At 44.5% G+C, this 107,250-nt stretch overlaps 2 protein-coding genes and 1 pseudogene across 4 annotated transcripts; 2 read left to right on the plus strand and 1 right to left on the minus strand.

Moving 5' to 3' along the window:
• The first annotated feature begins 743 nt into the window (after positions 1-743).
• Blmh (bleomycin hydrolase) lies at positions 744-51,643 on the plus strand. The gene is made up of 12 exons (XM_042692457.1): positions 744-956; positions 1,265-1,462; positions 3,881-3,990; positions 5,640-5,781; positions 6,396-6,484; positions 8,227-8,319; positions 22,674-22,829; positions 24,167-24,325; positions 24,464-24,531; positions 26,541-26,658; positions 28,751-28,820; positions 50,702-51,643. Exons 1-12 carry the CDS (start codon positions 944-946, stop codon positions 50,851-50,853), a joined length of 1,368 nt encoding a protein of 455 aa, XP_042548391.1. The 5' UTR covers positions 744-943; the 3' UTR covers positions 50,854-51,643.
• On the minus strand, positions 17,138-19,983 carry LOC122120191 (annotated as a pseudogene).
• Positions 51,644-61,444: 9,801 nt separating the features above from the next.
• Slc6a4 (solute carrier family 6 member 4) lies at positions 61,445-106,038 on the plus strand. Of its 3 annotated transcripts, none has more exons than XM_042692572.1 (14): positions 61,445-61,499; positions 78,109-78,542; positions 81,446-81,580; positions 83,606-83,825; positions 86,316-86,454; positions 87,092-87,226; positions 88,215-88,318; positions 91,400-91,527; positions 93,624-93,736; positions 94,301-94,432; positions 95,876-95,975; positions 97,420-97,520; positions 101,453-101,620; positions 105,442-106,038. In XM_042692572.1, exons 2-14 carry the CDS (start codon positions 78,200-78,202, stop codon positions 105,514-105,516), a joined length of 1,893 nt encoding a protein of 630 aa, XP_042548506.1. In that variant the 5' UTR covers positions 61,445-61,499; positions 78,109-78,199; the 3' UTR covers positions 105,517-106,038. The 3 variants fall into 3 exon arrangements, with proteins under 3 accessions (XP_042548506.1, XP_042548516.1, XP_042548525.1); XM_042692582.1 differs by lacking the exon at positions 61,445-61,499 and adding an exon at positions 68,813-68,840; XM_042692591.1 differs by lacking the exon at positions 61,445-61,499 and adding an exon at positions 76,051-76,066.
• Positions 106,039-107,250: the final 1,212 nt, after the last annotated feature.

Genomic DNA, 107,250 nt, shown 5'->3' on the forward strand with positions numbered 1-107,250 from the left:
CCTGGGCTTCGTTAAGTCTCAAACGCTTTTGTTCCCCCTTCCTCTTCCGAGGCTAGGAATGAGACCCAGAGCCCTTGCACAGGCTAGTCAATCCACTCCATCACTAAGCAACGCCCTCAGCTTTGTAGTTGCCTTTAAATGAGCAGGTTTATATTTGTAGAACCGTGGTAGTAGTTTCTGGGTTGTGTGGGAAAGAGCTCGCTTCCCATTTCCTCTCAAATACGAGGACGTGGTTCGATCTGGAATCCGAGCAACACGATGCCATTGCAAAGACACAGATCGATCAAGCCGAGCGCTATAGGAAAAGCCCGTGGGTGGGGTTTCTGGAGCCTTGTCAACCCATCCTAAGCCCTGATGAGGGCTCTAATTTGACGCTCCTCATTTTTTCTCCCACCGCCCCGAGCCTCCTTCCGTTTTTTTTCAGGACACTTTTGGGGGAGGGCGGCCCATTCCTGGGGACCCGGGCGCGGGTTGGAACCCACAGATCCTGGAGTGGCGCCCCTGGCGGTCAGGAGGCGGGATCACAAATGGCCGCGGGCGCCGCCCCAGCTGGCGGCAGGCCTGGGGCTGGCGAGGGCGGGCGCGGAGGGACGTGGGGAGTGGGGGCGGGGGGCGGGGCCTGGGAGCAGGGGAGCATGGAGGGCCGGGGCCCGGGAGCCGGTGTGGCGCGTCACCGCGACCGCCCCCGCCGGCCCTCCTCCCCCCGGGCGGGGCCAGCTCCGACGGCGCTGACTCAGCAACGCGAGGGGGGAGTTTTGTCCCTCCGCGGACCCCGTTTCTCCGGACCTCAGTCTCTCCACCAGCCTGCCGGTTTCCTTTTTCCGGCGCTCCGGGTGCGAGAGCCAAGTCGCGGCCACTCAGGCGGTGGACTTCGGGGTAACCCCGGCACGCGACGGAAGACCCCCAGAATTGATATTACCCCGTGAGCGGCAGCGTGGGCGCCATGAGCAACGCGGGTGAGGCGCCGCTCTTCCCGCCGAGGGCTCGCCCTCCTACCTCCCCGGCCACGGGTCCTCTTGTGAGGGGCTCGGGGAGGCCCGGCGGCGCGGAGGGCCGGGGGGCGGCTGCGCCCCGGGGCGGAGGTGGCGGCGGCGGTGCGGTAGCCGGGAGGCCCGAGCGGCCTAAGGGGGAGGACGCCCGCCAAGGGCGGCCCCGAAGTCCCAGCTGGGATGCTGGGAGCCCCGAATCCGGGGTCTCCCCCCGACCCTCACCCCCGGCCCCCCGCTTCTGAGGGGCCTTGTAATCGCATCTGCTCTTCCGGCAGGACTGGATTCCGAGAAGGTAGCAGCTCTGATTCAGAGGTTGAATTCCGACCCCCAGTTCGTACTGGCCCAGAATGTCGGGACCACCCACGACCTACTGGACATCTGTCTGAAGAGGGCCACGGTACAGGGCGCCCAGCACGTATTCCAGCACGTGGTACCTCAGGAGGGCAAGCCCGTCACCAACCAGAAGAGCTCAGGTGAGGGGCTTCCACTCCTTAAACGTTATTACTGGACTTCTTCCGACAGCACCCCATTTTGGAGGGTTTGCACTGCCAGAACTTAACAGTAGTACATCACTAGAGAATAAGCAGGCCTGTTGGCATATTTCATTTGAGGACTATAAAGTATCGAGTCCAGCTTGTGCAATTTACTGTATTGTGTCTTGATGTTAAGTGTTTGCAACCCCATGTTTGGTAGGTCTAGTCTGTGCTCTTGATCACACACACACACACACACACACACACACACCATGCAAAAACGTTCATGTCCTCGAGGACTGCGCAGAATTGCCCTGAGAACCATAATATATAAATACATGAAAGAGAAAAAAAAACCCTATGTAATTACATCAAAAGAAGTCCTTTTTTTTTTTTTTTTTAAAGTATGCTTTTTGGTTGCAGCTGTTCCTGTGCTCATAGGCTCAGTTTCCACCAGTGGACAAGTTTGTAATCCTAAAATTAAGTTCTTGTGTTTGGCTGATTGAGAGTTCTTGTTTTACTATTTACAAGCTAGCACCTCTGTCAGTGAAACAACAATAACACACACACAAAAAAAAAACCCAAACCAAAAATAACATCTAGAGTGAAAGATTGGTCATCCAGAAATCTAAGTAAGAGAAACATTCTCAGAATCAAAATTGTGCCAAAAGGATTTTTTAGAAGTCTCTCTCCATTTAGAAATGACTCTTGGTCTATCCATACTGAAAGAAAGCATCAAAACTCATATAGTGTGCCACTTGACCATAGGTATTGTATGTACATTCTATTTCAATAAAATGGACTTTTTTAGTTTTAAAGGAAAAAAATCTTAGCTTTGTACTAATGTTTTGCTGTAGCAGAAAGTATAGTAGAAAGTGAACTGTCAAGCTGCAAATGATCCAGTTAGTGATGTTCTGGTGATCAGTGTTACCTAGTTTAGGTTCCAGTCATCTTTCAGAAAAAGTTTGGAAATACTCATCAAAGCAAGTCAGATCTTACATGTTCTGCCACTTTTATTTACAAAATATTCAAATAACATAAGCCATGCAGCCTGTTTTTATGCTTCAGATTCCCCTCTACTGGAATCATGTAGTATTTAGAAAAGAAGTGGTATACAGCTAAACCTAAGGTAACCATGAGCTACTTTTAAGGAATTGGTGACTTTCAAAAGCACTAATTTTTTTTCTTGTTATGGAATTATTCTTGGTCAGTATAGAAAATTAAGGACCAATAGAAGAATAATTTTTTGTGGGTGTCCATCAAGTCTATAGTCTGTGTATGCATAATATGATCTCATACTTTACACATTATTTATCCACTTTTTGTATATTACCCATAAAGACCTTAAGTCAACACAGGAAGGAGTGACATTGTGGAGGTTCTGAATAATGAAGAGGCTGAGACTTAGTATAAAACTTTCAGGGACAGCATCATGAATAGATTAATCTAAAACATACTAAGTTGACAAAAGATGAGGTGTTTTGATGGAAAGAGTGGGTCTAGTGATGGCAATGGCACTGATGCCAAGGTGCAGGTAAAAAATCTGAATCTGTGAAAATGAAGTGGGAAAACAGGAAACTTTCTAAATAAACATGTTAACATGACTTTTAACAGGTAATTTACTGTTTCATCTATGTCTTAATTTTTTAAAGTTTATTATTATTACTATTATTGAGTCACAGTCTCCTTGTTTTGCCCGGATTGGCCTTAGACTCTTGGCTCAAGTGATCCTCCTGCCTCAGCCCTCCAAACTATCATTTGTGTATATAATCCAGTTAGCCAGTTATCATTCCACTTTGGTTCATTGTTGATTTATTTTTAAAACTTTTTTTTTTTTTTTGTGGGCTTAGGACCTCAAGCTCTGGTTGGCTTTTTCATTCAAGGGAATGAAAAAGGTACTCTACCTCTTGAACCACACCTTTCCTTCCAGCTTTTTGCTGGTTAGTTGGAGATAAGAGTCTCAGGTTTGTCTGTCCAGGCTGGCTCTGAACTAGAATAATCAGATCTCAATCTCTTGAGTAACTAAAATTACACCCAATGTCTATTCATTTTGTTGATTGTGTTTCTTCTTCTGATGTGGTTTACTTAAATGATAATGGGATTTTTTTTTTTTTTCAGTACTGGGGATCAAACCTAGCATCTTGCACATGTTAGGCAGATGCTCTACACTGAGCTACATCTTCAATTCTGTAATGGCTTTTATGTATATAAGTAAAAATTGAAGTGTTAAATACACCAAACCTTTACATAGAGGTCTCATATAGTTATTCCTACCTGCCTTTCGTTTTGCCTTTGTTGTAATGTTTTTGTTCTTTCTGATTTAGTGCTAATGTTCGAATCTTATGGGTTCATTAAAAGAGTTGTAGTATTGAAGTCTTTATGAATACTCATCATAATTTCTTGTTTTGCTTGTTTTAGGGCGATGCTGGATCTTTTCTTGTCTGAATGTTATGAGACTTCCATTCATGAAAAAATTTAATATTGAAGAATTTGAGTTTAGTCAGTCTTACGTGTTTTTCTGGGACAAGGTATGGGACTGGTCTTGCATAATTCTTTTTGTTTTAATAACAACCCAAGTAAAGACTGCCTGTTCATTTCTTGCTTTTCCAGTTACAGCTTACCCTTCTACTATAGATGAAATATCAATTTATTTTGAATTCCAGAGTATCAAAAATTGACTTTTTTCAAAGGCTTTCTTTTTTATATGCTGGGGATCAAACTCAGTGCCTTTTGCATGGTACTAGTGAGCAGAGCTGTAACTTTTTGGTTGGTAAGTTGCAATGAAATAACAAGTTTACTAACTTACTGCTTATTATTTATTTAATTTTTTTAAACTATTATTTGTTTATGTGGTACTAAGGAATTAAACCCAGGACCTCATGCATGCTAAGACAAGCACTAAGCCACACTCCCAGCCTGCTTATTACTTTATTTTATTTTCTTGCCAATCCTGGGGCTTGAACTCAGGGTCTGGCACTGTCTCTTTTGCTCAAGGCTAGCACTCTGCCACTTGAGCCACAGTGCCACTTCTGGCTTTTTCTGTTTATGTGGTACTGAGGTATTGAACTCAGGGCTTTATGCATGCTAGGCAAGCACTCTACCACTAAGCCACATTCCCAGCCCTCTACTTATTATTATTATTATTTTTTTTTGGGGGGGGGGGGTCCGGTCGTGGGGCCTGAACTCTGGGCCTGGGCGCTGTCCCTCAGCTCTTCAGCTCAAGGCTAGCACTCTACCACTTGAGCCACACCGCCACTTCCGGCTTTTTTCTTTTTTGCTTATGTGGTGCTGAGGAATCGAACCCAGGGCCTCAGGCATGCAAGGCAAGCGCTCTACCACTGAGCCATCTTCCCAGCCCCTCTATTTATTATTTTTTTATGTAAAATTTTTAACTTTTTAAAAAAAAATTTATTGTAAAGGGGATGTACAGAGGGGTCACAGTTACATAAGTAAGGTAATGAGTACATTTCTTTTCAAACAGCATTACGCCTTCCCTCGATTTCTCCCACTTTCCTCTCCCCTGACTCCCTTTCCCCTCTTAACTTCATTTTCAATAATTACATTTTTAGCATCTTAGGTTATCTCCTGTTTTAAGGACCTAGTTCCTCCTTTACTGGTAGTTGTCTGAAAAAGTAGAAAATATATGTTTCACTTAAATATCTTTAACACATGTGTAAGTGTCTAGTAGATGTTTATTGATTGAAGACTAAATAATCAGGATTTATTTAAATATTAGAATATGTATACAGTGCACATTTACGCAGTATAATGAAATACATGTACATAGAAGAAACTTCAAATATTCTTATGAAACTAGATACTAATATTTAATTAGCAAGCTTGGTTTTGTTTAATTTATTTACTTATTTGCTGATCCTGGGGCTTGAACTTAAGGTCTGGGTGTTGTCTCTGAGCTTCTTTTGCTCAAAGTTAGTGCTCTACCACTTGAACTATAGCTCCACTTTTGGCTTTTTTGTTAGTTTTGTTGGATATGAGTCTCATGGACTTTCCTGTCTGGGCTGGCTTCAAACCATGTTCTTCAGATCTCAGCCTCCTGAGTAGCTATGATTACAGGTGTGTGCCATTGGCACCTAGTTTTAACTTTGGTTTTAAAATGTTGAGTTCATGAGAGGTCTAAGACTTGTATGTTACTGAACCTCAACTTCCTCTATTCTAGGTTGAGCGCTGTTATTTCTTCTTGAATGCTTTTGTGGACACAGCTCAGAAAAAGGAGCCTGAGGATGGGAGGCTGGTTCAGTATCTGCTTACAAACCCTACAAATGATGGCGGGCAATGGGATATGCTTGTCAATATCATTGGTAAGAGACTTTCTCTAATAGAATTGAAATTCCATATAATTGAACAGAGTACCATAGTTAGGAATAGGCCATTTCTTTGTACAAAGAAATTTGATCTCCAGACGGCTACATAGTTAACTATGAGGCATCATTTGTGTGTGTGTGTGTGTGTATGTAAAAGAGTTAATCAAGAACATTAAAACTGCAAGTATTTGGGCTGGAGATATAGGTCAGTTGTAGAGTGCTTGCTTACTATGTGAAGGCCTTGGGTTTGATCCCTAGCACCACAAACAAAAAAAGCAGACACACCACATACAAAAAGCAAAAGCCTAAAAATTTGTAACTGTTTGAAAATGTCTACATTCATAACATTTTCTTAATTTTTTAACATTTTCATGAGGAGACCATGTGCTGAGCACTTTTCACAGTATGATAGGCAAAAAGGATAAAATGTGTTTTAAAATAGTAGATAAATATGTTCTTAAAAACCCATTTAATAATACAAAACATAAGATTTTTCTGAATTAAATGAGCAAAATACAGCCTATTTTTAGAAGCAGTATATCTTTTTACAGGGTTTCTAATACTAGGGTATATTTTTGCCTTATCATACACTACAATTTGCTTTCTTTTAGAAAAATACGGCGTTGTCCCTAAGAAATGCTTCCCTGAATCTCATACAACAGAGGCAAGCAGAAGAATGAATGATATTCTGAATCACAAGGTACAGTGTATGGAACAGGGTGGCATTGACTTTAGCATACCCATCTTAAAACTTGTTTGGCAAGCCGGGCGCTGGTGGCTCACGCCTGTAATCCTAGCTACTCAGGAGGCTGAGATCTGAGGATTGCGGTTCAAAGCCAGCCTGGGCAGGAAAGACCGTGAGACTCCTATCTCCAATAAACCACCAGAAAACCGGAAGTGGCGCTGTAGCTCAAGTGGTAGAGTGCTCGCCTTGAGCTGAAGAGCTGAGGGACAGCGCCCAGACCCAGAGTTCAAGCCCCACGACCGACAAAAAAAAAAAAAAAAAAAATTTGTTTGCCTTTTTAAAGGGACACCATAGCCACTGATGTCAGGGTCTATCAAAAGTAATGTATTAACTTTTAAAATAATTTAATTTTTTTCCTCTTAAAATGTTTCTCATTTTATTTCTGTTGATATTTTTTTCCCCTAAATGTTGCCTTTTGAGTACTCAACAGAAAAAACACAGTGTTTAGTTAGTATAGGCCACATGGTGCTCTTCACTTGGTTCTAATGGAGTTGGGCTGAGGCTGTTTTACATACCAACAAAATAACTATAAAGCTTTCTTATTTCCTTTTTTTTTTTTGTAGGTGTGGGGCTTGAACTTAGGGCTGGGTGCTGTCCCTGAGCCTCTTTGTCCTCAAGGCTAGTGCTCTACTGCTTGAGATAATGTAACTCAAGCAGTTTTTGATTAATTGAAGAGTCTCACAGGGACTTTTCTGCCCAGGCTTGCCTTAAACCGCAGTCCTCAGATCTCAGCCTCCTGAATAGCTAGGATTACAGGCATGAGCCTGTAAAGTATTAAAGAGTATTCTGAGTTCATAAACTTCTCCAGACCACATCAGTGTGGTTTATCCACCCACAGAAGGATTGATGTAGTCACTGAACTGTTTGTTGCTTAAGTTATCTTAGTGAATCATTTTCTCTTCTCTGCATAACCCATTTTCCCAAGGAGGACTTTAAATCCTATAAGGATGCTGCTCTGCTAGCCAAACATCTTTTTTGAGAACTGGGAGTTGCAGAAATCTGCTATCCTTATCTACAAGGCTGAAATTGGATCTGTCAGCCCTGGGAACAAAGATTACAGTTTAAAGTAAATACAAATGTATTTTACTCAATATTAGAAGTAGGCTATATTTTCACCCAGGAAACTGAGAATTCTTATTCAAAAACTAAAGTTTCATTAATAGTACAGCTTTGGATTCAGTTTTGAGAGGGAACAAGATTCTCTTCAGCATTGGAGTTTATTTTCAGATTTGACTTTATTTTGAGCATTTCTTAGTATTGAAAGCAACAAAAAATGAGAACTATATTGAGAGTTGATATCCCCATTGTTGTAGTGATTTGGTAGAGAAGGAAAATTGAATAATCACATTCCAGATAAAAATCCTTTAGAGTGGCTTAGCACTCTAATCAGCTTATTTCCTGTTTGTTTGCTTGCTTTTTAAGGGCGATTGGCATTATTGAATCAGATATTTTTTCCACGCACATACAGATAATTAGTTGTAGAGCAGGAACAGTTCTGTTTAGTATTCTTTGGGGATAATCCATATCTTATCTCCTGATGGACAATATATTTTTGCTGTGTGTATATGTATACTAGCTGGAGAAAAACATTTGTGTCTATAAACTCCTTGGGTCTTCAAAGTATAACTGGCATTAATCTGTTAGTTTTATTTGCAGTTTGTATAACTATTGGAGTACTAACTAAGTTTCTCTCATAGATGAGAGAATTCTGTATACGACTACGGAACCTGGTACACAGTGGAGCAACTAAAGGAGAAATCTCAGCTACCCAGGACACCATGATGGAAGAGGTAATAAGAATCGTTTGGATTTTTGGTAACTCTTCTAAAGAATTCTTAGAATATTCCGTCTGTTAACCTGGTTTGGAAGTGTAGCCATTGCAATTAATATTTTAATTAAGTGAAAATGACTTATTGTAGCTGAACAAATAAAAATCTGAGGTTTAACTTTCCTTTGCATTTTAATACAGGATTCATACTCAGATTTTGGGTTTAGTAGCCTATGTATAATTTGTTCATTTATGCATTTTGTAAACATTGAATACTTTCTGCAAGTTTGACACTAAAGAGAAACAAAGATAAGAAAACTAGGGAAGGTGGCTCAGTGGTAGAGCGCTTGCCTTGCATGCCTGAGGCCCTGGGTTCAATTCCTCAGCACCACATAAGCAAAAAAGAAAAAAGCCGGAAGTGGCGTTGTGGCTCAAATGGTAGAGTGCTAGCCTTGAGCTGAAGAGCTGAGGGACAGCGCCCAGGCCCAGAGTTCAGGCCCCACGACCAGACTCCAAAAAAAAAAGAAAAAAGAAAACTAGTCTCTGCTGGCAAAACACATGAATAATGATAATAAATCCTTACAGGATTTTGTGGTCATGGTGGGGAATGACTAATTCAGTAATAGGGAAGATATCTGAGCTAGCTCCTGAAAGAGCAGTAGGAATTTACCAGGTGTCTAATATAGAAGGTTTCTCTGGTAAAGGGAGTGTGTTTGTATACTAGCATTAGATGTAAGAGATCCTAGACAGATGTCAGGACTTTTAGTTTTATTCAGTAAGAGTAAAGATGATGAGCTGCTGGTGTTATATTGTTAAAATAGTATGTGTGGAAACATTTTAGAAAACTTAAAAAGCACCAAACACATATCAAGTTGTAAGAGTATTTATTATTGGGCTGGGAAGGTGGCTTAGTGGTAGAGCGCTTGCCTTGCATGCATGAGGCCCTGGGTTTGATTCCTCAGCACCACATAAGCAAAAAAAAGAAAAAAAAGCCAGAAGTGGTGCTGTGGCTCAAGTGGTAGAGCACTAGCCTTGAGCTGAAGAGCTGAGGGACAGTGTCCAGGCCCAGAGTTCGGGCCCCATGACTGGACCCCAAAAAAAAAAAAAAAAAAAAAAGAGTATTTATTATTGAAGCAGATAAGAATCTTTATTACTTAATACAGTTTATAATCTAGAGTAAATATTCATAAAACTGTGAACTTACTTTGAGAAAAGAACAAGCATTATCTTTTCTGACATTGAGCTCATTAGTAGTTCTCATTTCAAGATTGTGAAGTTAAAATGGCTGAGTTTTTCAATGTGTTTCATTTTAGTGTTTCTAATGCTTAACTTGTGTTTGTCTTCATATTTTAAGAATGGCAATATAGGCAGGTACCGGTGGCTCATGCCTGTAATCCTAGCTACTCAGGAAGCTGAGATCTGAGGATCAGGGTTCAAAGCCACCCGAAGCACGAAAGTCTGTGAGACTCTTATCTCCAATAAACCACTCAGAAAACTGGAAGTGGTGTTGTGGCTCAAGTGGTAGAGCTCTAGCCTTGAACTGAAGAGCTGAGGAACAGCACCCATGCACAGAGTTCAAGCCCACGACCAACATCAACAACAAAAAGAATGGCAATATAAAGTGGTCTGTGGATTCGGCCTGTGTGAGGTCTAGCCTTCTCTTTACTTAACTGACATGTAACATAGGACAATGTCTTAGCTTCTTTTGTGTGTATGTGTGTTGGACTTGGGGCTTGAGCTTGGGGCCTAAGCTCTGCCCTTGAGCTTTTTCGCTCAAGGTTAGTACTCTACCACTTCAGCCACAGCTCCTCTACTGGCTCTTTCAGTGCTTAAGAGAGATAAGAGTCTCATGAACTTTCCTGCCTGGGCTGGCTTTGAACCATGATCCTCAGATCTTAATCTCTTGAGTAGCTAGTTTTTAGACGTGAACCACAGTGCCCAGCCTGTCTAAAGTCTCAGTTTGTATGTTTGTTTGTTTCTTTCTTTTGTACCCCTACTGGGGCTTGAACTCAGGACCTTATGATCTCCCTTTGCTTTCTCACTCAAGGCTGGCCCTCTACCACTTGAGCCACAGCTTCATTTTGGCTTCTTGGTAATTAGTTGGACTTTCTGCTGAAGTTGGCTTTGAATCATAATCTTCAGATCTTGGCCTCACGAGTAGCTAGGATTACAGCATGAGCCACTGGTACCTAGCATAAAGTCTTATGTTTAACACAGTACCTGTTTCTCACATATTTGTTGTAGATGAATTCAGAAGTTTCATTTAAAACACATTTGAATTATCTCATATTTATCTTTCTGTACTTCTTAAATGTTTCTATTAAAGTGAGATATTTTACTGTAGAAGGAAAAAAACCACAGAGATTTAGATTCTGGTTCTATTAATATCCTGTAATCTTGGGTAGATCACTTGAGATTCAGTTTGGGATTTAAGGTAATTTCCTTATTGAATTTTTTTTTTTTTTTTTTTTTTTGAGAAAAAAGTAAGGAATTAAATACAAGAATGTGAAGTAGTAAGTATCTTGCATGGAGCACAGTCCAGTAACTGTTAGTTTTCTTCCTCATTGCTTGAAATAAAGTGACAGAGGCCATCCCTTCTGCATAATTTGCCTTCATTTATGATTAGGTTAAGATAGTGGGGGTGTGGCAGGATGGAGATTCTACCTTTATGGAAAAGGTCCGAATACTGCTTCTTAGAGACCTAAGTATCATCTTGGCTTGTGATGTTTACTTTAATGATCATTGGATTACTATGTTGTAAGATCCATGTCCTAATCATAAGATTGCTGGAGGAAAGTAATTGGCTGATAAGAATTAGAGCAGAGGGTTGAAGGTGTGGTTTAAGTGGTAGAGCATCCACCTTGCAAAGCCAAGGCCCCCAGTTCAATCCCTAGCACTAAAAAATGCTTTGCAGTACAGGGGGAAATATATAGGGCAGATACATTTTTCAAATGTTTTGTTTTACCTTTCCTACCTTTACTTGAAGAAATAGTAAGGCACCACTTTAAGTCCCAAGTATAGGTATTTACATAATGATTCTACCTGAACTGTTCATCAAAGACTTCTATGTGGTAGGTTTTTAAATTTTTATAATTCTCTAAATGACTACTCTTTATTGAAACTGACTCTTTGGTAATAAAGGTTCTAACTTCATATAAAGCCACAAATTAGTACTTAAGATTTGCCTGGGATTATGGGCAAGTCAAAATGATGACTTAAATGAACCACCATGTAGCTCAGAAAGCTTTGAATGGCATGTGTTTAGGCTAAAGACAGTTTTTCTGAGAGAAGTACAGGTTGCTTATAAAGGCAGATCTGTTTTGGAGATGTATAGCCACCTCTGTAACAATGTTTTCTCCTTGTATCCACTCTTCTAGCGGGATCCTTTTAGGATTGTTGCATTCCTACCAAAATCTTGTCTTTTATCAACAAATTCATAAGTAAATGCCAGAAAAGGGACAGAAAGATATTTTAATTGATTTAGGAAAGTATATAGCATAGTCCTCAGTTCTTAAGAACAACACAGGACTAGTGATGTAGCCCAGTAGTAGAGTGTTTGCCTTATAAAACTTCAGGCCCGGGCTGGGAAGGTGGCTCAGTGGTAGAGCACTTGCCTTGCATGCACAAGGCCCTGGGTTCGATTCCTCGGCACCACATAAGCAAAAAGAAAAAAGCCAGAAGTGGTGCTGTGGCTCAGAAGGTGGCTCAGTGGTAGAGTGCTTGCCTTGCATGCACGAGGCCCTGGGTTTGATTCCTCAGCACCACATAAGAAAAAAGCCAGAAGTGGTGCTGTGGCTCAAGTGGTAGAGCGCTAGCCTTGAGCTGAAGAGCTGAGGGACAGCGTCCAGGCCCAGAGTTCAGGCCCCACAACAGGACCCCAAAAAAACAAAAAACTTCAGGCCTTGAGTTTAATCCTAGTGCTACAAAAATGGAAAGAAGGAGGGGAGAGGGAGGAGGGAAACGAAGGAAAATGTGTTTGTATTTTTGATATGTTATGCCAAATCATCCTGGAGTTTTCGCATCAGTGTCTGATAGAACTTGTTTCCCTTTAGTTTTATAAAGTAAACAATTCAATTTTTGCCAATCTGATAGGTTAAATAATACTATCTCACTGTAATTTTATATTTTTTTTAATCTGGAGAATGAACACCATTTCTGTGAACTCTCTATTTGTATCCTTTATCTATTTTTCTTCTTAACCTTTTACTAATTTCTTTCTGTGGTGTCGTGGTCCCCACTTTCCTCTAGGTCATTCTGGACAATGAACCCAGTACCTCCTGCATAGGAGGCAGGCAGACACTACCACTAAGTTGCATTCCAGCCTTCAGAAGTAAATGAATAATAAGTAATCTAAGAGTGATACATGCTATGAGGACCATAAAATATGATAATTAGTAGAGGGGACAAGTCTTTCTAAGTTCAGATCTGATCTGAAATGGGGGTAAAGAAGAACATCCCACACAAGACAGCAGGTACAAATGCTCTGAGATAGAAAAAAAAGATGGTATTTTTGAGAGCTAAAAAGATATGGGGCTGGGAATGTGGCTTAGTAGTAGAGTGCTTGCCTAGTATGCATGAAGCCCTGGGTTTAATTCCTCAGTACCACATAAACAGAAAAAGCCAGAAGTGGTACTATGGCTCAAGTGGTAGAGTGCTAGCTTTGTGTGGGGGGGGCAGGGGGGGCGGGGAGGGGGGGGGTTCGTAGGACTTGAACTCTGGACTTGGGCACTGTCCCTGAGCTCTTCAGCTCAAGGTGAGCACTGTACCACTTGAGCCATAGCACCATTTCCAGTTTTCTGGTGGTTAATTGGAGACAAGAGTCCCACTGACTTTCCTGCCTGAGCTAGCTTTGAGTTGCAGTCCTCAGATCTCAACCTCCTGAGTAGGTAGGATTATAGGCCTAAGCCCCCACCAGCACTCAGTTTAGAGTACTAGCCTTGAGCAAAAGAAGCTCAGAGACAGTGCCCAAGCACTGAGTTCAAGCCCCAGGACTGGCCAAAAAAAAAAAAGAAGAAGGTATTGTGGTTTGAACTTGGAAAGCAAAGGTGGGAGTCATTGAAACAGATCTTATAGAGGAAATGGGAATTGGCTTATATAGGACCTACAGACCATAGTACAGCTTGCATTTTATTTAAATGACATACTTTTGTTTTAAAACCTTTACTCTGGGGCTAGGAAGGTGGCTTAGTGGTAGAGCACTTGCCTTGCATGCCTAAGGCCCTGGGTTTGATTCTTCAGCACCACATAAGCAAAAAGAAAAAAGCCAGAAGTGGTGCTGTGGCTCAAGTGGTGGAGCACTAGCCTTGAGCTGAAGAGCTGAGGGACAGCACCAGGCCCAGAGTTCGGGCCTCACGACTAGACCCCCCCCCCTAAAAAAAAAACAAAACCTTTACTCTGCCCAGATACAGGTGGCTCATGCCTGTAATCTTAGCTACTTGGGAGGCTGAGATCTGAGGATCATGGTTCAAAGACAGCACGGGCAAGAAAGTCCATAAAAGTCTTACCTCCAGTTAACTACCAAAAAGCCAGAAATGGAGCTGTGGCTCAAAGTGTCAGAGTGCTAGCCTTGAGCACAAAAGCCCAGGGATAGAACCCAAGCCTTGAATTCAAGCTTCCAGGGTAGGGGGAAGGAGACAAAACGTTTACTACGAAGTTGGACATGGTGGTGCATGCCTGCAACCCTAGTAAAACTGGGCAACTGAGGCAGGAGGATCAAAACTTCCAGGCTAGCCGGGCGCTGGTGGCTCACGCCTGGAATCCTAGCTACTCAGGAGGCTGAGATCTGAGGATCGTGGTTCAAAGCCAGCCCGGGCAGGAGAAACCGTGAGACTCCTATCTCCAATAAACCACCAGAAAACCGGAAGTGGCACTGTAGCTCAAGTGTTAGAGCGCTCGCCTTGAGCTGAAGAGCTGAGGGACAGCGCCCAGGCCCAGAGTTCAAGCCCCACGACCGACAAAAAAAAAAAAAAAAACTTCCAGGCTAGCCTGGCTACATAGTGAGATTTTATCTAAAAAAAACAACAACAACAAACCCAAACCAAATAAAAACCCTCCCTCTGGATGTTTTATACCAGCTATAAATCAGCAGGAAAAGAGGGGAGACACAATGGGAAGCTAATTGTGGTCACATAGATTAGAGATTATAATGGTTTGGGCAAGGTTGGTAAGAGTGAAGAGGAATACATCAATTTCAGGGTAGATATTGGGAGTGATCCTGTTGAGGCTTGCTGATGAGTCATTTGTGAAGGACAAGAAAAGTGTAGTATCCAGGTGATATCTTGGTGTCTTCTGATGAGATCTCGCCTATATGAGAGAAGGGTGTTTGGAAGTTAGGGCAGTAGGGTAGAGAGTGTGCAGAAAGGGATGATGTGTGAAGGAGAAAAGTCAGAAATGAAGAAGCAAGGTTTTGTAGGAGGGACAGATCGATCTGGTCTAAAGCTTTAAACCCTAAAGTACATGTGACTAACCGAGGATTTTATTAAATGCAAATTGAGTAGGTCTGAAGTGGGGTAAGAGAATCTGCATTTATATTTCCTTTCTTTGGTTCAAACATCACTCTAGAAGCAATCTCAATATCATTATTTGATTACTAGTTATCTGTATCTAAATCATGTAACTTCTAGGTATACTTTTATATGTCTTTCTCGGTCTGAATATACATTTAATGCCTCTAGAAGTTATTTTACTTGTGTGCCTGATCAAGTAGCTTCTGTTTTGTTGTTTTTAAACAGATGCTTGCCCTTCTTCCATTCTCCACTAGAAAGCAGTAGAGAGCTATCTTTCCTTTCTTTTCCATTTCTCTTTGTAGCACATTCCCTTATTCCTCTCTTACAATAAGCTCATTGCCCTCATTGAAGGCAGTTTGAATTGCCTTCAAAGTTCAGCTCTTTATGAGGATACTTATAGCCAGTATGCATGAACAAAAGATCATTTTGCCTGTGAACCTAGTTTTTCTATGAGTAAGACTAATTAAGGTAAATGATTTAAGAGCATTATAGCAAGCTGGGTGTGGTGGTGGACACTGCACTCAGAAGATTGTGGAAGGAGGATCCCAAGTTTGGGCCAGCTTGGACTGCATAGGGACTTCAAGGTTGGCCTGGACTACATAGTGAGACTGTGTCTCAAACAAAAACATTGTAGCTTTGCATTTTATTAATATTTATACAGTCCTTTAGATTTTGATGTGCATACTCTCAACTCAATACTGGCAGTAGAATTGAAGATTCTATGATCCTGCCATGTTTGCACTAGCTTGGCTAGTGAAATCTTTCTTAGGCTTACCAGTTTTGCCTCTGTACAAACAACTTGGTTGAACTACCTTCTCTTCACCTTCCTGCCATTTGTGCCTGCTTATAGCTGGATTTAGACAGAAGGTTCTCATCCTTCTGAATATTCATGACTGGTTCTCACCTGTTAGATCCTTCCCCCTCTCACATAACTGACTTTTCTTCCAGATTAATCCATGGTGTAGGAATTGACTCAATACTATTCATTTGTTTTAAAGTTGGCATCTGTACGTTTTCCTCCATGTTCTATGTCTCAGGCTTTCTGTGTTGTTTTTTCTTTTTCCTTTCCTTATGCTGATTCTGTTATTCACCATTGATTTCAGCAAGTCATTTAAAATAGAATTCTTCTCTAGAAAAAAGTACTTTTAAGAGACCAAGTACAGTTGCACTCCTTTATAAATTCAGATTTGCAAGCGCTTTCCAATTTATACTTTGCCTTCTGATACATATTTAACTAGACCTTCTCATGAGACCTGCCTTATTATGAGATACATTTAACTGGACCTTCCTGACACCAAATGTAGCTTTTCTGATGGGCCATAGATTGTTAGACGGGAATTATACATATCCACATAGGAAGATTAGTTTAAATTCCCAATTTAATTAGCAAGGATATAAAGCCTTAATCAGAAGCCAGATGGCCCCAAGAAGTGAGTGTAAATTCAGTGTATCCCAGTATGGCTTCCCCTAGCTCTTCCCTTCCAAGGACTCAAAGGATATCTTAGTGGATCAAAAAACTTAGAACTTTCTCCAGTAATTTATATTGGAAGGAATAATTGCAAACACTAACTTGTGTGTGTATTTAAAAAAAATCAAAAGTAATAATTATTGGGCTACAGAGTTGGAGAATTGCAGAATCAGTTCCAGGTGCCACTATGCCAAACATCTCTCTGCCTTTAGCTTTCTAGCATTTTGGAAGGTGTATACTCCCTTAGTCTAGCCACTTGATTCTATTTCAATAAATTTTTATCAGGTTGGTCCTAACATTTATGTTTGCTGAAATCACAATTATAAGTATATGTTCAGTAAATACTTCTTTTGTGTGGAATAAAAACTCAGATTGCTATTGCAAAAAAACTGAAGTAGAATGCAGTCAGTACATTAGCAGAGATATTTACTAGAAAGAGAAGGATGCATAAATCTGGCAGTAATTTAATAGAACAGTCCCAGATGGTTAGGCTGAAGCCAGCGCCTAATGAGAATGAAGGCTATGTCTGTGGAGAATTTTGGACAATTCCTGCAGAAATAGTACATGTGTACAAGCCAAGTTGATTTCATAAGTGTTGTAAAGTTTTATGTAATAAAAAGTTTGTTTTCCTACATGAACTTCAATTTCATAACAAGAATGGCATATAATACCTAAGCACAGAGAAGAGACTTCATGAAAGATAACTAATCCTTTGTTATAATAATGCATACACTTCAAAACGATTGTACTATCATTACATCTGGGCTTTCTGCGACTACAGGTAGTGGCTATGGAAGGCCCTCTATCTCCTTCTAGAAACCAGCTCCTTTATGTGTTTTCTCTTTGTGCTTAAAAAATTTTTTTTCTCAATCATCTGTGCTGATAAAGATAAAATTGTAATCATTATAATTGGTACAGAGATTGAGCAATGTAGTAATAATGACAGAACTTGGTATCATATCATGATTTCCATTCTCACAAGTGACATCCTTTGCAATAACACCTTCTTATACAAAGAATTGGTCCATAATTGCTGAGCCAAGTTCATTCACTCATCAGAATTTCCAGAGTTTGATCTGGCTGCCTGACTGTCTGGGAACTCCAGAGTATACAAGTACTAACAGTCAGAACTCATATATCCCTGTGATCCACTGCTCTAGTTGGCAGAATTGCATTAAGAACCTCCAGAGTGGGTACCCATGCCGAGAAGGCTTCATGAAATTCTTATGAGAATAAAAGAAGCTGTGAATTCAGTCAGACTCACTGTAATCCCCAGCAAGCTTCACCAGAGGAAACAGTGCTTTCAGTAAGAGCATGGTGTGCCACATGTCTTCAAAATGAAATGACTGTTGGAGACAGACAGGCTGCTCTGGTTAGTGCATACACTCCCTCCTTGTCAGGTTTTGTCACAGTTACTACTGAACGTGCTTATCCTTCAGACGTACTTCTCACCCAATTCTTGGGGTAGTGTGAAGATCCCTAGATCCTTGGATGGTGTTGAGTTGCTGTCAGGAGAACCAAAACCACCAGCAGCTTCTTTCCCCTTTGAAAAGATCTCTACCGTAAAACTAGTAAACAGGTCGCAATCACAGAAAATCAAATAGATTCAGTCTCTACAGTAGATTGTTTCAGCTATGTTACTAAAGTTTCACAGTCCTGTGTTTTGTGTGTGAGAGAAAACTGAACATGAATTTATTGGAAAGAGACACCTACTTTCCACTGCTTTCCCATTAGAAACAGGAGAGTAACTGCTAGCTAATATCACCAGACATACTGTGAAAGACATTAAATTTTTAATAGACATACCTGACACTGTTATAAGGCATTGGGTATTCAGCAGTGAGCCAATGGGTAAGAATCCCTACCTTTTCATAGTTTGCATTCTATTAGGAAAGGCAAACTTTATACATATATATATACACATATATGTATAATGTACACCCATGTGCATATATACATATATGTATATATACCAGAAAGTAAGTAGTATGAAGAAGAAATTTGTAACTCTATTCTGAGGAATATGAGTGCACATCATTTATTTAGTTTGCTAAATAGTGATTTGTGTTCACTAGTATTTTTTCTTTGTCCTGAATGCTGGATAAATTTTGTGAGAAGCAGATGACCCTCCTGCTTTGCCCACTAGAGAGCAGACTTGGTCCAAAGCTCACCTCCAGTTTTGTACATTTGAGAACAGGGGACCTTACTTCACAAGAGCAGTCTCTTATCAAGAAAATACAGTTTTGGGTCTGGGAAGGTGGCTCAGTGGTAGAGCGCTTGCCTTGCATGCATGAGGCCCTGGGCTTGATTCCTCAGCACCATATAAGCAGAAAGAAAAAGCCTGAAGTGGCACTGTGGCTCAAGTGGTAGAACGCTAGCCTTTAGCTGAAGAACTGAGGGACAGTGCCCAGGCCCAGAGTTCAGGCCCCAGGACCAGACTCCCCCCCACAAAAAAAAATACAGTATCATGGACCTTGGAGATTATATTGTGCAAAATTTGTTTTTTAAATTAGAGTTCACTCAACTATTTATTAAAGCGTTACAAGCTAACTTAAATGTGAATGACTTTGGGTAATTTATAGTCCTGGTAAACAAATAGTATAAAAGCCATAGGGCTCAATTTACAGAGCTTCACTGGAATCAAGGAAGAAGAGTTGTCATCCTTATCCACATTTATATCTTAAATATTCATATATTATTTTTAATGATTTTTTGAGATTAAGTGATTACATACATTTCACACATTTCACACACAGTATTGTGAGATAGTGATACTTGAAGTCACAAACACATTTTAACCTTCACAAGGCAAATTGTCATTATCATGGTCTATAATGTTTGTGAATTCTATGAGTTTTAACAATACAACTATTTCTTCCACATCAGATTAAATGTATTTTTGATAAAAAATTCTTATTTATAAAATATATGTAATGGGCCATGAATACTGTCTTGCAAAAAGTTCACCATAGACTTCATTTAGATAGTTGAAATGCAGATTACTTCTAATATATAATATGCCTTGCATATGATAGGCAAGCAGTCTACTAACATCCTGAGCTTCAGTGATGCATTTTTGGGGAAAAGGAGGGGATAACTTAATATTTTTTACTTTAGGTAGGGAGTCATGCACAATAAAATACTGTGCAAATTATATTGCACAACATTCATACCTACCTTTAAAGTATGTATAAAAGTAAACAGAAGGGCTGGGAAGGTGGCTCAGTGGTAGAGCGCTTGCCTTACATGCCTGAGGCCCTGGGTTTGATTCCCCAGCACCACATAAGCAAAAAGAAAAAAAGCCGAAAGTGGCGCTGTGGCTCAAGTGGTAGAGCGCTAGCCTTGAGCTGAAGAGCTGAGGGACAGCGCCCAGGCCCAGAGTTCAGGCCCCACAACTGGACCCCCCCCAAAAAAAAAGTAAACAGAAATTCACTTAGTCACCCTAACCTTCATCAGGCCCAGTCCTATGTTCCCTTTTTGTTGTCCAGAGCTTAACTGAACTGGATTCACTGCCCATGGATAACAGAATTAATCAAAATGGTTTCACTCTTGCATATACTTACAGCATTTAATCATTGAATATACCCTGGTTTCTGTCTATAAAACCTTCTTAATATAAATATGTATCTAGCTGTACATCTTCCCTATCTTTGTTCTGACCATAGTTAGTAGTGGTAATGTTCTTGTGGTAACAGTTTCCTGAAGTTGCCATTGTGGCCTTGGTGCTAAGCAAGTACATAATGACTCTAGTCTGTGTGAATCCATAGCTAGAGTAACTCAATTCCTTTTGCTTATGTGTTGTCCTACTCTCCCCACCTTTTCTGTGCTAGAACTACCAACCTGAACATAATTTAACATTAAAGAGAAGTGGTTCAAGACCAGCAGTTCAGGTTCATAAAATGCACAGTAAATCCTAATATAGGAAGGCTCTCTAGTGGAAAGCACAACAAAATGACATAAAGACAAGCATGACCTCTTTTGTAAGTTAATGTACTTCTGTAAAATTAGTAGCACTATAGCAATAAAGAACAAATTGTAGCCAGCTGCCAGTAGCTCACACCTATAATCCTAGCTGCTCAGGAAGATGACCACAGTTCAAAGCCAGCCCAGGAAGTCCATGAGACTCTTGCCTCCAGTTAACTACCCAAAAAGCCAGAAGTGGAGCTGTGGTCCAAGAGGTGGATTGCTAGCCTTGAGCATAAAAGCTCAAAAACATCATTCAGGCCCTGAGTTCAAGCCCTGGGACCAGCACACACACACAAAGAACAAAATGCTTATTCGTACAGGAACATGAATATGCCCTGTGATTCTATTTATATGAAATTAATGAATAGGCAAAACTGATCCTTAGCTGTAGAAGTCAAAATGGAGTTACCTATATAAGCAGTTGTGGATTATTTACTGTAAAGAAGTCAAATAAAGCTTTTTTAGGTGTTCTATAATTGACACATCAGTATTTAAATGTGCTAAAATCAAATGAATTGGCTGGATATTGGTGGCTCACTCCTGTTATCCTAGCTACTCAGGGGAGACAGATCTGAGGATTGTAGTTTGAAGCCAGCCCAGGCAGGAAAGTCTGAGAGACTCTTTTTTTGGGGGGGGGCGGGGGGGGCGGTCATGGGGCCTGAACTCTGGGCCTGGGCGCTGTCCCTCAGCTCTTCAGCTCAAGGCTAGTGCTCTACCACTGGAGCCACAGCGCCACTTCCGGCTTTTTTCTTTTTGCTTATGTGGTGCTGAGGAATCAAACCCAGGGCCTCATGCATGCAAGGTAAGCGCTCTACCACTGAGCCACCTTCCCAGCCCTCTGAGAGACTCTTATATTCAATTATGCACCAAAAATGTCAGTATGGCCAGGCACTGGTGGCTCATACCTGTAATCCTAGCTACTCTGGAGACTGATACCTGAGGATTGCAGTTCAAAGCCAGCCTGGCAGGAAAGTCTGTGAGACTCTTATCACCAATTAAACACCAGAAAACCAGAAGTGGCGCTGTGAGTCAAGAGGTAGAGTGTTCACCTGGAGCTGAAGAGCTCAGGGACAGTGCCTAGGCCCAGAGTTCAAGCCCCACAGCCAACAAAAAAAGAGCTTAGAGCTGTGGCTCAAGTGTAGAGCACTAGCCTTGAGCAAAAATGCTCAGGGATGGCGTCTATGGTCTGATTTCAAGCCCTAGGACATAAGAAATAATGAATTGAGTTGTGTACACTTAGGAGCAATGCATGTTATACTTACTGAATGTATATAAGTAAATGAGTTCGTGGGAATTTGGATTTATTTGGTACAAACAGTGTAGGCATATGAGAGATGGAGTTTGATCAATGTGGTGATTGGGCAGAAAAGAAGACGTAAATTACAGCATTATGTTTTTTAAAAAAATATGAGAATTAAGATAGAAAAGGAAGTACTTTATATATTCTGACTTTTATAAGGTTTTTCTTTATTTTTCTATTTTTGCTATTCTATAAAATGAAAACAGTGTAAATGTATCTTCAGATTATATTGAGGCTAACTTGAAGATGTAAGGACATCATTAGGAAATTTGTTATTTAAGGATTGTGATGTCACTTAGTGGTAGAATACTTGTATCACTTTTGAGGCCCTGGGTTCAATCCCCAGTTCTGCTCCTGCCTCCCCCCTCAAATAATACATTACTGTCTTGCAATCTTAAAAAAATATGGTATCATATTACTAAAAGTTGCTTATTTTTCAAATAATAACTTTTAATAAGCATCACCATCCAAGCTCCAGCCGAAAATTCAGTTAGTGACTGTTCTATGAATAGAGACCACCATCACAATCAAAGGAAAACCTCAATGCATAAAGGAAAGGAAATTTGTTTATAATTTATGTCATTGTCACTTGACATATCAGGAGAGCAGCAACATTGCTGGTTATCAATGGTGGGCAAGTTTCTTTGCTAAGGAAGTTTAATTTGCAGGATGAGTACTAAGCACGAGACATTAACATTTTGAAATTTCATTGTGTAGAGTGTTTATTTGAGAACTTGGAGTTGACTGATAATCAAGCCACAAGCATCAATCTTACAAATTTTTGGAGCAGTATTAGATTTCTGGTTGAAACTTCTGGCTTGAATTTTTTTTTTTTTTTTTGTCAGTCGTGGGCCTGAACTCTGGGCCTGGGCGCTGTCCTTCAGCTCTTCAGCTCAAGGCTAGTGCTCTACCACTTGAGCCACAGCGCCACTCCTGGCTTTTTCTGCTTATGTGGTGCTGAGGAATTGAACCCAGGGCCTCATGCATGCAAGGCAAGCACTCTACCACTGAGCCACCTTCCCAGCCGTGGCTTGAATTTAGCCACTAATTTCTTACTTTGCCCAAGCTTAAGGAAAATGGAGAAGTTGAAAATAACACTTCATCCTTAGCTATTGCTTATCTGTTCTCTTTTGCAGATTTTCAGAGTGGTGTGCATCTGTTTGGGTAATCCTCCAGAGACATTCACCTGGGAGTATCGAGATAAAGATAAGAATTATCATAAGATTGGCCCCATTTCACCCTTGGAGTTTTACAGAGAACATGTCAAGCCACTCTTCAATATGGAAGATAAGGTTGGAGACTGGCACTGGCAGCCGCTGGCTGTTTATTTTGAAATACCTGTTGACTATGAGAAAGAGTAGAAGAATGTTGAGTTAATGTGCATGATCATCAAATTTGATACTAAACAAACTTTTTATTTTTCTTTCTCTGAAGAAATTCTTATGCCTAGTTAGTCAAGCCAAGCCAGGATGTATTACCTTTCCCAGTGTTCCCTTAAGACTTTTCTGACTGTGACAACACTCAGGTTAACTCCCATATGCCCCTGGTTTGGGCCCACAGTTATTCTGCAAAGACTATATAAATGAGATATTTCTTACCATGGACTTAGTGCACCTCCATACTATGGGCCCCTCTAGGAACCTTATTTTTCTTTGGGTGGTACTTGGGTTTAAATTGAGAACCTTATGTTTACCTTGAGTTATTTTTTCTTTTCTTTTTTTTTGCCAGTCGTGGGGCCTGAACTCTGGGCCTGGGTACTGTCCCTCAGCTCTTCAGCTCAAGGCTAGTGCTCTACCACTTGAGCCACAGTGCCACTTCTGGCTGTGGTGCTGAGGGATCGAACCCAGGGCCTCATGCATGCAAGGCAAGCACTCTACCACTGAGCTACCTTCCCAGCCCGATCTTGAGTTATTTTTTGAGTAGGGTCTTACATTTATACCTTGGTCAACTTAGATGGTGATTCTCCTATTTATGCTTTTCACATAACTGGAATGACAAGTGTATTCCACTGTGTTGAGCTCTTTATTGGTTGAGATGGGGTCTCATAAACATTTTTCCAGGCTAATCTTAAGCAAAACTCCTCCTGGTCTTCACTTCCTGAGTAGCTAAGATTATAGGTGGGAACCACCATCTCCTGCCTCCTCTGGGAACTTCCTTTTTAGAGGAAGCATTGCTTTTCCTAGTCCTTCCTGTCCCTTAGGTCTTCCTCATCTGCCTAGCAAGATTACCAGAGCTTCTTTCCTTGATCCTCTTGCAAGCAAAGTAGATTTCTGGGTGAATCCTGTCTTATAACTTGATCAGGGAGCTTTACAGTGATAGGCTGTCCCAATTTGTCTTACTCCACACGTGCATTTTTTCACAATTAGTTTTGGGGCAGTCCTTACCAATAGAAAAGTCAGATGCAGCTTCCATATGTGTCCCTTGCACTAATTAGAATTTGCAAGGACCTTTCTCACATGTGTTTTACTACTTTTTCTTTCGTAGTTATTTTACATTGAGGCTGTCATATTTATTTTTGTAGGTAGAGATGATGAGCTTGATGCAAACATAGGAACCTTGAGGAGAAGTGTGTGTCTTGCTTGACATTCCTGGTTTTGTGCTCTAATCGGCATGTTCTTGATCTCAAAAGATTTGTTTTGTGAATGACCCAAGGCCCCAGCACAAGTACAACAAACTTTACACCGTAGACTACTTGAGCAATATGGTTGGAGGAAGAAAAACTCTATATAATAACCAGCCCATTGACTTCTTGAAAAAAATGGTTGCTGCTTCCATCAAAGATGGAGAGGTCAGTATTGTTTTTCTTTCTCACACTGGGGTTAAAATAATACTAAGTATCCTGCTTGAAAAAAAAAATAATACTAAGTATACTAAGTATAATACTAAGATAGAGTTTATGCTGACTTCCTCTTTGCTTTATCTGTAGGCTGTGTGGTTTGGCTGTGACGTTGGAAAACACTTCAATGGCAAGCTGGGACTCAGTGACATGAATGTGTGAGTACAAGAAACTGAAAATAGAAAAGTCATTTGTGAGTTGTTGGTGTTGAGAGTACTCTTGATCTTTAATGACTCTGCTGAGGTTCATCCCAAGATTAAAATTGGTCTAAGAGTGGGTCTCTTTCTTTACATCCTGTAGCATATTAGGTCTTATAGCAAAAACTTCACATATCTGACTGTATTAGCCAGTAACTCAAGATCATACTTGAGCATAAATCATGGGTGTTCCTAAAAAACCATCTTGTATTAGAAAACCCTAAAAACACAACTGATTCCCATATAAATCTGCTCAGTGCACTTTTGGGAATGTGATGAAAGGCTTTCTGGACCTCGTGTTTGCTATTTGAACCATCTTAAACTGCTCACCTTGATATCTTAAGTATTTTGTAATTTGTTGGCATACCTTAAAACTTTCTTGTCTTTCATGATATTGAAGATCCATTTACAGACTAAAATCATACAATATTCTTTGACTGTTAAAGTATACCATTTTAGAGTTACTTATTGTTAGTGGTAAGAAATTGAGTAAGTGCATTTTTTTAAATGGTACTAGGATTTAACCTCAGGTACTCTTACCACTTGAGCCACACCCCAGCCCTTTTATTTTAGTTATTTTTCAAATACGGTTTGGAGTTTTTGCTTGGACTAGCCTTGTCCTCAAATGTCTTATTCATGCCTCCTGCATAGCTCTGATGACAGGTGTACACTATCAGGCCTAACTTACTGCATGAGGTGGGGTCTGCTAACTTTTGCTTGCCCTGACCTCAAACCAGGATCCTCCCAGTCTCTACCTTCTGAGCAGTTTGAATTGCCTTTGTTTTTGTTTTGTTTTGTTTTGTTTTGTTTTGGTTGGTTGTGGGGCTTGAACTCAGGGCTTGGGCACTGTCCCTGAGCCTCTTTGTGCTCAACACTAGCATTCTACCACTTTGAGCCACAGTGCCACTTCCAGTTTTTGAGTAGTTAATTGGAGATAAGAGTCTCACAGGGACTTTTCTGCCCCAGCCAGCTTCAAACTGAGATCCTCAGATATCAACCTCCTGAGTAGCTAGGATTACAGGCATGAGCCGCTGACACCTGGCATATTTTTTTATAGTAGTTTGATTTGATTTTTTTAAATACATAGTTGCATTGTATTCCATCTTTCTTGATTTTTTTTTTTCCTTTTTTGAGACAGGGTCTCACTATGATGTGGTACAGGCTGGCCTGGAACTAGCCAAGTAGCTCAGGCTACCTTGAGCTCTGAATCCTCCTGCTCTTGCCTTCAGGTGCTAGAATTACGGAGATGCACGACCATGCTCAGGTTTGAGTAAATATCTTGATAGTTAACAAGAAAAAAGAAAAGTCTCCTAAAGAAAGGATTAGTGGCTTATTTTTTAAACAATATCCAATATTTTGGGCATTGTGTATTTAAATTTCACTATCAGCAGTCTAAATGAATTCAGAAACCAAGAGGTTCTACCATCCTGAAAGGGCCCATTTTGTAAAATGTTACTTCAAAGGCTTTTTTCAACTTTTTAAAAGTTCCTAGTAGCTGGGCACTGGTGGCTCATGTTTATAATCCTAGCTATTCAGGATGCTGAGATCTGGGATCAGGATCATAGACAGCCAGGGCAAGAAAAGTCCATGAGACTCTGAACTCCCAACTAAACAGCAAAAAGCTAGAAGCAGAGATATGGCTCAAGTGGTAGGGTGCCAATATTAAGTGAAAAAGTTAAGGGAGAACATGAGGCTCTGAGTTCAAGCCTAAACAAACAAAAAATAATTGAAATAAAAGTTTTATTGCCAAAATAATACAGTAAACTGATCTTGTCAGCATTTGATGGAGGAATTACTGTTTAGTCATTACACTTTTTCTTGACTAATTTTGTGACACATGACAGACTAAGTTCTGTGTGTGCCATATTCTCTAAAGAGCTGCAGCTAGAACTCACACTGTCTTCTTGGCTCCTTTTATAGTCAAGCAATTGTTGTCTTCCCTTTATCTTGTGCTGTCATTCTTTTTCCAGCTATGACCATGAGTTAGTGTTTGGTGTCTCCTTGAAGAACATGAATAAGGCTGAGAGGTTGGCTTTTGGTGAGTCACTTATGACCCACGCCATGACCTTCACTGCTTTCTCAGAGAAGGTAGGACCCACAGCATACCTGCTGCCATGTTTACACAGATGGATCCACAGTTTTCTGCTGAGTGTTTAGCAGAGCTACATTCATGGTATATTACATGATTTCTGTTGAAAGTTAGCTTCTGTGTAAGACATTGTACCTATGTCACTTAGGTTTGGCTACATGCTCAGAGGGTAATAAAAATAGGAAATTTCCATGAATAGCAGAATTTGGATCAGCAAAGAGTAAGAAAGTAACTGCTTCTCTGTAACTTTGGAAGGTCTTAGTGTAAAGAGAGGTCTGCAAAGGCACTTAGGAAATAATTTCAATTTCACAAAGAATTCAAAATGTGCCCCTAAAGTGTTCATGTCTTCATTGAACTATGTTCAGACTTTTTACCTACCTTTCATTTGTGATTAAGATGCTTCTGTAGCAAGATGTAAATAACAGTAATTTGTAACCACCAAGCCTAATACTTAGCTGTAGGAAGTTGGATGTGAAGTATTTCGCACTTACTGTGAAGAACTATGCCTAGTAAATATCACTATTTCTAGGACTTAATGTTGGAAACAATAGCTGAAAATTCATCTTTCACAAATTAGCTTCCTCACTTCTAAGCTGTAGAATGATTAGTTTAGTCCCTATTCTCAGGACCATAAAGAAAAGGAGACTTGGAACTTTTAACTCTTTACCCTTACAAGTAATTATGTTCTCCTTCTAGCATACTGGAGAGAAAGTCACAGACTATAAGTTTTTTAGAAACTAACTTAATAAGGAATTTTTTTTTGCTACCCTGCCCAGTAGATTTATAATCATAGAAACATAAGGTGGGCATGACTAGCTCACACCTGCATTCCTAACTACTTAGGAGGCTGAGATCTGAGGATTATGGTCCGAAGCCAGCTCTGGCAGGAAAGTCCATGAGACTCTTAATCTTAACCACCCAAAAGTCAGAAGTGGAGCTATGGCTCAAGTAGTAGAGTGCTAGCCTTGAGCACAGAAGCTAAGGGACAGTGCCCAGTACCAGTACAAAAATAGCTAAATGAAAATTTAAAACTATTAATTTTGTGTTTTGTTTATAATTCAAACGTGAGAATGTATGGTTTCTTACTTACTTTAATACAGGTTAGTGTTTGAAACTTGTGGGTTGGCTTGTTGGCTGAGTTACGGAAACTGACATTACTAAGATCGAAGACTAGAGTAGAGTGTTCATGTCAGCAAAGCTAAAGGGGGGAATCAGGTCTCACATGGATGAAGACTCTTCATGCAGTGAGACACAGTGGGAGCTGACAGGTGAATTCATGAGGAGATGATACAAGGGTCAGTGCTTTCTTCTTGCTACAAAGATTTAAGCTGTTTTGACATCAACAAATGCCCTGAATAAATACAAGAGAGAAAAACCTTTGCTCAAATGGAGCCTTCTTTTGTTCTCTCTATCATAACAGACTCTAAATGAAGTTTGTCATGGTATCACTGTACACATATCAGTGTCTTTAAAAATGTGAAAATTGAGTTTATTTTAATAATGAAGATAAAAGGAGGGGGTTTGTTTGTTGCCTGAGGTTTATGAAAATTTATTTTGCTTTGCTGTTCAGTCTCTTTTGTATTAAGTTCAATATTTGTGTTTCTGAATCAGTAAAAACATATTTGCAGAGTACTATTACTTGGTTTCCATGAGCAGAAAATCAAACATATGATAAGAATATTTTTATTTTGTTTGTAAAACAAAAACAAAAAAAAACTCTGCTCAGGTCTTTGAATCATCTCTAAAATAATGCAGTGTGATGCTTTTTGAAGAATCTGATTGACTAAAAATGGGAATCCTTGACTTCAGATAGTACACACTGCTTTTAGTAATTTAATAGATTTTTGTTTCCCTTAGCATTATTCAATTAGCATTTTTACTTGTCTATTTTCTGTATAGAGCAGAATATAAAGAAGAAAGGCTTGTTAGTTTTGTTGTACTTTTACCACAGTAGGAAGGATATAGCCTTGATCATTTATATCCTGGTTATAGAGCAAGCTGTTGGGTGACTGCAGAAGAGCTAAAATTATGTGACACCAAGGCAGGAGGATTCTAGTTTTAGACTGGACCCTCTCATCTACTTTCTTATAGGATGATCAGGATGGTGCTTTTGTGAAATGGAGAGTGGAGAATTCATGGGGTGAAGACCATGGCCACAAAGGTAAGCTTCATGTTGAATTACTATCTCTAGGTAATTGAGGTCTGCACAGCTCTACTTCCCTGGAGGAGAGGCTACTCCAGTACAGAAGATTCTTCAGTATTTGACCTATTGACTAAACTATTCTACAGAAAGATAGAAGCATGTGGTTGGCCACCGGTTACTATGGCCACATGGCATGCTTGAACCCCTAGGTTGACTCAGACTGATTAACATTGACTCTACTAGACTTTTTTTTTTTTTTGGTTGGTCGTGGGGCTTGAACTCTGGGCCTGGGTGCTGTCCCTCAGCTCTTCAGCTCAAGGAGAGCACTCTACCACTTGAGCTACAGCGCCACTTCCAGTTTTCTGGTGGATTATTGGAGATAAGAGTCTCACGGTCTCTCCTGCCCGAGCTGGCTTTGAACCACGATCCTCAGATCTCAGCCTCCTGAGTAGCTAGGATTACAGGCGTGAGCCACCAGCGCCCGGCGTTCTACTAGACTTTTAACAGACCCTCTTAGTTAATGAGAAGGTTGAACATCTTTTGCCAAGACACTTGTGATTTACCATTTGGTATATTTTCATGTGTTGTATAAGTGCTTTAGAAAGAAGCCTTCCCAGTGGGAAAGTGCACTGGCAAAAATAGATTGTCTTTGGGCTCTTTTTTCGGTCCTGGGGGATTGGACTGAGGCCCTTATACCTACAAGCAGGCAATTTATCACTTGTGCCACACTTCTAGCTTCTTCTCATGCTGGTTATTTTTTAGATAGATGTGTTGGTTATGCTCCAGCTGTCCTGGGCTGGGATAACAAGTGGGTACCATTGTATCCAGAAATTGGTTTGGTAGAGATGGAGTGTTGGAAACTTTTATGCCCAGCCTGGCCTTGAACCACAATCTCCATTCTCTGCTTACCAAATAGGATTAGAAGCTCCAGCCAGTATGCTCATCTCTTCAGGAATTTAAGATTCCTTGGAAGTTGGGAAACCTAAAGAAGAACCAGAACTTCAGTTGCCATTTTAGAATTTTTTTAGTATTAGCCAGTTAAAACCCTGCCAGAAGTCATGAGTAAGTTATAATGAATAAGTTATAAATTGGTTCAAGCCCAAAGAGCAGTGCATATACACACACAAAAATAATTAGTTGGCTAAACAAAATAACATTAAATATGTGAGTTGTAGGAAAAATTTTAAATATGGTTAACAATAAGAAGAAAATGAAAAATTTTTTTAATAATCCAGCCAACCTAAAGATCACTATTGAGCCAGACACCAGTGAGATCAGTGACTCATGCTTGTAATCCTAGCTGCTCAGAAAGTGGGAAATCCTGGTTTTAAGACAGCCTAGGCAGAAAAAAAGAGCAGGAGGCTCTGTCTCCAGCTAACCAACACAATGCTTGTATTAGAGAAATGGCTTAAATGTGATGGAATGCCAGCAAGCAAGCCAAGAAGTAAGTGCAGGGCCCTAAGTTCAAATCCCGTTACTGGCTTTAAAAAAAATTGTTACTGATTAAAAGCTTAGGATATGTTGTTAAAAAACTTTGAGACAATACTTTTGAACATTGTTTTTAATAGTAGAGAAGGCCTTTCTAAAAGGAAGTTTTTGATTTGTTTTGTTTGGTGACTGTCCTGAGGCATGAACTCAGGGCTTGAGGACTGTCCTGAAGGAAGCCCCACTTCTACCATTTTTTGTAGTCTCATGGGCTTTCCTGCATATGCTGGCTTCAAACTGTATTTCTCTGATCTCAGCCTCCTGAGTAGCTAGGGTTATAAGTATAAGCTACTAAGGGAAGTTTTTATGCTTTAATTTTCAGTGTTTCAAAGCAAAAGTGGCAGCTGCCAACACATATGTGATATTAACACCTATGTGTCGGTGACATTTTATAGCAAGCTCTTTCTGAAGAGTCTGGTAAACCCTAAAGTTTACTAAACTGAGTATAAGACTGAAAGTCTAAGTAGGAAAACTAGAAAAATAAGATGAACAGACAGGGCTGGGAAGGTGTATCAGTGGTAGAGTGCTTGCCTTGCATTTATGAGGTCCTGGGTTTGATTCCTCAGCACCACTAAACAGAAAAGCCGGAAGTGGCACTGTGGCTCAAGTGGTAGAGCTCTAGCCTTGAGCTGAAGAGCTGAGGGACTGCGCCCAGGTCCAGAATTCAAGCCCTACAACCTACCAAAAAAAAAAAAAGAAAGGTACACAGATACTTGGAAAACTAATCTTCAGCATTTATCTCACTCAATAGGAATTAGCAGATATTTTCAAGAGAGAGAGAAGAAAAGGAGATTTTAGCAGCTCTATCCATTTGTTCATTCATCCATCCACCACCCGTCCCATCTGTCTGTCTGTCATTTTGGTTCTGAGGATTGAACCCAGGGCTTCTTGTTTGCTAGATAAGCTCTCTACCACTATAGTCATGCCTTTATGTTTAGAATAGTGATTTTTCTAACCACATTCCTCAGTGAACCATAGGCATACGAAGAGCAAAAAAGTGAAATGGGTTATGTGGTATGGGAGCTTGGAAATAATCAGATAAGACTTCTTGTCATTCATATTTGAAATGTACTAAGAAGAGCCTATTAACCCAAGCTTGGGATTTGACAGGATTTTGTTATGCTGATTGAGCAGTTGCGTGTGATGCCTCAAATCTGAAGGTTGTTGAATACATCATTCCAAATCACATGAAAACGATTATTAGTAGATTTTGGCTAATTGTCCCCAGGAGCTGCTATGAAACTCAGCAGCTCAGTGTTTATTTAAACAAATAGGAATGCTCTTACTGCATTCTCTGCAATATTAGGTTATTGCATGTCCCCTTTCTGTGATATCTGTAATTGTTTTGTGGTTGTTAAAGATTAAAAATAACTTACAGCTTAGTTAAATCTATAAATTGATAGTGCTTAAAAAATGGATGCCTAGTACTGGGCACACCGGTGGCTCATGCTTGTAATCCTACTCAGGAGACTGAGATCTGAAGATCATGGTTCAAAGCCAGCCCAGGCAGGAAAGCCGGTGAAATTCTTATCTCCGATAAACCACCAAAAATGGGAAGTGGCACTATAGCTCAAGTGGTAGAGCGGTAGCCTTGAGCTGAAGAGCTGAGAGACAGCACTCAGGCCCAGAGTTCAAGCCCCACGACCAACAACAACAACAAAAAAAGATGCCTAGCGGCATCTAGGAGGCTCAGTGGTAGAGTGCTTGCTTCCCATGCATGAGACCCTGGGTTCGTTTTCTCAGCACCACCTAAATAGAAAAGGCCAGAAGTGGCACTGTGGCTCAAGTGGTAGAGCACTATCCTTGAGCTAAAAAGCTGAGGGACAGTGCCCAGGCCCAGAGTTCAAGCCCCATGACCAACCAAAAAAAAAAAAGGATGCCTATCTTCTGCATCCTGAAGTGGTTGCTTTTGGTCTGTCATCATGAAGTCTGCCATGCAATTAGTTTTCTACCTTCTCTTTGCCCTGTGACTTTGTTTGGAAATGGCGAATCAGCAGAGGTTGTGGTCCAGTGTACTTCCCCTGGGCTGATGTCATTGTTAACTCGCTGGTTGTAAACGGGAAGATTAGTTTTAGTACTGTAGTAACATTTATCTCAAAAACAACACCAAGGAAAGGATTCATACCAATCACATGTGCTTTCGAGAAACCCCACTCTTCCTTACAGATTGTACCTTTCATTAAAGACTTAAGTTGGCTTTACCACATGGCTTCACCTATAAACATAAGAGTTCTACAACACTGTTTGGCATGTCTTCCTTCACATAGAGGCTACAATAGTTCCTCCTCTATCCATCAAGACTGGTAAAACATTAAGGCACTTGGAATATCAGTTTCTTAATATTATTCAGTGTTCTGGGGTAGAAGACAGCAAGATTTTTAAAACAAAAAGTTCTAAGTACTGGTTGACCCAGCATACATTTACCAGAACTCAAAAATTGAGTACTTAATGCATTGCCATATTTACCATTGAGTTGGTCTTGAGAATATGCTCTTATCCATCAGTCTTCAGGAAGTGCCTATAGGTCATTGTTTATCCCATGTCCCATTTTCTCTTCAACGGGAAATGGAAATATGCCTACACTGTAACAGCCTTCTGCAGGTAAAAATGTTTTATTGAAGCCAGATGATTTTAAAAGATTTTATCAGGGGCTGGGAAGGTGGCTCAGTGGTAGAGCACTTGCCTTGCATGCATGAGGCCCTTGGTTTGATTCCTCAGCACCACATAAGCAAAAAGAAAAAAGCCCGAAGTGGCGCTGTGGCTCAAGTTGTAGCGCACTAGCTTGAGCTAAAGAACTGAGGGACAGTGCCCAGGCCCAGAGTTCGGGCCCCACGACCGAACCCCCCCCCCAAAAAAGATTTTATCTGCAATTTTAACAAATGGCTATTTCTTCTATCACTCTTCTTGAGAGGAGAGATTTTAAAAATGATAGTAAAGTCAAATTCAATTAAAAAAAAAAAAAAAAAAGAAATGGATGCCTGTCTGAAATTAGAAAGATTTGATTACATGTAGCAAACCTTAGCTATATGGTTAAAGTTGTTTTTCTCTTGATTCAGATAAATGCCTGTTTCTCCTGTTTCTTCTCTGGGTTGATTTGGTTCTTGTAATTGGGATTGTTATATGTTAGTTATCATATAGGTTAGGACTAAAGTTATGCCTTGTCTAGACCTGGCTGGACTATTGGCTATTTTTGGTCGGTCATGGGGCTTGAACTCTGGGCTTGGGTGCTGTCTGTGTGCTTTTCAGCTCAAAGTTAGCCCTCTACCACTTGAGCCACAGCGCCACTTCTGGTTTTCTGGTGGTTAATTGGTGATAAGAGTCTCTAGGGGACTTTCCTGCCCTGCCTGGCTTTGAACTGTGATTCTCAGATCTTAGCCTTCTGAGTAGCTAGGATTACAGGTGTGAGCCACCGGTGCCCAGCCTGCCTTGCCTTCATCTATATACTTTCCATTTCTAGTAATCACTCGGTTTTAGTAGTGATACCAATTTACAGGAATATAAACAGCTAAGTTCCAATGGTTCATCCCTATAATCCTTGCTACTTAGATGACTGAGATAGAGAGGATCACTTTTTAAAGTTATCCTGGGCAGCAGAAAAGTCTTCGAGTCCATCTCCAAAATAACCAGCAAAAAGCTAGGGTAACTTTGTGGCTCAAGTAGTAGTAGAGCACCAGCTGAACAAGCAAGCCCAACCAAATGCTAGATCCTAAGTCAAACTCTGGAGAGAGTGATAGGAAGAGGGAGAAGGAAGAAGGTTAAATATTGTAAAGCAAGGAAAATATCTGTGGTTTGTTTTTTTTGGGGGGGGGTTGTTGTTGTTTTTTGTTGTTGTTGTTTTGTCAGTTGTGGGGCCTGAGCTCTGAGCCTGGGAACTGTCCTTGAGCTCTTCTGCTCAAGGCTAGTGCTCTACCACTTGAACCACAGTGCAACTTCTGGCTTTTTCTGCTTATGTGGTGCTGAGGAATTGAACCCAGGGCCTCTTGCATAAAAGGCAAACACTCTACCACTGAGCCACCTTCCCACCCCAATATCTGTGTTGTATATAGTGTGTTACTGTTTTTTTTTGTTGTTGTTTTTTGGGGGGGTCCGGTCGTGGGGCATGAACTCTGGGCCTGGGCACTGTCCCTCAGCTCTTCAGCTCAAGGCTAGCGCTCTACCACTTGAGCTATAGCGCCACTTCTGGCTTTTTTTCTTATGTGGTGCTGGGGAATTGAACCCAGGGCCTCATGCATGCAAGGTAAGCGCTCTACCACTGAGCCATCTTACCAGCCCGTGTGTTACTGTTTTTTATATTACACTGCTCTCAGCATTATAGGCCATTTGCTAATTCTTCCGCTCTCTTCTGTACCTCTTTACTGTGCAAGGCACGGGTTGCTTCTCATAGTCATTCCAGTATTTGGTTAGCACACTTGGTCTAACCTTCAGACAGTGCCTACTGTGATACTTTGCTTACATGTGTTTACTGCAGCAAGACCCACCTGTCTGTCTTCCTGATGGGCATTGGTTGGCATGGCTGCGGCAGGATCACTATGTTCTCTCAGGAGACATGACACTTTAGCAGCTTGCTGGGATTTTGTTTCTTTAGATAACATTGTTAACAGTTTGTTACTATTCTCTTTGGGATTTCTGCTGTTAAGATTGATGTTGCTAAAAAACAATTGATAATACAAGCTGGAGGTAAACAACAAAGCTACCTGGCCTATCTGCCCTTGCCTTCTGCTGAGTACTACCTTTGGTATTCCCTCTTGGTCACATTCATGGCCTTTCTTATCCAGACACTGTTAGGTAAGTCAGACATACTGACTATTTCACAAGATAGAGATTCCTTCTGACCAGAAGAGACAGAGAGAGAATTAGTACTTGCCTTGTTAAGCCAGTTGGATTGCTTCTGTTGGTAAATTCAAGAATTCATAATCATCCAGACTGGAAATTGAATGCACACTGAGCTTATACCCCAGTGTGTTGTGTTTTCCAACTCTGCTTTTTGAAATATACCTTGTTTATGGATTATATCAGGAAATCCATGAGGAAATGAACTTGAGATCTGTTAAATTATCTTTCCCTTTACCAAGTTGGTACTATATTTTGTAGGATATTTAAAATGTGTGTTTGAGCTGGGCACCAGTAGATCATGCCTATAATCCTAGCTACTCGGGAGGCTGAGATCTGAGGATTGCAGTTTGAAGCCAGCCTGGGCAGGAAAGTCCGTTGGGATTCCTGTTTCCAATAAACTACTCAGAAAAGCCAGAAGTGGCACTGTGTAGGTCAAGTGGTAGAATGCTAGTCTTGAGTAAATGAAGCTCAGGGACAGAGCCCAGCCAGGCCCAGAGTTTAAGCCCTAGAACTGGCGAAGGAGAGAGAGAGAGAGAGAACAAAAAGCCTGTTTGTATAGACCTGGAGTTTGAACTTAGAGCCTGAATGCAATCCCTAAATATTTCCATTCAAGGCTAGTGTTCTACCACATGAGCCACAGCTCCACTTCAAACTTTTTAGTGGTTAATTGGACATAAGAGCCTCTAAGACTTTGCTGCCCTACTGGCTTCAAGTTTCTGATTCTCAGATCTCAGCCTCCTGAGTAATTAGGATTATAGGCATGAGACACTGGCACCCATTGGTATTTAAGAATTTAAATGAGGTCTGAGAATGTGGCTCAGTGGTAGATTGCTTGCATAGCATTCATGAAGCTCTGGGTTCATTTCCTCAGTACCATATCAACAGAAAAAGCCAGAAGTGATGCTGTGGCTCAAGTGGTAGCCTTGAGCAAAAGAAGCTCAGAATCACTGTCCAGGCCCTGAGTTCAAGACCCAGTTTAAATGAGAGGAAATTACCTTTGGTTCCTCTGAGTCAGGAATTCATCTAAGAAAAGCATAATCTTTAAGCCAGAGTAATTTGCACTTTTGGCTAATCATAGTGAGCCAGAATTACAACCAGAGCAAGTTTCCTTACTGCTAAACTGTTTTCTCTCAGCTTTTCTCTTCTGGAAGCACCTGGCCCGTTCATGGAAATAGTAAGTCAATTCATGATCCTTGTTAATCAGAAACAGGGGCTGGTGGGACATAAAATTTTATAAAAGGTCTAATCAGGCTCCTAGGGCATCGATTGTGTCTAGGAATCTGGATATAGGGCAAGCAGCCTCTTGTGAAGGTTTGCACCAAACATTAGCACATTATAAGGTTGGAGGTAACAAACTGTGTGCAGTCGCCCCCAGATTTCCTGAAATTTTTTGGGGGGGTCTGGTCGTGGGGTCTGAACTCTGGGCCTGGGCGCTATCCCTCAGCTCAAGGCTAGCGCTCTACCACTTGAGCCACAGCACTACTTCCGGCTTTTTTTCTTTTTGCTTATGTGGTGCTGAGGAATCGAACCCAGGGCCTCAGGCATACAAGGCAAGCGCTCTGCCACTGAGCCACCTTCCCAGCCCCCTGAAATATTTTTTTCTGTGTTTCTTCCTAACAAGGTTTTTGGTTTTTCTTAACCTTCTCACAAACAATTTAAAATATATCCTAAGTAAACAAGGTTCTTTTTTTGAGGGGGAGGTGGGATCCAGTTGTGGGGCCTGAACTCTGGGCCTGGGCGCTGTCCCTCAGCTCTTCAGCTCAAGGCTAGCACTCTACCACTTGAGCCACAGTGCCACTTCCGGCTTTTTTTTTTCTGCTTATATGGTGCTGAAGAATCGAACCCAGGGCCTCAAGCATGCAAGGCAAGCGCTCTACCACTGAGCCACCTTCCCAGCCCCATAAACAAGGTTTTAAGGAAGTTCCCTCGCATAGAACTTGCTAATATACTTTAGAACATATGTCAGTAGTGTTCATGGTCAGTAAATTAAATTCCAGGTTGGTCTATCTAATAACAAATCTGAATATGGAACTTTTTCTTTTCTTTGTTATTAGTTTACTAGTCCTGAGATTGTATTCCTGCTGTAAGCTGGGTACAGCATAGCTCTGGGTGTAGAATTGTCATAATGTCATTTTCAGTGCCGTTCAGGCTACATTCTCAGTGTGCTAAGTAACACAAATCTTTTACATAAGGGTGAGACCATATTTTCTATTAAAAACTTGCATTTTTTCATTTTGAATTTTTTATTTTGCAAATTTCTTTTACATCTTTCAGATATCTGAACTTTTGAAATTATTTATTTGTTTGTTTATTTAGGTCATGAGGCTTGAACTCAGGGCCTATGCACTATCCCTGAGCTTTTTCGTTCAATGCTAGTGCCCTATCACTTTGAGCCACAGCACTACTTCTAATTTTCTAGTGATTAGTTGGAGATAAAAGTCTCATTGGCTTTCCTGACCAGGCTGGCTTAAACCATGATACTCAGATCTCAGCCTCCTGAGAAGCTATGATCATAAGCATGAGCCACCAGCAGCTGGCTTGAAATTATTATTTTTTTTGTCAGTGGTGGGGCTTGAACTCTGACCCTGGGTGCTGTTCTTGAACTCTTCAGCTCAAGGGAATGCTCTACCACTTGAAACACAGCGCTACTTCCAGTTTTCTAGTGGTTAATTAGAGATGAGTCTCATGGACTTTACTGCCCAGGCTGGCTTTGAACCACAATCCTCAGATCTCAGCCTCCCGAATAGCTAGGATTACAGGTGTGAGCCACCAGTGCCTGGCTTGAAATTATTTTTAAGTCATATTTTCTATCTTTTCTCACCAATGAGTCTGCTTGTTCCTGATTTAATCTTAGTAAGATTTATAAACTTCCTCCTATGACAGAAACCTTTTAGTGAAGTTAGAAAAACTTGGGCACATTAGCTATTAATGGGGAAAGAAACTCAAATAGACAAATCAGAAAAGCCAACACTCAAGTGCCAGTGTGTCTTAGCACAAAACTCACCATATTCTTTCTGTGGCTTTATAGTGTAGAAGCACCTATAGAGAGACAAGTAGTTTAACACCATACTTTCATGTTTCTCCATCTTTCTGAGAGCTCATAGTTAGTCTCTCCAAGGCTGTCAAATGCGATGTGAAAGCATTGTTCAGACTGTGTGCTGTTTTAGAAATTTAAGGAGCTCAGTGCATATGTCCTTTTCTGTCAGAGATGCTCAAGATCTTGTGTTACATAGCATCTTACATCAAAAGAATGCTAAGGTATGTCAGTGTGTGCATTTATTTCTCCCCTCAACTTCAAAATATAGAACATAGTCTATGAACAATGCTATACCTGTGCTGGTGTGAAGAAATGGAAACTTACTGAGAGGTTTTCACTTCCTTGGCTTAGGCAGGATCAGGGATAGGGGAGGAATTAAGATCTCATAGCTTCCTTAAAAGCATAAGTGACTTACAAAGGACGATTACCTGTGGATCTGTTTGAGGTTTATTTCTGGATTTCTAGCTCAAATAATGTAAATTACAGGCAATGTAATTGAGCCTGAAGGCTGAGGTGTCTGATTTCTGGGAAGAGAGCAAGATACAAACTTGTTACCTTATCCCTAAAGAGTTTTCATGTCTCTCCAAGCTTGGGTACAATGTCACTGTGGATATCTGAGTTCTTCTATAGAAGGACTTTTCATTGTCCATCTTTATTTACCAAATAGCCCACATGACTCATGCAAAAATAGAACATGAGAGTACAATAGAGGAGGCATATGGTTTCTACTTCAGTAGGACTTCCTTCAAGTGTAACTGGAGAAGGCCACCATGCCACCATTGTGAGGATGGGAACTCACTATTGAGATTACCTATAGTCAGGCATCAGCTTCAGGGAGAATTCTCAAATGGTACTGTTTGTTTGCTTGTGGTACTGGAGACGGAACTGCAAGCCTTGTGCTTGCTAGAATAAGTGCTATATTGGTGACCAATTCCTTAGGCCTTCCTTTGTGTCTGATTGTTTTGTGTGCATTTCACCTATAGGAGAATCTGTGAATCTGTGTTTTGTTTTTGTTTTTTACCAGATTACCTCCAAGGAATGTTTGCATTGGTTTAAGAAAGATAGGGTTACACATAGAATCTGGAGCCAGACTGCCTGGGAATTTCTCCTGCTTTCTCACCTTGGCTGTGCTATTTTATTGATCTGAGTCTAGCTTTTTTATTTGTACCATACATAATGATTGTATCTGCTGGACACATAAGAAGTTCTCAAAATACTAGCTGTTCTTGCTTCTGTTGCTGATGTTCTAGGCTAATGAGGGCAAGGTGATACAAAACTGGACTTCCCTCCCCTCCCCTCCCCTCCCCGCCACACACAGAGGAGGACTGCCCCATTGTTCTAACTCAGGCTCTCTAAGAATTCATACAGACCTGGCCATGACCATTGTGCTGCTCCACAGCTACCGATGGATGCCCACCCCGTAGTGTGGGCTCAGTTTCGTGAGAGAAAGCAGTGGAGGTGAATAAACCTGATGCTGAGCAGAAACCATTAGCAGTACCATCAGCTCACATTTATTGATGGGATGCAGGGAACCATGCACAGGCCATGGTGGAAGGAGTGTCTTGACCCTCAGAGGAATTTACACTTAATCTTCTGGGACACAGGAAGGGATCTGAAGAGGGCTGTTATGTGGCAGACGTGGCATTCATGGTGTGCTCCTCAGACTGTAAGATAAAGGATAAATAGACCGAGAAATGCAAGGAAGGGATGATTTATCCAAGAAAGAAGGCATGTAGCTAGAAAGAACCAAAGAGAGCCCTTCAGTGGGGAGACATTGAAGACAAGGAGACATTGAAGACAAAATTATTGAGAAGGGTGAGGAATAGAGGAAGCTCCTCAGAAGACACAGGTCTCTGTGGTGTCAGGGAGAATGTGGGACATGAGGGGTATAGTGGCAGAGTAGGCAGAAGTGGTGTCAAAGGAGAAGGCATCAGCTTGGATTTCTGGTTTGGGAAAACTTTGGGAGGGGTGAAGGGACCCCAACAGTCCTGTTGTATTATTTCAACAGCATTTAGTACTTAGTTCCTTTAAGTGCTTGGTAGAGTGGGGGCAGGAAGTTGAAGCTGGGATGTTGAGGCTGCAAGTCTCCATTGAATGCGTGAAACATAACGTAGGAGTGAGTGCAGAATACCCATGGGATGACAAGCAGGCCGATGGCAAGTCACCTCACCCTTCTATGGGGTGAGTTCGCTTTGGTGCTTCCTGTCAGCTGTGGCCAGCCAGGAAAATGATAACTGAGAAGGGCAACTCTTGGCATGGGAGGGTGCTTTTGAACAAGTCAGAGCAGTGAGGCCAAGAAATAATATGGTCTGCCAGTCATGGTGCTTCTGAGGCCTAAAGAAAATAGGAGTTGTGATGGTTGGGGTCAGAGGGAAATCGTTGAGTTGCTTGGGAAAATAGACCCTTAGATAGCACATGCATGTGTACTTTTCCTCTCCTGGTCTGGTTGTGTACTCATGCTCTAGACTTGCCTGACTTGCACTCCCCATTAGGGGAAGGAGACCAGCCCCGAGGTGAGCAGGTAACTTCTGGGTTCCTTAGTTGCAGGCATTTTCTCAGGGTGGATACACTTCTGCTCACTGAACTTGATTGGAGTTAGTTTGGTGGCTTAAAAAAATACAAAACAGAAACCCAAACAACCCCTCTTCTGTCCAAACTTTCCGTCTCACCACGTCTCATTTTCCCTGGTGTCTTCACCAGGGAAATAGTACCTTCTGTAGCCTTTGTTTCTGAGAGGCCACCAGTAATATCCGGCTCTCTGAGTATCTCTTCTTTTATCAGCAAAAGTTCAGGAACATAAATGTGCCCTCACTCTGCAGCCAGACATTTCTGTTTACTCTGGAGTGGGGAGCAGCCTCATCTCAGATCACTGTCCAAATGGCACACAATTCCAAGTGTTTGTTTTAGTTCCCTTCCTCTGACTTGCTTTTTTAAAATATCCAGCCCATCCTATTTTCCAGTCTTTAAATACAGGCACCAAGAACAAATAGCATCTCTGATTTAAAGAGACAAAATAGCTCATAAAGAGACACCACAGAAACTGGGTTCCTGGGCTGGGAAGGTGGCTCAGTGGTAGAGTGCTTGCCTTGCATGCATGAGGCCCTGGGTTCGATTCCTCAGCACCACATAAGCAAAAAAGAAAAAAGCCGGAAGTGGTGCTGTGGCTCAAGTGGTAGAGCGCTAGCCTTGAGCTGAAGAGCTGAGGGACAGCGCCCAAGCCCAGAGTTCAGGCCCCATGACCGGACCCAAAAAAAAAGAAACTGGGTTCCTGACTGCTGTTGTGGGATTTGTGAGAGGCAAGAACGGTTCTAGTCAGGTGCCAGAGCTGGATTCCTTGCTGCTACCTATTGCTGAGGCCGTAACTACCTGCCAGACTGCCTGCCTGGCAGCCAAGGCTTGTTGCTGAGACCTCTGTTGGAGGAAGCTGAGCCCTGTAAAAAGATCCAATTTGTTGGTTAAGACCTAGATTCTTGTATGCTTAGCTTACTGGCCGTAGGACTTAGACAACTAAAGCCTACTCTGCATGCCCAAAGTGTTATGAGGTTTAAAATCAGAGTGAGGGAAAATACGTGATAATGTGTTGTGAAGGGTTTTGTTCTGTGTTTTATTCCTCTTTGGTACATATGTTTTCTAAAGTATAATTCTTTTTCTTCTCCCCCACCCCAGAACTCTGGGGCTTAGATGCTGTGCCTGAGCTCCTTTTGTTCAAGGCCAGTGCTCTACACTTGAGCCGCAGTGCCACTTGCAGCTTTTTATGTGACTAATTGGAGATAAGAGTCTTAGGGACTTTCCTGTCCAGGCTGGCTTTGAGGTATGAGCCACAGGCACACTGCTTAAAGTATAGTTCTCTTCATAGATAAAAACATTTTTTTAAAAAACACCATTATATCGTGTTAAAATCAAAATGCCAAAAGAAGCCAGGCGCCAGTGGCTCACACCTATAGTCCTAGCTACTTAGGAGGCTGAGACCTGAGGATCATGGTTTAAAGCCAGCCCTAGGAGGAATGTCTGAGACTCTTATCTCCAGTTAACCACCAGAAAACTAGAAGTGGTGCTGTGGCTCAAGTGGTAGAGTAATTGCCTTCTGAAGAGCTCAGGCCCAGAGTTCAATGCCTACAACTGACAAAAAAAAAAAAAATACTAAAAGGTGTGGAGAGAATGGATGTGGTTTCTGTGTCAAGCTTCCCTCCTTTCTTCTTTCAGTTACTATTGCTATTGATTTCTGCTGTATCATTCTGGAAAAAAAAGTAGAATTATGCATACAAATTCCTATTTCCTTCTTTTCCCCTGCCAGCTGTGGCATACTTGATACCCTGCACTGCCTCTCTCTCACCTCATTTAACAGCCTGACTTGGAGGATTTCCTAATGAGTGTGTGTCCGTGTTACTACACTGACTTATCTTCCATTGTTTGGATGTACCAGTTTATTTAAACAGTCCCCTTACCAACAGAACTTGGATTATTTCCAGTTCTTTGTTATTACGGTATTGCAGTAAGTCAACACATGTACACATTATAAAATGATGTTGGGCCGGGTGCTGGTAACTCACACCTGTAATCCTAGCTACACAGGAGGCTAAGATCTGAGGATTGAGGTTCAAAGCCAGCCCGGGCAGGAAAGTCCGTGAAACTCTTATCTCCAGTAAACCACCAGAAAACCGGAAGTAACAATATAGCTCAAGTGGTAGAGCACTTGCCTTGCGCTGAAGAGCACAGGGACAGCACCCAAGCCCCATGACCAACCAAAAAAAAAAAAAAAGAAAAAGGGAACCTGGCTAGGCGTTGGTGGCTCACGCTTGTAATCATAGCTACACAGAAGGCTGAGATCTGAGGATCACGGTTCAAAGCAAGCCCCGGCAAGAAACTCTGTGAGACTCTTATCCCCAATAAACCACTCAGAAAACAGGAAGTGTCTCAAGTGGTAGAGCGCTGTCCTTGAGCTGAAGAGCTGAGGGACAGCGCCCAGGCCCAGAGTTCAAGTCCCATGACTGACCAAAAAAAAAAGCTGGGTGTGATGGTATATGCCTGTCATCCCAGCTATGACATAGTATAAAATAGAAGGATCTTAGTTCAGGTGCAGGGGCAAAAAAGTAAGACCCTATCAAAAATTAATAAAGAGCATAACGGGTTGAAGGTATGGCTTGAATGGTATACCAAGCTTGTGATCCTGAGTTTGGGTCTCAGTGACCAGAGTACAGTTGTGAGTGAGTGTGTTTGTGTGTGTGTGTGTGTGTGTGTGTGTGTGTGTGTACACTATTATTAACACTATGTATATATTAACTACTTCTATTTATATCATGCTGCTGCTCTCCTGATCCTTGATTCTGTACTTACGGCATGAACTTGATTATTTTAATTGGTCTGTTTTGTTTAAAATTATAATTATATAAAGTTATAAGCCTGCTTGCAGTTCATAAACTGCAAGGCCTACTGTTCTTTCTGTTTAGAATGCTTTCTCACCAGCTTCCCCGTGGCTCACCTTCTCAGCAGTGTTGTTTTTGTTCCAGTGTCATCTTCTCAGTGAAGATCTCGTGGCTACTGTATTTAACACTGAATATCACCCATAGCACTCAATGGTAACACTGCTACGTCATTCCTTCCAATATCACTTATCGCCTTCTAATATACTGCATGAATGAGTGTCTTACAATAATGCTTATAATAAATACACTAGAACAGATGTGGATGAGCCCAGGATTCAGAGTGCTTTTTGTCTGTCACATGAAGTGTTCTTCATACACACTCTCTGCCAAATATGAAAATTTAAGAGGTGTGTATCGTAAGATAGGATCAGTTCAGCTGGAAAGGTGACTGTGTTTACCTAACACAGAGTGCCCATAGATGGGACAGTCATATACCCTTCTTACCCTCTGATGAGCTGTGTTGCTTTTTTTTTCCCTTGGAGGTTCTGGGGTTTGAACTCATGGCTCCATGTTTGATAGTGACAGGTGATATACCACTGAGCCACTCTGCACATATGTACACACACACACGTATATATGTGTGTAGATGCATATAGCGTGTGGGTGTACGCATGTGTATGTGTGCATACTAATACTGGGTTGAACTCTCACACTGTCACACTTTCTTGCTCATGGCTTATGCCTTCCCACTTGACCTGTGCCTTCCATCTATGATTTTTTTTAAAAATCAAAATGGAAAGAATAATTGGAAAAGCAGCATGTGTGGTACTTAGTGATGAAAGTGTGTATGGTGCATTGTTGTGGGAATTTTTTTGGGGGGGGGGGGCGTTGTTTTTGGTTGTTTTTTTGTTTCTGTTTTTGTTTTTGTTTTTTGGTCGGTCGTGGGGCTTGAACTATGGGCCTGGGTGCTGTCCCTCAGCACTTCAGCTCAAGGCAAAATTACTCTTGAGTTACAGCGCCACTTCCGGTTTTCTGGTGGTTAATTGGAGATAAGAGTCTCATGGAGCTGGGCGCTGTTAGCTCATGCCTGTAATCCTAGCTACTGAGGAGGCTCAGATCTGAGAATCGCAGTTCAAAGTCAGCCCGGGCAGGAAAGTCCGTGAGACTCTTATCTCCAATAAACCACTCAAAAACCAGAAGTGGCGCTGTGGCTCAAGCAGTAGAGCACTCACCTTGAGCTGAAGAGTGCAAGGACAGCGCGCAAGACCAAAGTTCAAGCCCCATGACCGACCAAAAAAAAAAAGTCTCATGGAATGGCCTCCCAGGCTGGCTTTGAGCTATGATCCTCATATCTCAGCCTCCTGAGTATTTAGGATTACAGGCTTGAGCAACCGGTACCCAGCTTGTTGTGTTTTCTTTGTTTTGCTTTGTTTTGTGGTTTTGTCAGTTGTGGGTCCTGAACTCTGGACCTGGGCGCTGTTCCTCATCTCTTCAGCTATAGACTAGGGCTCTACCACTTGAGCCATGGCGCCACTTCCGGCTTTTTCTGCTTATGTGGTGCTGAGGAATCAAACCCAGGGCTTCATGCATGCAAGGCAAGCACTTTATCACTGAGCCACCTTCACAGCCTTGTGGGAGTTTTTTTGGTTGGCCATGGGGCCTGAACTCTGGGCTTGGGCTCTGTCCTTGCACTTTTCAGCTCAAGGCCAGCGCTCTACTGCTTGAGCCACAGCGCTACTTCCAGTTTTCGAGTGGTTTATTGGAGATAAGAGTCTCACAGACTTTCCTGCCCGGGCTAGCTTAGAACCGAGATCCTCAGATCTGAGCCTCCTGAGTAGCTAGGATTACAGGCATGAGCCACCAGCACCTGGCCCTGTGTTTTTTTTAAACATACATGTAAAACTTTGCAAAGCATATATGTAAAGTTGGAACAAGGTTTATCCCAATGGTGGATTGTAGATAATTTCCAAATTTATATTTGTCTTTTCTTCCTCCTACCATGTTTCTAAAATACTTTATAATAAGCATGATTCATTTGGGTAATTTTTTAATTAGGGTAATAAGTAATCAAAAAGCAATGTAAAATTTCAGAAATTTGGGGGAGAAAACTATATACCCCCTAGCATAAAATTACCATTTTGTGATTGCTTTTAGTACTTCTTCATGTGCATCTGCATTTGTATCAGTTGCAATTATAGAGTATTTGTTAGTGTGTGGTTGTGTGTGTGTATGCATATGCACTTGCACGCTGGTACTGGTGCTTGAACTCAGAACCTTTTTGCTCATGACTAGTGTTCTACCACTTGAGCTACCTTGAATCTTAGTTTTTGTTTTTGTTTTGTTGTTTTGTTTTTTTTTGTCAGTCATGGGGCTTGAACTCTGGGCCTGGGCGCTGTCCCTCAGCTCTTCAGCTCAAGGCGAGCGCTCTACCACTTGAGCTACAGCGCCACTTCCAGTTTTCTAGTGGTTTATTGGAGATAGGAGTCTCACGGTCTTTCCTGCCCGGGCTGGCTTGGAACCGCGATTCTCAGATCTCAACCTCCTGAGTAGCTAGGATTACAGGCGTGAGCCACTGGCGCCCGGCTTGTTGTTGTTTTTTTTGTTATGTCAGTCCTGGGGCTTGAACTCTGGGCTTGAGTGCTGTCCCTCAGCTCTTCAGCTCAAGGTTAGCACTCTACTACTTGAGCCACGGCACCACTTCTGGTTTTCTGGTGGTTTATTGGAAATAAGAGTCTCATGGACTTTCCTGCCCAGGCTGGCTTTGAACCTCAACCCTCAGCCTCCTGAGTAGCTAGGATTATAAGCGTAAGCCACCCAGTGCCTGGCAAGTCTCTTAGATTTTTCTATCTGGGCTGTCTTCAAACCTTGATCCTCAGATCTCAGCCTCCTGGGGAGATAGGATTACAGGCATGAGCCATCAGCTACACTTTTGCACATTGCTACATATTTTTGCAGCTTTGTCTTATGTCACTGACTCATGCTCTTTGAGATGTTTTCTGTGTGTAATAGAAAGTTTAGAGCATGAGGGCTGGGAAGGTGGCTCAGTGGTAGAGTGCTTGCCTTGCATGCATGAGGCCCTGGTTTCGATTCCTCAGCACCACATAAGCAAAAAGAAAAAAGCCGGAAGTGGCGCTGTGGCTCAAGTGGTAGAGCACTAGCCTTGAGCTGAAGAGCTGAGGGACAGCACCCAGGCCCAGAGTTCAAGCCCCATGACCTGACCCCCCCCCCCCCCAAAAAAAAAAAGAAAGAAAGTTTGGAACATGAGACAACCGAGGTTTTTTCTTTCTGGGAGCCTTTCTGAACCCTGAGTTAGGGCATTCGTGAAAGATTGGTGGTGTCTTAATGAAGTCTGTCAGTCCAGCTTCTTTAGGTCTGAGCTGCTAAACAGATTTCCCAGACAGGACAGATAACTTGGTCTTTTCTTTTAAGATCTTTTAAGGCCTTTCTGAGGCAAGGTCTTACTACATATAGCCCAAGCTGTCCTCCAACTCACAATCCTCCATCCTTAGCTTCCTGAGTGCTGGGATACCATCATGGTCAACATGACAATATTTTTGTCATACAGATTTGAAAATAAAATAATTACCCACAAATCAGAAGTGAGATGAAATACCTCATAAAACAAAGACAACAAAAATATAAAATACTTCCAAATAATAAATGATAATATTTGTCACCATAGTCTGAGAGGTTTAAATCTCAGATCTTTGGCAAATTTTCAGAAAACTCAGGGAAGCTCTTCCTTCTCTTACACTGGCAGCTCTTCTGAGGGCCCCGCCTCGCCGTCCACAGCTGAGTCCACAGACACTGGTCTCTCAGTACAGGCAATTTCTGCTCTTTCACTTCTGTTTGGTGCAAGTCCTGGGCTTGAACTGAGAGCCTGGGCGCTCTCTCTGAACTTTTTTTTACTCAAAGCTAGTGCTCTATCACTTGAGCCACAGCTCCACTTCCAGTTCTTTCTGGTAGTTTATTGAAGATAAGTTTCATAGGCTTTCCTGTCACTGCTAGCTTTGAACCTTGACTTACAGATGTCAGCCTCCTGAATAGTTAGGACTACAGGCATGAGCTACCGGTACCAGACTTCACTTTGTTTTCTAACGCTGACTTTCTAACTATCTGTTTTTACATTTATTTTCTTTTCCTTCTGGCTTGTCTCTAGTGGCGAGAGAGCTTAGGGCCCTAGAGTTGCAGCTTTCCGTTAATCCCAATGGCTGCCAGTGTGCTGGCTGTGAGGGCGCCCTGGCCCGCCTCCACTGCCCTCCTGACTTTCAGACACACTGATCCCAATCTTCCCAGTCAGACTCCCAGACATCATGTCAACACTTACAGAGCCACAGCCCATTATGTGCTCAGAGTACAATTACTCGCCAGCCAACTAGATTGTGAGGTTTTTGTGGGCCCCAAAGAACTCATATCCTGAAGAGAGACACTAATCAAGGCAGGTCCTCTTGGCAGGGACATGGAAAGGGTGGATTACAATTGATAGGAGATTTAATTTGTGAGGACTTAATCTGATCTGCTTTTAGAACAAGATAGTGTAGATATAGTTATTGTCCATTTTCTCTGAGCCTTCTCTGAAGACTCATTTGATTGCATGGTGATAGTATTGTTATAAGGACACAGAACTTTATTACATGAGTCTGCCTCTGTCCACTCCCTGCCTTACTGCCCAGAGTTGCTCTGGGATGAAGGCATTTACCACTACGTTGTGGTGAGGACTGAAACTCAGAAAGCATGAGGAGGAACAGTTTGGGCTCCTGCTCGCTCACACCTCCTTTTGAAAAAGTGCAGCAAGAAATGATACTAGTTAGCCCTTCAGATGACAAAGCTTCGGTGGCTAGAATTGCACAACTGTGGCACTGGTATAGGTGACGTTCAGGTTAAGTGACCCAAGCAAAACCATAGACAGCCCTGAAGTAGCATAGGCCAACACTGCCCTGTTCTTTGCTTCCTGAGTCCACCTCTGAAAGGAGCACTGGCACAGGAGGCAACAAGATGTGGTCAGAGCCCTGTGGCACTGCTCACCCTTGTGGTACTGAGATGGGACCTAGGGTCTCCTGCTGCATGCCGTGCAGGTGTCCCACTGCTGAACTGTGTGCCTGGTTGCACTTGAATGCTTGTCATGGCATTTTGTCTTGAAGACACATGTATTGTCGTTAAGATGAGCTGTCAGAGGCAAAAGGCAGGTTGAGCATACATGGCCCCTGTGAAGCAGTTGTGTCTTCATGTTAAATTATGTCCAGTCATGCCATGTGTCTTACAAAAGTAGACTTACCACCATGTTGCCTTTTAATTATTTAAATCATTCTTAAGAGTAGCAGTTTCCAAAGTGTAGACTGAGGACTCCTGTGGATCCCCAGTACCTTTTTACAGGTTATGCAGGGTTTTCCTTTCACTAACAACATACCTATGTAAACAGATGTTCTTTGTCTACTTCACTGAAACACAGATTTTTTTTTTTAGAGACTGTAATATCCCATTCCCCTCCCCCCCCCAAAAAAAAAAACCATACTATTTGTGGGTTGGATGCCAGGGGCTCATGCCTGTAATCCTTGCTACTCAGGAGGCTAAGATTGGAGGATCATGGTTCGAGGCCAGCCTGGGCAGGAAAGTCAAGTGACTTATCCAATTAACTACCCCCCCAAAAGCCAGAAGTGAAGCTGTGGCTCAAGTGCCAGCCCAAAGGAAAGTCCAGGAGACTCTTAACTCCGCTTAATTACTAAAAATAAGCTGTAAGTGGAGCTGTTTCTAAGTGTTAGAGCACTAGCCTTGAGCATAAATAAAAAGCTCAGAGACCTCACCTAGAGCATTGAGTTCAAATCTCAGGACCGGTGTGCACACACAACACACCCACATACACATGCATACTATTTGTATTAATCTTATTCTAAAGCAAGTTGATTTTTAATTTGGGGAGGGGGTACAGTACTAGGGTTGAACTTAGGACTTGGTGCTTTAATGGGCAAGCTTCTTTAACTACTTTAGCCATGTTCCCAACCCTTTTATTTTTAACTCTTAATTTCTTTAATTTTTCTTCCTTTTTTTCTTTTCTTTTCTTTTTATTTTATTTATTTTTTTGGTCCAGTCGTGGGACCTGAACTCTGGGCCTGGGCACTGTCCCTCAGCTCTTCAGCTCAAAGCTAACGCACCACCACTTGAGCCACAGCGCCACTTCCAGCTTTTTTCTTTTTGCCTATGTGGTGCTGAGGAATCAAACCCAGGGCCTCAGGCATGCAAGGCAAGTGCTCTACCACTGAGCCACCTTCCCAGCCCCTTTCTTTCTTTTTTTAATGTTGGTCTTTTTAATGCTGGTTTGGGGGCTTAAACTTGGGGCCCAGGTGCTGTCTTTGAGCTCTTTTTTGCTCAAGGCCAGTACTCTAACACTTTAGTAACAGCTCTAATTCCAGCTTTTATTACTAGTTAATTGGAGCTAAGAGTCTCATGAACTTTACTGCCCAGGCTGGCTTTCCACTAGCACCCGGCCACCCTTAATTCCTAATATGATAAATATCAATAGTTGTAACACACATAAACAGCCTTTGGGATCTTTAATAATTTTAAGAGTGTGAATGTGTGGGCTGTGGTGCTCCAGGGCAGCCCTCTGGGGCAGTAGGAAATGCACAGCTCAGACTCTGGTTTACACAAACCCTTTCAGAGAAGAGTGGCCAAGTGTATAACACATGGCACAGTTTCTCCCTCTGGAGGAATCTCTACATCCTAGAGCCTTCCTGAGAAGGATGGAAGAAAAGCTGTCTGCGAGACACAGTGAGGACGGGGTGACCTCTGACACACACAGTAGCAGCTGCAAATGCATGGCTACCTGGGAAAGTGGCATGGCCCCAGCTTAGCTGGTTGCTGTGGGAGTACAACAGAGGAAGAGAGCAGCAGTTATACCAAGGGTGGGCAGGGCAACAGGGACCAGCAAGCATGCCTGTTATCTCTCAGGGGTGGCTGTGTGAACAAGCCACACGTCTGCTGTGAACTTGCTCTGGGTGACCTGAGTTCACTTAGTATTGTGAGCCTACTTGCCAAAAATAGAGCTATGTCTGTCCTGTGTGCGTCACAGAATTGCCCAGAAGCCTTGGATTAAATGATATTAACAGGTGGGAAGCTGTACAGATGCACTCTCACAAAGGACGCCACGTTCTCTGGACTCACAAGGCCTCTGTTCTCTTCTTCAGGTTACCTGTGCATGACTGATGAGTGGTTCTCGGAGTTTGTCTACGAGGTGGTGGTGGACAAGAAGCACGTCCCTGAAGAGGTGCTAGCTGTGTTAGAACAGGAGCCCATTGTCTTGCCGGCGTGGGACCCGATGGGGGCTTTGGCGGAGTGATACTGCCTCCGGCTCTTCCCTCCTCCCCTGGGGCCTGACATAGCTGCCGAGGACAGATCCAGGGACTGAAGCCAAAGTGTCATGAGTGGCAGTGTGTGCCCAAAAACACCGTCAGACTCTTGGATTTCCAGTCTCCTCCAGGAACCTCTTCGGGGAAGAGTACTTTACAGTGAAACAAAATATTCATAAAGGAAAAAAAGGGAAAGATCAGGTCAATATTATCTACTCATCTCCAACAGCTCAGGATCTCTTAGCGTTTAATCAGATGTAATTGTTTGTTCTAACTGTCAAAAGGGTCATCGGTGTCTATTGTAATAAGACAGAAAAAGATGAGCAATTGAGGAGTATGGAGAGAAAATGGACTTCGTGCTCTGTTCCTAGAGTAGTGTGGGAGAGGGTTGGCTAAGATTTAGCTCTCGAAAACTGCATGCTTCCTCACAGATCGCTGTCCTTCCTAGATGGCAGTCACTAAATTCAGTTTTTTCAAGGTAATTTCATGTGCCTCTGGTAACCCAAGAATGGGAGGTTGATCAGGTCTGACATGATTCCTTCCTGTTGCTCTGAACTGTGGGGCGCAGCTTTGCTTGCAAGTTAAATAGAGGCTTAGAGAAAGTGGGTGAGAGAAAACCAAAACCTTATCACGGTCTCAGTTATAATCATGGGGCTCTCGCCAAGTGGCTTAACCTCTGCCTCTGCTTTGGGGTTGGGTGTGCAGGAGAAGGTGATACTCATTCTTTCTGACAACTAGATGGTGCTGAGAAGCTTTTGAATAAAACACTTTGCTAAATGAGAATACATTGGCTTATTTGATCTATCTGAGAAGTGTTTAGCAACAGATGAGAACAACCCGGTAGCAGGAGTTCAGCAGGGAGGTTCAGGGCTTACCTGTTTTAGCTCCTCTGTAGGGCATCTCATCCTTCCCAGCCTACACTGGTCCTCACTGGCTTCTGCCAAGGACTTTCAGGCACCAAATCTCAGAGGGCCTGGGGCCTGCCATTCCACTGGATTCTTCTTCCCAGACCCCAGGTCCTCACAGGTGTGTTAGGTGAGGCTCAGTTGGGCCTCCCCTTAGGATGGGCTTGGAGAGCATGGATTCTACTGAGACTGGTCTCCAACCCATTGAACACAAATAAGCAGAGTTCCTAAGGAGCATTTCCATTGGTGCCCTTGCCCCCTGCTACTCTGACTTCCAAGGTATCTCCCCAGTCCTGCAAGGCATATTTTCTCATGGCACTTTCCAAGATGAAGGTTCAGTCTTTCAGCAAAGTGTTTATATTCAAGTAATCTTGTTCTAAGCAAGATAAATCCATTTCTCCATTTCTGGACACATCATGGTGAAGATCACAGACCATAAATACATTCAGAAAAGACTAATTATCCCCAAAGTGAAGACAAATAGATTGACAGCTAACTTTCCACCAGTAACTATACATACCAGAAGACAATGAAATATATCTTTAAAGTGCTATGAGAAAGAAGCTGGCTCTTGGAGCTCATTCCTCTAATTCTAGCTTCTCAGGCGGCTAATATCCAGAGGATCACAGTTGGAAGCCAGCCTGGGCAGAGAAGTCCACAAGACTCCCATCTCCAAAACAACCAGCAAAAAGGCTGAGGCACAAATGATAGCAAACCAACCTAGAAAGCAAACAGAGTGAGCATGAGGCCCTGAGTTCAAGTTCTGGTACCAGTCAAGGAGAAAAAAAAAACAACTAAAATTGTATACTCAACAAAATTGTATACTAACAAAACCACCTTTCCAGAACAAGAGTGAAACAAAAGATGCTTTCAGAAAAAAATTAGTTTGCCCCAAAAAAGGGAAATGATCCAATATGGAGGGGTTTGAAATGTATTGACACAGCAAAGAGTGGGGTGAGTAGGATCTATAAAAAAGTGACTCAATAAGCCTTGCTGAGCTCAGAAGATTACTAAAATAAATATGTGAGATTCGGTGATTTGAATTACCATCCTAAGTTCCCTGTGTCATTCAGGAAGAAGATAAACACATTTATATTATCACATCAATATGTTTGGGGGGTGGGGGGAGTCAATTATGGGTCTTGAACTCTGGTCCTGGGCACTGTCCCAGTGCTCTTCATCTGAAGGCTAGCGCTCTACCACTTGCCAGAGCACCACTTTCGGTTTTCTGGATAAGAGTCTCACAAAGCTGGGCCCCAGTGGCTCACGCCTATTATCCTAGCTACTTAGGGAGGCTGAGATCTGAGGATTGAGGTTCAAAGTCAGCCAGGGCAGGAAAGTCCATGAGACTCTTTAAAACCACTAGAAAACCAGAGTGGTGCTGTACAAGCGGTAGAGTGCTTGCCTTGAGCTCAAGAGCTGAGGGACAGCACCCAAGCCCCACGACCAACAACAACAAAAAAGTTTCACAGACTTTCCTGCCTGGGCTGGCTTTGAATTGTGATCCTCAGATCTCAGCCTCCTGAGTATCTAGGATTACAGGAGTGAGCCACCAGTGCCTGGCTACATCAATATATTTTGTCTAGTATGTGGACTAGCTACTCAGGAGGCTGAGATATGAGGATCAAGGTTTGAAGCCAGCTCAGGCAAGAAAGTCCATGAGACTCTTTTATCTCAAATTAACCACCAGAAAATGAGTTATGGCTCAAAGTGTAGAGCACTACTTTTGAGCAAGAAAGCTCAGGGACAGCACCCGGGCTCTTAAGTTCAAGCCATATGACCTACAAAAGAAAAAAAAAAGTCCCTGAAAACGTGAACATCTGTTAGGACCTTTTCTCCCCTGGGCCGAGGGGTGGTACCTCTTACACACACATCAACCTACGTGAGACATGTCTTGGGAGTCCGAGCAAGCTTCAGGTTATGATGTAGAGGTTGGGAAGAGAGGCCACACCTGAGAGCCTCAGGGAACTGCGCATGCACATCCTGAATGCGCTCAGCCATGCGGGACCCCTAGACCCTGAGAGGAGATTCAGTTTCTTTCATGAAAGAAACTTGAGGGCTGGGAAGGTGGCTCAGTGGTAGAGCACTTGCCTTGCATGCATGAGGCCCTGGGTTTGATTCCTCAGCACCACATAAACAAAAAGAAAAAAGAAAAAAGCTGGAAGTGGCGCTGTGGCTCAAGTGGTAGAGCGCTGGCCTTGAGCTGAAGAGCTGAGGGACAGCGCCCAGGCCCAGAGTTCAGGCCCTACAACTGGACCAAAAAAAGAAAAATACTTGATTAGCCTAAGAAGAAATACTTAAAAAAAATTATGGCCTAGGGGCTGGGAAGGTGGCTCAGCGGTAGAGCGCTTGCCTTGCATGCCTGAGGCCCTGGGTTCGATTCCTCAGCACCACATAAGCAAAAAGAAAAAAGCCGGAAGTGGCGCTGTGGCTCAAGTGTTAGAGCGCTAGCCTTGAGCTGAAGAGCTGAGGGACAGTGCCCAGGCCCAGAGTTCAAGCCCCACAACCAGACCTAAAAAAAAAAAATTATGGCCTAAAGAATTCTTATATAGGGGCTGGGAAGGTGGCTCAGTGGTAGAGCACTTGCCTTGCATGCTTGAGGTCCTGGGTTCGATTCCTCAGCACCACATAAGAAAAAAGCCGGAAGTGGTGCTGTGGCTCAAGTGGTGGAGTGCTAGCCTTGAGCTGAAGAGCTGAGGGACAGCACCCAGGCTCAGAGTTCAGGCCCCACGACCAGACCCCCCCAAAAAAAATTTATATAAATTTCAAACAACTTTCATAAGGCTAGTGGGGGGAAAAAAAGCAGATCTCACCCATAAGCAGGGATAGAAAAGTCTTAAACCAAATCCAGTGATAGATATAGATAGATAGATAATCTTGGTAAATAAAAATACTTAATAGAAGTCATTTTTCAAGCCAGGTTCTGGTGGCTCACACTCATTATTCTAGCTACTCAGGAGATTGAGATCTGAGGATTATGGTTCAGAGCCAGCCCTAGCAGACAAATCTGAGAAACTAATCAGCAAAAAGTTGGAAGTGGAGGTGTGGCTCAAATGTTACGAGAACCAGCCTTGAACAAAAAAAGCTCAGCAAGTGTGAGCCGCCCTGAGTTCAGCACCGGGTTTTTTGTGGAGATCAGTGTGCACGTGCACATAAGAGAAAAGGCATTTTTCAAACAAAATCAGGATCCAGCCGGACATGGTAGTACATAAACCCAGTATTCCAAGGCAGTGGAGACTAGCCTTTGCTATGTGGTGAGAATCCTTCTCAAAAGAATGAAAAAGACAAAACTCCACAATCTGCATCCAAGGAGGAGACACTGAATGGTGCTGCGACTCCTGGAAGTCAGGTGAGCTGGGAAGTGAAAGGCACGGAATTCTCTCCTTACAGTGTAACCTGAAGGCAAAGTTGGTGACTCAGGTCTGGAAGGTCCCAAGCCCTGGGCCTTCTCTTGAGACACGTACAGTCATGCTGACTGTATGTCCCAAAGCCAAAGCTAGATAGTGGAACCCACGTTCAGGGTCATCGTGGCAGCAACAGGCCATGTAATTCCTGTTCTTTGGTGGGGTGACCGTGGCTGCCAACTGCAGCTGTTAGTCATTTAAATTGGGTGTTTTGAAAATAACTCCAGACAAGCTCTCTCATTTAGGACAACTTGTTCAGAACTTTAATTGCAAGATGTCTCTTGCTCCTTGGGGCCTGTGGAAAGGAGGCATAAACTGATCAGAGAGTTTCTTGGTTTTCATTCAGAACACAGCCCCTAAGGCTGCAGTTATGTGGAATAAGAGTTAGGGAGGGAAGCCCTCCTCCACGTGCTTCTTGCCATGCTGATCACCTGATCTAAGTAGCCAGTTTCCTCCCTAATTCCCACTTCCTTCCCCTCCTTACTGGAGTCCATTTTCTTCACAGCCCTCTGGCTTTCTGGAATTAGGCATGGATATGTTTCTTACCTCCTATCTCCCAAGTGAGCACTCCATGCCAGCTCCCCACAGGCAGGAACTCTGGCTCCCCACCCCGCCCCACCCTGGGGATCCCCTGTGCCTGGCTTGCAGTAAATATTGGGAGGCTGACTGATTGAATGTGTCCAACCTGCTGACAGCTGTAATCAATTGAAAGTTTATACATCGTTCCAAAGTCTGCTTCCGTGACAGTGGCTTGGTAGAGCTAAGTGGAACAAAAATAACATCCCTGTGGATCTTCTGGTTCTATAAAGCAGAGAAGAGGAGGCGGGGAGAAAAGTACCCAGGGTCTACTTTGCTTTCTCACTACTTGAATCCCTTTTCTTAGTTTCTGTTTGTTTGGTTCTTTTTTGTGTCTGTGTGGTGCTAGGGGTTGAACTCTAGGCAGTTTAGTCTACTACTTAGTCACATCTGTTGTTTTTCTTCTCTCTCTTTTTTTTCTTTTTTGGTCAGTTGTGAGGCTTGGGCGCTGGGTTGGGCGCTGTCCCTGCGCTTTTCAGCTCAAGGTGAGCGCTCTACCACTTGGGCCACAGCACCATTTCTGGTTTTCTGGTGATTTGTTGGAGATAAGAGTCTCACGGACTTTCATGCCATGGCTGGCTTTGAACTGTGATCCTCAGATCTCAGCCTCCTAAGTAGCTAAGATTACAGGCATGAGCCACAGACACCCGGCTTTTGTTTTGTTTTGCCAGTCCTGGGACTTGAACTCAGGGCATTGGCACTATCTCTGAGCTTCTTTTCCACTTCCAGCTTTTTCTGTTTATGTGGTACTGAGGAATCCAACCCAGGGCTTCATACATGTTAGGCAAGCACTCTACCACTAAGCCACCTTCCCAGCCCCCTGCTGGAGCACCAAGTACCTGAGATTACAGGCAAACACTACCACACTTTGCTAAGCCTTATCCTTCCCAACTTCCTCTGTCCTTCCTTTTTTTTTTTTTTTCCTTTCTTCCTTTTGTGTTGGAGTTTGAACATAGGACCTTGCTAGGAAGCAGGCACATCCCCAGCCCCCAAATCTGTTTTCTTTTTAGCATTTAATAGTGGTACAGTGAGGAGGATTTCATTGTGACATATCCGTACATCCATCCATACAAACATACATATATACAAAGGATAAAGATAAAAGACAAAAGAAGGCTGGGAAGGTGGCTCAGTGGTAGAGCGCTTGCCTTGCATGCTCGAGGCCCTGGGTTCGATTCCTCAGCACCACGTAAGCAGAAAAAGCCGGAAGTGGTGCTTGGCTCAAGTGGTAGAGCGCTAGCCTTGAGCTGAAGAGCTGAGGGACAGTGCCCAGGCCGAGAGTTCAGGCCCCAAAACCGACAAAAAGGAAAAGAAAAGAAAATGGAAATTGGATAGAGGAGAAAATGATCTTCAAAGCTGGAGCAAAGGCCTACAGCTTTCAACACATGGAATCTGAGCAGATTACTGGATTTTTTTTTTTTTTTTTTTACTTTTGGTCGGTCGTGGGGCTTGAACTCTGGGTCTGGGCACTGTCCCTCAGCTCTTCAGCTCAAGGTAAGCACTCTACCACTTGAGCCACAGTACCACTTCCGATTTTCTGGTGGTTAATTGGAGATAAGAGTCTCATAGGCTTTCCTGGCTGGCTTTGAACTGCAAAGATCTCAGCATCCTAAGTAGCTAGGATTACAAACAGGTGTGAGCCACCAGTGCCCAGTGCCCGGCAGAGCACTGGATTTAACCTCATCTCAAAGCATCCTTACTAGATATGAAAAAAACATATATATATATATATATATATATATATATATATATATATATATATATATATATACATAGTCAAGCCTGGGTGCTGGTCCTGAGCTCTTCTGCTCAAGGCTAGTGCTCTACCACTTTGAACCACAACTCCACTTCCGGTTTTTAGTTAGTTAATTGTAGAGAAGAGGCTCAAGGACTTCCTTTCCCAGCTGGCTTTGAAGTGTGACCCTCAGATCTCAGCTTCCTGAGTAGCTAGAATTACAGGCGTGAGCCACCAATGCCTGGCCTCTAAATATGTTTTATGTGAGCAGTGAAGATAAAAATGACACGGGTGATGAGTTATTTGGCCTCATTCGGGAAGGAAACTTGTCTGCAATATAAGTAAAGCTGGGCCCAGGACTTCTCTGGAGATATTCCCTGGTTTGTGGGAGGCATGGGATCTCTCATTCCTTTTTTAAAAAATCTTTTCTTCCTCCTTCCCTATCTTCCTCCCTCCCTTCCTTCCTCCTTCCTTCCCTTCAGCAAAGCTGACCAAGACAAAATTTCTCTACCAAGTGTTTCCTGCCTTCCTTGGGGCTGACCCTGATCTTTGTGTTCCTTTCCCACACCCCAGCATGGCCACCCATCCTGCCAGCACTCCCAAGGGACCCTTCCCCAGAATCCCTTTACAAGTCTTCATCTGGACCAGGGGGCCTGCCAGAGGCCATTGCTACAGGGACTCCAGTAGGGATGAGCCCAGGGTTCCCAGGGCAATCAATCAGGACTCAAAGGGCCTGTGAACATGGTTGCATGCAGGGACCACAGCCACCCTTGTCTAGGGGAAAGTGGGAGTGGGGATGGCTCAAGGAGATCCTTGTAAAGATGAGATGCCACTGCTCCTTGCTGGGCCCAAGAGGACCACAAGAACGTGGAGGCTTTGGTCTTCTGTCACTATGCAAACAGCAGAGGCTGGACAGACAGATGGCATGGAGGACTTCCAGAGGGGGAGGCTCACATTCAAGTGGCTTCAGCCTGGTTGAGTTTCTGTGGTCATCATCACTGAGTGCAGAGAGTTTTAAGTTAGCTAGGTTTGGGTGGTGGTGGATGAAGGATCCCTCACATCCATCCCAGGGGACCACGCAGAGGCAGGCAGGCACAGGAGAAAGATTATTATAAGGCTTATTATAAGAGCCATCTTTCTTCCAAGAGGGAGCACAAAGCACCCTTCACGATCCAGGTAGCAGGAGAGTCTGGGGGCAGGAAGTGAGGTAGATGGGAGCTCAGGTGGATCTGGGCGGAGAGAAGGAGGGGTCAGCTGTATGGCAGGAACTCCAGGGCTGGGAGGAGCTCAAGTCTGAGTGGAGCTGAGGACCAAAGGTGGGGATAATACAAACAGTGGAGGCAGAGCATAAGCACATTTCCACAAGCTCTGAATTCTGCAATCACACCGCAAGGCCCTCAGCTCTACTGTCTCTGCACTGGAGCTGGGGAGCAGAAGCACTCCTCACCAAGGTCCCCTGAACTCCTCCTCCCACCATCCTGGGCCCATCAGCACCTTAGACCTCTCCATCACCTTCCCCACACACCCACACTCTGTGTCAGGCCATGCCCTTCCTCACCGGGTTTCTGGCATGCATCTCGGCTCCCTTGGTACGCACAGCCCGTGCTTGTCGGTGCTTGTCGCAGCTGTACATCCTGTCCTGGAAACACCTTTCCTCCTGCCTCTCCCTCTGGCTGCCTGCTTGTCTCCTTGGGGCTTAGCTGCAGTTGTGCTCAGGCCAGGAAGGGGCTGCATAGACACAGGGCAGACTTCCAAAGCCATCCAGTGAAGCTCTCTGGGCAGCAGGATCAGGTGCCAGGACAGACCTGAGAAGAGGGGATCTCATGATGGGGAGAGGATGCTGCGGTTGGGCAGGGCACTGTGGCCACGGGAATCTGGACCATCACGGGAGCACGGTGCTGGCGGAAGGAGCTAGTGTTAGGGGCAGGAGGAAGGGATGACACTTGGAAAGGATAGCCACCTGGATCAATTTTGTGCTCACTGGTCAGGGTGGCAGCAGGGAAGAAAAGAAGGGTGCATCTGTGAGATGTATTTCTGAGCCCCTCAGCCAGTAAGCAAAAGGAGAGGAGGTGACCTGGGTGTCCCAGCTGAAAGGAGCATGGGAGGGACCCTTTCCCACAATCAGCAGAGGGAAACATTGTTAGCAGCTATCTGGCAGAAAGGTCCCCAAACGGAAGGCTGGGGGCTGGGGTTGTGAGCGCGCAAACCCACTCAGGAGAGATTGTCCCATCCAGTCGCACAGTGCCCACCCAGGAGGGCGGTGTCAGGAGGACCTGGGCAGCAGCACAGGAGGACAAAGAGCATAGAAAGGCCCAGGCTGGTGCCAAAGTCACTCATCCCCGATGTCTCGCGCTCCCCTCGCCCCTGCCCCTCTTCCAAACTGCCTTGGATGTGTGCAGTCCCCGGGTCTACACAACCACTGAAAGATGTGTTGATCTGATCTGAGAAGGAGGCTTCCAGCGAGGGCTCTGCCGTCCCCACCCCACCCCATCCCCGGCCAGGGCTCTGTTCCTCCCCTCCCCTGCCCCAGGCTTTGGGCCAGGCATGCAATACCCAAGCCTGCCCGGGATCTCAGCCTCTCTTGGCTCTCCCGGCACCTGCGCGCTCCCGGGATGCTTCCCGGCTCTTCTTGCAGTTCCCGCCCTGGCGACTAGGTGGCGCCCAAACCCCGCACCGATCCCTCCCGCGGGGCACCGCCCACACCTGCGGCCAGTTCCCCAGCTCAGTCCCCGCGCGGGCGCCAGCTCGGCTCAGGGCTGCCCTCCGGTTTCCACTGCCCCAGGTACTAACAAAAGGAGCTGCCAACTGGGTCCTCGCTCCTTCCTTTCTAAGCCTCAAGTGGGCTATCACCCTCTTCCCCGGACACCTGTGAAGAGAAGCAGACTGGGTCAGCCCAGGCCCTGACCTCAGCGACAGCCTAATGCAAAGACTCCATCAATATTCTCTTTCACTTTTCTTTGTAATCCTGGCCTTTCAGAGAACACCGAACTTCCTAACATTACATCCCGTTGTTAGCTCCTAAAGAAACGAGCCAGACAACACGACGCACTAGGTTCAAAACAATGGGGTCAGAAGGAAGCCCTGGAGATGTTTGGGCCCTGGGGCTGGAGCTTGGTTTCCGGGCGCCGCCAGGGCTTGAGCGTTTCCGCAGATCCGCACGCGGAGAGCCGCGTAAACTCGGCGTGCACCCGGGCCGGGGAACAAAATGAGAGCGTCCTCCATTCATTCATTCTTCCCCGATTACGGTGTGCAGCTGCGGGAGGCTCGGAGGACGAGGACGCGGAAGTGGAGGGATGGGACCCGGCCCTGTGGCTCCCCGCGGCGGAGTCACACAACCCGGTGGCAGGCCGGGCTCGGTGGAGACCCGGGCCGGGGAGGAAAGAAGGCAGGGTGGGTGGGGACCAGGGTGAAGGCGGGGGTGGGAGGTGGAGGGTGGTGGTCTGTGGTCCAAAGCGATCCGTAGCGATCGCCTGGGGGAGGTGATTGAGCAGGATCTGAATACAAGGCGGGGTGCACGCGGTGGTGGTGGGGTGTCCCGGGTGGGGAGTCACCGGTCAGTGTGGGGGAGCCTCTCCCCGCCCCACCCCCGGGTCAAGAGCAGAGAAGTTGGATCCTGCGCCCTGCCCGTGCCCTGTCCGGCCGGTTTGCAGCTGCACCGTGTCGTGCGTGTGTGTGTGTGTGTGCGCGCGCGGGGGGGCGGGCGGGGGGCTTCCACCACACCGGGTGCGCGTGTCCCTCCCCCACGCCCCTGCTCCACCGCCCCCTCCCGCGCCCCACGGAACGCCCCGCGCTGCCGGCGTACGGAAACTAAAGTTTATTGGACCCGAGTGACGCAAAAAATTCTTGAAGAGCTCTTTGGCGGCGGCGGCTATCTAGAGATCAGACCATGTGAGGGGCCGAGAGTACAAATAGTGCGGCGCGGGCGGGCGGGCGCCGGCTCCGCGCACGCAGCGGCCGCCCGGGTGCCTCGAGGGCGCGAGGGTGCGGGCGCCTGCCCAGCCCCCCCCCCCCCGCAGGTGGGTCCGCGTCCTGCGCGCGTCTAACCCCCCGCGTCTTTGCAGGTCCCAGCCCTCCTGGCCTTCCCCTCTTTCCTCTCTCACCCGGCAGCCGGGGCTGCGCCGCCCGCCGTAAAGAGCCGGTGCCACGGCAGCCCCGCGGCGGCTGGGGAGCGTACAAGGGTCGGAGGTTGGGGGGCTCTGCGGTGCTGGCGTGCTTTGAAGGGTTCCTTTTAGTTGCCTGGAGGTAAGGATGGGGGAGCTTTGCCAGAGTCCACCCTCACCCCCTTCCCATCCCGCCAGGACTAGAGGGAGGAGGACTCGGTTTCGAGAGGCTTCGATCGAGTGTTGCGTTGCACTTGGGCAAAAGTTGCTTTGGAGCCGGTGCAGGGTGTGTGTGGTGCTGGCTTCGCGCGCCCGGTGGCTTCGTGCAAGCAGGGAGAATTCGGGTTGACACAAATACCCAGGTTATCTAGAGAGATCGTAAGTGGGCCGAGACTCCGTGCGCTGGGAGTGTCGCGAATACCCGCAGCCCATTCCGAGTGGATGCGCGGCGGCTCCCGCGTGCGGGTCCGGCAGCCGCCCTCCGGAGCGGGCCAGCCTGAAAAGCCATCGCGTTGTGCGCCGTGGCGTTTGCACAGTGAACCTTGTCTTTTCCTGTTTGGGGGGGCGGGGGGGAGATGGTCTAAGGAATTTCTAAGAGGCAGACACTCACAGACGCTTGTGTGTATGTATTTTTATGATCAATTTTGTCCAGGAAAAAAGTGAACCAGGTCAATAGATTATTTATGAGCCTTCTAACTCATCAGAGTAAGACGGGATCAAATATTTAATGTATTTTGCCTTCAGTTACATAGGAAAAATGTCTTAGGAAGGCAACATTGGGATTTGTGTTTAATGAAGCAGGAGGAGCTCAGAGGCCTTTCCAGTCTGGGTGAGTGGTGTGAGGAGACTCTGTCTCCTGTCTCCCACTTGCTGTTGTGAGTTCCTGCTGGCCAGAGGTCCAGCTTTTCCAACGGGGAGGACAGGCGGGGTCTCCTGCAGTTCGAGTACCTTTACTGGTTTTTGCTTTGGAAATTGTGGGATTTAACGTAAGGCCTTGTGAATACCAAGAACACACCCACCACTGACTGGAGAGTAGTTTTTCCCTTCCTTTCCATGAAACGTGAGAAGAGCCTGTGGCAATCCTTCTCAGTGAGTCAAAAGGCCCACAAGCAGCCAGGTGCTGGTGGCTCAGGCCTGTAATCCTAACTACTGAAGAGTTAAGAGTACAGTTTGGAGCCAGCCCCAAGGAAAATCTGAGACTCTTCCAACAGCAAGCTGGAAGTAGAGGTGTGGCTCAAATGGTAGAATGCCTGCCTCAGAAGGGAGGGGACCAAAAAAAGCAAAGAAACCACCAGGCCCTGAGTTTAAGCTCCAGACTCTCCCCCTCTCCCCCCTCCCTCCCTCTCTCTTCCTCTCTCTCCTTCTGCCTCCCTCTCTCTCCCTCTTCCTCCCTCTCTCTCCCTCTCTCTCTCTCTCTGCCCCCTCTTCCCCCTCTCTCCCTCTCTCTTCCCTTCTCTTTCCCTCCCCTCCCTCTCTCCCTCCCTTTCTCTTTCTCCCTCCCTCTCTTTCTCTCTCCCTCCCCCTTTCCCTGAGAGAAAGCACCCAGCCCAGATGTAAACCCTTTTCTTTCCATCCCGGGCACCTAGTTAAGAAAGAAAGGGCAGCCGAGCGCTGGTGGCTCATGCCTGTAATCCTAGCTACTCAGGAGGCTGAGATCTGAGGATCACGGTTCAAAGCCAACCCATGCAAGAAAGACTGTGAGACTCTTATCTCCAATAAGCCACTCAGAAAACCGGAAGTGGTACTGTGGTTCAAGTGGTAGAGTGCTAGCCTTGAGCTGAAGAGCTGAGAGACAGTGCCCAGGCCCAGAGTTCAGGCCCCAAGACAAAGAAAGAGAAAGGGAAGGAAGGAAGGGCAAGGGCTAGAATAATGTTGATGTTTTAGTGGCATCTGCAAGTCCTCAGAAATAATGCCACTTTGGGGGATTTTTTAAGAGTCATCCCAGCATTTTGACAAAACTTGGCACTTGGCGGGGCATGGGCAAGTTTCCCCGATGGACCCTGTGGCTGCTTGGAGGGAGGGAGGGAGGAGCATGGGTTGGGCTCTCTCTAAATCAGGCTTGGAAGCTCCTGTGGATGCCCTCTCCCAAGAGGAACATAGACTAATTCCACAAGTGAGGCCAATTCGCGGCCATCTCTTCTCGGTCTGGAGTTGTACAGTTAGAGAGCCACAGGGGACAGGCATTCCTGCAGAAGTTGAGCTTTCCCTTGGCCCCCTGAATCAACAGGATGTGGTAATGACTGGACTCCTTTCTTCAAGATGTCCCATGGCCAATTATTTTATTTTGAGAGGGTAACAGGGACCTTAACTACTCAAAGTAACCTACCAAGTCCTCTGGGTACCATCATCCTCAGTTGCAAAGAGGGGGAGGAGGGGCAGCCTACATAACATGTCCAAGCTCTCTCCAACTCACCTTGTGATGGTGGTGTTCCTGACCTCTCCGTTTTAAGAAAATCCAAGCTGATGGGGGCAGGGGGGAGGAGAGGAGGGGTAGTAGCTCACGCCTGTAATCCTAGCTACTCAGGAGGCTGAGATTTCGGGACTGCAGTTGAAAGCTAGCCCAAGCAGAAAAGTTCATGAAACTTTTACCCAAGCTGTAATGATGGTGCTGACATGCCTGAGGGCTTGGACTCTGCAGGGTCTTCTGCTGCACCCTCAGACACGTGTGAGTTAAACCCTGTGCTTCATCCACACCCAGCCAACAGCAACCCAGCTTGTCCCCAGTCTCTTGGTGCTCTGTAGGAGCTCAGATGCAGCTCAGTTCCCTTCTCAGCTCCTTATTCATTGCCATCAGTTGTATCCTAAGAAAGGAACATCTTTCTAAGAAAGTGAATGAAACTAAGCTTTGAAAGAGACCTGGAATCACTGCTTCTGTCAGAGCAGTGAGAATCATCACGAGGGTGGGCACAGGCCCACAAGGGCCAGCATGGCCCCTGTATTTCTAGGCAGACCTCCTTGTGACTTTGTGTTCCAAAATATCAGTCTGTGAGTATGTCCCTGCAGGAGACATTCTCTTCAGTTAGCCTTTTTCTTTTTTTCTTTTTTTTTTTTTTTTTTAGCTCTGGTGACTGGGAAGATGAATGAACATTTGTTGAATGTTACAAACACACTCTTACACTGAGCAAGTGTTTTTGCAGCCCTGTGTCTTAACAAGGTGACTGAATGACTAGAGACAAGGACAGTGGGGGGAGGGGGGCCCTTTCCACGGCCTTTGGATCCCTCGGCTCCCCTGGGACCTGTCAGGGTGGTGGCTCCCTTGCTTTCACCCAAGGGCACCAAAGGATTGTCTCAGTAGTATAAAAGCCATAGACTATTTGGCTTCATGACTGAATGGACCTCCATCAATCCCAGATGCTCCTGGACTGCACCCTGGTCAGCATGGAGGTGAGGCCCCAGGGCCCCAGGCACTGACAAAGGACACATGGGGTCCTGAGGTCCAGTTCTTCATGACATTATTTGTCTGAAGGCATTTCACAGCCTGCTCAGTAAAGAGCCAGCTGGATGTTCTGCTGGGTGGGCAGCCAGCAGGAGCCAAGTCAGGGAGCCTTTGTCCCTTAGGATTATTTTGTTTTATTTTATTTTTTGTGGTCATGATGGGCTTGAACTCAGGGCTAGGCGCTGTCCCTCAGGTCTTCAGCTCAAGGCTAGCGCTCTACCATTTGAGCCACAGCGCCACTTCTGGTTTTCTGGTGGTTTATTGGAGATAAGAGTCTCATAAAGGGGCTGGAAAGGTGGCTCAGTGGTAGAGCGCTAGCCTTGAGCTGAATTGCTGAGGGACAGCGCCCAGGCCAGAGCATGCCTTGCATGCATGAGGCCCTGAGTTCGATTCCTCAGCACCACATAAGCAAAAAGAAAAAAGCCAGAAGTGGCGCTGTGGCTCAAGTGCTAGAGTGCTAGCCTTGAGCTGAAGAGCTGAGGGACAGCGCCCAGGCCCACAATTTGGGCCCCACAACCGGACCCCCCCCCCAAAAAAAAAAAGTCTCATAGACTTTCCTACCTGGGCTGGTTTTGAACTGCAGTCTTCAGATCTCAGCCTCCTGAGTAGCTAGGATTACAGGCGTGAGCCACCAATGCCTGGCTCCCTTAGTTTTTTTTTTTTTTTTGTCGGTCGTGGGGCTTGAACTCTGGGCCTGGGCGCTGTCCCTCAGCTCTTCAGCTCAAGGCGAGCACTCTACCACTTGAGCTACAGCGCCACTTCCGGTTTTCTGGTGGTTTATTGGAGATAGGAGTCTCACGGTCTCTCCTGCCCGGGCTGGCTTTGAACCGAGATCCTCAGATCTCAGCCTCCTGAGTAGCTAGGATTACAGGCGTGAGCCACCAGCGCCCGGCCCTCCGTTAGGTTTTTGTGTGACCTTTTGGGGCATTTTCTGGAGAGAGAGGGAGAATTTTATATTTTCATGTGTCCATGCTAACTAAATATCTTTGGTTTTTGTTTCGTCAGTCTTAGGGCTTGCTTGGACTGCAGGCCTGGGCACTATTCCTGAGCTTTTTTGCTCAATGCTAGTACTCTACCACTTTGAACCACAGCTTCACCTCTGGTTTTCTGGTGGTTTATTGGAGATAAAGAGTCTCACAGGTTGCGGGGCGCTGGTGGCTCACTCCTGTAATCCTAGCTACTCAGGAGGCTGAGATCTGAGGATCTCGGTTCAAAGCCAGCCCTGGCAGGAAAGACCGCGAGACTCCTATCTCCAATAAACCACCAGAAAACCGGAAGTGGCGCTGTAGCTCAAGTGGTAGAGTGCTCGCCTTGAGCTGAAGAGCTGAGGGACAGCACCCAGGCCCAGAGTTCAAGCCCCACGACTGACAAAAAAAAAAAGTCTCACAGGCTTTCCTGCACAGACTGGCTTTGAATTATGATCCTTAGATCCTAGCCTTCTGATTAGGATTACATGAGCCACCAGTACCTACATAGATGTATTTTTTTAAATTTATTTATTTATTTATTTATTTTTGTCAGTCATGGGGCTTGAACTCTGGGCCTGGGCGCTGTCCCTCAGCTCTTCAGCTCAAGGCTAGCACTCTACTGCTTGAGCCACAGCACCACTTCCGGCTTTTTTCTTTTTGCTTATGTGGTGCTGAGGAATTGAACCCAGGGCCTCGAGCATGCAAGGCAAGTGCTCTACCACTGAGTCACCTTCCCAGCTCCTAAATGTATTTCTTTAAGGGAATTTTCCCCCTTTCAATGAAATGCCCTAGAATCAGGGACTGGGAGACTGGAAGGATCATGGAGGTCTGGAGCTGGAGCATGGTGGCTTGCTCTATCTAGTTTTCCCATGAGTCTCAGGTCACAGCAGGGTCTATAATTTGGTGTTCCTGCCCTTGAGAACTTTTCTCTCCCCTGGCTTGTGGTGGTCCTGACAGCTTTAAAACTGTCCCCTTGTTCAGAGGAAAGGAGATGGATTGGTGGGAGAGGAACAGGGAGACCACAAGTTAAGCTGTTCTGGGGAGTCACCAGGAATCAGACTGATCAGAGGTTTTCCAGTATTTGTCTAAATTACGTTTCTTCTCCATGTTGTGTGTGTGTGTGTGCGTGCGTGCGTGCATGTGCACACACACACACGCGTTGTACAGGGGATTGAAGTCAGGGTTTAGGCCCCTTTGCTTTTTTACTCAAAGCTGATGCTCTAACGCTTGGGCCACAGCTCCACTTCCAGTTTTTTTTGCTGGTTAATTGGCAATCAGAATCTCACAGACTTTTCCTGCCCTCGACTGGTTTTGAGCCATGATCCTTCGAGCTCCTCTTCCTGAGTAGTGAGGATTACAGGTGTAAGCCATCAATGCCAGGATTTTTTGATAAATGAATTATACACACATCGAAGGCTTGCAGATGGAACAAATAAAAGGTGACCGATCAGTTGTTACAGATGAGGTCATGAGTGTGATTATACAATGTATGTCAGTGTATGTGTTTTTTTTTTGGCAGAAGCGTGGACATTCCCCTTGTGCCTCCTAAGAATAGGGGTGTCCTCTATCACCACTGCCTATTAGTACTCTGGGGATGTGACCGCCATGATCCAATATGAACTCATGTCAAACTTGCTCTCTGGGGCCATGTCTTCTTCCACTGATGGAGTTACTGTTTTTGTGGTGGTGGGGATGGAACTCAATATCTCAGCTATACTAGGCAAGCTCTATTGGGGTTACTTTCTGAAACTGTCGAGTCTTAGGGGTCAGCCATGCCTCTTGTGCAAGAGGATGGCACTGACAACTTGGTGGGTGCCAGGTGAGGGCGAGCTGAGTTTTTGCCAATGTTCCCTTAACGGTATGGCTCACTAAGATGCATTTCAGAATTTCTTTTTCACTTTAATTTATTGGCAGCATTGGGATTTGAACTCAGGTCCTCGTGCTTGCTAGGCACTCCCCTCCAGCCCTTTCTGCTTTCATTATTTTTCAAAAAGGGTCTCACTTTTTATGTGGCTGGAGTATGAGCCTCCTATGGACACCTCCCTCATAGCTTGGACGGCAGGTACACACCGCCATGCCCAGCTTCTTGTTGAAATGGAATCTCAGGAAGTTTTTTCCCTAGCTGGCCTCAAACTCTGATCCTCCTGCTATCAACCTCCACTGGCTAAGCAACAACATTGCAATCATCATGCACTGAGTGGCTAAAGAGGTGGCCCCAGGTGGTCTCCATAGCCCTTCACTCTGAAGGGACCCTCTCTTCTAGTAAGTGGTTTTCTCTTTTTTTTCTCTACTTCCTGCCACACCTAGATTGTGACTAATGCCCCCAGACTCACTTCACATCCCTTCCTCCTGTGTCTCTGATCCTCCTTGTTCAGGGGCCACAGGCAAGCAATTCTCCCCCCCTGTCCTGGGTATTCTTTCTTTCTCTTTGCTTGTTTGCTTGCTTTTTTTTTCTTTCTTTCTTGTCAGTCCTAGGGCTTGAACTCAGGGCCTAGATAAGCACTCTACCACTTGAACCACAGTACTACTACTTCTGGTTTTCTGGAGATGAGTCTCCTAGACTTTCCTGCTTTGGCTGGCTTTGAACTGTAATCCTCAGGCTAGGATTACAGGCATGAGCCACCAATGCCTGGCCCTAGGAACAGGTTTTCTTTTCCATTCCTTTTCTTCCTTTGTTGGGTCCATCTGTGTATCTAATCATGACTGGTTCACAAAGAATTACTCTCATAATGTACTCATAGTTAAGAAAACACTGTTTCTTTTTTGTTTTAAGGTAGGGACTCATTTGCCCAAGCTGGCCTTGAACTCCTGATTCCTGAGTGCTGGGATTACAGGCATAACTCACCGCACTGGGTAAGCAGCTATGTTTCAGAATGCCCCCTTATGTTTTGTATTTACCTGTTTAAAGCATCACATTATCACAACAATAAAGGAGTGTTCACAAGACAACAGCCATGGCTGGGGTATGGGGCTCAGTGACAGTGTTCATCTAGCCTGTGCAAGGCCCTGAGTTCAATTCCTTAGTATCACAAACACAAAAAAAGCTGGAAGTGGTGCTGTGGCTCAAGTGGTAGAGTGCTAGCCTTGAGCAAATGAAGCTCAGGGACTGGCAAAAAAAAAAAAAAAAAAAGGTAAAAGATATGCTTTCATTTATTTACTTTCATGTATTTACTTGTGGGGGTAGTAAATATATTCCCACTCACACACAGCTGACATGCGTGGACATTGGGAACACAGACTATGGAAGGGCGAGCCTGTACTTGTCTCACAGTTTAAAGACAGCCTGGGCTAGTCTCCCTTCCCTTCCTGTCTTTCCTTCCCTTCCCTTCCTGTTACAGCAGTGCAGACCAGCAAAGACCCAGACCACTTTTTACAGAGAGAATAAATTAGTTTATTGCTGGTGACCTGAACCAGGCTAGTTCCAGAAAGAAGTTCGGATCTGAGCAAGGCAACTTTGGGTTTAATACAAACTGGTTAAATACACACACACACACACACACACACACACACTAATCAGGAAGGCAGAGGTCAGGTGGGGGTGACATCAACTCCAGGCCAGGTGTGCAATTTCAAAAATGCCTGTGGACTTCCTGCTACCAATTCATAACCCCCACCTAGTCTACCCCAACCCATGTTCCAGGAACAGCCCCACTGCCCTGCATCCGACTGGATGCTGGAAGGTTCCTTCACCCAGAGGGGTAATTTTGTCTCCCTCTCTCCCTCCCTCCCTCCCTTTCTTCCTTCCTCCCTTCCTCCCTTCCTCCCTTCCTTCTTTCCTTCCCTTCCTTCCTTCCTCCCTTCCTTCCTTCTCTCTCCTCTCCCTCTCCTTCCTTTCTCTCCTCTCCCTTTCTTTTCTCTTTCTCTCTTTTTTTCTAGGCATGTTCTGGGACTTGAACCCAGAACCTAAGCTTTTTTTATGCACAAGATTGATGCTCTAGCACTTAAGCCACAGCTCTACCTCTAGCTTTTTTGGTGGTTAATTAGAGATGAGTCTCATGGACTTTTCTGTTCCTACCTGGACTGGCTTCAAACCCCGATCCTCTTGAGTAGCTAGGATTACAGGCGTGAACCACCAGCACCTAACCTGGGTTTGTTTTTTAATCCTCAACCTGTCAGGTTTTTCCAGCCCATAATCTGTTGAAATCACCTAACCCTAACCCCTCCACCCCTCCCCATCTTCCTGATGGGGTGGTGCATCCTTAGGATGGCCCCTGGCCTCTCTGACATACCTGAGGGAGGAAGAAGCTCCTCACCTGGGCTAGAGTTGATTGACAGGAAAAGACTGATCCTAGGCTCAACCTGGGACAGGCAGTGAAGCATATATGCCAAGCTGCAAGAACCAATTCACAGTGGTGCCGGTGGCTCACTCTTGTAATCCTAACTACTCAAGAGGCTGAGATCTGAGGATCACTGTTCAAAGCCAGCCCAAGCAGGAAAGTTCATGACACCACCAGAAACCACCAGAAAACCAGAAGTGGCGCTGTGGCTCAAAGTGATTGAGTGCTAGCCTTGAGCAAAAGAGCTCAGAAGCAGATCCCAGGCCCTGAGTTCAAGCCCCATGACGGACAAAAAACAAAAACAAAACAACTGGTACACAGAGATGTATAAGCCATGGCCCCTGTATCCAGGATGACATGAAGCAGATATTCATAGGAGGATAACTAGGGACAGGTGAAAATCAGTGATGTGAGACATGTAATTCTATCTTGCATAGGAAGATTCCTCCAGGGCTGTGCTGGTAAGAGGAACTTAAGACAGGCCTCAGAGGATGTAAAGTGGGAATGTTCTAGCATGTTGTAGCACATTCTCCACTTGCCCTGGAGTGCTTGTTGAAAAGTGGAGGCCCAATTAGGTACCCAAGGTTCATACCTGTAATCCTAGCCACTTGGCAGGCTGATATTGAGAGTGTTGCAGTTGAAGGCCAGCCTGGGCAGAAAAGTTTGCATGCCCCTCTTCTCAAGGGAGAGCCGGACAAGGTGGCACATGCTGCTGCTGCTGCTTCTTCTGCTTCTTCTTCTTCTGCTACTTCCTTCTTCTTCCTTCTTCTTGTCAGTCATGGGGCTTGAACTTTGGGCCTGGATGCTGTCCCTGAGCTCTTCAGCTCAAGGTGAGTGCTCTATCACTTGAGCCACAGCACCACTTCAAGTTTTCTGGTGGTTTATTGGAGATAAGAGTCTTATGGACTTTCCTACCCGGGCTGGCTTTGAACCACAATCCTCAGATCTCAGCCTCCTGAGTAGCTAGGATTATAGGCGTGAGCCACCGGTGCCTAGCAGCACAAGCTTCTTTTTTGTTTTGTTTTGTTTTTGGGTCCGGTCGTGGGGCCTGAACTCTGGGCCTGGGCACTGTCCCTCAGCTCTTCAGCTCAAGGCTAGCACTCTACCACTTGAGCCACAGCACCACTTCCGGCTTTTTTCTTTGTGCTTATGTGGTGCTGAGGAATCGAACCCAGGGCCTCAGGCATGCAAGGCAAGCGCTCTACCACTGAGCCAACTTCCCAGCCCCAGCACAAGCTTCTTATCCCAGGCAGGAAGTGAAAACTTGTCTCAAAGATAACCAGCAAAAATAGGAATGGAGGCATGGTTCAGTAGTAAGAATGCCTAGGTAGCAGGCTGAGGCCATGAGTTCTAACTCTAGCACACCCCCTCTCCCCACCAAGAAAAAGCTGATGTCTGGGCTCCTCATGGATCTTGAATTTGAATCCCTGGGAGAATAAACCCAGGGGTCTATGGTTTCCTGGTAAACTCAATCCCCTGTTTGAAAGGCATAAAGCCAGTGAGGCCCCAGCTGAGTCACTTAAGTTGCAAGTCCTGTGGGCCTCAGTTTCCTGCCTGTAGGGTGATGTAGGAGGCAGGATTGGCAGCATGTGTGTTGGGATTGAAGCGACTCATGCTATTTTATTGGTGTTTTCCATGTGCTCAGGATTGGCAGCATGTGTGGTGGAATTGAAGCGACTCATGCTACTTGTGCTATTTTATTGGTGTTTTCCATGTGCTCAACATTTTGAGTTAAGCATTTGGCAGGCTCTTATTTAACTCCCACAAGAGGCTCTTTTTTTTTTTTTCTTTCTGCCAGTCCTGGGGCTTGAATTCAGGACCTGGTCACTGTCCCTGAGCTTCTTTTGCTCAAGGTTAACACTCTACCACTTGTGTCACAGCGCCACTTCCAGTTTTTTCTGTGTACGTGGTACTGAGGAATCAAACCCAGGACTTCATGCATGCTGGGAAGCACTCTACCACTGAGCCACATTCCCAGCCCCATGATTTGCTCTTCAACAGGTAGAAATGGAGGCTCAAGAGATGTTAAACAACCTTCCCCAAATAGCCCAGAACTCTTGTAGTATAGGCTTGGCTGTTCATTCTCCCTGGATGAGGACTACTCATGCCTGTTTATGCCAAATCCATTTCTTTTTATGAAGGTTTAAATAATCCATTGTACTTTTGCCAGCTTTGGGCGTGATCTGGACCCATCTGGGCTGCTACTCCTCCAGCTTGCACTCTGCACAAGAGAAGCTGGCTGGGAAAGTTGTGAACTGAGATTTTTTTTTTCTTTCTCTCAGTTACTGGCCCAAACTACCCAGCACTTTTAATCCTATACAATTTTCTTCTCCCTAAATCAGTTTCTCTCACCCAAGGAATCCTTTGCATAAGGGGATGGCTGTCAGAGTGGGGTTGATGCACACCATCCGTGTCTAAAACCGAAGTGAGACTCTATCCCTCTTGTTTGTATCCCAAGTCCCCCATGGCTCTGAGAGGCAAACGAAGGTCCCCATAGCGGGCAGCTCAGCTGATGCCAGCCAGCATGTTTCACAGTGGTGCCTAGGAGGGATGATCAAGTCAACTCTTGAACCTGTGACCTGTTCTGTGCCACCGAATCATTAAGGGATGGGTGGATGAGAATACGTGATGGGTTAGTGAGAACCCCACACACAACCAGGTCCTGTGTGGTAGTGCCCAAGCATGGCCTCCTTGCTTGAATATGCCTCAGGTTTTGGCCTTGAGCTGTGAACTCCACAGAGGCAGCAGGATGGATCCTGTCTTTAAGGCAGAGGACATGACATAGCTTTGTGCCTGGAGTTTGTGCCTCGGTGGGCTATCAGCTTCGATGAAGATGACGGCACCAAGATTATTGTACTGGAGTTCCAGCATTCTTATCATCCTTGGTTCGTGTTGGGGGAAATTTAGACTCTTGCTTCTGCACAGAGAATGCAAATTATAGGCTTGATGACCTGTAATTAATCTTAACTCGGTGCTCAAGCACTAATACATGCTGAGGTTTTGTTTTGTTTTGGAAAGTGGAAATGGGGTGACTTGAAAAGTGAAGTCACTTTGATCTTGACACCTGGTGTCAAAGTACCCATGGTTCAGTAGTGTTTTTACTTAGAAATGTGCTAATCGGCATCACACAGACAAGTAGAGTCAGGGGCATTTCCAAACAGCCATGTGGTTTTGTGACTAATTGTCGTAATTACTTCTTGCTTCAGATTCTGGTTCCCCTGGCTACAGAGACAGTTTTGTGGAAAGAGGAATGGAGATTTGACCAGAAGTTTAAATAGAAACATTTTTTTCTTCTTTTTCCTTTCCTTTTTCTTTCTTTCTTTTTCTTTTTTTTTTAACAGCATGAGGATGGATCACACATGAGACCATTTCCCTACCCTGAACTAGATCCTAGATCCCTGCCCCCAAACAATTCTGTTTTTTACTAGGGGAGTGGCAGTGGAAAGAATTAGACCAGAGATAGGAGTGAGATGACAACTCTACCTCCATGCAGCCCCTCAGGTGTGGGATATTGGGAGATTTCCAGCTGTCACCCCCCAGCAGAGCTGGGGTAGGTACATGACATGACACACTCCTATCACCTGCTCAGCCTGCAACAACACACAAGGTGCAAAGAAAGGCTTCCAGGTTCTTTTGTGTTTTTTTTTTCCCCTAGACAAACTCAAAGACTGCCTAGGGAAGGTGACAGTTGTAAAATTGACCTCGTTGTCATCTTTCTACCCAGCGGGATAAAAATAACTGCAAGAAGAAAGGTTTCAAGAGAGAATGCTCAGAAATCCACCTTAACAACGTGTACTTGTGCGTGCTTGGGCCAGCTTGCTCTCCAGCTTGCTGAGCTCCGTGGAAAATCCCAGGGAGAACCCTGTAGAATCAGGAAAGTGGGAAAGGAGTCAGGGTGTCAGGTAAGACCCTGAAGGCAGAAAGGAGCCCAGCCGCGCCCGCCCTGCAGATTCATAACTGGGAGGAGATTTCCTTTCACTGGGAGGGGCAGAAGAGTGAATTGGAGAAAGACAACCTGTTCAGTGGTTTTGAGAGGCTGTAACCAAGGACAAGGCACAGAAAGAGATCAAATCTTGGGGAGAAGCAACCTAATATGGGTTACCTGAGGGATACTAGTATAATTTAATTGAGTTAATGTTTTGTGCTGGTCCTGGGGCTTGAACTCAACACCTGAGCACTGTCCCTATGCTTTTTCACTCAAGGCTATCACTTCATCACTTGTGAAACAGCTCCACCTTTAGCTTTTCCCTAATTAATTGGTGATGTGAGTCTCATAGACTTCCTGCCTTAGGCTGGCTTTGAACTTTCAATTCTCAGACCTCAGCCTCCTGATTAGCTAGGATTACAAGCGTGAGCCACCCAGCACCCAGCAAAAATAAAATAAAAATTAAAATAAATAAATTTAAATCGGGGGGCTGGGAAGGTGGCTCAGTGGTAGAGCGCTTGCCTTGCATGCCTGAGGCCCTGGGTTCGATTCCTCAGCACCACATAAGCAAAAAGAAAAAAGCCGGAAGTGGTGCTGTGGCTCAAGTGGTAGAGCGCTAGCCTTGAGCTGAAGAGCTGAGGGACAGCACCCAAGCCCAGAGTTCAGGCCCCACGACTGGACCAAAAAAAAAAAAAATTTAAATCAGGCTGGGAAGGTGGCTCAGTGGTAGAGCGCTTGCCTTGCATGCTTGAGGTCCTGGGTTCGATTCCTGAGCACCACATATGCAGAAAAAGCAGCAAGTGGCGCTGTGGCTCAAGTGGTAGAGCACTAGCCTTGAGCTGAAGAGCTGAGGGACAGCACCCAGGCCCAGAGTTCAGGCCCCACAACTGGCAAAAATAAATAAATAACTACATAAAATAAATTTAAATAAAGGTGAAAAGTGCTGCGGGATATTTTAAGAAACCAGACTTTAGTAATGGCTCAGAACAAAAATAGAGAATAGTAGGAGCTACTATTCAGGAGCCACTCAGTTGCCAGGAAATGGAGATCAGGTAGGGGGAAGAGGGGGGGTCCTGAAACTCAGAGAACTGTGGGAAATACACATTGCTCTCCCACCCCCTAATCCACCAACTCATACTTGTTTTCTTCCTCTCTGCTGGACGCCCCAGGAGAGAAAATAAATGAAATCTAGAACAATGGTTCAGCTACTGAGGGGAGGGGAATGAGTCAGGCTGTGGCTGACTTTCCTCCTCTCCCTGGGGCTGGAGCTTAGGGGATGGTTCACTTTTTCCCTCCCAGTGTGAGAGGAACGTGGCAGTGGGGAACGTGAGAAACGTCTCACAGGACCTTCCGGGAGAGGGAGAAAGAGCCAATGAAGGGGCTAGGTCCTAGGCAGGCTGTCTGGGAAGGTCACTGTCCCTACAAACTGTGGTCTTCTGTTCTTCAGTGTTCAGTATTTCAGCCAGAGGGAGTACAGCATCTCACAGCACAACCACAGACTGCCACATTCAGGTTTAGCTTAGTTTCTGTATTTAAATGTACTGACCTGCTGGCTTCTCCCGTCTCTTTCTCTTGCTCGCTCATTCTCCCTCTCCCAACTCTTCTTGTTGGTGTCTCACGCTCTCTCCCTTTCTCATCCTTTGTCTTCCTCTCTTTCTATAAAAAAAATCCCTTGGCCTGATAAATTGTAACTTGCTGGGACAAGAATACGGGTGGTTTTAAAAGCCTACTACGCAGGGTTCAGCTCAGTGGGAGAGCACTTGGCTGCACGGGCAAGCTCTTGGTTCAGTCAACAGCACTGAAGGGAAGGGAGTGAAGGAAGAAGCTGAGGTACCAAGGAAGTAGGGAGTAGGGAGAAGCTAGAGGACTGCTCCCAGGTGAGAACTACATTTCTGAGTCACAAACTCATCTCCTCACTTGTGTTTGTATTCTTGAGTTTGCAGATGTTGGGGGCCACACAGCTGGGCAAGGTAGAACCCAGAACCTGTCACACACACACACACACGTACACAAATCAGGCTGTCAGGGAAGGTGTGTGTGTGTGTGTGTGTGTGTGTGTGTGTGTGTGTGTGTGTGTGTGTGTGTGTGACATAGAGCTGATTTATGTCTTGTGGTTGCAGATATTTTTTGGCATCAATCCTTTTAAAGTTTTTATTTCCACTTTACAGGAGAAAAGAACCTAATGAACACCAAACCCTCATTCCTGTCATCTCCTGGTGTTCCTGTCCAATCCTGGCCAATATTTACATTCATGGTCATTAGTGTGAAGCTTCCATTTTTGTATTCTGGTTTTACCACTCAGTCTTGCTTTTGTTTTTGTTTGTGAGGTGCTGGGGAAGGATCTAACCCAGGGTTTCACAGAAGCTCAGCAAATGCTGAGCCACATCCTCAATCCCTAAACTTGTGTTTGTTTTCACATTGCTGTATGTAAAGAGTTAAGTTCAAGTCCCTGAAAACCCCAAGTAGGCAGGGGACATGAGCCTGCCTGCTGTTGGGGCTGAAGAGCTGTCTGCGGTGAGGTCTTTGCCATTGTAAGTAGTGTTTACCGTGATCTTAACTAAGGAGAAGCAACTCTTTCACTGTTTTCAGAAGTTTGAAAACTTTAGGCCCAGAAGAACTGAGCTGGAAAGTCTTTGCTTGCAAGTTTATGACATCAGGTCATAGGTTTAAAGTCCGAAAGGGCTCAGATTTCTTCTCCACGTGTAGAAATCTCAGCGCTCCATCCAGAGAGCAGAGCAGGCTTCTCTGTACTGGAGTCTGGGACCATGAAATGAGAGCCCTGCAACTGGAGCCCAGCCTTCCCCGTGGGGACATGTAGGACAGGGTCACCAGGCAGTGGCCCACACTCTTCTCACAGCTCTCCAGATGAGTGCCCCTGGACCATCTCCAGCACGGTAACCAGTGGCTTCCCACAGAAGCAGCTGGTGGGGAGTGGTGATGGTTATAGTAGGTGAGGTCTGCAGAGGAGGGTACATGTAGACTGGACACATCTGGGGGCAGCTAGGAGGGTGTCCTGGGACAGTGAGGGGGGCTTTCACTTCTAACCTCTGTTCCTATCCTTTTTAGACCATAACTGTCATTTATGTAAACTCTAACTTGGGGGTTCAGGTTAAATGACAGAGAGAAGACTGTAGCCATAAGAAACTTGTTTTCCCAGTTCAGTGTTGAGGGCAGGAAGTTCTGGGGCTCTTGTGTGGTGACACTGCCCTGAGAGTCTCTGAAGGGAGCTTCTCAATGTACTCTTAAGCAAGTACTTGTTCTTCAGTAGTTTGTACAACTTGGTGAGCTGCAGTCTATTTTTGTTTTATTGTTTTCTTTCCAAATTACTTTAGTGTGTTATTGTTCTTGTTTTTGTTTTTGAACTCAGGGCCTGGGAACTATCCCTGAGCTTCTTTTGCTCAAGGCTAGCACTCTACCACTTGAGCCACAGCGCCACTTTCAGCTTTTTCTGTTTATGTGGTATGGAGGAATCAAGCCCAGGGCTTTATGCATGCTAGGCAAGCACTCTACCACTGAGCCACCTTCTCAGTCCCCTTGAGTGGTTTTTTTTTTTTTGGGTCCAGTCGTGGGGCCTGAACTCTGGGCCTGGGCGCTGCCCCTCAGCTCTTCAGCTCAAGGCTAACACTCTACCACTTGAGCCACAGTGCCACTTCCGGCTTTTTTTTCTTTTTTTCTTTTGCTTATATGGTGCTGAGGAATCGAACCCAGGGCCTCAGGCATGCAAGGCAAGCGCTTTACCACTGAGCCACTTTTCCAGCCCCCCTTGGGTGTGTTTTTACACATGGTTTAGGTGAAAGATTCAATTGATTTTTTTTTTACTCCAGCAAATAGGCTGGCTCAAATATAACAGGTACATTTATAATTAATGTCAGCAAAGATGTGTGATGAGTTGATATATTTCTTGGTCCCTTTCTAACAGAGTTCTTGATCCAGTACCCTAAATCTCGAAGGAGATCCTCAAAGCCAAGCACCAAGGACTAGTCTAGGTCCTTGGCATCTTAGCCAGCAGGATGGAGACCACACCCTTGAATTCTCAGAAGGTGCTGTCAGCTTGCAAGGATGGAGAGGATTGTCAGGAAAACGGTGTTCTACAGAAAGGTATCCCTACCCCAGGGAACCAAGCAGAGTCCAGCCAAATATCTAATGGGTATTCAGCAGTTCCCAACCCCAGTGCAGGTGATGACACTCGGCACTCGATCCCAGCTGCCACCACCACCCTAGTGGCCGAGGTTCATCAAGGAGAAAGGGAGACCTGGGGCAAGAAGATGGATTTCCTCCTCTCTGTCATCGGCTATGCTGTGGACCTAGGCAACATCTGGCGCTTTCCTTACATATGTTACCAGAATGGAGGGGGTCAGTATCACGGGCCATGTGTAGTGTGGGGGCTCTGACCTGGGGCTGGGCTGTAGATCCTTGTGGGAGGCCAAAAGACAATTAAAATCTTTGTTATCCTAGATAAGTGTAGGAATGTGACTGCTTAGACTTTCTACATTAAGCTAAGAGGCAGATCTCCAGTAAGTCCAAAGCTTAGATCAACATGTCTGAGGCTTTCTGGTTTGAACTGGATGGGAGCCCTCCCAGGCTCATTCAGGTTACCAGCACCATTAGTGTTTGATTTGCTGGAGGGCCTCCTTCTCATCCTTCCCCTTCCACACTCCATCTGCCACTGAGCCAGAAGCCAGGGAATGGCCAGCCACTGCACTGGGCTGAGAGCGCCTTCATTCCTAATGGCAGCTTCTGCCCACAAGAGTCTGGAAGGTCGGGCTGGGAAGTTGGCTCAGTGGTAGAGTTCTTGTCTTGCATGCATGAGGGTTTGATTCCTCAGCACCACATAAGCAGAAAAAGCCAGAAATGGCACTGTGGCTCAAGTGGTAGAGCGCTGCTAGCCTTGAGCTGAAGACTTGAGGAACAGCACCCAGGCCCTGAGTTCAGGCACCACAACTGACCAAAAAAAAAAAAAAAAGAGTCTGGAAGGTCAGGTTTGCATAAGGAACTATTAGGAGGTGGCTCTAGGGCTCCAGATCTTCTTGGGCATTTGGATTATGTGAGATCAAAGAATGATGTCAACTTAGGTCCGGAATCTTTTAAGTTAATAGGCTGGTACAATTAATGCCAACCCCCAAACATACTTGGATATACTCATATCTCCTATGAGAATTTATTTTTTGTTGGTCGTGGGACTTGAACTCTGGGCTTGGGCACTATCCCGGTGCTCTTTAGCTCAAGGTGAGCACTCTACCACTTGAGCCATAGCACCACTTCCAGTTTTCTAGTGGTTTATTAGAGATAGGAGTCTCACGGACTTTTCTGCCTGGGCTGGCTTTGAACCTCGCTCCTCAGATCTCAGCCTCCTGAGTAGCTAGGATTACAGCCACCAGTACCCAGTTGAGAATTAGACTTTTGAGGTCAGAGACTATACTTAGATCCTTCTTGTAACCCTAAAGATGTTAAAAAACCATAGCAGACTGTAGGTATGAGCATGGGAAGCAGGGAGAGGAAGGAGAATATGTGGACCCTCTCTCTTGTCTCTCTGGGTTGATATTGGGTTAGTTATTAGAACAAGAAAAGGTCATGAAGAAATGATTTTCAAATCACTTGTGTCATTCTTTCTTCCATGGACTGACAGTTGTCCAGGTTTGCAGTATCCTTTTTTTGTGTTGTTATTGTTGTTGTTGTAGGGTTTGAACTCAGGGCCTGGGTGCTGTCCTTGAGCTCTTTCTCTCAAGGCTATTGCTCTGCCACTTTGAGCTACATCTCCACTTCTGGTTTTCTAGTAGGTAATTGAAGAGTCTCACTGCCTTTCTTGCGCCTGGGCTGGCTTTGAACCATGATCCTTAGATCTCAGCCTCCTGAGTAATGAGGAGTACAGGCATAAGCTGCCAGCACCTAGCTGGTTTGCTATATCTTAAGTACATCTGTTTTTGTGGTTGCAAAGGACTTCCTGCCCAAGAAATGCAGAAGTCATTTCCCCTTAGCTCTATAGGACTCACCTTTAGCCCTACGCATTAAGTCTGTGGTGCTATTCCCTACTATAAAGCTGGTAGCGCTAGTTGGTTTTCATAAAGGCTACCACAGAAACATAAGGTCTAATTCTCAAGCCATGTGTGCCCAAGGCAATTAAATTTTGTGTGGACCTTTCCCAGTCATACTGACTTTTAACTTTTTTAAGACCAAAAGCATTGTATAGGAGGGAAACTCTCTTGGTGCTAAAACTCAGCTGTAGGTAATTAGTCCTCAGCCTAACATTTTCAGATTCTCCTCAGCCAAGGGCCAGAAGACTTCAGCATTTTCAGCTATTTAATAGCTTTGTGCTTTTTTTTTTTCTTCCAGTCATGGGGCTGAACTCAGGGCCTGGGTGTTGTCCCTCAAGCTCTTCAGCTCAAGGCCAGTGCTCTACCACTTGAGCCACAGTGCCCAAGTTTCTGATGATTATTTGGAGAGTATCACGGACTTTCTTGCCTGGGCTGACATTGAAACGCGATCCTCAGCTCTCAAACTCCTGAATAGCTAGGATTACAGGTGTAAGCCACCAGTGCCCAGCTGCTTTGTGCTTTCTTGTTTCAGCCATGTTCCCAAAGATAGCATGTGAGGGGTCATTTCTGGCTCAGTGGCATTATGGACACATAGGCAAGTATCGGTGATCAAATGTCTGGGAGTCAGTACTAATATGTGGAGATCCAGCTCCATGACTCATAGCAGGCCTCAGCTGTGTAGATCATTGCAGGTGATCTGTGCTCAATGTTCTGTACCAATTCTATCAGGATCACTCAGGAGCCTAAAAATTAGCTTGCAGTGCATTTGTTCCTGGATGATCTGCAGTAGAACCTGGAACCTGGGATGAGTTTCTAGGCTCACCAGTGGTTGTAACATGTGGCTAGGTTTAGGAATCTCAGCTTTCCTCAGAGATTATCTGATAGGAAAGGAAGTCAAGGTTCAAGGGGAAGTAGCCCAGGCTTTTCCAAGTGGCCAGAAAGGGTGATGATGCCAGTGCTTGTGCTGTTTTCTTCCAGCTCTTTCCATTTGCTTGCAGTCCCTGTGAAACCTTGATTTCCCTGTGGAGCTCTGTCTACTGTGACTTCTGAGCAAAGCACTGAGACCAGGGACAGAGTGTCGTCACATAGCACAGGGTGGCCATGTGATGCTTGCATGTCAGGTGGCTCTGTGGTTCTCTGTGTAATTCCTCATGCCCAGGATCAGTTGGGGTGACCTGCAGAACAACATGGGCAGGAAGTAAAATTGTTTTTCATCTACCTCAGGGGCATTCCTCCTCCCCTATACCATCATGGCGATTTTCGGGGGGATCCCACTGTTTTACATGGAGCTTGCACTGGGCCAGTACCACCGAAATGGATGCATTTCTATATGGAGGAAAATCTGCCCAATTTTCAAAGGTAACTGAAGGGTTTGGGTGGATGAGGAGGGGATGCTCATCTATGGTGGGAGCTGGGATCTCTTTGGTATCTCTGGGCAATAACTTGAGTCTTTCTTTTCTTTTCTTTTTTTTTTGTCGGTCATGGGGCTTGAACTCTGGGCCTGTGTGCTGTCCCTCAGCTCTTCAGCTCAAGGCGAGCGCTCTACCACTTGAGCTACCGTGCCACTTCCGGTTTTCTCATGGTTTATTGGAGATAGGAGTCTCTCAGTCTTTCCTGCCCAGGCTGGCTTTGAACCTCAATCTTCAGATCTCAGCCTCCTGAGTAGCTAGGATTACAGGCATGAGCCACCAGCTCCCAGTTTTGAGTCTTTTCTTCTTCTTCTTTCTTTTGTGCCAGTACTGGGGCCAGTACTAGACCTTATGCTCTCCCTTAGCTTTTTTGCTTAAGGCTGGTGCTCTGTCACTTGAGCCACACCTCCACTTCCTGGTTAATTGGAGATAAATCTTTCTCAGACTTGTCTGCCCAGGCTGGCTTCAAACCAGGATCCTCAGATCTCAGCCTCCTGAATAGCTCGGATTACAGGTGTGAGCCACTGACACCTGGATAACTTGAGTTTTTGACTACTCACATGATATGAAATTGTTAAGACATAGAATAAGTGAACAAATAGCAATTTAAAAGTGTAAAGCATCAAAACACTCATGCAACTTAAATATTTATAAATATACATATGAGTAACCTGCATTGGCACTCTCCATGTCCCTATTAAAGCCCTTGGGGAATTAAATGCATAGCAATAACCATCTTTTTTTTTTAATGTACTGATGTTTGAGCTCAGAGGCCTATGCTTTCTACACAGACACTCTACTACTTGAGTCACTCTACCAGCCCCTTTTTGTGTGTGCCATGCTGGGACTGGATCTCAGGACGTAGGTGCTGTCTTTGAGCCTTTTTTTCTTTTCTTTTTTTTTTTTTTTTTGGTCATGGGGCTTGGGCACTGTCTCTCAGCTCTTCAGCTCAAGGTGAGCACTCTACCGCATGAGCCACAGCACCACTTCTGGTTTTCTGGTGGTTAATTGGAGATAAGAGTCTCACATTTTCCTGCCTGGGCTGGCTTTGAACTGTGATCCTCAGATCTCAGCCTCCTGAGTAGCTAGGATTACAGGTATGAGCCAACAGTGCCCAGCTATCTTTGACCTTTTTGCTCAAGATTAGTAATCTACTGCTTGAGCCACATCTCCACTTCTGGCTTCTTGCTAGTTAATCAGAGATAAGAATCTCATGGGTGGAAGTGACGATATAGCTCAAGTGGTAGAGCATTAGCCTTGAGCTGAAGAGCTGAGGGACAGCGCTCAGGCCCAGAGTTAAAGCCCCATGACCGACCAAAAAAAAAAAAAAAAGAATCTCATGGAGTTTCCTGTTCAGTCTTGCTTCAAACCTCTACCTCAGTACTCAGCCTCCTGAGTAGAATTACAAACATGATCCACTGGTGCTCAGCTCAGTGATGGTTATTTATTTATTTATTTATTGTCTGTCATAGGGCTTGAACTCTGGGCCTGGGCACTGTCCCTCAGCTCTTCAGCTCAAGGCTAGTGCTGTACCTCTTGAGCCACAGCGCCACTTCCAGTTTTCTGGTAGTTTACTGTAGATGAGTTCCATGCACTTTCCTGCCCAGGCTAGCTTTGAACTGTGATCCTCAGATCTTAGCTTCTTGAGTAGCTTGAGCCACTGGTGCCAAGTTGTGCTTTATGCCTGAGTCAGTCCATAGCAGGATCGTCTATTCATGCTTCCCTGTGTTGCTGTGATGACAGGCACACACCACCTCACCCAGAGTCTTGAGGACATTCTTCCCCCAATTGCTGACTTGGACTGGCCTTGAACTGCAAAACATCCTCACATCTCTGCCTGCTAAGGATTTTTGGCTTGAGCAACTATACCCAGCAACAGTAACCAGTTTTGCCCCTTACCTGGGCTATGAGTTTTCTGGTGGCCTTTCGCTATTGGGCTGCCCTTTGAACTTGGCCCCTCTCACTCCCTGCCTAGGAATTGGCTATGCCATCTGCATCATTGCCTTCTACATTGCCTCCTACTACAATACCATCATGGCCTGGGCACTCTACTACCTCATCTCCTCCTTCACGGACCAGCTACCCTGGACCAGCTGCAAGAACTCCTGGAACACTGGCAACTGCACCAACTACTTCTCGGAGGACAACATCACCTGGACACTCCATTCCACATCCCCCGCCGAAGAATTTTACACGTAAGTGCATGTGAGGAAAGGGGGTGGTCTGTTAAGGGACAGCCATACCTTTGGGGATTGCCGTCTTAGGAAGGAGGCAGGGGCTAAGGTCTTCACATCTCTGCTGGTGGGTTTCGGAAATAATGAAGTTGTGGGCTGGGAAGGTGGCTCAGTGGTAGACGCTTGCCTTACATGCATGAGGCCCCGGGTTCAATTCCTCAGCACCACATAAGCAGAAAAAACCGGAAGTGGCACTGTAGCTCAAGTGGTAGAGCACTAGCCTTGAGCTGAAGAGCTGAGGGACAGTGCCCAGGACCAGAGTTCAGGCCCCACAATCCACAAAATAATAATAATAACAATAATAATAATAATAATAATGAAGTTGTTAGGGATGGGGGAGCAAATATGAATGAGGAGGTGGCAGAGCTGGCCCTGCAGGTTCTGGAGTTGGGAAACTACCTTGAATAGTCTCTGATCTAGCCCTTGTGTACTACTAGCCTCCTCTACGTGTGCCAGGCCAGGCTGCTGCACCATGTCCTACCAAACCCTTACCTTCACTTTCCAAAATACCTCTCCTCTATCAAGTCTACCCTTCATCCTGCTTCTCCTCCGAGCCAACTGCTTCTACAATAATCCAAAACATGTACACACATGCACGTGTATGTGTACAATAAAGGCCCTTGTGCATACATGTACACAGTACACATGTGTGCAGACAGGTTACCATGCTACAGATCTGTCCCAGCATCTTGCACATGCTAGGGGGGCACTCTACCACTGAGCTACAACCCCCTGGCCAGTAGTTTCTTTTCTGAAATGCCAACTGTTTTAGATGGACACAAATGCTTGTCAAAAGTATGGCTTTTGATAGTTTTATATTATCATCCCTTTGAGTAAGTGGATCAATATTCCTCCCTAGGGGCCAATAGATTGAATGGCTGTTTTATTTTTTGTTTGGTCAGTCGTGGGGCTTGAACTTGGCCTGGACACTGTGCCTGAGTTTTGATTTTTTTTTGTTTTTTGGTTTTTTCTTTTTGGGTCTGGTCGTCAGGCCTGAACTCTGGGCCTGGGCGCTGTTCCTCAGCAATTCAGCTCAAGGCTAGCACTCTATCACTTGAGCCACAGCGCCACTTCCAGCTTTTTTTTTCCTGCTTATGTGGTGCTGAGGAATTGAACCCAAGGCAAGCACTCTACCACTGAGCCACCTTCCCAGCCCCAATGCCTGAGTTTTTTTGCTCAAAGCTAGTGCTCTAGCACTTTGAGTCACAGCTCCACTTCTGATTTTCTCTTGGTTAATTGGAAATAAGAGATTCACAGACTTTCCTGCCTGGACTGGCTTCAAACCATGAACCTCAGGTCTCAACCTCCTAAGTAGCTAGGATTATAGGCACGAGCCATCAGCACCCAGCTTGCCAGTAGTATTTTTTTTTTTTGTCAGTTGTGGGGCTTGAACTCTGGGCCTGGGCACTGTCCCTAAGCTCTTAAGCTCTTCAGCTAAAGGTACATGCTTTACCACTTGAGCTAAGTGCCATTTGCGGTTTTCTGGTGGTTAATTGGAGTCTCAGACTTTCCTGCCTGGGCTGGCTTTGAACTATGATACTCAGATCTCAGCCTCCTGAGTAGCTAGGATTGCAGGCGTGAGCCACGGGTGCCTGGCACCAGTAGTATTTTTTTTTTTTTTTTTGGTCGGTTCTGGGACCTGAACTCTGACCCTCAGCTCTTCAGTTCAAAGCTCTTGCTCTACCACTTGAGCCACAGTACCACTTCTGGCTTTTTCTGTTTATGTGGTACTGAGGAACCAAACCCAGGGTCTCATGCATGCAAGGCAAGCAATCTACCACTGAACCACCTTCCCAGCCCCACTAGTAATCTTTTTAATGCAGGAATTTTAGGCAATGGTAGCCTAAAGACAGAGCTACTTTGATGTGAGGGAAGAGGCCCAAATAAGTCATCATATATACCAGGTGCTGATGGTTCACATCTGTAATTCTAGCTACTCAGAGGCTAAGCTCTGACAACCATGGTTTGAAAGCCTGAGCTGAAAAGGCCAAGAGACTCTTATCTCCAATTAACCAGCAAAAAGCTGGAAGTGGAGCTGTGGCTCAAGTGGTAGAGTGTCAGCCTTGATTGAAAAAGCTCAAAGAGTACATGAGGCCCTGAGTTCAAGCCCCAGTACTCCTCCTCCCCTCCTCCCCCCCCCCCCCCCCCCCACAATGTCCTCATGTACCTGAAAGGCAGTCATGTTGGTCATCACATTCAGGTGCTAAGCGACACAGGTGGAAGCAGGAAGTCAGCCTTTGGGCTGGGTGCACTTCTGAGGTTGTTGGCTGAATGCACTGCTTTCCCCTTCAGGGTCAGTGGGGCCCACTGTAGCCCTTGTTGAGGATTAGTGACCGCTTTTGTTGCAGCAGTGTGCCCTTCTTTCTTGGCAAACCTGCTGGAGGTGTCACATATCAGATGTGCTCAGGTCCCTGTCCAGATTCTCTCATGGGCTTTCCTTTGTCACTCTAGACGCCATGTCCTGCAGATCCACCGCTCTAAGGGACTCCAGGACCTAGGGGGCATCAGCTGGCAGCTGGCCCTCTGCATCATGCTCATCTTCACTATTATCTACTTCAGCATCTGGAAAGGTGTCAAAACATCTGGCAAGGTGAGGACTCTGGCTGCTGATCCAGGCCTGCCCAAGGGCCCCATGGGAGAGCTCTAACTCAGAACCCAGTATCTATACAGATACTAGTCAGGGGATTGTTTTCATCAACACTAAACATACTCTTCCTCTACATCTGTTTGAAGATCTTAGAAATGGGCCAATCCCATTTACTTGTATGGGCATGTAAGTAAGGGGTATGACACAGCAACTTTACATTTAAAAACTTATGTAACTTTTGTTGTTGTTAAAAATCCCTTTAACCTACTGGTAGAGTCACAGTTACTAACAGTGGCAGTAATTTTCTGAGAAACCATTGTGGGCCATGCCCATGCTTGATCTATATTGGCTAACGTACTTCCTGCTACTTAACTGTCCCTACCTTACACATGTAAGCCAGGCTGTCTTGGCTTAGAGGAAGGTAGTACTGGTTAAATCAGATTCCTATCCATGTGATTCTGAAGCCAGTTAACTTTCTGCCACATATTTCCTCCTAAAATGACTGGGGGAAGAAAAATAAAGTGTAGTTCTTTCCCAGAGGTCTTCAGGAGTAGAAGCCTCTACATATACCCATTTCCCTTCCTTGATGTCCTGGGAATAGTATGGTAATAACCTGTGTTTCCCTTCTACCTCCTTACAGGTGGTGTGGGTGACAGCCACCTTCCCTTACATCATTCTTTCTGTCCTTCTGGTGAGGGGTGCCACCCTTCCTGGAGCCTGGAGGGGTGTTGTCTTCTACTTGAAACCCAATTGGCAGAAACTCCTAGAGACAGGGGTAAGATATTGAAGGAAACTGCATGCACCTGGCATTTACTAGATGAGCTAGCTCTTTCTCCTTCAAAGAGGACGGTAGGAACAACTGAAATTCACTGTGAAGTCTGTAATGATACTTTAACTACAAATATAAGCATGAAAAGTATAGTTGCGCAGGGTGCAAGTTCCTTATGCTTGTAATGCCAGTAAGTCAACAGGCTGAGACCTGGAGGATCATGATTTGAAGCCAGGACTGGCCAGAAAAGTCAGGATTCCATCTCCAGTTAACTAGCAAAATGCCAGACTAAAGGCATGGCTCAAGTTGGGAAACTCTAGCTGTGAGCAAACAAACCAATTAATCATGACAGCCCTGAATTCAAACTCTAGAACCAGAACACACACACAAAAAGTATAATTGAGCGGCTGGGAAGGTGACTCAGTGGTAGAGCTCAGAGTTCAGGCCTCATGACCGGAGACACACACACACACACACACACACACACACACACACACACACACACACACACACACACACACACACACACACACACACACACACACACACACACACACACACACACACACACACACACACACACACACGGTTGGGAATGTGGCGTAGTGGTAGAATGCTTGCCTAGCATTCATAAAGCCTTGGGTTCAATTCCTCAGTTCTACATAAACAGAAAAAGCCAGAAATGGTGCTCAAGTGGTAGAGTGCTAGCCTTGAGCAAAAGCAGCTCGGGGACAGTGCCCATGCTCTGAGTTCAAGATCCACAACCAACAATAAAAATACACTGGAGGCTACTGGATGGACTTATGTCTAAAAGATAGAGAAATTACGTATATTTCACTGGCTATGTTGTCTATCTCTAGAATGAGTCTTGAAAAGATGGGGTTTGTCCTATATTTTGTCACATGGAGACATGAGAGGTACTGGCCTGCTGGTGCCCAGTGCTGGTCGGGCTCTCGTCCCTTGCCCTCATGTCCTTTGCTCTGCTGTGTTCCAGGTATGGGTGGATGCTGCTGCTCAGATCTTCTTCTCTCTTGGGCCAGGCTTTGGGGTCCTCCTAGCTTTTGCCAGTTACAACAAGTTCAACAACAACTGTTATCAGTGAGTATCTGAGGCCCCCAACCGAAGTTTGGAAGTGGAGCAAGCAAAAGCCAGCTAGTTTGGGAGAAAGTGATTAAACCGACAGCCTTAAACCTGGCTGGGTTCTGGTCAACCAGGTTCACCCCCGGGGGTGCTACCAGCCCCTGGTTATTCACCCATGGCCATAGAGCTCACTCAAGCCTTAACACAGGCCACTAATAGAGGTCCCAGGCCACTTCTGTTTTGTAAGGGTCCCAATCTGTAAAACTAGTAATTAAAGAATTCTGGGTCCTAGTGGGAGATGGCAGGTAACAGTGGGGGAAGGAGGGTGAATATACACATAACAACTTTATGTAGTAGACACATAGGTAAGTAAACTCAATGAGACTGATTTGGAAAGAGCAAGAGGAAAGAAGAGAGAATGATAGTGAGAATGACTGATCAAGATATATTATATGCATAAATGGACATGTTAAATGGCATACTCTCATACAACTCATTGATGCTAATTAAAAATTCTTTTTTTTTTCTCTTTTGGTTGGTCCTAGGCACTGTCCCTGAGCTCTTCAGCTTAAGGCTAATGCTCTACCACTTGAGCCACAGTGCCACTTCCAGCCTTTTTGTGTTTATGTGGTACTGAGGAATCAAACCCAGGGCCTCATGCATGTGAGGCAAGCAATCTACCACTGAGCCACCTTCCAGCCCCCCTAATTAAAAATTCTACAGTAGGTTTATAAATATTACAACATAGAACTAAATATTTAAGCGTAATGAGTTAATATGTTTACAAAATTATGTGTTGATTTGTTTATACAAAAGTGTGATTGAGCCGGGTGCCAGTGGCTCATGCCTGTAATCCTAGCTACCCAGGAGTCTGAGATCTGAGGATTGTGGTTCAAACCCAGCCCGGGCAAGAAAGTCCATGAGACTCTTATCTCCAATAAACCACTAGAAAACCGGAAGTGGCACTGTAGCTCAAGTGGTAGAGTGTTCGCCTTGAGCTGAAGAGCACAGGGACAGTGCCCAAGCCCAGACTTCAAGCACCACAACCAACAACAACAACAAAAAAAGTATGATTGAATTATTTCAGCTAACATGTCATAATTAGAAAAATCATGCTTCTGATTGGTGCTAGTCCTAAGGCTTGAAATCTAGGCCTGAGCTCTGTCACTGAGCTTTTTTTTTGTCAGTCATGGGGCTTGAACTCTGGGCCTTGGCGCTGTCCCTCAGCTCTTCAGCTCAAGGCGAGCACTCTACCTCTTGAGCCACAGCGCCACTTCCGGTTTTCTAGTGGTTTATTGGAGATCAGAGTTTCACGGACTTTTCTGCCCAGGCTGGCTTTGAACCGTGATCCTCAGATCTCAGCCTCCTGAGTAGCTAGGATTACAGGCATGAGCCACTGGCGCCCAGCTTTCACTGAGCTTTTTTGCTCAAGGCTAGCACTCTATCACTTGAGCCATAGCACCATTCCCAGCTTTTTGAAGTTTACTGGAAATAAGAGTAATGCAGACTTTCCTTCCCTAGGCTGGCTTCAAACTGTAATCCTCGGATCTCAGCCTCCTGAGTAGCTAGGGTGACAGGTGTGAGCCACCGCTACACTTAAGATTATTATTATTGGTAGTTGTGGTGGTGGTGGTCATAGGGCTTGAACTCAGGGCCTGGGTGCTATCTCTGAGCTTTTTCAGCTCAAGGCTAGTGCTCTACCACAGCTTTGAGCCACAGTGCCACTTCTGTTGTTAATTGGACATGAATCTCACAGACTTTTCTGTTCAGGCTTACTTTGAACCCCAATCCTCAGATCTCAGCCTCTTGAGTAGCTAGGATTATAGGTGTGAGCCACCAGCACCTGGTTCTGAAGGTATTTTAACGAACGCTGTTCCAATAATGACGTGTTACTCATCACCTTTAGACGTTAGTGTCCTATCATAGATGGTGATGTCCAATACTCACTTTGTGCTATTCATTTGTGCTATTCATTTGTGCTATTTTTTTTGCAGTTCTGATTGGACTCAGAGCCTTGTACTTGCTAGATGGGTGCTCTACCACTTGAGACCCATCTCCAGCCTGAGAATTATTTTTAAAAAATGGAGGCAGGGCAGGCACCACTGGCTCCTGCCTATAATCCTAGCTATTTAAGAGGCTATCTGAGGATCAAGATTCAAATCCAGACTGAGAAGTCTGTGAAACTCTTGATCTCCAATTAACCAGCAAAAGCTGGAAGTGGACTGTGGCTCAAGTGCTAGAGTTTCAGCTTTGAGTGAGAAAGCCCTGAAACTAAGCCTCACCACACACACACACACACACACACACACACACACACACACACACACACACACACACACACACACACACACACACACACACACACACACACACACACACACACACACACACACACACACACACACACACACACACACAGAGTGTCAGAGTATCTGCATGGGCACCCTGTAACTTGATCAGTAGATGGACTGTGGCTCAAGTGCTAGAATTTCAGCTTTGAGTGAGAAAGCCCTGAAACCAAGCCTCACCACCCCCCCCCCCCCACACACACACACAGTGTCAGAGTATCTGCATGGGCATCCTGTAACTTGATCAGTAGATGGACTGTGGCTCAAGTGCTAGAATTTCAGCTTTGAGTGAGAAAGCCCTGAAACCAAGCCTCACCACCCCCCCCCCCCACACACACACACAGTGTCAGAGTATCTGCATGGGCATCCTGTAACTTGATCAGTAGATGTTCAAATCTAAAACCGAAGACTTCACAAATGTGATGCCAAGGCCTGGTCCTGGCCCCCACTCCAGCCTGCACACTACTCCGGAGCAGTGCCTCACCTGTCTGCCCTAGAACAATCTGTTCTATGTTGTTTCATGCCTCCTAAAACCCTTGTACCTGATACTCTCCTCACACAATGGATGGTGGTCATAGCATTTGTGCTTCAAGCCTTGGGGAATTTTTTTTTTTGTTTGAGAAAGAAGAGTATCAGAGCAGACTAGAGGTTCCTTTGAGCCATGGAAGTCTGTCTTCAACAGGGCAGGCAGACAGGTACTTAGAATCTCCATCCCAAAACTGTTTCAGACTTCTTGGGTTTTCTGCTTTAGAGATGCCCTGGTGACCAGTATGGTAAACTGCATGACCAGTTTTGTTTCGGGATTTGTCATCTTCACGGTGCTCGGATATATGGCTGAGATGAGGAATGAAGATGTATCTGAGGTGGCCAAAGATGCAGGTAGGGCTCAGGCTCTGTTTACTGAATTGCTATGTTTGGTGTCTCTAGAAATATCTAGCTTCTGAATCATTTCTAATTGACCCTTTAAATTTTCATATTTGGGAGAAACTTGATGGCTTAGAGATCTCAACCTTTTCCATGTGTTGAATAGGGTAGTTCCCTTGAGACCAGTTCTGGGGCCTTCAACACATGATGGACTTGAAAATGACTTTGATGATGGCTTTAAAACCAGTGAGAATGTAACAAGGTGCAAGTGGCTCATGCCTATAATCCTAGCTATTCAGGAGGCTGAGATCTGAGCATCACAGTTTGAAGCCAGCCCTGGCAGAAAAGTTTGTGAGACTCTTATCTCCATTTAACCACTAAAGAGCCAGAAATAGGGTTGTGGCTAAGTGGTAGAGTGCTAGGCTTGAGCACAAAACCTCAGGCCCCAAATTCCAGCCCCAGAACCAGCACAACAAACAAAAACAGAGTGGGTGCTGTGATAATCTTGTGATGGTCCAGTCTTTTAGACAAGTAATCACTAATCCTGAATACTGCCCATTGCTGATGTGGCCACCTATTTTTTTTTTTTTTTTTTTTTTTTTGTCGGTCGTGGGGCTTGAACTCTGGGCCTGGGCACTGTCCTTCAGCTCTTCAGCTCAAGGCGAGCGCTCTACCACTTGAGCTACAGCGCCACTTCCGGTTTTCTGGTGGTTTATTGGAGATAGGAGTCTCACGGTCTCTCCTGCCCGGGCTGGCTTTGAACCGCGATCCTCAGATCTCAGCCTCCTGAGTAGCTAGGATTACAGGCGTGAGCCACCAGCGCCCGGCTTGATGTGGCCACCTATTTATTGTAGGTTTTCATATATAAATAAAAAGCATGATACCCGTTGAAAAGATCTAGTGGCGTTCCAGCACTTTCTCATGAATATACTTGTGGATTTAGCTTGATTTTTAAAAAAAATCGGGTCCTGATCCTAGGATTTGAAATCAGGGCCTGCATGCTGTCCCTGAGATTTTGTGCTCAAGACTAGTGCTTAAGCTACAACTCCCTTCTGGCTTTTTGGTGATTAATTGTCTGTAAGAGTCTCATGGACTTTCCTTCCCAGGCTACTCAGCCCCTTGAGTAGCTAGGATTACAGGCATGTGGCGCAGATGCCTGGTTTGGCCTGTTTTGATCAACACCATACTCCAAGGCATCACTACCTAACCCATGATAGGTTGAAAACTTGTCATTCACAAAGGAACTTGAAAATAAAGGACATTTATTCCCTTTCCTACTGTTTTAGAGCAGGGACAACATTAGCAGGGACTTAAAAAGCTATGGGACAGGGCTGGGAAGGTGGCTCATTGGTAGAGTGCTTGCCTTGCATGCATGAGACCCTGGGTTCAATTCCTCAGCACCACATAAGCAGTAAAAGCTGGAAGTGGCACCATGGCTCAAATGGTAGAGTGCTAGCCTTGAGCTGAATAGTTGACGGATAGTACCCAGGCCCAGGGTTCAGGCCCCACGACTGACCCCCACCCCCCCCCCCCCCAAAAAAAAAAAAGCTGTGGGACATTACAATCCTGGCCCTGAAACTAAGTTACCAAATTGTCACATAGTAGAAACTTTGTACTGCTTTGCTAGTCTCAGGATTTTGTTCCCATTCCTCATGTTAACCAAGGGCACACCATTTTCTTTCTTTTTTTTTTTTTTTGTTGGTCATGGAGCTTGAACTCTGGGCCTGAGTGTTGTCCCTCAGCTCTTCAGCTCAAGGCTAGTGCTCTACCACTTGAGCTATAGCACCACTTCTGGTTTTCTGGTGGTTTATTGGAGATAAGAGTTTCACGGACTTTCCTGCCCGGGCTGGCTTTGAAGCACGATCTTCAGATCTCAGCCTCCTGAGTAGCTAGGATTACAGGTGTGAGCCACCGGCACCTGGCTAGGAACACGCCATTTTCATTCTTCCCTTCCAGGATGATGAGGTGAGAAAGTGCTTAGTAGCCATCAAATTTCAATTCATGGTGAAGGTCATGTGAAGAGGACTGCAGTTTTTGGTGTAGTTGTTTTATTCTTTAACATCTTTGTAGGAAAGATCTTAGCAACTGCCTCCCCCTCTTCTATGTCTCAGGTCCCAGCCTCCTCTTCATCACATATGCAGAGGCCATAGCCAACATGCCAGCAGCTACATTCTTTGCCATCATCTTCTTCCTCATGTTAATCACACTGGGCTTGGACAGCACGGTGAGTGAATGGAGGGAAACTGGCTTCTGGAAGGAGGAGGAGGAGGAAGACGGACTGATCTCTCCTACTCTGGCCCTCTCAGGCAGTGTTGGCTGCTCCTTCTTGCTGCTTCCCACACTCTGGTGCACTCCTGGGCAATGGCACCTATTTCCCCTAGGACAGCAGAGTGTCACTATTAGGAAAATGCAGGGGAAATTCCTGGCACAGGTGAAGGGTTCAGTATTGTGAATTCCTCATTGTGTTAACCCTTGACCAGGTGATGGCACTTTATGCTCTGGCCAGTACTCAGCTCAATGCCTTGTACTTATTTGTGTGGAGAAACTAGGTGTTGACTTTTCTAGCAGAACCAGTCTCCCCAAGAGACCTTATACACTAAAGTTCTGTCCCTGTGCTATGTTTTCTTCCCTAGATATCCTTAGTGCTTTCAGATGTGTTCATGAATAGCAGAACTAGGGATGATCAGCTTGACTGATCACTCAGCAATCTTTCCTTTCCTTCTGTTTACTGTCTGAGGCAGAGACTTGTCCTAAAGCTTCCACTGTAACTGTTGGCATGTATTCTCAGTTTGCAGGCTTGGAGGGGGTGATCACAGCTGTGCTGGATGAGTTTCCACACATCTGGGCCAAGCGCCGGGAGTGGTTTGTGCTCATTGTGGTCATAACGTGTTTCTTTGGATCTTTAATGACCTTAACTTTTGTAAGTACCAGCGCCCTTGGCTTTGACTTGGCCTCAAAGTCAAGACCATGCTAAAAAATGTTTTCCTTCTGTCATCACAGAGTGCCCTTGTTTGGACCTAAAGAAGTGTGTGGGGAGATTGCTGTTGGCATTATGAAATTTGTCATGGGCTGGGGGATGTCTCTAAGTGGTAGAGTTGAATCCCCAGCACTGGGGATAAAGAAAGTTCATCACCAAGGAGAAGACAAGTTGTTTCTGATAGCATCCATTTGTAGAATCTATGTATGGTATCTGGACTCTTAACATTTTAATATAGATCCAATTATATTTCAGGCTTGGCAAAATGCTTGGAGAAAAACTAGGACTTACATTTCCAGTCTATTTCCATTCTTTAGGACTGCTTTCAGTATGTTGCCCTGATGTTTTGATTTGCAGAACATTTGAAGGCTGACTTATTTTTTTGTGTGCGTGTGCTGCTTCTGGGGCTTGAACTAAGGTCCTGGACATTGTCCCTGAGATTGTTTTTCTCAAGGCTAGTGCTTTTCTATTTGACCCACAGTGCCATATTGAGCTTTTCCTCAGTAGTTTATTGGAGCTAAGAATCTCATGGACTTTCCTGCCCGGGCTGACTTCAAACCAAGATCCTCAGATCTCAGCCTCCTGAGTAGCTAGGATTACAGGATGATCCATTGGCACCTGGCTGAGGCTGGCATCTTATGTGGGTAATGCTACCTAGTCTCCTCTAGAACTTTCAATGATAAAGAAGTCAGACCTTCTCCAGCCATTTTTTTTCTTTTTTGATAGCTGAGGCAAATATGGGAAAGTATGTATCAGATAGTATCCACTGAGCTCCTAGGCTTATGTCCTAACTCAGGCAGATTTTGCAGATAGACCTCTTTAAACCATGATCCCATGGCTCTGGAGTGTCAGCAGAGTCGACTAGGGGCTGTGTAGAACCCAACAGGAGTTGGGATAGAAGGCAAAACTATGATCAAGGCAGTCAATGTGTCTGGCATCATGGGCTCTCCCAGATTTAGTGTTTATAGGTGGGAGTTCTCCACAGTGATGGTGGTCACTAATTTTACAAAGTTGAAAATAGATCCAGAGGCCCTTTGGAGTATGCCTCTTAAAACTTGGGAAGAGGAAAAAAGAAAGATGTGCTCTGGGGCTGAGTTGCTCAGTGGTGGAGCACTTGCTTCATGTGTACCAGGCCCTGGGTCCCATCCTTAGCACCACTAAAAAAATTAAAAAGTGCTCCATAGGACAAGCAAAGGAGTCTGGTGAGGCGAAACCTAGCCCACTTTCAAAGGCCACTCCAAGAGGCAGGCAGTAGAGAACATAAGACTGGGTCCAAGCTGATAATTTCCTAGCATTACTCTCGGTTCAGAAGCTTTTGCAGCCTCTGTGGCAAGTAGAGGCAGTGCCTTAGAGGGTCCATAACCAAATCTGTGATGTGGTTCCCAGGGAGGGGCCTACGTGGTGAAGCTGCTGGAGGAGTATGCCACAGGGCCTGCGGTACTCACTGTCGCGCTTATAGAAGCAGTCGCTGTGTCCTGGTTCTATGGTAAGTTCTGTCTCCTGCCAGTGGAGATCTTTCTATCCTACCTGCAGCTTTTACAGAGAGAAGGACTAATTTCTCAGACAGAAGGAAAGGGCAGTGGACCTCCTGAACTTCCTGATGAGCCATGTAAAATGCCAGCTGAGTACTTTCTTCAGAATTATCTTCTTTTTCTCTGTGCTCCATAGAGTAGGTTGCCTGTGCTCTGGGGGAAAGACACTTCTTTCAGGTCTGAAGATGAATGCTTACCCAGTAGGAGCAGCTAATGTAGTTTGTTTAGATTATCTACAGTAGTGTTTTAAGATCCAGATGGGCTCTAAGAATCAGAGACAATACGGAATTAGTGAACAGTGAATGCATCTTGAGGTACAATATCCTATTGTTAAATATGTCAAGTAAGAGCTCCCTCCAGAGCTTAGTCTTAGTGTTATCTGTCAGTAAATTCCCCAATTCATGCCTCTAGTCCTGGAATGAGCTTTGATGAAGATGAAACCACCAGGTGTACAGGAAGTAAGCAGATGTGGGCCCACTGAATGAGGTGCCAAGACCCTGTTGGTGTGGATAGGGGAGGAAAGAGATCATTAAAACAAAGATCTCCAGTTCAGAGATATATCTCTCCAATGGGTGAGGCCAAGTGGCAGAGCACTAGTCTAGCAAGCTCAAGGGCCTGGGCTCATTCCCCAGTGCTAGGAAAAGAAAAATCAATTAGCTCATTCTAAAAATGAATTTGTTTTCCCATTTTCTAGGATAATAAAACAGCTTTAATGTAGTAGTTATTACACATGAACAAGAGGAAAGGGCCCGTGTGAATTGCACATGGGCCTAGTTTTTTTAAAAAGAAATCCTTACCTGGTCAGCAGTTCAGAGAACAAAGTTCAAAGTACAAAATGCACAGCAGATTTGCCCCTAGAAGCCCCGGGGACTGTCAGGGAAACAACCACAGAGCACTTTCTCTTTTGCAGTTTCGTGTCTGTTGGTGGAAGTTCTCACTTCTGGGACAGTAACTTTTTATAGAAGAACCTTGATCTGGTATATGAACAGACAATATTGTGGTTAAAAATTTCCCTTGAAAGTTTACAGAGTAGGGTCAAAGTTGATATCTGCTGGGCTGGTTCATCATTCCTAAATAAAATTCAACTCTTTCCTGTAATAGCAGTAAAATCAAGTCTATGCTGAGATCTTAAGACAGTGTAGGCACAATGGGAGGTGGGGGGAACTTCAAGTCTCTTTCCAAATGTCCACCATGAGCTTTGCTTGCTATAAAAGTACACAGCTATGTGTCCTTGAACCACTCAGGTGAAGACATTTTAGAGCTATTATACATGTTCAGGTCAGGAATTTCAACTGTCTTCCTCCTAGTCATTCCCAGTGCTGATCCCAGTGATTCTGACTAGCTCTGAGAAGTGGGGGAGAATATCACTTAATCAGTGCCTCTTTGGGATGATTTTAGGCATCACTCAGTTCTGCAATGACGTGAAAGAAATGCTTGGTTTCAGCCCTGGATGGTTCTGGAGGATCTGTTGGGTAGCCATCAGCCCTCTGTTTCTACTGGTGAGTTAATTCTTAACTCCTTTGTGGTCTAGGGAAATAATTGCCTCCAGACACATTTTAAAAAATGTATCATATATAACATACATACAGAACATATATACAGACCTGCCCTAAGAACTGCAGGAACTCTTGGGTGAACAACTACAGAGCACCTCCCTTTCATAAGTATAGATCTCAAAGATATTTTATAAAATAAGTACTACTATGTAGTCCAAACCATGTCAAGAAACAGAAACAGGTCAGCACTTCAGAAACTCCTCTTCTGACATCTAATACCTCAGAACAGTCTTGGCTTCAGTCACATTAGTACATCATCACTTATTGCATAATAATGATAAATACAATTTATTGAACACTACGAGGGTGGACTTTGCTTTAAATGTACTGCTCTTTTAATCCTTATGATAATTCTGTGAAGTAGTTACAATGCTAATACTCTGATTTTACATTTAAGGAAATTGAGGCTTAGTGACATTAAAGTCACATAGCAAGAAAGAACTAAGATAAAGGAGAGATTATGCTGCTCCCAAGAAGAGTCTTAGCAATTTCATGTTTTATTTTCACATACATGCTTTTATTAGCATCCATTAGTTATTCAAGGGGGTTTCACTGAGACATTTCCATGCATACTGTATGCGTCTCCTTGAAGAGGCCCCTCAAGCATAGGTCCAAATCAAAAGGAGAATCCACCTGTTGCCAAAGGACCTGGACCTGGGTTAGTCCATTTGTCAAGGTGTGTTTAATATTCACTTTATCTTACCTGGTATCCACATGGAGAGGCCTTTGTCCAAAGATGAATAATGCTTGCTGGCTGACAGTGTGCACTAAGGTATCCTGGAAAACCCACATTGTATGCATCAACAGGGAAAACTCTTCAGTTGTTTCATTTATCCGTAATTCTTTTTTGGGGGGATGTTGATCTTTTAGAACCAGGAAGCTTGTGAGAACATCCCACTTTGTGTCAGGACCTCTTTTTACCATACGGCTACCCCTTCTTCCTTTCAAAAGAGCCATTTGCATTGTATTTTGATTTTGAGACAGCCCTTTATATTTTTCGTATCTTTGTGTACTCACATTTCTTCTCATGTCTGTGACAATTCATGTCTCTCTCTACCCAGAAACTCCTCCTGACTTCCATTTTCCTAGACTTAAGAGGCTTTCAAAACCAAACCAATATATGCACCAAGCAAGACGCATTCCCAGGGCACAGGTGTAAACACTAGGCTCCAGAATTTCCTTAAATCTTGGTCTGGTACTTTAGCAGCTTGCAGTGGGGTGCACTGTTGGGTGGGGTCTGTGTTGCCTGTGCTGGTCTTGAACTCGAGCCCAGGCAATCCTTCTACCTCAGTTTCCCTTGCCTGGCTCTATCGATCTATCTGTCTATCTATCTGTCTATCTATCTGTCTATCTATCTGTCTATCTATCTATCTATCTATCTATTTGATCTACAAGTTTCAGCAAGAGCTTTGAACTGAATTGCCTGGCTACCATTGCCAGAAGCCAAAGTCCTGACATAAACAGGTTATTATTTCATATTAAAAGCAGTGCTTCTTGATAATCTACTTAAACTCTTTCATTTGTTTTTCAAAGGAAGAAGGGAGCTGGATTAATTCCTTGAGGGTAGAAGCATGTTTGTTTACTTTTGCAGTCCTTACACTGAGAGAATGGTGTCCAGGGCACAGAGTGGGATGAGACAAGTAAGGCACTCACTCAGGAAAAAAAAAGCTTAGGGACAGCGCCCAGGCCCTGAGTTCAAACCCCAGGACTGGCACAAAAAAAAGTGCCAAAAAACTGTGTGTATGTGTGGTACTGAGGGTTAAACTCAGAGCCTTGAGTTTGCACAATAGACCCCATAACCACTTGATCCACACCTTTTTTTTTTTTTTGTCTTGGCTATCTTCAAAGCAGAGTCTTGCTTTGTGCCAGGCCAGCCTAAGCTGCCATTCTCCCATTGGTGCTTCCCTGTGTGTGCCTGTTATCTCAGTGAGAGTATATATAGCCATATAGCCATACTGTTTTCCCTGTTGCTGGAATAACAGGCTTTATGCTCCTGGGCTCAGCCATTAGTGAGATGGAGTCTTAAGAACTTACATGTCTGCACGAGTTTCAAACTATGATCCCCAAATCTCCACTTCTTAAAAAAGTAAAAGATTCTTGATGAACAGTATTTTACCAAATACAGGAACTGACCCTGTACAGGGCCAGTTGTCTCTTGTCTCCCAGTAATCTAGCCCTGTCAGATCCATCTCTTATCGATTGTACTTAGGTATTACCTTAGTTTCTGAAATTTTGACTTCTCTTACATATTGTTTCTGAGGTTTCATTTACCTGCCTCTCCTACATTCTAGTCCCGTGGTTTTGGGCATTTTCATTTCTAATAGTGCATTGTCCAAGAGCCCCTTTACCTAGCAGGACCCATATATGGATTTGGGTATCGGGACATTGCTCATAATTCCCATGATGTTTGCTTTACTCCCCTCCACATTTATATAACAGATCCCTTGCTCTGGGCTTTTTAAGGCTGCTTTAGGTAAACAATGTGTAACTTGCTAAAAATATTCTTTTTCACTGAAGCCAAGTTACAAAAACAGAAAATATTGTGTATGAGCAAGGAGAGGCTGGGCTATGTGAGTGGATGAAGGGGGTTTCTGAAGTTTGATCCCTCCTTGAGGAAATTGGATTTTGCACACTTGACATCAAGAGGAACTAAGTTCTGGTGAGGCTGGCTCCTAACCACACTCTATTGTTCTTTGTTCCCACACTACCTTCCTTAGTAGATGAGACTGGGCAGGAGAACAGCTGACTATTGACCCAACTCCTGTTTCCAAGGCCTCCTTCCAGACTTAGTAGGATAACTCTGCTCAGAATATGAATGTGTATTGAACCATTTCCCATTTTATTACCTGCAGACAAAGAAAAAAAAGATATAAATAGATGTTTAACCACACAGTTAATTTACATTACTGTCTTTTTTTATGCCCATGAAATAATAAAATTAAATCAATAATGACTTTAGCACAGTGGTAACTAGGCAAAAAGCTGATATTTACAATCTCTGGAAACCAAACTGAAACTCACAAATTGGGTGTTGAGAACACATTGTAAAATTTTTCTTCATCAAAAATTTCACATGAAAAGTCTATCAAGCTGCTTTTTTTTTCCTTCCATAATTCCTTTCATGTGGACAGACAGAAGGTCCTTGCTCAGATGCTTCTTTGTAGGCCATCCTTGTTGAAATCCCAGGCTAAGGTGCTAAGTGTAGAAAGTAAAGAGGGGAAGAGACATTCTCAGGAGCTTGAGTCCTCCTGGGATTTGAAGAACCTTATTATCACTCTTGGATATAAAGCACCTTCCATCTGACCAAAGCCAGTCACAATTGAGAAATGCAGAAATATGAAAACAACAGAGATATGAAAACAACAGAGTTGGGGCTGAGAAGATGGCTCAGTGGTAGAGTGCTTGCCTTGCATGCATGAGGCCCTGGGTTCAATTCCTCAGTACCACATAAGCAGAAAAAGCTGGAAATAGCACTGTGGCTCATGGTAGAGTGCTAGCCTTGAGCTGAAGAACTCAGGGACAACACCCAGGCCCAGAGTTCAGGCCTCACGACTGACAAAAAAAAAAAAAAGAATACAACAGAGTTCATTCCTTTGCTGACCATCCCCCAATGGATACCAGTCTCTCCTTGCCAGAGGTAATGCTAAAGAGGGTGCTGCCATTTCCCTGATTTTAGCTCTAACCTCCTTGCTATAAGCCCTGAGGTATGAGATCAACAGGAAAACCAAGAAAAGCACCTTGGTATAGATGTTGATAATTCTGAATCATCTAGGAGGTATGCCAATAGTATCTCAGCTTTCGCAGATGTTATTTATGGTATGTATCTGCATGGATGTAGTGAAGATTTTTAATGTTTCTTGGAATTTCTGTCTTAGTTCATCATTTGCAGTTTTTTGATGAGCCCACCTCAGCTACGACTTTTCCAATATAATTATCCTCACTGGAGTGTCATCCTGGGTTACTGCATAGGAACCTCATCTGTCATCTGTGTCCCCATATACATAACATACCGGCTAATCACCACTCCAGGGACAGTTAAGGAGGTAGGTGCTAGTTAGTCGCTATAGTGTAAGAGTATGTATGGGTATGTGTGTGTGTGTGTTCATGCTGGTAAGTATTTTGGGCACAGACAATTCTTTTATGTCCTATTCAAAAGATTAACATACATGAAACTCACCAGAAGACTCTCAAACTTACACATTTTTGTTCACCTATACAACTAGTGCAGCCATCATTTAAAGCATTTCCCCAGCCATCATCTAAAGCATCTCCCAAATTCAGCGACAAAAGAATGAGCTGATCTGTTAGGTTTGCTGAGGCATTCAGTTTGGGCTGTGTAGCTTTGCAAACTTAGCAGACAGCCACTTTGCTGACTGCAACAAATATTATTTTGAAAACCATCACAAAATAAAGATGTTACATATAACTTAGTTTTAGTTCAAGACATTGGAATAAATCTTTTGCCAGGATAAAAAGATCATTTCTGTAATGAATGTTTTTTATAAATAATTTAATAATAGGACCTTAAAATTTGTATAAAAGTGCATCCTTTCCAAAGAATCTTCCTGTAGATTATCTTATTTGTTATTAAAATACCTTGTGAGGCACATGGGGACCTGAGGCTGGGAATAATCCTGTTCAAAATGCCCTTATTCAGTGACTTGTCTGAGAAAACACATTACAGAACTTGCTGTCCCAGTGTTCTTTTCACAAGAGTAGTTTCCTTCTAATCTTCATGTCTAGAGTTTGCCATACAGAAATTGGTGCAAAAGGTCAGGGATAGAATAGTAGTCATTTTCCATTCCATGCTGCCAGAGTTAGTGGCTCAGCCACTAGATTCACAGCAGTATTATCCTTCACATTAACAGAGTAAAAAAGGTTCATGTGGCTTGTCTAGTTGTGAAATCCGTAGTGGGGTATTTTTGTAGGAGAGGAGCTCAGAAGGTACTCTATAATGCCTGAAAATCCTGGTGATCTAGTCTGTGGGGTATAATAAGCAAAACTCAGACATGAGATAATTACATTAATATTACTCATTTTGTGAAATATAAGAACAATGGTATTCATTTCTTTTTCCAAATAGTTGAAAAGAGTTAATAGTGAAAGAATTAACTCTCACTAATTTCTAACATGACCTTGTTCTTTACAAAGAGCACTGGGCCTTGGTGTTGCTTGTAATTCACTCTCAAACCCAGAGTTACTAAATTCCTTCTTTCAAGTTGTACTTTATGGCAGCTGAGATGGTCCAGGGTCCAGGGTCTGAGGTGGGACTCTAATTAGGTTAATTATGACACTATTCTTTAGTCAGCTTTTGCAAATTCCTCCAGTTGGTAACAAGGGACTGTTATCCAAAGGTATTTTAAATAACAGAGCTGCAAGATTTTGGCAGTAGAGATAAGAGGGTGGGACCATGCTCACCATTGGCCACCAGATGGGGAGCAGTGGGTTACCAGAAATGATTTTGCCTGTCAACGAGGACTAAAGGTAGGCCACAGTCAGCCTTGGTGAGTCACTCTCCACTTCTAGGCCTTGGTCTCCTCATATTTAAAATGTGTTCACTGGACTGCCAGATCTCTTAAAGACTGTTGTAAAAGTGGTAGTAGAATATCAACAGCTCATACTGCAGGGGGGAAAAGGGTTGGAAAATGCTTTTAATGATTTGGCATGCTCTGGTAGTAGATGAACATTACAGTCTAATGTAAATTTAGTACTCAGGTATCCTTATCAGGAACACAAAATGAGATTGCAGAATTTTGTGAATTTCATTAACTTTGGAAATAGAACCTATTGAATTCCATAGAATTCAATTTTTTGTCAGTCGTGGGGCTTGAACTCTGGGCTTGGGCGCTGTCACTGTGCTCTTCAGCTCAAGGCAAGCGCTCTACTGCTTGAGCCACAGTGGCACTTCTGGTTTTCTAGTGGTTAATTGGAGATAAGAGTCTTATGGACTTTCCTGCCTGGGCTGGCTTTGAATCGCGATCCTCAGATCTCAGCCTCCTGAGTAGCAAGGATTACAGGCATGTGCCACTGGTGCCCGGCAGACCCTATTTTTTAAGGAATAAATTCCCAGAAAAAATAAAATAGACATAAAGACTTGAAGTGTACTATGTAATGTTTTCAATCCAGAATATAAAGTACAGTAGCTCCAGATGCCAGTGGCTAAAGCCTATAACAATCAGGAGGCTGAGATCTGAGGATCTCGGTTCAAAGCCAGCTTGGGAAGAAGAGTCCCCATGAAATCTCCAATAAACTAGTAAAAAAAAAAAAGCTGGAAGTGGCACTGTGGCTCAAGTGGTAGGGTGCTAGCCTTGAGCACAAAGAGACTCAGGGATGGCACCCAGGCCCCGAGTTCAAACCCCAGTACTAGCAAAAAGAAAAAAGAAAAAGGATTTTAGTAAGAGTTTTTCTTTTCTTTTCTTTTTAAATTTTTTTGTGTGTGTGTCTGTCATGGGGCTTGAACTCTGGGCCTGGGTGCTGTCCCTCAGCTCTTCAGCTCAAGGCTAGCATTCTACCACTTGAGCCACAGCTCCATTTTTTTCTGCTTATGTGGTGCTGAGGAATCAAACCCAGGGCCTCATGCATGCAAGGCAAGCACTCTACCACTGAGCCACCTTTCCAGCCCTAGTAAGGGTTTTTCTGTTTTGTTTTTTTTTTTGGTCGGTCATGGGGCTTGAACTCTGGGCTTGGGCGCTGTCCCTGTGCTCTTCAGCTCAAGGCGAGCACTCTACCGCTTGAGCCACAGCACCACTTCCGGTTTTCTAATGGTTTATTGGAGATAAGAGTGTCACAGACTTTCCTGCCCGGGTTTTGAATCATGATCCTCAGATCTCAGCCTCCTGAGTAGCTAGGATTACAGGAGTGAGCCACCGGCGCCCGGTTTAGTAAGGGTTTTTCTAAGCCTCTGCGGAACTGCTATTTTTCCTCCTCCAAATCCATGAGCTGCTTCATACTACTCTGCCAATAAAAATTCTCAACTGCAGGCTGAGAAGGTAGCTCAGTGGTAGAGTGCTTGCCTCCCATGCATGAGGCCCTGGGTTCGATTCCTCAGTACCACATAAGCAGAAAAAGCCAAAGTGGTGCTGTGGTTCAAGTGGTAGAGCACTAGCCTTGAGCTGAAGAGCTGAGGGACAGCACCCAGGCCCAGAGTTCAGGCCCACGACTGACCAAAAAAAAAAAAAAAAAATCTCAACTGCTTCTCTGTGATAGTATTACATCAGTGTGAGACTGCTTCAGAAATGGTGATTTAAATGGTTGCATCTTTCTTCAAACTTCCTGCAGTCTTCATAGGAGGATTCATTGCATTAGTAATATCCTGGTCATTGTAATGGCACTGGGTCCTGTAGCTGTAGTTTGCATCAGGGCACTAGGAATCAGACTGAGAGAGGTGGGGCACAAAATCCAGTATCTACTCTGTTTTCTAAGCCCTGTGTGACCATGAGGAACCTACTTACTTTATCTAGAAAAAAAAATGCTCTTTCTCAAACAGCAAAGACATGCTATAGGGCAGCAGAGGTTCTACTGAAGGCTAATTTCCTTCCATTAGTATCATATGGTATTTTTACTCATCTTGTAATTAAATGCCATTGGGAACAACCTGAAACCCAGCTACTCAGGAGGCAGAGGTAGGAAGATCATGGTCTGAGGTTGGTCCAAGCTAAAGTGTAAGACCCTATCTAAAATAAAAACTATAAGCAAAAAGACTAGAAGCATGGTTCAAGTGGTACAGCACATTCCTAGCAAGTTTGAGGTCCTAAGTTAAATCCCCAGAACCACAAAAAGTAATTAAAATAATATTTAAGCTTTAACATAATGTGGAAATATTTTTGTAGTTAATATTGGTAACATTGCATTTTCTTCCCAACAGCGCATTATTAAAAGTATTACTCCAGAAACACCAACAGAAATTCCCTGTGGGGACATCCGATTGAATGCTGTGTAACACACAGCAGTCCAGCTCTGAAGAGTACAGTCTTCTCCTCCCTAAATGAACAAGTTTCCAGCAAAGCCTGATGATAAAAGGACATTCTTCAAAGAGACACAGTCCTAGAAGACTATGGTGCCCAGATTTTTGTGGCTTTCAGCCACTTCTTCCATGAAATCTGCTGGACATACTCCTATATTGGACTGTGACCCAGCTGAACTGGCCTGGATATGTGAGGAGGTGGGGAAGGAGGTGATGAAAACTACCTACTCATCAGTTAAGATTAGTTTAGAATACTTAGTGACAGTCTCCTGTATCATTTTTTAGTATGATCATTGTTACCTACCACCCATTTGCTTCACTATCTACAGAAAAATGAAAACAAAACAAAACAGGGATGTTGTCTTGCTAGCCATATATTTTCTGAGTAGCATAGAATACTATAGCTGGAATCTATTAGAACCTTCTAACCCATGTGCTGCTGTGGAATCAGGAAAGATGTAAAAAGCTAAACTGAAAAAATAATGTGTATGTGTGAGCTTTTGTGTATGTGTGTTCTTATTTCAATCCCACTACTTTGGGCCTATTACAAACGATGAATTTCCTCTATTTTTTCTTACATTAATGAGTTCTATCTACTCAAATGTGCATGTGTGTTATCTGGAGAGGACAATTAACCACAGCATACTATATTCTACCTTTTCCTTTGCCAGTGGCACTACTTCAACCCACACAGCTTCCTTTTTCCCTCTCCCTTCCCCTAAACATCAGGATAAGATTCCACAGGCAAATCTGGCTTGGCTGTGAACTCCTTTCAAGATGGATTGTGAACATCTGAAACTTCAGTGTTTTGCTGGATGTCTGGTTTAAGCTCTACCTCAAATGAGTTTAACTGTTTAGGTTAATATATTTTGTGCAGAGGGTAAATCCAGTTTTCACTTAGCACTGAAGTGTACAGATCCAGTAGATAGCCAAAACCAAGAGTCTCAATTGGAATGCCTTGAGTTAGCTTTAAATGACCTTCCCTCCATTTTGCCTTTTCCTGGTGGTCATGATTTTCAAGACTGAACATAAGTAAGGCTATTGAGAATGGTCCATTAAATGAGTGACCATTCATTGCATGTAAAGCCCTTAGGAATTCAGATAAGGAAATCTGGCCTTTGCTGGCTTGTAACTATGATGCTTAGGTAAGAGAAGCAAATTTTACCTTGTAGTGTGAGACTTGTCAAACTCTTAAAGAGAATAAACTCAAAGACAAAAGGTCTTAATCTGAGGCTGGGAAGGTGGTTCAGTGGTAGAGTGCTTGCCTTGCATGCCTGAGGCCCTGGGTTCGATTCCTCAGCACCACATAAGCAAAAAGAAAAAAGCTGGAAGTGGCGCTGTGGCTCATGGTAGAGCGCTAGCCTTGAGCTGAAGAGCTGAGGGACAGCGCCCAGGCCCAGAGTTCAGGCCCCATGACCGGACCCCCCCCCCCCCCCAAAAAAAAAGATCTAAATCATCTGGCACCGTATCACTTTATCTTTGTTCTTTCCTTCCTGTGGCTTTGCTTAGTAAGCTAAAAAGAGAAGCTGTATCAATGGCAGTATATAAACATAGAACTATCTTGATAAACATTCATATACTATATTCTTTCAAGATTCTTTCCCCCCACCCTAGCACTGGGGTTTTGAGTTCATGGCTTCATACTTGCTAGGAAAGCAGTCTACCATTTGAGCCACCAAGTCCCAGTCCTTTCTCTTTTAGTTTCTCAGA

This window comes from Dipodomys spectabilis, unplaced genomic scaffold, assembly GCF_019054845.1.
Source record: "Dipodomys spectabilis isolate Male_0828 unplaced genomic scaffold, ASM1905484v1 ptg000004l, whole genome shotgun sequence".
NCBI lineage: Eukaryota > Metazoa > Chordata > Mammalia > Rodentia > Heteromyidae > Dipodomys > Dipodomys spectabilis.

Bases quoted from the DNA above. Each gene is read 5' to 3' on its own strand.
- Slc6a4 (XM_042692572.1), top strand. From the start codon at position 78,200: ATGGAGACCACACCCTTGAATTCTCAGAAGGTGCTGTCAGCTTGCAAG. The intron at 93,737-94,300 runs GTGAGTGAATGG...ATGTATTCTCAG, and splicing joins CACTGGGCTTGGACAGCACG to TTTGCAGGCTTGGAGGGGGT. The intron at 97,521-101,452 runs GTGAGTTAATTC...TTTCTGTCTTAG, and splicing joins TCAGCCCTCTGTTTCTACTG to TTCATCATTTGCAGTTTTTT.
- Blmh (XM_042692457.1), top strand. The intron at 3,991-5,639 runs GTATGGGACTGG...CCTCTATTCTAG, and splicing joins ACGTGTTTTTCTGGGACAAG to GTTGAGCGCTGTTATTTCTT. The intron at 22,830-24,166 runs GTTGGAGACTGG...TGATCTCAAAAG, and splicing joins TCTTCAATATGGAAGATAAG to ATTTGTTTTGTGAATGACCC.